This window comes from Brassica napus, chromosome A3 (assembly GCF_020379485.1).
Source record: "Brassica napus cultivar Da-Ae chromosome A3, Da-Ae, whole genome shotgun sequence".
NCBI lineage: Eukaryota > Viridiplantae > Streptophyta > Magnoliopsida > Brassicales > Brassicaceae > Brassica > Brassica napus.
Genome location: NC_063436.1, coordinates 12534007 through 12665769, shown reverse-complemented (window position 1 = coordinate 12665769; position 131763 = coordinate 12534007). Strand labels below are relative to the sequence as shown.

The 131763-nt window shown below is 34.3% G+C and overlaps 26 protein-coding genes, 2 long non-coding RNA genes and 1 pseudogene across 36 annotated transcripts; 13 read left to right on the top strand and 16 right to left on the bottom strand.

The window, feature by feature from the left end:
• The first annotated feature begins 3288 nt into the window (after positions 1-3288).
• LOC125607833 lies at positions 3289-3403 on the top strand (annotated as a pseudogene).
• Positions 3404-4289: 886 nt separating this feature from the next.
• On the top strand, positions 4290-8619 carry LOC106385537 (homeobox protein knotted-1-like 1). Of its 2 annotated transcripts, XM_013825447.3 has the most exons (6): positions 4291-4653; positions 4849-5043; positions 5167-5292; positions 5388-5526; positions 6085-6344; positions 8064-8619. In XM_013825447.3, the coding sequence occupies exons 1-6, from the start codon at positions 4612-4614 to the stop codon at positions 8268-8270; spliced, it is 969 nt and encodes a 322-aa protein (XP_013680901.2). In that variant the 5' UTR covers positions 4291-4611; the 3' UTR covers positions 8271-8619. The 2 variants fall into 2 exon arrangements, with proteins under 2 accessions (XP_013680900.2, XP_013680901.2); XM_013825446.3 differs by having other exon boundaries at positions 4290-5043.
• Positions 8620-11567: 2948 nt separating this feature from the next.
• LOC106385536 (1-aminocyclopropane-1-carboxylate synthase 11) lies at positions 11568-14760 on the bottom strand. The gene is made up of 4 exons (XM_013825445.3): positions 13290-14760; positions 13044-13175; positions 12788-12948; positions 11568-12701 (listed from the first exon to the last, which is right to left on the bottom strand). Exons 1-4 carry the CDS (start codon positions 13428-13430, stop codon positions 11741-11743), a joined length of 1395 nt encoding a protein of 464 aa, XP_013680899.2. The 5' UTR covers positions 13431-14760; the 3' UTR covers positions 11568-11740.
• Positions 14761-20152: 5392 nt separating this feature from the next.
• On the bottom strand, positions 20153-22893 carry LOC125607154. The gene is made up of 2 exons (XM_048776983.1): positions 22870-22893; positions 20153-22387 (listed from the first exon to the last, which is right to left on the bottom strand). The coding sequence occupies exons 1-2, from the start codon at positions 22891-22893 to the stop codon at positions 20153-20155; spliced, it is 2259 nt and encodes a 752-aa protein (XP_048632940.1).
• Positions 22894-24722: 1829 nt separating this feature from the next.
• LOC125606900 lies at positions 24723-29475 on the bottom strand. The gene is made up of 2 exons (XR_007338161.1): positions 29006-29475; positions 24723-25526 (listed from the first exon to the last, which is right to left on the bottom strand). It is a non-coding gene; the product is annotated as an uncharacterized LOC125606900 (long non-coding RNA).
• A 211-nt stretch (positions 29476-29686) lies between these two features.
• On the top strand, positions 29687-31647 carry BNAA03G23590D. The gene is made up of 7 exons (XM_013828509.3): positions 29687-29997; positions 30137-30178; positions 30266-30397; positions 30474-30718; positions 31082-31118; positions 31198-31255; positions 31338-31647. The coding sequence occupies exons 1-7, from the start codon at positions 29872-29874 to the stop codon at positions 31409-31411; spliced, it is 714 nt and encodes a 237-aa protein (XP_013683963.1). The 5' UTR covers positions 29687-29871; the 3' UTR covers positions 31412-31647.
• A 5515-nt stretch (positions 31648-37162) lies between these two features.
• LOC106388433 (probable xyloglucan glycosyltransferase 12) lies at positions 37163-40394 on the top strand. Of its 2 annotated transcripts, XM_013828508.3 has the most exons (5): positions 37168-37400; positions 37723-38545; positions 38614-39213; positions 39276-39389; positions 39487-40394. In XM_013828508.3, exons 2-5 carry the CDS (start codon positions 37817-37819, stop codon positions 40120-40122), a joined length of 2079 nt encoding a protein of 692 aa, XP_013683962.2. In that variant the 5' UTR covers positions 37168-37400; positions 37723-37816; the 3' UTR covers positions 40123-40394. The 2 variants fall into 2 exon arrangements, with proteins under 2 accessions (XP_048631922.1, XP_013683962.2); XM_048775965.1 differs by having other exon boundaries at positions 37163-38545.
• A 1264-nt stretch (positions 40395-41658) lies between these two features.
• LOC106388432 (WD repeat-containing protein PCN) lies at positions 41659-45343 on the top strand. The gene is made up of 10 exons (XM_013828507.3): positions 41659-41917; positions 42000-42143; positions 42237-42550; positions 42629-42742; positions 42835-42997; positions 43268-43415; positions 43501-44087; positions 44167-44348; positions 44463-44723; positions 44805-45343. The coding sequence occupies exons 1-10, from the start codon at positions 41759-41761 to the stop codon at positions 45136-45138; spliced, it is 2406 nt and encodes an 801-aa protein (XP_013683961.2). The 5' UTR covers positions 41659-41758; the 3' UTR covers positions 45139-45343.
• Positions 45344-46635: 1292 nt separating this feature from the next.
• Positions 46636-48334, top strand: LOC106388431 (F-box protein At3g12350). The gene is made up of 2 exons (XM_013828505.3): positions 46636-47644; positions 47725-48334. The coding sequence occupies exons 1-2, from the start codon at positions 46838-46840 to the stop codon at positions 48118-48120; spliced, it is 1203 nt and encodes a 400-aa protein (XP_013683959.1). The 5' UTR covers positions 46636-46837; the 3' UTR covers positions 48121-48334.
• A 735-nt stretch (positions 48335-49069) lies between these two features.
• Positions 49070-50726, bottom strand: LOC106388430 (mannose-P-dolichol utilization defect 1 protein homolog 2). Its single transcript, XM_013828504.3, has 8 exons — positions 50519-50726; positions 50283-50436; positions 50138-50210; positions 49988-50054; positions 49849-49908; positions 49560-49620; positions 49437-49478; positions 49070-49354 (listed from the first exon to the last, which is right to left on the bottom strand). Exons 1-8 carry the CDS (start codon positions 50663-50665, stop codon positions 49251-49253), a joined length of 708 nt encoding a protein of 235 aa, XP_013683958.1. The 5' UTR covers positions 50666-50726; the 3' UTR covers positions 49070-49250.
• Positions 50727-52140: 1414 nt separating this feature from the next.
• On the top strand, positions 52141-53287 carry LOC106386142 (putative methylesterase 19). The gene is made up of 3 exons (XM_013826034.3): positions 52141-52535; positions 52609-52746; positions 52822-53287. The coding sequence occupies exons 1-3, from the start codon at positions 52170-52172 to the stop codon at positions 53101-53103; spliced, it is 786 nt and encodes a 261-aa protein (XP_013681488.1). The 5' UTR covers positions 52141-52169; the 3' UTR covers positions 53104-53287.
• Positions 53288-54324: 1037 nt separating this feature from the next.
• On the top strand, positions 54325-55575 carry LOC106385535 (putative methylesterase 19). The gene is made up of 3 exons (XM_013825444.3): positions 54325-54820; positions 54906-55040; positions 55111-55575. The coding sequence occupies exons 1-3, from the start codon at positions 54428-54430 to the stop codon at positions 55390-55392; spliced, it is 810 nt and encodes a 269-aa protein (XP_013680898.1). The 5' UTR covers positions 54325-54427; the 3' UTR covers positions 55393-55575.
• A 604-nt stretch (positions 55576-56179) lies between these two features.
• Positions 56180-60894, bottom strand: LOC106386855 (auxin-responsive protein SAUR71). The gene has a single exon (XM_048775967.1). It carries the CDS (start codon positions 56759-56761, stop codon positions 56273-56275), a length of 489 nt encoding a protein of 162 aa, XP_048631924.1. The 5' UTR covers positions 56762-60894; the 3' UTR covers positions 56180-56272.
• Positions 60895-61429: 535 nt separating this feature from the next.
• On the bottom strand, positions 61430-62994 carry LOC106385533 (probable UDP-arabinopyranose mutase 4). 2 transcript variants are annotated; one of them, XM_013825442.3, is made up of 3 exons: positions 62517-62994; positions 62181-62431; positions 61430-62046 (listed from the first exon to the last, which is right to left on the bottom strand). In XM_013825442.3, the coding sequence occupies exons 1-3, from the start codon at positions 62844-62846 to the stop codon at positions 61539-61541; spliced, it is 1089 nt and encodes a 362-aa protein (XP_013680896.1). In that variant the 5' UTR covers positions 62847-62994; the 3' UTR covers positions 61430-61538. The 2 variants fall into 2 exon arrangements, with proteins under 2 accessions (XP_013680896.1, XP_013680897.1); XM_013825443.3 differs by having other exon boundaries at positions 61430-62037.
• A 5077-nt stretch (positions 62995-68071) lies between these two features.
• LOC106385532 (protein transport protein Sec61 subunit gamma-1) lies at positions 68072-68944 on the bottom strand. Its single transcript, XM_013825441.3, has 3 exons — positions 68759-68944; positions 68556-68671; positions 68072-68300 (listed from the first exon to the last, which is right to left on the bottom strand). The coding sequence occupies exons 1-2, from the start codon at positions 68850-68852 to the stop codon at positions 68556-68558; spliced, it is 210 nt and encodes a 69-aa protein (XP_013680895.1). The 5' UTR covers positions 68853-68944; the 3' UTR covers positions 68072-68300.
• A 1291-nt stretch (positions 68945-70235) lies between these two features.
• On the bottom strand, positions 70236-72068 carry LOC106388429 (11-beta-hydroxysteroid dehydrogenase 1B-like; the record flags this gene model as incomplete). Its single annotated transcript, NM_001316189.1, is given in 6 exon segments — positions 70236-70694; positions 70788-70952; positions 71037-71168; positions 71245-71330; positions 71531-71723; positions 71862-72068. Coding segments are annotated over 6 exon segments (1026 nt in total). The 3' UTR covers positions 70236-70427.
• A 1871-nt stretch (positions 72069-73939) lies between these two features.
• Positions 73940-75999, bottom strand: LOC106388428 (cycloeucalenol cycloisomerase). The gene is made up of 8 exons (XM_013828501.3): positions 75811-75999; positions 75606-75736; positions 75435-75518; positions 75323-75364; positions 75129-75239; positions 74875-75066; positions 74613-74710; positions 73940-74368 (listed from the first exon to the last, which is right to left on the bottom strand). Exons 1-8 carry the CDS (start codon positions 75815-75817, stop codon positions 74191-74193), a joined length of 843 nt encoding a protein of 280 aa, XP_013683955.2. The 5' UTR covers positions 75818-75999; the 3' UTR covers positions 73940-74190.
• A 1793-nt stretch (positions 76000-77792) lies between these two features.
• Positions 77793-79355, top strand: LOC106388427 (adenylate kinase 3). The gene is made up of 6 exons (XM_013828500.3): positions 77793-78046; positions 78202-78347; positions 78428-78547; positions 78620-78787; positions 78877-78966; positions 79038-79355. Exons 1-6 carry the CDS (start codon positions 77935-77937, stop codon positions 79137-79139), a joined length of 738 nt encoding a protein of 245 aa, XP_013683954.1. The 5' UTR covers positions 77793-77934; the 3' UTR covers positions 79140-79355.
• LOC106388426 (probable aspartyl aminopeptidase) lies at positions 79325-82100 on the bottom strand. The gene is made up of 10 exons (XM_013828499.3): positions 81905-82100; positions 81624-81759; positions 81256-81537; positions 81081-81153; positions 80738-80839; positions 80493-80648; positions 80158-80331; positions 80012-80086; positions 79789-79929; positions 79325-79709 (listed from the first exon to the last, which is right to left on the bottom strand). The coding sequence occupies exons 1-10, from the start codon at positions 81978-81980 to the stop codon at positions 79488-79490; spliced, it is 1437 nt and encodes a 478-aa protein (XP_013683953.1). The 5' UTR covers positions 81981-82100; the 3' UTR covers positions 79325-79487.
• Positions 82101-85876: 3776 nt separating this feature from the next.
• On the top strand, positions 85877-88927 carry LOC106388423. The gene is made up of 7 exons (XM_013828497.3): positions 85877-86728; positions 87079-87249; positions 87343-87441; positions 87684-87809; positions 87898-88035; positions 88112-88444; positions 88548-88927. Exons 1-7 carry the CDS (start codon positions 86051-86053, stop codon positions 88773-88775), a joined length of 1773 nt encoding a protein of 590 aa, XP_013683951.1. The 5' UTR covers positions 85877-86050; the 3' UTR covers positions 88776-88927.
• Positions 88928-90661: 1734 nt separating this feature from the next.
• Positions 90662-94856, top strand: LOC106388422 (DNA repair protein RadA). The gene is made up of 15 exons (XM_013828496.3): positions 90662-91396; positions 91563-91618; positions 91710-91768; positions 91881-91952; positions 92216-92299; positions 92527-92634; positions 92858-92920; positions 92999-93079; positions 93242-93307; positions 93506-93661; positions 93874-93951; positions 94076-94114; positions 94206-94288; positions 94369-94441; positions 94532-94856. The coding sequence occupies exons 1-15, from the start codon at positions 90828-90830 to the stop codon at positions 94697-94699; spliced, it is 1755 nt and encodes a 584-aa protein (XP_013683950.1). The 5' UTR covers positions 90662-90827; the 3' UTR covers positions 94700-94856.
• A 1414-nt stretch (positions 94857-96270) lies between these two features.
• Positions 96271-99377, top strand: LOC106388421 (elongator complex protein 3). Its single transcript, XM_013828495.3, has 9 exons — positions 96271-96818; positions 97073-97142; positions 97217-97389; positions 97532-97706; positions 97848-98014; positions 98084-98303; positions 98386-98490; positions 98846-98998; positions 99078-99377. Exons 1-9 carry the CDS (start codon positions 96343-96345, stop codon positions 99234-99236), a joined length of 1698 nt encoding a protein of 565 aa, XP_013683949.1. The 5' UTR covers positions 96271-96342; the 3' UTR covers positions 99237-99377.
• Positions 99378-99593: 216 nt separating this feature from the next.
• LOC106385840 (receptor-like protein 34) lies at positions 99594-107043 on the bottom strand. The gene is made up of 2 exons (XM_048775963.1): positions 100509-107043; positions 99594-100393 (listed from the first exon to the last, which is right to left on the bottom strand). Exon 1 carries the CDS (start codon positions 103510-103512, stop codon positions 100513-100515), a length of 3000 nt encoding a protein of 999 aa, XP_048631920.1. The 5' UTR covers positions 103513-107043; the 3' UTR covers positions 99594-100393; positions 100509-100512.
• A 131-nt stretch (positions 107044-107174) lies between these two features.
• LOC106388420 (kelch domain-containing protein 4) lies at positions 107175-111495 on the bottom strand. The gene is made up of 19 exons (XM_013828494.3): positions 111251-111495; positions 110970-111056; positions 110819-110887; positions 110591-110723; positions 110476-110522; positions 110299-110385; positions 109910-109971; positions 109640-109682; positions 109463-109543; positions 109203-109316; positions 109002-109107; positions 108812-108918; positions 108521-108742; positions 108288-108449; positions 108076-108204; positions 107848-107997; positions 107677-107763; positions 107495-107563; positions 107175-107418 (listed from the first exon to the last, which is right to left on the bottom strand). The coding sequence occupies exons 1-19, from the start codon at positions 111380-111382 to the stop codon at positions 107320-107322; spliced, it is 1986 nt and encodes a 661-aa protein (XP_013683948.2). The 5' UTR covers positions 111383-111495; the 3' UTR covers positions 107175-107319.
• Positions 111496-112256: 761 nt separating this feature from the next.
• Positions 112257-114536, bottom strand: BNAA03G23400D. Its single transcript, XM_013828493.3, has 4 exons — positions 114094-114536; positions 113272-113682; positions 112517-112567; positions 112257-112440 (listed from the first exon to the last, which is right to left on the bottom strand). Exons 1-4 carry the CDS (start codon positions 114485-114487, stop codon positions 112388-112390), a joined length of 909 nt encoding a protein of 302 aa, XP_013683947.1. The 5' UTR covers positions 114488-114536; the 3' UTR covers positions 112257-112387.
• Positions 114537-114580: 44 nt separating this feature from the next.
• LOC106388418 (pentatricopeptide repeat-containing protein At5g50280, chloroplastic-like) lies at positions 114581-117039 on the bottom strand. The gene is made up of 2 exons (XM_013828492.3): positions 116112-117039; positions 114581-116033 (listed from the first exon to the last, which is right to left on the bottom strand). The coding sequence occupies exons 1-2, from the start codon at positions 116957-116959 to the stop codon at positions 114725-114727; spliced, it is 2157 nt and encodes a 718-aa protein (XP_013683946.2). The 5' UTR covers positions 116960-117039; the 3' UTR covers positions 114581-114724.
• A 4138-nt stretch (positions 117040-121177) lies between these two features.
• Positions 121178-122999, bottom strand: LOC106388417 (KDEL-tailed cysteine endopeptidase CEP1-like). The gene is made up of 4 exons (XM_013828490.3): positions 122484-122999; positions 122050-122285; positions 121830-121970; positions 121178-121543 (listed from the first exon to the last, which is right to left on the bottom strand). Exons 1-4 carry the CDS (start codon positions 122923-122925, stop codon positions 121277-121279), a joined length of 1086 nt encoding a protein of 361 aa, XP_013683944.2. The 5' UTR covers positions 122926-122999; the 3' UTR covers positions 121178-121276.
• Positions 123000-123022: 23 nt separating this feature from the next.
• On the top strand, positions 123023-125285 carry LOC106416419. Of its 4 annotated transcripts, none has more exons than XR_007338159.1 (4): positions 123023-123837; positions 123941-123985; positions 124073-124156; positions 124241-125285. It is a non-coding gene; the product is annotated as an uncharacterized LOC106416419 (long non-coding RNA). The 4 variants fall into 4 exon arrangements; XR_007338160.1 differs by having other exon boundaries at positions 123180-123985; positions 124241-124859; positions 125110-125285; XR_007338158.1 differs by having other exon boundaries at positions 123180-123985; positions 124241-125005; positions 125110-125285.
• A 3696-nt stretch (positions 125286-128981) lies between these two features.
• LOC106388415 (protein-L-isoaspartate O-methyltransferase 2-like) lies at positions 128982-130432 on the bottom strand. 3 transcript variants are annotated; one of them, XM_013828485.3, is made up of 4 exons: positions 130196-130432; positions 129727-129997; positions 129451-129615; positions 128982-129371 (listed from the first exon to the last, which is right to left on the bottom strand). In XM_013828485.3, the coding sequence occupies exons 1-4, from the start codon at positions 130355-130357 to the stop codon at positions 129121-129123; spliced, it is 849 nt and encodes a 282-aa protein (XP_013683939.2). In that variant the 5' UTR covers positions 130358-130432; the 3' UTR covers positions 128982-129120. The 3 variants fall into 3 exon arrangements, with proteins under 3 accessions (XP_013683939.2, XP_013683940.2, XP_048631921.1); XM_013828486.3 differs by having other exon boundaries at positions 129727-129994; positions 130196-130425; XM_048775964.1 differs by having other exon boundaries at positions 129727-129994; positions 130061-130355.
• Between the last annotated feature and the right edge of the window lie 1331 nt (positions 130433-131763).

The following is a 131763-nucleotide window of genomic DNA, read 5'->3' as shown; positions in this document are numbered from 1 at the left end:
TTACTTAATGGGTTTGGTTAAAAATATTTCTTTATGATTAGTGATCTTTTGATGATAAAACACCTTATCGTTTGTATTGTCCTTTTATATCATGTATAAAACAGTTGCAAAAATAATAATAACAAATCAGGTATAAAATATATCAAAGGAAAATAGACAACTGAAAAGCGAAATGGTAAAAGAACTATCAAATAAAATAGGAAAATGAAACTCATAAATCAATAGCATCTTCCTACAAATCTAGAAAAGTTCTAAGCACAATTATGTTTGGTTTAATTTTAGAGTATTGTTTTAAAAAATAGCTCCAATTAATTTAAAGCAGTACAAGTTTTTAATAAGAGAAAATGCTAAATTTTAAAACTAATACATTAAATAAATTTTCTTAATTAAAATTTTAGATGTATTTTTGCAATATATAATAACACTATTTATTTTTGATTTATTATAATATTTTGATTGTATTTATAAATAAAACATAAAAACCCTATAACTCTTATCAGTCCGTTACTTTCATTACTATAAATTTATTTATTATTGTTTTGATTTATTTTTACCTATTTTTATTAATTTGGATTTACCTTTTGGAAAATATATTTACAAAATATATGATATAATTTTTTAAAAAATATAACAGAAATATTTTTTTTTCAATTTTCTTGGAATTTTTTTTCAAAAAATATATGGAAACGTTTTCTTGCGCAATTAACAAAACCATAATGCATTTAAATAAGCCAAAATTATATTTTTGGTATTGTAATATTTGTATTAAAAAAATACTCCCTCTGTTTCATAATAGATGAAGTTTTAGTACTTTGCACACATATTAAGAAATTATTATTTTTAAACAAAAAAAAATTGAAATATAATTTAAAACTAATTTATTTAATTATAAACACACTTAGTTAAAATTTGATTGGCTACACAGTTTTTGAGAAAGTTAAAATTACATAGATATGTGAAAACATCATCTATTGTGAAACAAAAACAATCACCTAAAACATCATCTATATTGAAACGGAGGGAGTAGAACTTTTCATTGATTCACGTTGCTCTCAATTTGGTAAAAAAACAATAAAATTTATACTTCGTTCAACATACCACTCAACGAATTTGAAAGCCTTTGCTTTGATCAAAATGCATATATAAAAAGATTGATGTTTGAATAAAATGAGTAAATCTATTTTTTTTTCCAAGCAACACTTCTCAAGATTGTCATCACATTCTTTCATGCATATAAATACATTTTAGAAAAAACTGATAGTTTTCTAAGCAAATGAAATATTACCACATGACTATATACCTAAAAGTAATGTATTGAAAATTACAAAAATGCTATGTTATGCAATTGAAAACATATTAAAACATCATCAAATATACGGGTTCCGTATCCGACGCATTTTCTCGGTTGTCAAAATTTTATCGAAATTTTTACATTTTTCAGTACACTTATTCTTTTCTTTTTGACATCCAATACACTTATTCTTCTTATAAATGTTTGGTTATAAGGTGATATATTATTTGTGTAATTACCAGTCATTTTTATATTTCTTATAAATATATTTAGATCATATTAACAATGTATCTTCTTCTTTTTTGTCATCTGATTATATTAAACATAAGGTGGAATTAAAAAAACATAAGGTGGAATGGAATCATTACAACACCAACAGAACAAGTATCCGTGATATAAACAATAATGTATCTTCCTAAGCCTTCACTAAAAAAAACAATGTATCTTCCTAATCGAACAAAAGAACAAGTCGGGAGAAAAAGTAGTTTTTTTATGGTGACAATTTACATAAGAATCTGGACCATAAAACCTACAAGCAGACAGATGATGATTATATACAGAACATATGAACGCACGTGGGCTGCACCAGAGGAAACAGTAATAGGTAGAATCAGTCTTTTTTTTTTTAATTTCAATTCACTGCCAAATTGTTGTCACTGTTAATCGTTGAAAAAACCTTTCAACACACTCACACTGCCTCCTTTTCCTTTACTTTGTTTCCAGTCATTAACAATTACTTACTTTACTTGCCACCTTTTAGATTCTTTTTGGCCATTTATTACTGGCAGTTCTTACTTCTTGCAATATGAGTCATATGACCGATTGATAATGTGTCCTTCATTTCTAGGTTCAACTTGCTTTCCATTTTCTTTTACTTCCATAACATTTGACCAAATAATAGAAAAGACATATTTAAAATTCTTAAATATATTCTTCTTCTTCTTCTTTTGTGTTTGAACTGACTAGTGACTACTGTGAACAACTTTTGCTTCATGTCCCCATTACGATTGACAGGTAGACATACTTATTTTCGGGAATGAGCGGCTTGCATCGATTAATCCTACAAGCCTTTCAACATTAAGAATGAGTTATACCCATAAGATTATCTATATCATAGAACGAAGGCAAATACTAGATTGTTAGAAACTTGTTTCTCTACCATAATTCTTTAAACCAGAATACCAGATTCAGTTCCTTAGTTTCAGTAGTCTTGGCAAAGACCAAAGGGGCTTTTGCGGACGGCCTACATATACTAAAAATATACGTTTTGTAATTCTGGACTGCTAGAGATACGCTTGTTCATGTTAATGAGATTAAATTGGTTGGCACAACTGAATAGAAGTTAATTTTCTGTTAAGGAGAGAATCTGGTCGCCCATCTTGTTTTTCAAAAGATCTAAGTTTCATGAAAGGCCTTTTATTATTTAATGTTTCAGCACATCATAGCGAATTTAATTAAAAGCATCTAATAGTGAAAACTTAAATTAAATTAAGGTTATAAAAGGAAAAAAACAATTTGAACGCTAAACCTGCCGAATGGAGCTACTGTCTATGCTAAAACGGGCGTTTGAATATCTGATATTTAGGTTTGGATTAGTTTTAAAGATTTTTAGGTTTTTAATAACACGTTCATTTGGATTTTTTAAAATCATCAGATATATTTCTGGTTTTTTTGGGTTGAGTTGGGATTGAGTTTTACTCAGTATCCGAATTCAAAAAAAAAAACTGATAAAAACTAACTTAACTATCCAAATATATTCAAAATGTTTAAATAACTAAATTAACCAAAAACCACTGTAACATAACTATTTTTACTTTCTAAATACTTGTAAATACCCAAATTACCTAATGTTAAATAAAAAGGATTAATGAGTTTAGTTAACATTGATTTTCAGATACTAATTCATCAAAATTGGTATCCAATATGACTGATAGCCAAAGACCAGTCCATAAAACCTATGTCTATGTATAGTAATACTTCTTAAACTCTTTTAAGTCGTGTTTGTAGAAATAAGAGATGGTTGGCATCTCCTCTGATAGAGATGGCCTTAGGGTATTTGAACAAATCCGGTGAAGGAATAATTATAAAAATTTCGATGAGCGGATGTTTTTAATTTAGATCCCTAGGATTTTCGCTTCTTTCTTTTTGTATAAAATATTTCGCACTCTATAGATTTCATGAATCATGAAATAGAGTAATATATATCTTGAGATGAATAAATATAAAATTGATTGTTGACCGTGGAACAGAACAAGTGTTGAAAGAAGTGTTTGTAGCATGGTCTTATCATAGAGCCAATAGTTGAAACTGATAGAACTTCGTGTAACACCCAGTGAAGCATATTTATAATTTCTTTAAATCTTTATCTTCTCTGTTTCTTGTGCAATCTTCTATCCGAAAACGAGTACAATATAATCTCTCTCCACCGATGTAATACGAATATCAAATCAGAAATTAATCATTTGATCATATTCTCAAAACATCTAAATTTATTTTACAAATTGCTTACAAATATCTGCACATCAACCAATCTGTTACATAAATAGATCTTCTTGTAGGGGTAAGGTTAACAAATATTTTTTTCTTTTTCTTTTCTCCAAAATGTATCGGTACTGATATAGCCGCGGAGACCTGGTTCATCAAAACATTGACGGTACATCTTAATTCGAGAGTTTAACCAAATTATATCATAGAGTAACAAACTTAGTTTTTGACCCAAAATAAGAGAAAAAACTTCCAATTTTCTAATACGGAATAAGCTATGAGAGGGAAACAGAAGAGAAAGTAGGAAAGAAGGGAAGCCTTTGCCTTATCTCTTGTCCATTCTCTCTTACCTTTATTTTAATTTTCAAATATTTATTATTGCCACCAAAGCAAACGACGTCTTGTCAATCTACTCAACCCACCCAACTTCTTAATTATTGTTAACATCTCTCTCCTCTTTCTCTCTCACCTTTTTATAATTTCTTCTCTTCCATGTCACTTTTTGACGAATTCTATTTACCTAGTTCGTTTTTTCTTCCTCAAAATATCTCGTTTTCAATTTATTTGTTTTGTTGGGTGCAACTTCACCTCACAATTTTTTTTATGAAGCACCTTTCTGATTCGTAGATATGAGTCGTCTAGTCATGTGGATTTGATTTGGTTAAAGTCTAACATCGACCTTTGATTGAAATAAGAACAAAAGAAAGAATACATACATCCCCTTCATCTTGCACCCATCCCTTTATTTTCTAGGGTTTTTTTTTTATTACATTAGTTTTTTATATTTTCTTTCTCTCTCTGTCTCTCTCTCTCTCTCAAATTTTATTCATCTGGGTATGGAAGAATATCAACATGAAAGCAGATCCACTCCTCATAGAGTAAGTTTCTTGTACTCTCCAATCTCTTCTTCCAACAAAAATGATAACACCACCACCAACAACAATAATACCAATTATGGTTCTGGTTACAATAATACTAATAACAATAATCATCAACAACACATGTTGTTCCCACATATGAGCTCTCTTCTTCCTCAAACGACTGAGAATTGCTTCCGATCCGATCATGATCAGCCAACCAACGCATCTGTTAAATCAGAAGCAAGCTCCTCAAGAATCAATCACTACTCTATGTTGATGAAAGCCATCCACAATACTCAAGAAGCTAACAACAACAACAACAACAATGATATGGAATCCATGAAAGCTAAGATCATCGCTCATCCGCACTACTCCACCCTCCTACACGCCTACTTGGACTGCCAGAAGGTTATATAGATTTAGCACTGGATTTCGTTTTATTTTTGTTGTAGTAATATATAAAATACCACTCTTGTTTGTTTAAATTAACGAGATGATATGCGTAAATATGTTCACGGGTTGCATATACAGATTGGAGCACCACCTGAAGTGGTTGATAAAATTACGGCGGCAACACAAGAGTTCGAGGCGAGGCAGCAGCGGCCAACAGCATCCGTAACTGCGCTGTCTAGAGACCCCGAATTGGATCAATTCATGGTAAATTAATTATCAAACTGAATTATAGTGGGTCGTTTCTTCAAGTGTATATGTTAAGTCTTTATTTTTGTTTGTATCGTAAATTTTATCAACAGGAAGCATACTGTGATATGCTGGTTAAATATCGAGAGGAGCTAACACGGCCCATTGAAGAAGCAATGGAGTATATACGTCGTATTGAATCTCAGATTAGCATGTTGTGTCAGGGTCCCATTCACATCCTCAACAATCCTGGTAAATGTCATAAAACTCACAAATACATATACATGCATATACCCACATGTAACCATTGAATGTAGAAAAGAAAATATAATGCCAAGGTAGGGCTCATGATGAATTTCAAGAGCAACATTGGCGCGTATTTCTTTGGTTCCCGGGAAAGTTTTGTACCAATTAGATTATGATAAGGCGACCAAAAAATAATTATGATTATATTTGGTTAAAATTTTTCATCTAAACATTCAAGTGTTAATTAAGATCATAAAATATAATAGTTAATATGATAGAAATTCGTAGGCTGCAGACAGATGTGCACATTTGTTCTTGTTTTCCCTATTGTAGAATCCATCCAAAGAGGGTGGGGCTTTTTTTGGTTTCTTACTTTTAACCCGGCCCAAAGTACTACTGTCACAAACACTTTTTGTTGTTCACTATGAAAAAAAATACAAATAGGTATTCTCAATTCCAGTATGCAAAATGTTTCAAATTTTCATAAAAAAGTCAGTACGACTAAATTGCTCGTGAATTATGAATCAAAATATAAGACTGATGAAAAGCTAAAATTTGAAACAGATGGGAAAAGTGAAGGAATGGAATCATCAGACGAAGAGCAAGATAATAACAACAGTGGAGGGGAAGCAGAATTACCGGAAATAGACCCGAGGGCGGAAGATCGGGAACTCAAGAATCACTTGCTGAAGAAGTACAGTGGATACTTGAGCAGTCTAAAGCAAGAACTGTCCAAGAAAAAAAAGAAAGGTAAACTTCCCAAAGAAGCAAGGCAGAAGCTTCTCACGTGGTGGGAATTGCATTACAAGTGGCCGTATCCTTCTGTACGTATAATTTTACTCTCATCTCTCTATGCTTTCAGTCTTTTAAAATATACACTCTATATAAATACTAGAACCAGTCTTTTGGAAAACAATGTAGATGCTGGGAATCTCCAATTTGCCCTGATTTTCTCTAAAGGGCCTTCCTTAGGCCGATTAGGCTCTTTGCAGGGATCATTTGTAGATGCTAGGCTCTTTGCAGAGATAATTTGTGTTCAAACCTTTATGCGTTTCCATATTTCATAACATATGTATATATACATATATCAAACACGTTTTTATCTATAGTTATCTAAATTTTGAAATAATTTTGAAGTTTAAGTCCGTGGATCTATTGTTATAGTTTATCAGCTTCAGGAAATAAAACAAATAAAACCGAATGTGGTGATGGCGAAGGTCTTTAATATTGGTATACATATTTACCACAAAAAAAATGATATATTATATAGAATGGCTGTTTGTTGTTAAAAAATCCTGGTATTTTTTTTGGTAAATATGATACCATTTCCAATGAACACCAAAAATGATACCATCCCACCAAATTTGTTGTAATGTAAAAAGTATTACACCAAATTAACAATATTCATTACACCAAATATTAAAATAATATATTTTATTATTTTTTATTTAATAATAGATAGATTAGTTTTTTACTTAGTTATAACTTATAGTTAAAATGAGTATATCATAATATCTTGTATTTTTAATCCATATTTTTACATTACTAAAACATTAAACTATTATTTTATTTTATAATTTAATTAATAGTATATAATTAAATGAGTATTATAAATTATATTAAATGGTAACAAAATAAAAATGATCTTCATTTTAAATGCAAAAAGTTTTAATTTTTACAAATATTTTAAATAAAATAAATAATAAAGTATACACATTAACTAAAAGAAAAATAGCTTATATAAAAATAAAATTACCAAATATTAATATATATATATATATATATATATAAACTAAATGTGATACATATATATAATTAGTCAATTATAAACAATTAATGTATTAAATTACTAAAACTAAAAAGTTGATAATATAAAATATTATTTTGGTGTAGAATTTGGTGTGATGGTTGGACATGAAAAATAAAGTTTAACACTTAAACACCAATTTGGTGTAATTTCAACACTAATTTTAGTGTTATGGTTGGAGATACCCTAACAGAACCATGCTTCGTGCTTTGAAAAAAAAATCAGTCGTCTAAAGCTACAATAAAAAAATTGGAGGGAAATATTTTGTTTCAAATTAGGTTATGTATTTACACAGATATTTGTTTGGATTCTTGTCTGAGAAGTGCATGGCATTACATTTTGTGTTACAAAAGAAGTTGAATGATCTGAGTATCATATTTATTGAAAGCGTGTTGGTATATGTGTGTTGCTAAAAAGTTCTATAAGAAAATTGGATAAATTTGCTTTAAAATTTCCATAGTATATCACTATTTTGTATGTTCGGAAACCTTGATATGTATACTTTTCCCTTATAACGAGGGCCTTAATATTCTTTAGTCATCTAGATTGTTCGAAGCAGCAGACTGTAATTTATAACTTCGTCTGACTATCATCTACCTTTTTTATAGAACATACCTTTTCTTTTATTGAAACTAATATCGTCTAGCTTTTGTGATTAAATCTACCGTTTTTAAACAATGAACAATACTAAAAAAGTGATGATATGGATATGGTTCTGATTTGTGTTGTGTGGCAGGAGTCAGAGAAGGTGGCGTTGGCGGAATCAACGGGGTTAGATCAGAAACAGATCAACAATTGGTTCATAAACCAAAGAAAACGTCACTGGAAACCGTCCGAAGACATGCAGTTCATGGTGATGGATGGTCTACAGCACCCGCACCACGCAGCTCTATACATGGATGGTCATTACATGGGCGATGGTCCTTATCGTCTTGGACCATAAGAGACCGCATGCAGATATCCAGAAGGGTTAGCCATATAATAACAACCTTTTGTTGCCTCTCTCGTTTACAGTTCATGATTTCAACTTTCCTTCACAAGTTTGCTACCTATAGCTTTATTTTCTTACCCGTATTTAATGTCTTATATCGTTCAAGGGGTTTGAGACTTCCTAGTCATTTTCACTTTTTATTTTTATTTGTCATAGTGTTTTATTTATAATATGTGTTTTAATAATGTGTGAAAAGGTATGTTTTTTTATGAATTTTCTTGATCCGTTTACATCTCTTTATGAAATGTGTGTAAGAGAAAACGTTACATCCTTCAATAATAGGGAGTTTGTTTTCTTGTCATCTGTCCCTACCTTGGTGTTATCAGCTTTTCCTCAATAATAGGGAGTTTGTTTTCTTGTCATCTGTCCCTCGTGACAGCATGAAAGAAACCAGATTTACGATCGTCACAATGGAGCCACTGAATTCGACTCCGCTGTTTCCAATATTCTTCCTCATCGAGATAGGCCTGTTCAAGTAATCGGGAGATGGATGAGATACACTCCGGGTCTGGAACAGGGGCAGAGAGAGAGAGAGAGCTTCCTCTAAGACGTCTTGGGTAGATTTGATCACTTCAATACTAGATTCTTCTCCTTCGTCCACTCGATGATTTTGCCTCTGACCCTGTTTGTTTTGGAGATGACTGATTCGGGCTCTGAGCAAGGCCAGTGAGATTGAACCAATTCTCGGATTTTTGTTTTTTTTTTTTGCGCAATCTTCTATCAAACCAAAATGTGCCTCTCTTTTGCTTAATTGCTTGACCGAACATGTGAGAAGGGATCTATGATCAGATCCCTCAAACCGGAGATAGACACTACAGTCGAAGGGAACAACTCTGACCATGCACAATTTGTCATGGCTCTGTCAAGAGATTTGGAATTCTAGGATCTAAACATAAATAGTCCATGCAATGAAAGTTGATTTATTTGAATATTGTTTGAGTTCAAGGACTATTCTTCATAAACCTTGAAAAATTGTTTATCTACCATTTTTATTTACTGCGAATTTCTCCATAGTTTACAACCTCTTTATTTTCTGCCTTTTTATTGTGTTCTATTTATTTGTTTGGATTAATTCAATAACTGAATTTTATTGTGTAAACCAGAGTTTTTGTGGATTTGATCCTTAAATACTGCAATGCACTTCTGAGATTGCAGAGTAGCTTAATAGGGTAATTTTGAACATACCAAACGTATTCACACCGCTTCACACTGCGATATCACACCTCAGTTATGCTGTTGCTTTAAGATCTATACCATGAAAAGTGTACACCACTTTTAATGTCTAATGAAATAAACATATTCACAGATCTCCCATCTACGAAGAACGCGATTCAGTTTGCAGGGTTCACCCATCCATGAATTTTCTATTCACGACTTTCTCATCATCCACGATCTCACCACCTGAAATAAGTCTCTCAGAAAACGTTGTCTACTTTCAACTAGCTAATATGTTATTTTGATGTAAATCCTTAAAAGAGGTGGATTTCTTTTTAAAAAATACGTCCTCCAATCGTATCTAACTTTCTATACTCACTCAGGGGCGGACGTACGTGGTGGTCTACGGGTTCACGTTCCCCGGTCTACATTTTCAAAAAAAGAAGTATATACAGTAGGATCTCTATAAATTAATACTCGAAAAATTAATAATCTCTATAAATTATTAAATTTCGCTGGTCCCAACTTGGACCAGTTTAAAATTTGACATAAATCAATAAAATAATAAGATATTTTTTAGAAAATTCTATGTAAATATATGGTCCCACTAAAATTATAAATTAATAATTTATACGTATACATATTTTATATAAGTAAGAACCATTATTATATGGTTTGTTTTATATTCACAATGGAATTATCTTTATATTTTCTTAACACTTAATATATTTTGATGAGATTTAGTAATATTCTATCCAAAACCACATAAAATAATAAAATTAATATGAATATCAAAGAGTTGTTAATTTGAAGGATCTTGGAGATCCGTGAAGATGAAAGAGTTGTTAATTTGAAGGATCTTGGAGATCTTGTATGTATGATGGTAGAGGCAAAGAAACATCTTTCACATCCTTAGGTTTCTCGGCTTTTAAAACTTGTTTTGACTTTACTTGTTGTCACTACTACAGTTGAAAGATGTTTTTCTGCGATGAAAATTGTGAAGACTATCATGCAGAAGCAGATAAGTGATCAGTTTCTAAATGATTGTATTGTTTGTTTTGTTGAAAAAGAATTATTTGAGAAAATAACAAATGATGCTGTGGTAAAAAAATTCCAGAAAATGGTATAGCATAGGATAAATTTTTAAGGTATTTGTTTTTAAAAAATATTTTATAAATGAGTTTAGTTATAAGTAATATTATACTCCTAGTAAAAAATGTTCTAGATCTGCCTCTGTACTCACTTCTCCGTCAAAATTTCTTTTTTTTTTTGATAAAAAATAAGTGGTTTCACCTCTTTGTCGGGAACCCAAGTATTATAAATAGTACCTCCCACCGTGAATTGAATCCGGGTGGCGGTAGTTATAACCATAACCCTTTTACCACTAGGCCAACTCAACGTTAGTCTCCGTCAAAATTTCATAATCCATAACTCAGTTGTCCACAACCTATATGCCCACCAAAAGCATACCCACAACCTATTCAACAATACACTCAATCATATACACGGTCCGCAATACGTGTTCCACGATCCACAATATGTTATCTATAATAAGTTATTTGTAAAATTTAAATTTGAGATTTAAAAATAAAATAAAAATATTAAAATCTCAATAAACATATGAATATCAAAATATAAAACAAAAAATATTGACCAAAAAGAACAAAAAATGTAATTTTCAATTTCATCAAAAATTCGTTTATATAGCTTATAAATTAAAATAATTAAAAACAAATGAAAAGCTATAATAAATAATAATATAAAATTATGCAAAATGATTTTATTTTTTATGTGCTAAGAAAATCTTTTGATCATAACTAAAGGCAATTTGGGTCAATAATTATCTTTAAAAATATATTGTCTTTTTGGTAAAAATTTTTTATTACAGCTAAAGACGAAATAAAAGTGTGCCAATTGGCCAAAATGTGCCTTTATGTAAAAGGATCGTACAAAAATCTGGTACTATCTTGTACGTTCGATTTACCTTAATCTCAGGAAATGAATCAACAGAGGTTTCTTTTGAAATAAAAGAAGTGATATTATTCCATGTTACAGTATTACATGAATATTAAAGAATAAAAGAATACACAAAAGAACAAAACACAAATAGGATTTTCATTCAATCCTCGCATAAAAAGAACAGTACTTTTTTCTTATTTTGTAGCGCTAAACTCCACAATGGCATGTGCCGGATCTGGAGTGAAAAACCATATTAAAAAGAAACAGAAAATTTGGAAAGCAATCGAGAAATCTTGGAGAAAAAACCATCAACGTTCTGATTCACATTGAACAGAGGATAGCTTGGAGACCCATTTGTTGATAAGAGATCTTCTCCTTGAATCCCACATTGTTCTCTTTTGTTTACCATGATTAGTATTCATCACCATGGCCTCTACAAAACCGTGTACACGGTCCATAGCAACCTCGAGTGTTTGGTCTGACATATTGGCAAAACAAACTCTGAACCAACCAGGCTCATCGGAGTGACAAGATGAGCCTGGGGAGATGTTTAGACCAACTTCACATACAATCTTTGTCCATAAAGAGTGTTCGGCCTCGAACGTGTTGGATTTCAAGAGGTGTCTTAAATCAACCCAACAGAACAAACCCCCGTTGCTCTTCAAACAACCGATCCCGGCTTTCTTCAAACCCGAAACCAACCTGTCTCTTCTCTCTCTCAGCCTCTTCCTGTTCACCTCCAAGTACTTGGTCGTGAATCTTTCGTCAGACAGCAAGTTGGCTAGCAGATGCTGAGTTTGGGAAGAAATGAGTCCAAAACTGGACATTTTGGTCGCCGCTGACACCACTTTCTCATTGTTTGAGTAAATCAAGCCTACGCGAAATCCAGGGAGGCCTAGATCCTTAGACAAACTGTAAACAACATGAATTTTTTCATCCAAATCCATGTTCTTATCCTTGGCCACTTCTAGAACGCTGGTGAACTCAGGAGAGTCAAACACCGTCCCCGAGTAGATCTCATCGCTCACCATATGGATTTTCTTGGCGGATGTGAAGGTGAGAAGAAGATCAAGCTCGCCACGGGTGGTGGAAGTTCCAAGAGGGTTTGAAGGATTCGTTATGAGAACTCCTTTAACATTTAGGTTTAGTTTGTGAGCTCGTTCGTACGCGTCTTCCAACGCTTCCTTTGTTATCTTGTACCCATTTGAGCTTACACAATTGATCGGAACAATCTCTACTCCTGTCCGCCACTTGAGATCTCTATCAAACCTTCAAACGATAAAGCCAACAAACAAATTTAGTTGCCTTTCTTGTAACCAACGGTAATGAATTTGAAAACGTTAGTATAAACGTACCCTGGATAATAAGGTGCAGGGATAAGAAAGGCATCTCCTGGATTAGCGAGGCAGAACATTAGAGTCTCGTTAGCCGAGGTTGAGCCAGCTGTGAGCACCATCTTGTTTGTATTGAATTTCACTTTGCTCCCTCTGATTTTTTCCATGAATTTAGCCATGGCCTGTCGTGTTAAAGCATATATACTTAGTGTCATCGTCGTACAGTAAAACTTGGATTATACACTCTGAATATATCAGAGAAGTTAGTGTTACTTACATCTTTGAAAGCCGGCAAGCCATGGTAATCTTGGAACAGAGCTAAATGTTTAAAAACTGACTCTTCGTTTTTCTTCAAACCCAAGACTTCGGGGTGATCGTCAAGCCACGACTCAATTAGGTCGAATGAAAGCTGCATAAACAAAGGTTATACACCAACCAATGAGCGGGAATTAAGCAAAGAAGTCCAGAGTTTTTTTTTCATAGTAGTTTAGTTTTGTACTATTAGTTAAGGATTCAGACAAACCTGGTTTTCAGCAAGACCCATTTGAACGATCCCACTAGGGTTAAGTGTTTCGTGGAAAGGATTCTTCTCGTATTCTTGCCATCCAAGAAAGTAGGATGAGTCTTGTCCGTGAGATTCGTTGATAACTTTGCTTGACAACATTCTTAGATGTTATAAATCGGTGATCAATATATATGTAAGAAGGACAAGTACTTATACTTGTAAGTTGTAGCAGAGAGAGAGGGAGAGAGAATTATTAGAGTGAAAGTTTTGATATATATAAAATGTGAGCCCTGATGAGGAACAAGCACTAAGAATGGGTGTATATATAATGCAGAGGATAGTCTACAAGGAGACATTGCTCCGACATTATTAGCTATAGTGAGTGACGGTGTTGATTCTTTTGACTAAAACACACACGTACGTAATATTTATTAATTTTGACCCACACGCACGCACACATTTATTTTTAATTTAATGCTCATAATCTTTATTGTTCGGAAGTATCATTTCCTTTGTTGTGTTCCCTCACTTCCTATGAGTTTCCGTTGTACTTTTCGTTCTCTGTATTTTCGTTTTAAAAGTTTTTATTTTGGACAGTGGACAGCAAGGAAATAAACAATAACCAGAGGTGTATCATGTTCAAGAGAAAGGATATTTTATCATACAATATACCAATTTGTAAATTTGTTTAACAAGATTCTTGTAACGACTCATTAATCTCGGTATAGTAATTAAAATTCATCTCCATTGGAAGAAATCCTATTTTTTTATTTAAACAGATTAAAACCGAGAATAAAGTCCACTAGAGACGTTTTAGGAGAAGAGAAAAATGGCTGATTCAAACAGAAAATTTTGAAACTTAACTTTCAAGGCAATTCGTAGATCTAGCTATACCCGAAAGGGGAGAATCATTTGAAATTATGGTTTAAGAATTATGGTTGTATCTTCCAAACTCATTTCTGAGATTGGATTCACAAACAGTAAACTTTAACTGAGATTTTTTATAGGTGCGGAAGAATCCAGAATGTGATCAATAAAAATATCTCGCTCTTATATTTTGAAATCATCTTCATGATCGATAAACCGAGGTATTTAGAAATCATGACGGTTTTAGTTTTTGTCTCTAATATGTTTTGAATTTGGAAACCCTATATCTATTTTTCTAATTAAGAAACCTTTATTCTATTATGGAAAACTTCTTAACGGTAAAAAAAAAAAAAAAAAAACTTCTTAACGGTACCATTGTAATATATCTATTTTCTAAAAAAGTCATTTCAAGACTTGTTCCATTTATGGAAATTTTTTCATTTTAGAAAAAATACCTATTTTGGGGAGTTTATATTTAAAAAGAGTTTCAATTTTTGAAAAAATTATTTTAGATAACTAGAAATCTAACATCTTTTTTTTTTTGAAAAAAAGAAATCTAACATCTTCCATCCATCGTTCCAACCATGGGCAAATATGAGAGATATTCTCGTAATTTCTTGTACATAGTAATTGGAGTTAGAATTGCTATGGTTTAGTTGAAATATATCCAATATTTGTGGATTGAGTCTTTTTGGAGTCTTCGTACTTATAATATGTTTTCTGCTTAAACTGAAAATAGGATTTTAGAGAATTCAACATTGCTTGCTTTAAATTATAGTTGGGTTATGAGACGAGTATAAATGTTAGCTAGATACAGAGATGTACTTATGTATGTCAGACTGAGACGAGTGTGATGAATGATGTGGCCCAGCTAAGTCGACATGTTGAGCTGTAGCGTAGAGGTCGATAAAACGTCTTCAGTTGGTGAATGTGGGCATAAAATTCAATATATGAGTCTTCCATAACGGAAGCTTCTATTGGGGGGGGGGGGGGGGGGGGGGGGGGGGGGGCCTTATCTCCTAAATAGGAACTTTGTTTGGTTTTTGGTCGCATTAGGTTTTCTATTTGCTACATTAGTTTAAAGTTAAAATTATATCTATTTAAAGTGTTATGTCCAAGTCTATGGACTTCTGAACTAACATCTTATATCTCACAGGGTGATTCTATTGTTACTCATCCTCTTTCTTACCATTTGAAATAATACTGATGAGTATATAATATTTGGATCGATTGGTCCTACTGAACATTTTTATTTTGTTCTTATTGGGGATTTGGATGATATGATGTGATGTGAGATAAACTTTAGAATAAGTGGTGCATACCGTTTCTGAGAGATCATGAAACGAGTGTTAATATTCTCGTAACTTATCGCAGAAACAAATTGTTTGGAAACACAAACTTTATATTATTGTTTGTTCTTTTTAGAATTCTTTTAACTTGTATTAATAAATAAGTTATATAAACTTTATTCTTTTTAGTTATATAAATAAGTTGTATTTATATAACTTAATCGTTTTAGAAATTAATAAAATGTATAAAAATACAACTAATAAAAAGTTATTTTTAACAAAATACACTCAAAGTTGACAAAACAACATGATTACAATATATAATATTAACTCAATAAAACATATTATGATTTGATTTGTATTAACTCCATCAAATACATCCTTGTGTATAATAGCCTTGTAAATATACAGCAAGAATTGAATTTACGAGTGTGATTATAAGTTATAAATTTCGGTCAAAATTATAATCCAATAAAGCGTAAATAAAGAGCCTATAAATAAGAAACAAAGCAAGAACATTGTTAATGTGTGAAGTATGGATCAAAGTCAAGAATGAAACTCATATCTACATAGAATAAACGGCATGATGGAAACCTATTTGGTACACTAGATGTCAACTCTGAATGAACAAAAAACTTATTCAAGACTTTTAGGTTTTTTCAAGCCCATGTCCAATTCTTCTCATGTCGATTAGTATGATATTGTTTAATTTGGGACGAACAATCAAAGCTCGTATAGATTTGGTTTTAGACTCCTTTCAAAAAGACATAGTACTAATTAGAGTTATGCATCCTTTTAAATACTAAATGTCAACTCTGAATGAACTAAAAAACTTATTTAAGATTTTTAGGTTTTTTCAAGCGCATGTCCAAATTTTCTTAGGTCGATTAGTATGATATTGTTTAATTTTGAACGAACAATCAAAGCTTGTATAAATTTTGTTTTAGGCTCCTTTCCAAAATGCATAGTATTAATCAGAGTTATGCATTGCACAAATTTAGTTTTAAAATCCTTTTAAAAAAGTTTTGTTCTAATCAAAGTTGGACATCCCTTTATATAATAGGTATTATTTATCTAAATTTCTAATGTGAGACTTTGTTTGAGACTTTGTTTGCATTCACATCAAATATGAGTCATCAAGCTATTTGACCAAAAAAATTTAAACATACTAAATACAGTGCCATTAAATGTAAAAATCAAGAAGAGAAACATATATACGAGGGACCAATTCGACACGGTTTACAATTCTACACAGTTTACAATTCTACACACATTCTACTCACTTTTCATATATTCTACCCATATTGTAGGGCTTTGTAAAACCATATGAAGTCTTCAATATAAAAACTAATTCCCATCATCAGTTTATTTCCATTCATTTTCATCTCACTCTCAAGCTAAAACTCTTCCAGCTTATTAAGGGAAAACTAACCCCATGTCTCACTTAACCGCATTTAGGAACACAATTAGGGGAGTTCATTTTAGTGAGTATGAGAAGGAATTTGGGTTGTGCAATTTAATTGCCGAGCATCTCTCAAGATCCGTTCTTGATAGATAAAACGATATATCTATAGCTGCTCATTGAAAGTGTTTATGAAGTCAGTAAAAAACATACAATAAATAAAATACAATTTTTTCGAATTCATTAAAATAAGAAAGCAAAAACAACTAATTTCCTAACACGTAAATTAAGAATGATCTTCTTGAAATACCACCCTTCTATATTATAAGAATTCTCTAAGGTAGCTTAATCTTAAGATAAAACTCACTCTAGAACTTAGATTTCAATCTTTCAAATCTTTGGAAGTATGTCACCAAATACATCAACACCTAACTCACATCAATCACACAACCACAAACCTCTTTCAGTTTTTTATTCTCCAAGATTCGCTTTTCATCATAAAGAAAATCATCTTTATATACCAAACCTATAGTACTTGCACTTCAAGTTCACCCAAGGAATTTTTCTTTAAAGTAATATTTTCCCTTTTACTTTTTTTTTTCCCTACAAGCAAACTTCTATTTCACTTAAAGTAAATTTTCATTTGTCTTCAAACAAATATAGCCTAATTTTTCCAAGCTCAATCCGGATATCGGTTCGGTTTCGGTTCGGTTTTTTTCGGTTTTCGGTATTTCGGTTAGTAAAATATAACTACCATTCTAAATCCATATTTACTTCGGTTCGGTTCGGTTTATATACCGTCGGTTTTCGGTTTATTCGGTTTTATACCAAAAAACATTATTATTTAGTTTGAGATCATATAAAATGAATTTTAGAGTCATATTGTCAACACAGTCATTTATTAAAAATATATTACATGTTCAAATAAATGAACAAAAACGTAAAAATGCTTCTACCATCAAATAAAATCATCAAATCTATAATTAAAATCAGAGCCTGAAATTTTGAAAAAATAAAAATATGAAACAAAACAGAAATATGAAAGAAAATTTTTCCACTCTTCCATATTTAGTGTTCATTAAAGTCATGCTTTTTCGATTGAACACGAAACTCTGTTTGTTTATAAATAAGAAAAAAGTTGTGAAAATTTTCCATTAATTATTTTCCATCAAATTTATCATCTTCATATTAATTTAGTGAATACTAAAATAAAACAAAAAGATAAAAAAAAGACTTAGAAAATAAGATGTATGAATTGCGATGTATTGTTATTTAATTATAGTTCAAGTGTTTTACAAATTATATAAGGTTTTTTATTACTATAACATTATGGTAATAGTTATTAACACAAATTTAACTTATATAACAAATAGATTTTCATGTATTGTTATAAAATAGATACATATTTACATGTTTCTACTTTTAATCGGTTTTGTTCGGTTTATTCGGTTTAATCGGTTATATACCAAACCATATCCAAATCCTACGGTTTTTATAAAATTATATCCATTCGGTTTATATGGTATATACCAAAACCAAACCATATTGTCTATTTCGGTTCGGTTCGGTTCGGTACGGTTCGGTTTTACCGTATTGAACAGCCCTAATCACAATACATAAATTTCAACACAACCCACCTTCATGACACGCGTCTGTACTACCTCTTGTACCACTTTGTGAATTGATACAAATACTCCAGAAATATATATTTCTTCAATTTCCCTTTTTTAACTATGTATGTGCGCTTATCATTGCTTCCTTGAAAACCATATCTTCAATCTCACCATATAAGACACATCATGGTTCAAACCCATGGATGAAATCTCATTGTACCATCACCATAACAATCAAATCTTCTAGACCACATATTCCTGAGTCTCATCCCTTCATTTTTGCTCCTTGAACAAACTAGAAACAATCACGAACATGTCCTTGAACTTCACAAGAGGACCATGAAACCCATATCGTAAACTTACTCCATCCGATTGTCCTCCCTCAATAGCTTGATACAGTTTAGTCTAATATGCTCAATAACACCACAATTATGACAAATAGGACGAAAATTTCGTTGAGATGCACTCAAGTCAGAAAATTCTCTGTAGCATTCATTGTGGCAGTACTCGTATTAGTCCAGTCTTTACATCATTTGCAGTCTTCACATCAGTTGTACTCCCTGCAGAAACCTTAACCATTGGCTTTGTAGAAGATGCATCTATAGTCTTTGTTTTTCTTGCTAACACAAAGACACCTTCAGCTTTTGAAGATTCTCCTTTGAATCCAAGACCTTACTAAATCCTCCTCCTCTTCTTTTTTCAAATTTTCAACAACTTGAGCTTTTAACTTGACATTTTTTCTTAGCCACCACTAAATTTTCCTCAACAAACTTGAGGCAGCCTTGTGCGCATTTGTTTGTCAATGAGGCAGATCAAGTTACACCAGAGAGTGGATGAGTCGCCATGAAGGCGACAATTTCGCTCTCTCCATAGAATGTATATGGCGGTCTGAAACACATAGTACTTGAGGAAGCCTTGTGTATTGGACGGCGGCTGTTGAGAATTGAATTGACTATATTTACTTGTATAAATCTAAAATTTATACGAAAAATAAATATAAAATTTATATTTTTCCATTATCAATGTTTCCAGTTCGATATAATTTTTAAAAATATCTAATTTATGCTTTATTAATCTTTAATTCATGTCAGATGTTTTTTTTTTCTAAAACCATTATACCCTTAAAATTTGAGGCAAAATTTGCACCCTAAAGACAATCACGTGCATTTAGAGAGTTGATAATATACAGCAGAGAACTAAAACGACCAAGTACCTACGGAATAAGGAAAATCTACAAAGCATTTATACGTGTCCACTTAATTTAATAGCCATATCAATATCCATCATACAGACAGACGGTTGTCTTATCTTCTTTTACGTTGACTATTTTAAATAGAACTTTTTCCGTTTTGTATATAATTATTTCTTATTTAATAAAATTAAATATTTCAACTAAAAAGAATCTCAATGCCTTCAAAGATTCCATCAACACATTTTTATATAAAATTTGGCATATTATTTAATAATATGTTTGTGATATCGCTGTACAATCAAATTCTAAAATACATTGTTGAAAATGAAAACATACAAAATAACAAGAACAACAAATAACAATATCAAAATAATTAAAAAAACAAAGAAAAACGAAACAAAATTCATTGGTATAGTTTTGCAGAATATTTTATTAAAGGTTAGTGAAGTTTTTTTGTTCCGGCTGAAGTCAGTGTGTTATTTTTTTTTTTTTGGAACTCATATTTTATAACATTCAAATTAAAGTCTGGTAGTTGGGAGTTGAATAACCCCATCAACCACATCGGTTTCAGCTGCCAACAAAGCAGCCTTAGCTAAACTATCCGCTTGACCATTTCTCTCTCGAGAGATCCAAGAAAAAGAAACAAAATCAAACACAGAAGCAAAGGAGAGAATGTCTGCGACAATCCCGTAGATCACTGGCGAACAGGCGTTCGAGTTAACAGCACTAATCAGTTCCGTCGAATCCGACTCAAAAGCTACACACTTCAGCTCTTCGTGGGCTCCTTCTTTAATAGCTGCTAAAAGCGCAAGGGCTTCAGCCATAAGAGGGGAGCTTACATAGTCCTCGGTTGCCTTGAACAGCTTTATGTTTGTTGGCAAATGGATGACCCATCCCAAACCCGCTGAGGATCCTCCGTGCTTCCAGGCAGCGTCCGATCTGATGACCATCGTTCCGGGAGGGCTCTGTTTCTTCTGGTTCCTCTGGCTTCGAGCAATCGAGGGAGCTGGAGCCTCCTTTTGGCTCGATCCCCATTCACGCGCCAAAGCGATTGCTATCGAGACCGTATCCTCCGGCGAACCCGAATGACCTTCAAACACGAATTTGTTTCGCGCTTTCCACAGGTTCCAAAGAATCCAGAGGCCAAGGGTCTCACTTGTTACTCCCGACGGGGGAAGGCAAGTTCTGGTACTAACTGCTGTCCAGATCTCAGCTAAATCTACCATTCCGCTACTCTCCAGTGTCGTCACAAAAGGCGCTATATTCCAAGCCTGTTGCGCAAACGGACAGTGCAAAAATAGATGAGTGATAGATTCAATTCCTCCACACCTTTTACAGAGAGGGTCCACTGGAACATGTCTCTCAAATAAACGCTCTCCCACCGGCAAAGCTTTCTTCAGTAGCTTCCAAGCAAACATCTTGACTTTTGGGGCCACATCTAGGTTCCAAACGTTCTTTTTCCAGTCAAAATTTGTACCAGGAACTAGCTCGTCTCTGTTTTGATTCCTGTCTACAGCTGCATAATACCCGGACTTAACTGAGTACTCTCCCGTACGTGTTCCTAACCAAGCCATTTTATCTGGCGCCCCCGCTTGACTTGGTTTTAGTCGCTGAATCACCTCTTCATAATCCGGGAGAAGCACCCGTAATTTCTGCAGGTCCCATTCGCAGGATTCCTCTTTCATCAGTGAAGAGACCCTAAGATCAACACAATCTTGTCGCACAGGTCCCATCGGCCTTTCCTTTCGGCAGGGGTTTAACCAGGGATCTTGCCAAATCTGGATAGATTTTCCATTTCCAACCAGCCATCCCATGTTTTCCAATAGCAGATCTCGTCCCAACAGTATGCTCCTCCAACCATGAGACATAGCTGATGCTTCCTTAGCGATGAGGATATCATTCTCCTGGCAGTATTTGCCAAATAGGACACGTCCAAGTAAGCAATTAGGATTGTGCAGTAAGCGCCAACCTATCTTGGCAAGGAGAGCTAAATTGTAGCTCTGGAAATCACGGAAGCCCAAACCTCCCATAGCTTTTGGTTGAGCCATTTTATCCCAGGAAATCCACGCCATCTTTCGAGTGTCTTCACTACTATCCCACCAATATCTTGTGACTGCTGATTGAAGGCGCTTGCAAAGCGATACCGGAAGTTCAAAACAAGTCATGGGATACGTAGGCACAGCTGATAGCACACTCTGGATCATAACCAATTTCCCCGCAGACGAAAGGAATTTGTTTGACCAGCTACGAGCTTTTTGCTTCACCCGATCAACGGTCGAGGCAAATAGGTCCTTTTTCTTTCTGCCAAAGTGCTCCGGCATTCCGAGATATTTTCCGGTCCCGCCTTCTTTCTGAATTTCAAGCTCCTCTTTAATCTGTAGCTTAAACTCCGCCGGGGTTTTCTTAGCAAATGTGATAGAGGATTTCTCCTTATTGATCAATTGACCCGAGACCGTTTCATAGTCCGCCAAAATGGTCTTGAGCGCTGTGCAACTGGCAATGTTTGCGTCGAGGAAGAACATCGTATCATCCGCAAACAGTAGATGGTTTATCCGAGGGCTAGCCCTTGCTACTTGCAATCCCTTGAGAGATCCATCTTCTTGCGCTCTGTTACATAATCCCGAGAGGACCTCGCTACATAGGATAAAAATGTAGGGAGAAAGGGGGTCTCCTTGACGGATACCTCTACTCGGTACTACCTTCCCTCTAGGCAAACCGTTAATGAGGAAGGAGTATGTAACTGAGGAGATGCACTGTAAAATACAGTCAGTGTGTTATTTAAAGGCACAATTTCTAATATTCAAAATGAAGCTTATGTCTGAAAATATAGAGATCCTAATGGTATTGTTCCTTCTAGGGATAAGTATCATTATTCGTGACTTGATCCGTACTCGCATTAAAAAATTGAATACTTGCCATTGACAAGGTAAATAACAAGTCAAAAAATTTTACTATTTGCAAGAACAAAACAAATATTTTCATTTTTTGGTATTTGCTTCATTACTTATTACTTGTTACTCATTCTATAAAGTATGTGTTACTTATAATACTTGTTAGTTGCAATATAAGATTCATCATATTGTCATATATGTTTGGTTTGCATTTAAGAACTTTCTTTTGCAGGAACAAAACTTTTTTTGTTTGTTTTGCAGGAGCTAGCAAAACAGGACCAAGAAATCAATAAATATCTTTTTTGGAGCATCAAAATAAAATTGAGGAACAATGAGTTTCATACCTTGGTCAGTACCCATACCCCCATTACTTTACCTTAATATTTATTAACTTGTACCACTCAAATAATAACTTTTAATTAATATTATTTTAGATTCTTCTCTATCAAAACTCAAAATTATTTATTTTATAACCAAAATTACAATTATCTTCTAATCAGATTATTATCTAACCAAATTTTACAATAAATTAAAAAATATATTTAAAATGTGATTACAAACTTCAAATGTTATATATTCATGTATATTATTATTTCATTCACATAAAAAATATAAACTATAAATATTTTTGCTAAAACATATAAATTTATTTTCAATAATATGTTAAATAATTTGATGAGTAATATAATTCACATATATATATTTATATATATATATATATATATGTGTGTGTGAATTATAAGAATGCAATAAATAAATTTCAATTTAACTTTTTCCTCAAAACTGAACATAGAAGTAGAATGTATTTGGCATAGAAAAATTTAGAGACATATCTATCTATCTTATTAAAACATAATACATTTTATTTTGAAAATATATATTTATTAATATACATAAATATAATAATTGGTGTTTAGTTTATAACTAAATACATCAAAAATGGTTATTATAGTTAAACATATATATCTGAGGAATATGTTATATAAATATCATTTTGATTGGTTTTATATCCAACTGCAATATGAGCAACCACAAATGATAGAAAATTAAAAAACTGTTAATTTATCATAAATGTTATATATATATATATATATATATGTGTGTATAATACATCAAACAAACAGCCATACATATGCATGTATTTAACCCGCATGTTCGTGCATGTATTTTTTCATTTTATAAACCTTGATATTATCATAATTTTTTTAATATATAATTTATATTTTAGTGTTATGTATTGCATAACTATTAAATCTTATTGTTTAGATTTTCGTATTACTTTATTAATAAATAGTTATTTATTTATGTCTTTTTTTACCTTTTTATTAATATTTATTACATTTTCAAGTTTGGTACAACTAATATATAATTTGAAAAATATATAGCTGTAGAAATGAAATTTCAACATATGTTAATAACTTTATTTTGGTATAAAAATATTACGTAGTTAACTTATTTTAATCCGTTTAATGGTGAATGATAATTTATTTATATGAAAGCCAATTCTATAAAATTAAATAAGTTAATTTACCAGTTTAATATAATTTTTCATATTTTTTTATATAATACTTATATTTTAATATAATACATACTATAATTATAAATTTATAAAAATATCATATAAGCTTTTTATAATAAAATTTAATTAATATTAATTTAAATTATATCATCAATTACGAAATTAACTAAGCATTATTTAATAAAAAATATTTAAAAAGCTTAGTATGATTTTCTTAGATTTTTCTCAACAGATTTTGTTATAACTAAAAATAAAATTCAAATTTATAGTTAAAATTGATTTATTATTGATTATTATGTCATATTATGTTATTAATGAAATGAACCTATTATGAATTATTTATAGTAGATAAAAAATAGTATTTTCTTTTAATAGAGAAGATATAAGCGGGTGCACGGATCAAGTTCTACTACATAGTTAAAGGAATTGAATTTTCTTATTTTGTTCAAAGAAAATATTAGGACAATTCATCAGTTTCATCTAATTTTCGTAAAACCATATTTCATATTTAAAAACGACAACCATTTCCAAAATAACAAGTGTATACTAGATTATCTAATAAATTTGACACTAACCATTCATAATATGATAAATGTAATTAGAATCTTATCTAAATTTTCCAAAGTCTTTCAAACTAAAAATTAATTTTATTTTCTATTATTTTATTTTTATTCATTAGAGATTCATTAAAAATAATGATGTTGATGGTTTTGGAGTGCATTTAACATAATTTAAAAACTTTATGTTAGGAAACTGGTTTTTGTTTTTAGATGCACTAATCAGGAAATGATTGGCTATTTTTATCACTTGAACAATAAACTATCTTACGTTTGGGTTTTCTTGTTTGATAACCATATTCGGATATTTATTGTTATTATCTTTAACTTCATTTTGCAAATTTCGTGAATAATTTTACAGAAAAAGTTTTTTTTTGAATTTCTAAATTTTACAAAAATTTCTATATTATGTTGCTAAAGAAAAAAGAAGAATTTATATATTATTATTTCTATATTATTTTTAAATCCTGTTTCAGTTTTTTTTTATATTAGAAGATTTTTATTTTGTTTTACTTGTAAAGCTTCAATGAACCAGATCACAGCAACATCTAGAATGCAAGAAAGAGGTGACTGTATTCACCAATAAGACAAATATGTTTTTTTGTTTGCTTAACGCATAAACGCGTATGGTATGGTTCGTTTTCATGCATTTAAAGTAATAAATCAATCTTATGTTTGGTGTTTTTTGCTATATAAAAAGCCTGGCAAAGGAATCTGATCTCAAAAATAAATTATAAATAGAGTACCCATATATTTTTGTAACAAAATAAAAACTTTTAAAAAAATATAATAAACTAAGGAGATTTAAGGAAAAGTCGTACGTGGGTCGAATCTTATCGATCCTCAACAACCAGATAGGCTTTTAGCTTTAACCTGTCTCACTCACATCTGCTCAGACGCGGTACTTGCTTCTCAATAACGACAACTATTTATAGCCAATAAAGAAAAAACAATTGTTTAGCAAAAAACAAAAATTATATAAAGGATAAAGGATAGTGCCGACATATATATAGATATATACTAGTATTATTGTAGGTGGCGGCTATCCACTTTCTGTGCCAAAAAATCATTATAGAATATCTAGATGATACCCAGAGAAATTATCTGGACCTGATGGTATTACTGTGTTGTTTTATCAAAGTTTTGGGAAATAGTCAAATGCGACCTGACTCGTATGGTCAGTGATTTTATTTTCACCGATTAATCACGTTTCAATTTAGGATCCGAATGGTAACCACGAATTTGATAAAATAAGTGGTGCGAAATTAAAATGCGGCAGTTTTGATATAAACGAAATACGGTTTTGAGAAAATAGTAGTGTGGTTTTGTTAAAAAGTAATGAGAAAATATAATTTTAAAAGCAAAATGTAGTATCTAACAAAATCAAAGTATATATATAATGTATATACAAATCAAGAATAAAAATTAAAACTTTACTTAAACACTATTTCAAAATCAAGAAAATATATGTGTAGATATTTTAAAATACAACTAGATTTTGACCAGCACTTTGAAAGCGAAGGATTGTTTCGTATAAAATATTATATTTTATAACATATTTATTTTACTACATATATGTGCATTTAATTTTTTTTTTATAATGTGTTGTTGTTGAAACTAAGAGAACATTGTTAAAGTGAATTATTTTTTTTTACAAATTTTGTAAAACTTATTTTATTATAAACTTAATACAACAATCTACAATTGATATTCTCCAAATTTGTTATTTGTTATAGTTAAAAACTCTTTTTATAATGTATTTCCAATATAAAACATGACAAAAGATGTATTACTCTGTTTTACCTTTAAATTATTAAAAATAAAAATAAAATCAATGCAAACCGAGTTAAATAAACATATCATTCTAATTCGATTATTATATAGTTATAAGTATATGACGTTTAACCTTATTAATGTACACATTACATATCGACTAAATCTTTTCTAAAGAAAAACATATCGACCAAATTTACAATCAATCCTAAAACAAGATATCTCAAATGACTTTCGGCTAAAATATTATGGGTTCCATATATCAAAAAAAAAAGTTTCTTTCGTAACAAAAATCACTAACCATAGTTAAAAAAAATACCAAAGGTTTACATCTATTATTTAAATTATATATTATATGTATTTTTAAACTTCATTAAAAAGACAAAAACTTTCTAGAAAACAAAATTAGTTAAAATAGTTATATTATTTTGATAATTATTAAAATGTCAAATAATGTTTTTTAGCAATTTTAAACATGATTTAAAAAAAAACATGAACACCACGTTATACAAACTATCAATTTTTAAAGGAGGTTTCACAAAAATGACTCAAAACAAAAAGTTAAATGCAAAACTAATCCATGATTTTTTTTCAAAATTTTCATTTGTCATATTCACCTCATAAGTTCAGATTATTCACGAAAATATCGTTACGTTTTTGAAAATGTTTGTTTACTCAATCATCCTCATTTTTCTCTTTTGTTTACAATATTGTCATTATCATCAATACACCAACAACCATGAACAACCAATTTCAAGTTGTAAATGCATCTAAAATTAACATATACATCTTCATATTCTTATTCTTATTTCTTACACACAAACCAATTCCTTTCACTTCCTCTCTCTTATTTCATCACAAAATCCCAACTTTTTTATTTCAAAATTTATTAGCTTATTAAAGTTATTCAAATTCATGATTTTTGATCAAGAATGAGTGGGTAACTTTCACTATAAAGTTATCTGACATGAACCTTACCGGATTTAAGAATGATCTTTGAATTATTTTTCAGATATGTTCTGGAATAAGACTTTCGTAGAAGTTTTTTCCGAAGGTCTTCTAATTTTTTTTTGTTAACAAAAAATCCCACAAATAGGAAAATAATCAAAAGAGGTTTCACTAAACACGTAAAATATCATTTTACCCTCGATATTTAAATACATATAATTATTTAAATCAAGAAAAATAATTATTTTTCTAGTAATATGTTTTTGAATCGATATTTCTTTTTCAAAATCGAATCAGAATATTATTATTGAAACTATTTTAAAAAGTTATATTGATATTTTAAAATTTATTTATTTAGTTAAAAAAATCTAAACTCCACCCTCAAATATAAACTTTAAATATATATTAGTTAATCTTACGGGTATAAGTGTCTATTTAATTTTTAATAAAATTTTTATTAAAATTAGTTGGTCATTTTCCTCCTTGAAAGCTTTTTTGGTCAAAAACTTAAAAATAGGCATCATATGTAATTTCTCTTTTAGAAAAGATATGCCGAGATATCTAAACTTCCAATCCCATGTATATTAATTGAGAAACATTACAACATTTTTTTGTAGCCACGTGTCACAATGAGAATGAAATTCAAAATTCTTAGAAAAATAGGTTGGTCCATCTTAACTTATATTATATATTTTTTAAACTAATTATTAAATTGGTAAATAATGTAAAAAAAAAATTTGCACTTTTCTTAGATAAAAGCTATTGATTACCTAATATGATTCACGTATATATGACAATTAAAAATTATGAATAATAAATATTTGATAACAATTTTTGTATCTTAGATCTTTTTTGTTTAATCTGATATTATTATAAGATTCTAAACAATCACATTAGCCATATAATAAAAATATATTTTTTTCTTATATGTTATATTTTGAATTTTAAAACGACTATAAATTAAACGTTAAATGTCTCACACTCAAATTTTGTGATCAATGATTTAATGTTTTTGTAATAACAAGATACAAATGATCATAAATCATACGAATATGAGTTTCATTTAGTAGACATTCATATTATATATTAAAATACATAAATATGTTAATTTCTAAATTTGTATTGAAAAAATATCGAAACCTTAATATTTTAATTTTAAAATTTGCATTGAAAAATTCGCACATTAGAAATTTTGTGTTTATCATATTAGTATTAATTTTTAATAATAAATATTTATATTAAAATATACTATATATATTTATGTCCTTGTAACTGAAATTTAATTATATATCAAATAAAATAAACAAAACTATTGTTTTGATTTATTTACCAAAACGAATTGTAGAAAACAAGAGGTATATTGTTTTTATTTATGTGATTACTCTAATTTAATTATATATATAATACGTAAATAAACACAAATAAATAATAATATATATAAATTATTTTTATATATAATGTTTATTCGGTGCAATTGCGCGTATATTAATAGTTATATATAGATGTCAAACCTCAAACGTCAAATTTCAAATTTTGTCCTTTTTACTTTGAACAAAAGTAGAATGTGTTTTTTACGCTGTGTATTGCAAAAGCGCCGAAGCCAATGGAATGTTTGCTGGAAGAAGGACCCTCCCAGTTCCTGGAAAAAACAAATAAACTTGAAAAACAGAGGACTTAAAATACCAGAGGCAGCCGAAGAAGGACCCTCCCAGTTCCACAGTACCACCAGGCACCAAACACAATGTAATCACATAGAGATTCCCGCCAGCTAGAGTCCTTAAGAAGAAGGAGATAAAACATATGCTGGAGCCACACGAACAATTCTTAGACGCGAGGAGCTTCATTCTGTAACATCTGAAGGAGCCAACTAGGACCCCATGAACAACGTAAGAAGACAGACGAACATCCCTCATGACATTCCTCGCTATTTCATCAGCCACTCGATTTTTGAGCACATGAACTCTCTTTAGACGAGTAGACACCAGTGGCCGTAAAACCCCCGAAAGCTTCTAGATGGTCTAATCTCCAAGATCCGAACTGCGTCATTCTCAGAGAGTGTTCTGTGAACCAGAGGCTCGTTCCATCGGTTCGTACGGTCAAGCAGAAACCTTCAGCGTCACTGTTTTGGCGATAGACTGGAGCTCTCGGGATGGTGTCTTTGTCCGTTTTTGAAAACCAGGGAGGGTTAAAAATCTAATGTTTATCAAAAACAACAAAAATTATATATTACTAAAAAAAGTTCTTTAAATTAAAATGTCAAAAATCTTGTAGGCCCAGAGCCATAGATTAAAAAATTGAGTTATAAAAAGGAAACAATGTTCACTTTTGGGGAAGTAAAAGCCTAATAAGAGCCCAATTAAGACTCGCCTATCAAAATCTGGAAATGGTTCATCGAGTTTGGTCTTGTTTGTACGACGGACAAAACATCCTTCGAGTTGGAAAGATTGCAAACAGCGAAGAATTGATTCCCAAACGGGAAGAGGAGGAGCAAACGAATTTTCCCTGAGGATGCTGCTAGGAGCCCCAAGAGAGATTCTATAAATTGAAAAATGGGGGGAGAAGATTCTGAACGCGATAAAGATGGTAAGTGGAAACCTCCGCCGCAGAAGGCCGACTTAAAGCTTTGGGGAATCCTCGCCTTTACTGTAATCGGCGCAACCGCCACCACTTTCGCCGTTAGTAATCTTCAATTCTCTTGTCTATTTGCTTATGGTTAGGTGATTAGTTTTAGTTACCTTCGAAATTGTGATCTCGAAGGTGTTACAGTTCTGTTATCTTCGAATTGTTATGTCTGATGGTTGTATTGTCTGGTAGGTTCATCAGCTGCGAAGAACTTTTGATTGGGTCTATACTCAGGTGATTAAGACATACCTTTTCCGTTAAAATTCATGTTCCTGACTGTTCAAGCTCCCAACTTTTTTGGTTAAATTTTGGGTATTAAAGGTAGGAAGAGCACAGTCAGCAGCGCGAAAAGGGACCAGAGGCGGTTCTTTTAGAACAGCTTATCAGGAGGAAGCATGGAGAAGGTACAATAAACGGATGCAGGAGGAGTATGAGGAAGAGCTGGAGAGAGTGGTTAGTCTAATTCGACCTTTTCCTTACTGAAACTCATCAATGTTTGGATTATTTATATCATCTCTCTCTCTTGCAGGAACGTATTAGGCGTATGCAAAGCGTTTTCAACAGGGAGAGGAACAAATTTAGAGGGGGCTTTGAGAATTGGAAGGAGAATGATCCTAATGCTCACCAATACCATCAGCAGTATCAGAGACATGATTGGTACTGGAAAGCTGAGTCTACCTTTCGAAACCAAAGGACCAATCACCAGGAGCCTCCAAAACAGAGTACTAGAGTCTATCCACTATCGCATCACTACTCTGTTTTAGGGCTCAGCAGGTAGTTTTTTCTTTCTTTTTTTTTTCTATTATAGAAACAAATTGCTCATACATGACGATATTTGTACATGGCTCTAGCTTCACACTTTATGGATGAAACTGATAGTCGCTGGCAGTAATGTAAATAAGTGTGAGGGAGAACAGATTAGGATCTTTGGATCATCAGTTTCTTTAGGAGCCTTAGGGCTTTGAGAAAGTTGAAAGTCCTCTTTGAGTCACTTTTGGTTTTGTTCTTGATTCGGTTCTGTTTCTGTTTCTTCTTAGTTTTGGTTATCAACTCTGTTTAAATCTTTAGTTCTTGGTGTGCTAACTACTCAATTCTGAACATGTCGGTTGAACTTAGTTTGTGTTTCTTATGTTATAGGTCCAGGGCAACTCCATACACAGAAGCTGAGATTAAGGTAAGCATTGAAACAACTCTGATGATGCAGTAATCTTCACTTAATCTTATGCGTTGATTCGAATTCGTTGTACATTCAGAAAGCGTTCAGGGAGAAGGCGATGGAATTTCATCCAGACCAAAATCAAGATAACAAAGGTAGCATTATAGTTTAATATCTTTAACCCTACTTTGATCTTTCTGTGTGGGATTGAGGGTGTGGTCTCATCGATTCTTGCAGATGTAGCTGAAGCAAAATTCAAAGAGGTGTTACTTTCATATGAAGCTATAAAAGAGGAAAGAAAAGACAAGTAGGTGTGAGATTTTTTTTTGTTAAAGAGATCAATCTTTTTCCCCATACAGGCTACGAATGTCGATATATGAAACAGGTTTACTCTTGTGTGTTCGCATTATAGGTTCATTTATATAATAATCTTGTCGTTTGTGTTCGAAGCAGTTGTGCTTCTTTGTTGTAATATAACCAAACCAAGTCCAGATTAATCAAGGTGGAAATAAGGAAAACATAAAGAAAACTGAATTTCTAGTTTCTACAGATACTCCGTAAAACTTTGACTTTATGTTTATTGCTCTAAGATTTAGATTTTAGGTGTGGTGTAAAAAAAAATTGCGGTAGTTTTCCAAAACTCTAAATAAAAATTATATAAAAACTGATTTCTAGAGCTAAATTACTTTTTATGATGTTTTGGCTGTTGATTCAAATTTAAAAATTAAAGAATGGTATTAATCTAATCTATTAATTTAGAATCCTATTTGTATCTACTATTAACAAATTACTAGAGTTTGATCCACACGGGCGTGACGGTTTGATTTTTACATTTTTATAAATTGTTTAATGACACTTTTTTAAGTATATAAGTTATTTAGATATTTTTAACTTCATACAAACTTACTCGGATCCGGAAGAATCCAAATCGAACCATGTCCGAAAATTTATAATAACCGGACATAGTTTAATTTAAAAAAAAAAAAAACTCAATTTCCGCAAAAATCGATATGTATCTGAACGCATACATGGATGCCCATGTCTAATTGATTATGTAAACAATTAAAACAATTTTATTAAAAGATTTGAATTCTTATCACTAATTGAGCAATTTCATTTAAACACGTGAAATTATTATGGTTAATACGTAAAATAAATGACATCAAATTATTATGGTAAATACAATTAATAAAGTACTTTGTAAGAGTGAAAAATGAATGTAAAAATGTAATAAAACACTCAAATGCAGTGTTTTGAAAACCAGACCGACCAACCGGTTCCGGATTGTACTAAAAATCGAATTTGAGGTAAAGCGGCAAACCTTGTCAAAAACCGGTGAAACTCGCTAAAACCGAATAAACCAAACTTTTAACCATTTGCAAAACCAGATTATTTTACATTTCGATTTTATAATAGGTACAAAGTGAATGTTGATTAACTTTTAAATAAAAATCTGTAGTATTATTATTATGGTAACATAATTAATGATATGATGTATTGTTAAAGTAATATAATTAATAAAGTAGTTAAGATGAATGAAAATAAGAAAATAAAAAATGTAATAAATTTGTTGAAAATAAGGTTAGTTCTACTTCTATAAATGAAATTATTAAAATGACACAATATTTTTTTTATATATTGTTATCTATGTTTCCAAACAATTCTCATTTATATTGTTATCCATGTTTCCAAACAATACTGAAATATACTTCAATTTTAATAATATAGATAGATTCACAGTTGAGAAGCTTGCCTTTTCAATATAACTAAATCATGTTCCATTTGGGGGTATATGCTCCAAATTCCCTTTACGTTTTTTTTGAGAAGAAGGTTTGGTTGAACAAAAGAAAATTAATGTCCCAGAAGAAAATAGTTGATAAATCTAAAGTCAATGATAAATAAATAAACTAAGATATTGCTAACATGGGAAGCACAATAGAACTTGTAATGTTTGCACGTTTTTAGACATAATTTGTTTTCTGAGTGCACGGTGTGTTACACACCGACATTCTCGAATCAGTTTGATAAAAACTTTTTCTTTCTATTTGTTTTAACAGTTACATTATATCAAAAACAGTTCTCCCAATTTTTGTATGAATATGTATAATATATTTAACTACCTCATGTCAAAGAATCCCATAATTTTCAACAATAAAAGAGCATTCATCAATTTTAAAACAGCAAAACAACTTTGGTAGAACGGAAACTTCTTCATCAGACATTCACTTCTATATAATGTTGTTTCTGTGTATCCGCTTTGCATTCACCAATCATAAACCGTTTACCTTTTTTGAATAACCGGAAAGTGATCCGGGCATTAGGCTCGACTAATCTCCCAGGACAAACATATCTGTTAGTAATATCGAGACATGGTGTAAACACATCCTCTCAACTGAAATTGAACAAAAGTCACAATGAAACTGACTACAACCGCTAAACCATTAGTCCAACGCACCGTTGCTAATAAACTTTAAACTTTTAAAAATAAATTTAAAAATTATACAACTCCTCAAATTAATAAAATTCAATCATTTTGTTCATTTAATATGAGCCTTAAATATATATATATATATAAATAAATTTCCTTATAACAACAGTAGAAAAGAAATCCTGAAGTTTTAGAAAAAATTGAGAAATTCCATTCATATATTTTTAAGTATGTGTTTAGAACCGACCCTGATTTAGTGGCAAGTCACATGCACACTTCGTGGGCAGTAGAAATCAACCAAGTTGTGATACGCACGTTAAATTTGTCTCCAACGTTGGAATTGTCCGAAAAAAAAGAAAAAGAAAACAATCGCCGTAATCTATAATTTACTAATAACTTATTAGAATAGAACCACATACATATTTTTTTTGTCAACTCTCTATGTACATTTTTGACGCTTAACAAAGTTCAGAAATTTTTTTATCTAACTTTTTAAAATATATGTAAAACTAAGTATTTATCCCGCACATGCGGACATAATCATTTAACTATCATCGGTAAGTTATTGTTTATGCTCTCAAAAAGTTTAAACCAAACAAAATATATGTCTTTTTTTATTAAGAATTTTTGGAAATTTGCACATGTTATAAATATTTTTTAAAATATTTATATAATATATTTGTTATTAATAAATAAATTTTATAAATAAAATTTTCAAATCAGTGAATATTTCCTTTTCTATTATGCAGCATTCAATTTTTATTTAATTAATATTTAATTTTGTATTTTCCTGTTTCTTATTTTTAAAAAAAAATTATGATTGAAACATATTTTGGATAATAACACAGATTATGATTTATTTTTTATTTAAAATGTATTTTTGTGTTTTTAGCCTATATATATATTAATTTATAATAAATTATCTTAATCTAATAAATAAATTAAATATATATTGTAAAAATATATATTAAACAGGGGAGTGTTCAACTTGGCAAACTTCCAAATTCTGATCTATACTATTAAGAAACTCACTTTCAGAAAATACTGAATCTAACATCCAATTAACTGAATCGTACATTAGTGAAATTCCAAAACCAAATTACTACTAACAAAAAATTCTGTGAAAAAGATAGATAAACTAATTTGCTGCATGACTTCCTAAACCCATAAGAAAACTGCGGATGCACAATTTTTATGTATTTGTGTAACGATATACAATAAAAAACGTTGGATTCTTTAACTTCAACAAAAGTTTGAGAGACTCACAGATTTAATATTACCGGGATTGTTTTTTAACGCTCAATCATCAAAGTTGTTATGATTTTAAGGCGTATAATAAGAAACTTAGCCAGCCTTCACAATATAATGATAATTATCAAAACCATTTATAGTATTCATAACATACATAATATTAATCACTAAAATCATAAACTAAATATAAGATAAATGTAATTATGATATTATCAATAGATATTTTAAATATCAATAGTTAATATTTATTTATTAATTAAATGTCCTAAATATCATGATAAATATATATATTAAAATAATTTTTTAATAATAATATAAATTAAACTGATGACTTATCCTAAAAACAGAGAGAAAATAAATAATAATATTAATTAAACTATAAAATATAGATAGCCACTGAGAAGATGATAAGTAAGCAAATTCACTTCTCAAATATTAATATAAACAAGTTAAATACAAAATATACGTTTAAGAAAAAAAAATTATAAAAATATAAAGAAAAAAAATTATAAAATAAAAATCTTTATAATATTATTTGATAAATCAGTTTCACACGTATTGTGTTCACATTAGTTTTACTTAAAATTGATTACTAGTTAGAAACCTTAAATGAATAATAACTATTAAAATCAATTGCTATTTTCCTTTTATTTTTATTTTTTAATTCACATTATATATATATATTATTTTTTACAAATTCAGTCATATAATTATTACTAATAAATTAGTTTAACAGTTAACATATTTGCTAAATATTAAATTTTGAAATAATGTTTTTAATGTTTCTTACCCTCAAATAATTATATTTTTCTTATTAAATATATTTTTCTTAGCAGACTAGTAGTTACAATATTAGATATATAATTTCTTATTTTCAAATAATTTTATTTTAAAAATAGAATCTATTAAATATATATATATATAATTAATGACTCTAACTTTCGTGGATAATTTATAAAAAGTAGTTCAAAATTTTAGTTTGAATGAAAATCAATATCTTAAACTTAATCAAATGTAAATTTATCCTAAATTGTAGTAAATTCAACTATATTTTATGACCAAATAAAATTCTGTAAATCCAATAAGTTTTTGACCTCTTTTTCCCTTATTTGTTGATGTTGAGGGTCCATTTACAGCTTATGCATGATTAAATTCTGGTCTATGTCAGGTATATAAACATGGGACCAGGAGAGACGATCCAAGTTTTGATAGAAGGAAATCTACCAATCTTTGCTTCAGACCTGTCGGTGGCTTAGATCCAACTTGAGATTTCTTCTTGAATCTCCTTCTATCGAAGGCACCTCGTCGAGTTCTTTAACCTTTGGCTTCTATGTGTTAAGGGGTCTGAAGCTTGTGTTGTAATTTCTACAAGACCACAATCTTTCCTTTTCGGGTTGTCTGGTAGCAGGAGCAGGAGGTTTTCTGGTCTCCGTTTATTTCCTTGATACCCCATGGGGTAAGAAACTTTACGATTTGATGAAGAGTGGAGGAAACGGCCCCATGTCGTAGATTCAGGGGGGTTCCATAGTCATTTTGAAGGAGGAGGCACAATCAGTTACTAGGAATTTTGTAGACAAGTTTACTTTTTATGCGTAGACAGCGAATATGACTTCTCATATTATTTATTTTTCCTCGCCGATAAGCCCTACAATGCTATAAGTAGAAGGAATGACTTCATGGATTAATTATTTTCAACCGTAATTATATATAATATTTTTAGTTCATTAAATGAATTTATGTTATTAACTGTCGTAAAATACATAAGAATGTAGTTTCTCAAATACATAAGCTTTTTTGTGGTGTCCAGTTTGATTAATTTAAGTGACATATTTGGACTGACTTTGAAATCGTAAATTTCAGAAAGTTAACAGATTACACGAGTTCAGTTATAATGAATGGAGGATGAGAAATGTAGATTTAGGTTAAGATATATATATATATATATTTGGGTAACTTTGGGTAAAACTTTGAATTTTGGATAAAACCGATTGGATTCAAATATCCAAACTTGTTCAATACAAAACTTGATCGGTTATTTAGCAATAACTGTATCTAAACTGAGCTGTTAACTTCCGGTGGAGTTGGGTTCGGTTATCGGTTATTATATCCATGCCTAATAAGGACTAGATTGAGAAGGTAGTAACAAGGAATTAAGAAGAAGGAGAAGAAACCCTTGCGAATCTATTACGTTAATTATAAATTTGACCAAAAGAATGAATGGGTGAAAAGGTTTAAAGAAAAACAAAAAAGCACTATATTCGGAGGCAAACAACTAAATGAACGGTGTAACAAGAGACTTGGTCTTTTCTTTCTCTCTCCGCCACTCATTAAAGATTTAATCACAGTAAAAAAAACAGAAAATCCAAATCTCAAATCCATTTTACTTTCTATTATTACTTTCTTCATCCCCACGGTGTCTTTGCGGATATTGTTCGATACTATTACGATATTTTTCATTTTTAGTTTTTACCAATCCTTCTTCCTTTCGCGTGTGATCATTAACTCGAGGTGAATCCTCCTATATCTGGTTAGTATCACACGCGGAATAATCAAAGATCGCATTCGATAATGTGTAGAGATTTAAGAGTGGTGTTTTTGGAAGAAGAAGGCCAAGAAATTTGGTAAAAGACAGCTACTGCTTTCCGTATCTTTGTTGTTTGTGTCCAAACAGGCTTTTTAATCACAACCTATCGTATTATCCGTTTCCTTTTTTTTTCCAAGAGCTAATTGATCTGGGGGAATATTAAACAATTTGACCATTGTGTGTGGTTTCTCTCAATATATTCTTTTAAAAATATTGCAAAAGAACGTGTTGAGCTGTTACCACTTTCTTGTCTTGTCTCTCTCTCTCTCCTCGTCTTTTAAACTTCCTCATTTTTCTTTGAAACCTGTGAATCGAGTCTTTCAGGAAAGAAATAAGTTATTTTTTTCTTCTCTTCACAGTAATACACGTGTCACTGCTTTGATCTTATTGCTGTCAATGAGATCCGATTTGTAGCTCTTTTGACATCCCTTTTTTCCCATATCTCTCTCTAAAATGGCACCAAAGTTCGAATGGTGGGCGAAAGGAAACAACCGCAAAGGTACTCCGGTGGTGGTCAAAATGGAGAACCCTAACAACTGGTCAATGGTGGAGCTCGAATCACCGTCCGAGCAAGATTTTCTCGTGGAAGGCCGCCGTGAGAAATCTCGCAACAAGAACGCGAGACAGCTCACTTGGGTTCTCCTCCTCAAAGCCCACCGCGCCGCAGGCTGTCTCACCTCCCTCGGCTCAGCATTAATCGCTCTCGGAACCGCCGTGCGCCGTCGTATCGCTGCTGGCCGTACAGACACTGATATCTCGTCTTCGTCCTCTCCGGCCATTGCCAAATCGAAACCGAGGTTCTTGTATTCGTGCTTGAAAGTGTTTCTTCTGCTTTCGCTAATGCTTCTAGCTTTCGAAACGGCTGCGTATTTCAAAGGATCGCATTTCGAAACACCCAAGCTTCAGTTGCCTTATGGTTTCTTCGATTGGGTTTACACTCACTGGGTCCTGCTCCGTGTTGGCTACCTTGCTCCTCCGCTTCAGTTTCTCGCTAACGCTTGCATCGTCCTCTTCCTTATCCAAAGCCTGGACCGGCTCATCCTCTGCCTAGGCTGTTTCTGGATCCGGTTCAATAAAATCAAACCGGTTCCCAAAACCGTAATCTCCGATTTAGAAACCGGAGAGAATGGATGCTTCCTTCCCATGGTTCTTGTTCAGATTCCCATGTGTAACGAAAAAGAGGTAACCACGAAAACAATTTTGTAATAAATCTTAAATTGATTTTTTATTTATTTATTTGATTTGGACAGGTTTATCAGCAGTCTATTGCGGCTGTGTGCAACTTAGACTGGCCAAAAACGAAGATTCTGATTCAAGTTCTCGATGATTCCGATGATCCCATCACGCAGAGTTTGATCAAAGAAGAGGTTCACAAATGGCAGAAGGGAGGTGCGCGAATAGTGTATCGTCACCGTGTGAACAGAGAAGGCTACAAAGCTGGAAACCTCAAGTCTGCAATGAACTGTAGCTACGTCAAAGACTACGAGTTCGTGGCCATCTTCGATGCTGATTTTCAGCCTTTACCTGATTTCCTCAAGAAGACGATTCCTCACTTTAAGGACAACGAGGAGCTGGGACTGGTGCAGGCGAGATGGTCGTTCGTGAACAAGGAAGAGAACTTGTTGACGAGGTTGCAGAACATTAACTTGGCGTTTCACTTTGAGGTTGAGCAGCAAGTCAACAGCGTCTTCTTGAATTTCTTTGGGTTCAATGGGACAGCTGGCGTCTGGAGGATCAAGGCTTTGGAAGATTCTGGTGGTTGGCTCGAGAGAACTACCGTCGAGGATATGGACATTGCTGTTCGTGCTCACCTCCATGGCTGGAAGTTCATTTTCCTTAACGATGTTGAGGTAATTCTATCAAACATTATTATTTGGTTACGCCAGCGCTAATGTCATATTCTCTCTCCCAGTGCATTTGCGAGTTACCTGAATCGTATGAAGCTTACAGAAAGCAACAACACCGATGGCATTCAGGACCTATGCAACTATTTCGCCTTTGTTTACCCGCTGTCATTAAATCAAAGGTGCCGTAAACAAATAAACCTTTAAAACGGTGTCGTTTATGACAAGGACATGTAGCTCTAGTGTCTGATATATATTTGTTTTTTTTTGTTTTTGCAGATAAGCATTGGGAAGAAATTTAATTTGATATTCCTCTTCTTCCTCCTAAGGAAGCTCATCTTGCCCTTCTACTCCTTCACACTCTTCTGTATCATCTTGCCAATGACTATGTTTGTCCCTGAGGCTGAGCTTCCTGCTTGGGTTGTCTGCTACATACCTGCCACAATGTCTTTCCTCAACATCCTTCCCGCCCCGAAATCGTTTCCCTTTATTGTCCCCTACCTTCTCTTTGAGAACACAATGTCTGTCACCAAGTTCAACGCCATGGTCTCGGGTCTGTTTCAGCTGGGAAGTGCATACGAATGGGTTGTTACAAAGAAATCAGGGAGGTCGTCAGAAGGAGATCTGGCTGCTTTAGTCGAAAACGAAGGAGGAAAGAAAATGAAACATCAGAGAGGCGCCTCTGCACCAGCACCAGAAACAGAGGCTGAGAAGAAAGCTCAAAAGAAGAACAATAAGAAGAAGAAGAAGCACAATAGGATCTATATGAAGGAGCTGTCACTAGCGTTTCTGTTATTAACTGCAGCAACTCGAAGTCTCTTGTCGGCTCAAGGAATCCATTTTTACTTCCTCTTGTTTCAGGGAATATCCTTCTTACTGGTTGGTCTAGATCTAATTGGAGAGCAAGTTGAATGACAGAGAAGAGATTGACTGGGTCTTAATAGTGCTTGTAGAGAAAACTTTGTAGAAGACAAGAACACAATTTCATCTGTATCACATCATTGAACATAGATCAGCTCCACAGAGGAAGGGACATGGTTATATTAACTGTTGGCAATATGTAAGCTTTATCTCCTTTAATTTTAATGTCTCTTTTGGTTTGGCTACAGTTCTTTTATTCTTTCTCGTTTGTGGACAATTCTTTTGTAAGAAATTTTGTTCAAGAAAGCAAATCATTTTAGATAAAACTATGATCTGATACAACATATCTTGACCAACCAAATCTCCTGTCGATCAACGGGATATTAACGTGCCCGTACCATATTCTGGTGTATTCTTGGCTGTTACCGCATCTCCCTTGACCATGGAACAAGTCTAACTTAGTTTCTTGAATAGCCCCTCTTCTTGTCTATCGTCATATTCCTAATCGGGGATAGTACACATCCATTTTCGAATAATGTTCTTTGAGTTATGTTGATATGTAGCTCTTCCACCAAATTTGATCTCACCTTCTCAAGTTTGTGCCCTTGTGTAGGTTTCACCCCTTTTCGAAGATAGTTAGAGACTCTAATACCAAATCATAAACCCTGGTTTTGTATATGTCGCATGCTGACAAATTAATCTTTTAATCCCATGAGTTATAGATATCACACTCAAATCTTAAACGCACCCGCATTCACTGAAAATGAAAAAAGGCACAATTATGAATTGTTCAGTAAAGGCGATTCTACACATGATCACCAACACAAAAGTACATACTACTAGACCATACCATTATACCAAGCATATATCATGTAAAATGTGCAATATATCAAATAAGATCAGCAGATGTATAGCTCCATTGAACCAATAATTCACGAACTACAACTAAACATCTGCTCTCATTGTATATTAGTCAATCAAACAAGAAATTTAACCGTTTTTGTTGTGCCATATATCATATATCACAGCATAATAACATCATATATTATCAGAAGTATTTACGTTCATTATTATCATGCAATATCTTATATCCTCAAAACATGTTATCATGCACCATCTTATACCATCTTATATCATTCCTCATATCATTCAACATACTAAAACTTAATTTTTACACTTGTTGAGAATTTTATTATAAATTATCAACATTTTGAAATATGTGTTTTTTAAACTGGTAAAAAAACTGTTTAAATTTACAACAAATTCTTACAAACAAAATTCACTGAAAATTTTCAATTTGTTTTCAAAGAAACATAAAAAGCTCATGGAAAATATTTCAAAAAATCATTGAAATAGTTCACGGAGAATACGTTGGTCGGAAAATTTGCCTAAAATAGGCATGTTCTCTTGTTTCGTTTCATGCACATAGCAATATCAGTGGGCCGGTAAATGGGTTACTAAGCTAATTCACCCATAAATGAGTTAAATGGGTTCAAACTATTTGCGTAAATTGAAACTCGGGTCGGGTCGTGTCGGGTGAAATGGAGGAAACCCGAACCCGTTTTAAAAATCGGCCCCCCCCATAAGGCCCTAGGTGAAACCCTCAAACCTAAATGCTTCTTCTTCTTCTTCTTCTTCTTCTTCTTCTTCGCCTCCTCTCAAGTGTACTAGCCCTACTTAGTCGGTCGCCATGCTCGAGTACCGTTGCAGCTCCGTTGATTGGAAGCCATCTCCGGTGGTAGCCCTAGCAAACAGCGCCGACGACACTCAAGTCGCGGCGGCTCGCGAGGACGGTTCTCTAGAAATCTGGCTCGTCTCCCCAGGCGCCGTCGGATGGCACTGTCAACTCGTACGTCCTCTTCTTCCGATTAGCTCTTTAGCTAAAATCGAATTGGATTCGTGAGTTGATTTGTGTGTTTTCTTATTTTTAGACCATCCACGGCGATCCAAATTCGAGAATCTCGTCCCTTGCTTGGTGCCGTGCTGGCTCCCAAGGGCTACCTTCCGGTCGTCTCTTTTCTTCTAGCATCGATGGTTCCATCTCCGAGTGGGACCTCTTCGACTTGAAGCAGAAAGTGAACCTCTCTTAACTTAACTTCCATCATCTTTTTTAAGGTTTATCAGTTCTCCTACATTTGTGTTATATGTTTCTTTTCTTTACTGTTCAGGTTGTGCTAGATTCCATTGGAATCTCAATCTGGCAAATGGCTGTTTCCCCAACTTACTTACTCTCCATTGATCATCGGATTGAGAAGGAGGAAAGTGAGAGTGAAGATGATTCTGACTCAGAAGAAGAGTTTCATCATGACCACTCAGATAGGCTTCTTGCAGCTGCTTGTGATGATGGCAGTGTCAGGCTGTACCGTATCTCTGACTCAAACAAGTTAACATATTATAGATCATTGCCTAGAGTCAGTGGACGTGCTTTAAGTGTTACATGGAGTCCTGATGCACAGAGGATCTTTTCCGGTAGTAGCGATGGGTGAGTATATTATATTTCATTTAATCTCCATGTTTACTTATAAAGTTGTAATTAGTAACAGTTTCTTCTGTTCCGTAGATTGATAAGATGCTGGGACGTTAACACCTGTCAAGAAGTATACAGAATTACAGTTGGTCTCGGAGGACAGGGAAGTAGCTCTGAGATATGTGTTTGGTCACTTCTTTCTTTGAGGTACACATTATATTATTTGGCTTTTTAACATTGTGTCTGTTTTCTTTCTTCTTATAGCTGATCTTTGGTTCTCTCATGCTTACTTTTATTAGGTGTGCAGTTCTTGTTAGTGGAGATAGTACAGGATCTGTCCAGTTTTGGGATAGTCAACATGGAACTCTTTTGGAGTCGCACTCTAATCACAAAGGTGATGTTAATTCTCTTGCAGCAGCCCCCAGCCACAATCGAGTCTTTTCTGCTGGTTCGGATGGACAGGTAAATTATATCTCTGTATAATGCAGTCAGTACCTGTTAGAATTTTAGAATATGATGGATGACTTTGGTATAAGATTACCAAGGTGATTATGAAGGTCTGTCTCGTGTGTAGATTGTTTTTGTTGATTCACCTTTTGACAATTACTTTGACAAATTGTTAATAGTCCAGTACATGAAGAGAAAGTGTTTTTTTTTTCCTTCTGAAATAGATATATCTTTTTTTTTTGTAATGGTGTCAACGTTCTAATTGTCTGATCATCGTATCTGTAGGTTATACTCTACAAGCTCTCTGGTAGTACAAATAGTTCTCAAGATTTGGAGCCTTCTTCCTCTCAGAAATGGGATTATATTGGTTATGTTAAGGCTCATACACATGACATCAGAGCTCTTACAGTTGCTGTGCCAATTAGTCGAGAAGGTCAGAGTCTCTTCCGGATGCGTACCATAAGCTTGTTGGTCTTTTTTTGTTATTATATTATTTACTTACTCCCATTTTTCTGCAGATCCCATTCCGGATGATATGTTGCCAGATAAGAGTGGTGCACGTAAGCATCGCAAGAAAGTGAAGCCGGTTGACTTCACTTACCATAAATGGGCTCATTTGGGTGTTCCGATGCTTATTTCCGCTGGGGATGACGCAAAGCTTTTTGCTTATTCAATTCAGGAGTTCACTAAGTTCTCACCACATGATATATGTCCTGCGCCTCAGAGAGTACCCATTCAAATGGTACACAAGTCGGTGTTCAATCAGACTTCTCTCCTCCTGGTTCAGGGTATTAGTGATTTAGATATTCTTAGGCTCAACCTAAGCACTGATTCTAGTGGACGTGCCTCAACAAAGCCATTGGTTCGTGTTAAAAGTAGAGATTCCAGGAAGATCATCTGCAGTGCAATCTCCAACACCGGATCACTCTTTGCTTATTCTGACCAAATTGGCCTCAGTCTGTTTGAGTTAAAGAAGAATGAAATTGCAAAGAGCCCGTGGAGTGTCAGTAGAAGACGACTTCCCACACTTCCATTTGCGCATTCCATGATTTTCAGTTCAGACTGCTCTCGACTGATATTAGCAGGACATGATAGAAGGATATATGTACGTGCCGGAGTTGTGTAATGAATTAGTTGTATTGTTTGAATATACTCTTAACTTCTGAATCACATTTTGTTGGCAGGCTATTGACGTTAGTAATATGGAACTAGTATATACTTTTACACCATGTCGGGAGGAGCATGAAGGTGAATCTCCACCTATGGAGCCTCCTATAACAAAACTTTATACCAGCTCAGATGATCAATGGCTAGCCGCTATCAATTGCTTTGGAGACATATATGTATTCAACCTCGAAACACAAAGGTGTGGACTTTGTGAAGCTTTGCTACTTAATTCTATTTATGCTACAAAGATTAATCATGCTGCTTTGACGTTGGTATTGAAGTTGTAAGTTTTATGTTGGCTTTATCTTGACAGGCAACACTGGTTCATATCAAGGCTTGATGGTGCATCTGTTACAGCTGCTGGTTTTCATCCTTGGAATAACAATGCGCTTGTGATCTCAACCTCCTCGAACCAGGTCTTTGCTTTTGATGTAGAGGCTAGACAGTTGGGCAAGTGGTCGCTTCTACACACAAACGTTCTGCCAAAGAGGTACCAGGAGTTTCCTGGGGAGGTCATTGGACTCTCATTCTCACCTTCTCCAAATTCATCGTCTGTAATAGTTTACAGTTCCAGGTACTTGTTTCATTCTTTATTTAGCTTAGTCAATCGGCATGTATGTGACTGTAACACCTTGATATATTGTTTGCATAACAGGGCGAAGTGTTTAATCGACTTTGGGAAGCCCGTAGAAGAAGATGAAGAAAATGATTTACCAAACGGCAATCTATCTAAAAGTCTAGAAGGTAAACTTGTCAACATGGGCTTGAAATTGGGGAAAGGTACAAACCGAAAACGTCGGTTAGAGGAGTATCAGTTAGAGGGTAAGAGTAAAGAGAGAAAGAACTTTGAAATCTTACCCTCGAAACACCCAGTTTTGTTTGTGGGTCACCTCTCTAAAAACTCAATCATGGTGATAGAAAAACCGTGGATTGAAGTTGTTAAGAGTTTGGAAACTCAACCAGTGGACAGACATATTTTTGGGACTTGAAACAGAAAGGTTTGTTTTGTCTGAAGAAGATGGTCACTTTTTTTTGTCTGGTGAAGTAGAAAGGGCTAATAGAGATGTTGAGAGTGGAGTTATCTGTTTACATCTTTTTTTTCGTTGTCTTTAAGTATTGATGAATCCATATGTTTTGTAATGCTGCCACAGAACATGAATTTTTGTTCAACTTAAGTTTGACTTTCTTTTGAGACTTATTGGTTCAAAAAATGAAATAGATTGCACAATCAGTTTGACCAAAAAAAAAAAAAAAAAAAAAAAAAAAAAAAAAAAAAAGATTGCACAATCAGTTAGCATAAAGGTTGAAGTTGGCCATATTCCACCTATCAATTGTTTTTTTTTTTGCTTCACAAAAATAAGCAATGCTGATATAATCCTCTTACCAATCTTTACATTTCCCAGGTGTTGTCAAGAATGTTTGACACAAGATCATCGACTCTATAACATAAGACTCAAAATCCCGTAATTTGCTTTATTGAACTTGAATGCACAATATCAATACTAGATTTATGGCTTGGTTATGCCTTGCAAAGAGTACAAACTTTCTTTTTGGCATTAACCTCAACTAAAAACTATTTAATCTGAATTCAACATGTTCGAAATGAAAACACGAATCCAAAGTGAATAGTTATCAGAAAATCGTTTATTAAACGATCAAATATTCTATTATAGGAAAAAAGACAGTGTGGCATTTCGTATATAACATATTGCAATATGTTCAATTTATACCCGATTTATATGGCCGTGCTAAAACATATCTCAACTTTCAAAAAAATCAAATTACATATCTAATGTTATTTTTTTGGCTAAATCATACCTCGGTCATCACATCTGTTACCACATCATCTAATTTTGTTGACTTGGATGCTCAGCTAATTTTGCTGACGAAAATGTATAATTTTATTTTAATATATGATCACATATAAATACATCTTTATTTTAATATATCATCCTTCTAAATAATTTGTCATACATTTGATGACATACAAATTCATTTAAGTGAAGATTTTGCAGATGTATTTATCAAGGTGTTTCAAACTACTACTTTAAAGAGTTCATCATATTAGATTACATCATTTCAAAATTTTCAATTGATGTTTACATGAGTGAATGCTAATCCTCTACATTTTTTTTTTCTCATAAACATAATGTTTTTCATTGAATTTCTCTAGTAAGATTTTTAATGAGTTATCAATAGCATCTTTATGGTTTATAAAGTATTTTGTATAATGGACATATGAAAAGGAATGCTAACAATTTTTAGATATGGATATCTATCATGAATTATATAACAAGATTGTATATATACTTTTATTTCAATTTCAAATATTATATTTCTATATATATATATATATATATATTTAATTTCCTATCAAGAACACACTATGGACTTACCTCTTTCTCTTTTCAACAAAAAAAAAATGTTTTCATTTTATTTTTATTTTTTCCTTTCTGGCTCTAAATTTATGGATCAGAAAATTTACATCCTTACCTATACGTGAATTTACAATTCGGAAACATCAAACTCGGGCCAGACCAAACCAAACCAGTTTCACACCTTCTGTCTCCCTTTTGGCTGCCGCATATTCGGTTTTGAAACTTTCTGAAAGAAACTTTCACAATTCCGATTACCTTATTATCCCGAAACTCTCAGCTAATCATCTTCACATTCTATCTGAAAAAAAAAATGGCACTTGCCTTGTGCGATATCCCCGAGGATCTCCAGCTCCGCATCTTATCCTTCCTCTCACCCACAGAGATCTGCAGCTTCGCCTGCACATCGAAACGCTTCGCCTCGCTATGTCGCGAGGACCGCAAAATCTGGCACGTCGTGTGCGATCGAAGATGGGGGAAGAAGACTCAGATCCGGAAATGGGGAAACGGTCGAATCGCGTATAAGCTCCTCTACAGGACTCTGAAGCGGTTGGAGAATCTGATCGGATTCTGGCGGCTCTGCGGTCGGGCAAACCCCGCCGATTCATCGCCGCCGCTGGTTTTCTTCGAGTGGGGCTCCTCCTTCGTGTTGGGATCTAGGGTTTTGGCCACCAACGACGACACGTATCGGGTAAGGAAAACGCCGTTTCTCGTGATGGGTATCTCACCGGAGGGGAGGACAGAGAGCTTTCTTGATCTCGATGGGAATCATAGATCTGGTGTCTCTGTGGATCTAAGCGATTTGGAGAGAAGCAGTCTCGTCCCTGTGGATGTGAATTTCATGGGGAATGGTCATATAATGGTTGAGGAGAATCCATGTTTTTTTCGAGAGGAGCAGAAGAAAGGATCTAGCTCAGGGGACGACGACGAGGGGGGCGAGGATGTTGTTTCGGAGATGTATACTCAGTTGGCGAATAGGACGAGTCCAGGAGGTGATAGAAGGAGAAAGAGGAAGAAGGAGAAGGAGAGACAAGCGAGGATCAAGTGGGAGCCTGAACATTTCATCAAGGTTTCTGACTTCTCGCCTACGCTTGCTAAACCACTACAAGGCTTATGGAAGGTCTGCCTCCTTGGTTTCACTCATTATGTTTCTGTTAATTTCATTACAGTGATGGTAAGTTGATTAATTGAAATCGGCAGGGTTTCTGTGAGGGAAGGAACCTGGAGTTGTATTTGGTCAAATACGATGAAGTTGGAGGTGTTATTTGCAAAAAAGTAGAGGACTTGTCTCTCTCACGGCAAACTTCTCCTGTGTTCTGGACACCGAACCACGCCTTCATCAGATCTCCGTTTTCCGTGGAAGAAGAGATGATATTGGATAGTCGGATCCGTATCACCCCTCTCCATGGAGAAGTTCATGAGCAAGTTATATCTGGAATGCTCTACATGAACTCTAGTTACGATCCGGGAGAAGGACGGGTCTGGTTGTATGAAAATGGGACTTTTGGTTTCGGGTTTCTTCGAGATCAGTTTATCACTGATCTCAAACGTGTTGCCTTAGAAGATGGTTGTCTGGCTGATGTGTTAGATGCTTAAGAATGATTTGCTTTGTTGGTTCTGGCCTGTGAATTATGTTGGTGATGGATGGATATGATCAACTTCTCTGTACATACAAGACTTAGGTGACTGTTGCTTTCAAATTTAGTTTCAGACCAATTGGTTTAAACTTGGGTGGGGGAATCGCCTTGTATTTATTTGTACTCTGTAGATTGCAAGTTTGCCAGAATAAAATAATTTATTTGTGGTTTTACTTCGGAGACCAGAAGTTTTTATTCATGAATTCTTGCTATTGTGTTTACACTTGCCTATATATAAATTGTGATTATCCGCTTTGTGATAACAAAATCACAATCCCGTCGATTTATAATAATACCAAGAATCTATAATCCTGCACTGACTAAACCTGATCAACTCAAGTTCGAGTTCAAGTAATTCTTGTTGAGATGGGTACACCTTGTGATTTATTATGTTTCCTCCTTTTGCAAGTTGAAGATATGAGTCATATGACTGTGCTATGGAGCCGAGTTGTCTAATTCTTTCAAAGAGTATCAAAATGTATACCATACCTTGTTCTGGTTTAGTAAATTGTATTCTTGGTTAGAGTAATTGTATACAACATCAAGGTAACCGAGTTTTGTAGGAGAAATCAATTTCACAAATTCTCTTTGTTCATAAAATGGTTGTCTTTTGACCAAAAAAAAAAGAATGGTTATGTCTGTCAGTTGTAGAGCAAAGGTAATAACAAGAGATTTAAGTTCTTTGTCAAAGGAAGTGTATTCACATTATGTCATCAAAGTTTAGAGTTAAGCACATGCATATATATTCCGATCTAAAGACCACACCCTAACTTCCATCGGATTGTGTAGTTTTCCTCAACATGAACCATTGTGGGTGGGTTTTTGATATTGATTATTGTACCAAAGAATCATACCATTTCGTGTAGTTCCAGGTTTAGCTATCATAACAACACATAGGAAAGAATCAATCAGACTTCAAACAGCTACCTTACTATCAGAATCAAGTCGAAACCCATACAGTGAACAAAGTCTGATCATCCTTGAAAATGGATATTCAAAAGAAAAACAATAACTGCAACATTGATTAATCTCTTCTTTTTTTTTGGAGCCTACAACACCAGTATTTGATTTAGGATATCTTTCTACCTTTCAATTGGCTTTCTTCTCCTTTGCTGCAGCAGCCTTTTGATACATGAGAATCTGACTCAGGATGGTTCCGTTGGTGAAGACTCCAAGAGCAAATCCCGTAAGAACTATGGACAAGTTAAGGAAAAGAACAGATTTCTATAGAGCATATAATAAAACCATATATGATTTAAAATGTGCAAAGGATACTGCTAGCTGGGGCATTTTCCTGGATACTGGTGAAAACTCTCACTGCGAGGTAAGCAAACAAATATTAATTATTACAATACAGTTGGAAAATAGAGAAGACACACATCAAAGGAGCCCTCTTACCAATGGAACCAGCGAAGTTCATGAAGAAAGTTAAGAAACTGAGTTCTCCAGTGCTTTTGTTCTGTAAAGAGAGACAGAAAGTAATGCGAGGCATAAGCTGCAGGGTTGAAACGATTTCTTTTGTGCATAATCTATAGAAATATTTGTTGTTTATATACTATACTATGACAGTTAGCTATAAACTGACATGACTAAAAGATTATGAGCAGCTCTGGATACGTGACTGAAGCTAAAAACAGTATTCACAAGTATCTAGAAAGACTATTCCAGTATATATATATATACTCACTCTGAAGTTCTTCCATATCTGAGGGAGTCTGGCAAACAGAAATATCGCATGTTGTGAAGCCTACAATAAAGATAAACCATCAAAACGTATTCCTACACAGAGTTATTAAGTAAATAAAACAAAAGCCATTGTTCCTCACATAAAGAGCGTCAAAAAGCGTTGGATTAATCTGCCCAGCAAGCACAGTTGGTGCTACAGCACAATATCTATAAAGCGCTTGACATTAAGAAAATACAAAACAGAAGAGTCTGAAACTCAAAGCTAGGAACATTCTTTAAAAAAAGGATACAGGAGTGCTCTGACCCAAGTTGTCATAGGGACAGGTTGAGAGTAATAATAGATGCAAGCAACCAAGATTAAAGCTGCAATGATAAGGCAGCTATTAGTTACAAAACCATAAAGATGATCATTCGAGAGAGAGAAAGAGAAGGCACCTTGAATCAAAAGAAAAGCCATTTCACCAAAGGCCGAAAAGGGAAGACCTTTGTGAAGGCAATACGCGAGAGAAATTGTATAGCCAACCACTTCGAGCTCAAATGCCACAACACTAAGGCCTCGTACGCTTTTGTGGTGCACGATTTTCATTATCTACAGTATTTATTATACAACAAAAAATTGGTTATTAATCAAAAGTTTGGAGAGATTAGTAGATCTAACTGATTTGATATACCTGAGGGAGCTTGACGGTGATGGAAGCAGCGACGAGGATGTAGCCGAGGAGCTTGGAAATTAGAGGAAGAAGACAATCTTTCTCCGGGAATTCTCCGTTCCGGAGAGATCCCATCGCACAGCTCAAATCGATCCCTAGATACTCCATTTCTTTTTTGTTCTTCCCTTCCTTGCTGATTTTGACTTTAATCTTATGTCCCAAAAAAGTTCTCTTATATACCCATCTTATAATAAATAATAAATAATAAATCATTTTCTTTTTAAATATAAATAGATCAAATTAGCTCAATATACTTAAAAGGTTGTGATACCATACAAATGGGAGAAAATGGTAACGATTGAGAGAAGAAAATTAGAAGAATATAAGGTATGAAGTGCAAATAGGAGATATTTGGTGTGTAAGAAGTACAAATTCTCTATAAAATATGACCTAAAAGCAAAAAATAATAATCTTTATAGCTTAATTCAACGGTGAATCATGGGTTCAAACACTTTCGAGTTTATGACTGTAATAATATGGTAACTAGCAACTGAATGTTATATATAAACTTATTTTTATATTATTATTTATTTGTATTTGTTTACGTATTATGTATATAATTAAATTAGGGTAAAGACATAAATCAAAACAATAAATCTTGTTTATTTATGATATTTTTTTGTAAATAAATTAAAACAATCATTTTATTTAAACTAATTGTGGATTTATATTCACTGTACAATCGATTCAACATTTAATTAAACTAAATCATAATCTCGAACTGGATCCTAAAGAACCAACGATCTCAAGCATAACATTAAGCTCGGAACCTGCACCAGAACTAGATGGCAACTCGAGACACGTCAGTCTCTGGAGAGCTATTGTTGGAGGCAACTTTCACCTCGCTCCAGACCGATTCGAGAACCTGACCCGGAGTCGGCTGGACAAGAAAATAGACAGCAGACCCAAACCCATCCCAAGCAAGAAAGACGATCCATGCCGAGCTTACACAGTCAAATCCGAAGTGAAAGAGAGTCAAATCATTAAAGGAGGTCAATAAAAGTCATGATACCCGCCCGAGATCACACAACCATTATGATCTAATCTTGAAGACTTATATATAAAAGAGAGATCAAGGTCAAAATAATGGGATTCAAATTCTTCTAGAGTAATACTATATTTTCAATATGTACATGTCTTTTTTTTAGATACTTTTTGTTTTAATACTAGTTTTCTACTTGTATTATCAATCAAATACACTTATTTATTTGAAATAATCAATATACAGTACAATCTTTTATATATTTCTTCTTATACATGTAGCGAAACTCTAAACCTAATTTCTGAAATGAATTTGGAGATCCATCAATCATTTCCTGGAAATCGCGCACAGATTTGCTTGACTTTATGTGATGAAAATGTATTTGGATACAAATAAGTGTTTTCTTGCAATTGGATCTTCCTAAAGTTTCAGACTTTTATAGCTTTCTATATTGCTTCTATGTTTCAAATAAAATGAAATAAACTAACATTCAATGTAGTGTTGGTTTGGCCTTCTCTGGATCTTAGAAAACGACCAAAACCTAACAGTCAATGTACACAAAGTATTATGTGAAACAACCGTCTATTATATAAACTGTTGAACCAAGATGTCGAAAATACAAAAAAGGCAATGGACAGGCAGAAGCGAATTGTGCTCATTCATGGGCTCTGCCACGGCGCATGGTCTTGGTACAAAGTGAAACCGCATCTGGAGGCGGCAGGGCTCTGTGTAACTGCAGTTGATCTAGCTTCTTCGGGTATAAACATGACCAGATTGGAAGAGATTCAGACTTTAGAAGATTACTGCAAACCATTGCTTGAGTTTCTGAGCTCGCTTTGCTCAGATGACGAAAAAGTGATTCTTGTTGCTCATAGCATGGGAGGAATATGCGCTGCACTTGCTGCTGACATCTTCCCTTGTAAGATTGCTGCTATTGCCTTCTTGACAGGTTTCATGCCTGACACAAGAAACCCACCTGCTTATGTGTACGAAAAGGTAACATAAACATATGACGATGATTTAGTATGATCTCTGGCGAATGATTCTTATATTTGACTGAAACTTGCAGTTCTTAAAAAGCATTCCACGTGAGGAATGGTTGGACACCGTGTTGGGGAAGTACGGGAAACCTGATTGTCCTCTAGATTTTGCTCTTTTGGGACCAAAGTTCATGGCCAAGAAAGTGTATCAACTCTCTCCACGTAAAGTAAGACTCCAAGCTTAATAAATAAAACTCTTCTTTTTATTCAACCTTTTTGTTGATTGTTGTCGTGCGGACTAGGATCTTGAATTGGCGAAAATGTTGTTGAGGGCAAACCCCTTCGTTACAAACAATCTGGCTGGGACGAGAAGCTTCAGTGAAGAAAGATACGGATCCATTACACGTATATATATAATATCTGGAGAGAGTAATATAGTACGTGAGGATTACCAGCGTTGGATGATCAGGAACTTTCAGCCAAAAGAAGTAATGGAGATCAAAGATGCAGATCATATGGCAATGTTCTCCAAACCTCATGAAGTCTGTGCTCTTCTCTTGGAAATCGCTTGTAAATATGCATAAATAAACCTCCTGAAGTCTCTACTGCATCGACTACAGTAATAATAATTATAATAAGTAATAAGCCATATGAAAATGCATCTATATGTATGATAACTTAGCAGAAGATAATTTTAGTGCAAGTGGTTATATGAATAAGATCTTGAGATCATTCTAATACTAAATTATTAACAAACTTTGGCTTCAACTCAAGTAATATATGTGCATCAAACTTGAAATGTTATCTCTAAGATTCATTATATATACAAAACACAAGCGTAAGAGCGTCATTCAATGGTATATTAATACTGTAGAAAGGAGGGTCATGTTTTCTGCAAACGTTTAACCAATGCATAAAGACGTAGGGAGTGTTATTTTCCACAACGAACATCAGCTTCGATGACAACCAAAAGCCATATGAGAAAACAACTATATACGAGAGAACTATTAAAGTGATAATACTAATAGAAATGGTTATGAATAAAAATTTCTGAGATAATTGAATAAGAAAGAGCGAACTGCAATTTATATTTTGTGCTCTGCTTTCTAAACTACAAACTTGAGTCGCAGTCAGTTTATGAGACACATGCAACTCAAATGTCCGTCACGATCCAAACAAGGTAATGATAAGTTATATCTAGCGAAGAAAAAGCTGATAATGTTCTCTTTTTCCACTCTCAAGCATTTCTTCATCTTCAATCACGTTTTTGTCAACTGATATATCTCTTTGAAGTAGCTAACATCGTTTTGAAGCTGTATAACAAACAACCTTTATATTGCTGCATCATCTCCAAATTTCTATCCAAAACCAATTATAAAAAAGATACAAAATTCCTATCCAAAAAGGTCTTAGTATCTAAACCAAAAATATTTATCATCCCTCAATCTTGTTCCAGTAAACTATTTTTTTTTTTTTGCTAAAATTGTTCCAGTAAAATTAAGATACAGAAAAACAAAGTTTTTTTTTCCTTCTGAAAACAAAGTTGGATATAGATAGGTACGTAGAGCATTTGGACGCACACCAACGACACTTTAACGAATCTAGTGAAATACCAGAAAGATTCATTAGACATTTCACACCAATGACACTTTAACGAATCTAGTGAAGTAACTACAACTATTCAGACCTAATATATCTCTTTCTCAGAAAGTTACTGTATTTGAGCCGTGTGGATCTCTGCTTTATCTTTTTCTCTCATACTATTGGCAGAAAGATATACAGTACCTAAAGCTTTGTCAGTTTATACAGAACAAGCACTAAATTTAAAAGTTGAATACAGAAGATAGGTTTTTAGTATACAAAGAATATGCGGAAACAAACTGTCTATGTAAGTGTTCCTGAACAAAGATGTTGAAAGTAAAGAAGGAAATGGAGAAGGAGAACCAGAAGCGGTTTGTGCTCGTCCATGGTCTTTGCCACGGCGCGTGGACTTGGTACAAACTGAAAACGCAGTTGGAGGCTGCAGGTCACTGTGTGACAGCAGTGGATCTGGCTGCTTCGGGTATAAACATGACCAGATTGGATGAGATTCAGACACTGGTGGATTACTCCAAACCCTTGCTTGATATTCTGAGCTCGCTTGGCTCGGATGAAGACAAAGTGATTCTTGTTGCTCATAGCATGGGAGGCATACCCGTTGCCCTTGCTGCGGACATCTTCCCAAGTAAGATTTCTGCTATTGTCTTCGTGACATCTTTCATGCCAGACACAAGAAACCCACCTGCTTATGTTCTAGAAAATGTAAGTAAAATAGATTACTTGGGTAGCACGGTTTAGATCCTTTCCAAGTGATTCTGAATTTCTGATATCTGACTGAAATGTGCAGCTGTCCAGTACTTCACAAATGGACTGGTTGGACACTGTGACTGGATTCTACGGGACACCTGATCGTCCTCTACGGTTTTCTCTTGCGGGACCAAAGTCCATGGCCAAATATGCCTATCAGTTATCTCCGCTTGAGGTATGACTCGATGCTTTCAAGCCTGATCGGGACCAATTGCTAGTTGTTGATTGTTTTTGTGGCGTGATAGGACCTTGTACTGGCGACAATGTTGGTGAGGGTAAACCCGGTAGTTACAAACAATCTGGCAGGGACAAAAAGCTTTAGTGAGGAAAGGTACGGATCTGTTACGCGTATCTACATCATATGCGGAGAGGATAATATGATACCGGAGGATTACCAGCGTTGGATGATCAGCAATTTTCCTGTAAAAGAAGTAATGGAGATCAAAGATGCAGATCATATGGCAATGTTCTCCAAGCCTCAAGAACTATGTGCTCGTCTCGTGGAGATTGCTAATAAATATGCGTGAGATAAACCTGTGATTGTGGCTGCAAGTTAGTATAAACATTCAGCTTCCATTACAATTATAAGCCAAATGTTAGTCCGTTTTCGTTTTTACTATGATAAGGCAAATGTTAGTCCGTTTTCCACATTCACTTGTGATGTGATGTAACTATTAAAACAATACTAGATTTTAATCCTTGCTTTGAAAGTGTGTGATTATTCCCGAAGCAAATCAAATTTATTTGATTTACATTTGTATTTTGATTGTGTATGTACATTTAAATGTTACGGATGAAGCGATATATTCAGTGTTTTGAAATTCGACCCGGATCCACTATTAAACCTGCAAACCTTGTGACTTGATATGTAATCCGGTTTGATTTTTTTTTTTAAACTCTTATTTAAATATCCTATAAAACTCGCAAAAAAATACCTGGCTATTGAACCAATGGGTGACTCGATATGTAATCTGAGTTGACTTAAATTGTTATATTTTGAGAACAATTCAATTTTATTATGTTTTAATTTATATCACTTACAACTATTTATAATTACATGATTTCAATTTTTTTCTATCAAAAAATATTTTTTTCTATCAAAAAATATTTTTTTAGGCCTTTCCTTAATTCAAAGTCTACTTCATCTAAAAAACACTCACATGTATATTAAGATTTCGAAATCAGTAAATCACAATAGTAACATTTTGTCAAATCTGATATTAGTCTGACATCAGAATCAACAGAAATATTATGGAAAGTTGTTTATGCAAATTGTTGCATTCGAAAATGTGTGGGTTCTTTTTCTTCCTCGCGTTTCTTTACTCAAACTTGAAACGTATATGCTATGGACCTATGGTAATGTTATGAACAATAACTTAGATGGAAAAGGGAAAAAAAAAAGGAAATTCAAAATCTATTCAACTTGAACAAGGATGGAGATCGAAGAAGCTTGTACGAACCGTTCCTTCTCATGCTGGGACTACCCCACCCGCAAATCGGAGGACTAATCAAACCATCATCATCGTCATCATTATCATCACCATGAACATCAGATTTTATATCAGCCAAAACCTTGAAGAAGAAGTCAACCTCGCACGGAAGAACAATGGGCCCATCACGTCTATATCCATATTCATTTTCTGCGGCTTCTAACAAGTTCTTGAACAAAGGATGGTTCAAAAGTTTCATTTTCACCACGATTCTCTGTTTCGTGGGACCAACGTAAACAGTGAAACAATTTTTCTTGATCTTTCCTATGGATTCGCTGTTCTTAGCATCCTCATGATGAGCAGAGCCATTCCAAGTCTTGCTCCTTGTGAACGAAGCCCTGGTTGAAGAGCTCGTTTGGCCAAAAGTCTTTATTTTTCTCCATGTCTTCATTATCGGACTCTCCATTATAGCATAGCACTCTTCTTATGAGGAGGTTAGAATCCAGAATCGCGAAAATGTTTATGGGACAGGCCCCAAGTTCCATCTGACATTTGTTTTTTGTTTTTGGCTTGATAGTTATATGTTTCTTGAATATCTCATATATATAGAAGAGGTATGTTTTTTTTATCAAAGAAGAGATATGTTTACTTTGAAGAATTTGACAATTAGAAGAGGCGGCTTAACTTTTCCATTTAACCTTACTTCACCATATACGAAGTCATGGTCTAATAATTGAGCTTTTATAATATAGTTCTTGATAAATAAACATATCTTTACAAGCTTATTATTTGTGATCTGGTATGTTTGTTTTATTCAGTTTGTCAACGGAAAGGGTTTAGTCGCCTTTCCAAGGTGTATACGGGGTTTTAAAAATATATTTAAGCATTTCAAGGGAATATAAATGGTTTTGAATGATTCTCAAAGATTAGTATATACCTTGTTTTCTGTAAAATCTGTAAAATGGGGTCAAACTATTACTATATTCTCTTTTCGGCAGATAAGATTTGTTTTTTTAATTACCCTTTTTCGTTTGCCGTTGATGTTCGAGTTTGCTTCTAGTCCAAATGTCCAATTAAACAATGGCATACTCATAGTTAAAGAAGAGAGGAAATAATAAAGAGACATGTTTCCCACATTTTCCATGAAATTTATCTATAAATAACAGAAAAGTCAGCATCCGACAAATAATTAATTTTAAATAGTTTTTTTTAATTTGTTACTTTATCAGTTGACATATAAAATTACAGCAGCTACCCTAGTAAACCGCTACCAAAGATGGCAATATAAAAAAATAACTAAAATTATTTTTAACTGGTTATTCATTTGGGGAAATTTGGAAAAATACTTCGAGAAGAGAATTTATGCTGAAAACTACACCTTCATTTAACTTATTTGAAAATTACATTTTCTACTAAGTAAAATATCTAAAGTATCCATATTAGATGTTTATAATTATCTATTACTTGATTGAAAAGTATAATGATTATTTATACGTTTGAAAACCAGGAATACACACTAATCCTATTTAAATATATATTTTTTAAATATGGTATACTTTTATTTTCAAAAGAAAAATACGAATAGACACTACCAGAACTCAACCCTAGAATGTGATATGCAAGTTCTGAGATTTTTCTTGCTAATGAAACTGGTATCTTAGCTGAATATTGATTAGCAACTAGTATTTGCCAATTACAAGACATGTGGTTTAAGGTGAATCTAGAAAGTTGAATCACTTTTATATAAAATAGTATTCCAACATAACATAGTTCTACAAAGAGTAAATTACATATTTTAGATGACGACGATGGTGTGAATCTTAGCAATCGAGCTTTAAGCAGAAAAATTGTTCTCTTTCATTATCATTAGAGACTTATTAGACCAAATTTCATTTGATCATAAATACAGGGGCCAAAAGGGTCGTTCTTGTAAATGGCAAAAATTCAAAAAAAAACACAAGAAATCACATTCCTATAATATTTTTATATAAATAATTTATATAAATAATTAAATTACTACAAAAATTTATAAATATAAAGTAATTTAATCAATTTATTAACTATTTTATAAATTATAAAATTAAAGAATAACACATATTCATGAATTTTATAAAATATTTTAAAACAAAATATTAAAGAAAGATATATAAACTAATAAATAATTTCATTCATATTTTAATTTACATATTTAAATTAGAATATTAAAAATAATTCAATATATTTATCAAGTATATATGAGATGGACGGAATGACATATATTTAGTTTATATAATAATCAAAATAAATTTTGACAAACATAAAAATCAAAAATAATTTTGTACCATAATTTAAGCTTTAAAGTATAAATAAAATTAATAGGGAATGGGTTATGTAAATGAATTATCTTATCTTTATAAAATTATGTTCATGCAAAATTTAATATAACTATCTTTACTTTTTGAAAAATAGGCTTGATAATTGTCTTCTCAGTGACCACCTCTTTGGTGCATTTTTTCGGGTTTGGCTAATAACATTTCGGGTTCGAATATGTTTTTTCCTTCCTACGAGACTCATTCTGACATTTCAGACTAAGTACAAATCAGAATTTTTTTTGTTTGGATTTGATTCAGACTTCGGGTTACAAATGTTATGAAAAAAATTCAATTATATAAAAAATTTACCAAATTATTATTCCGCACGGATAAAAATTTAGTATATATTATTCCAAGACAAATATATATGTATCGTATAGCTTATGTACAACATACAGTTATTTAAAACAAAGATCCAAATCAATCTATGAGTGATCTTACAAACGTAAAGTACATGATGTTATATCTAATGCTGGTAATATTAGATATTTTGCAGTAATTATATATAACACAAATGAGTATAAGCTTTCCCATATTTAAATAATTATTTTTCCTAAAATTAAAAATAAAATAAAGTAAGATATGACTTATATAGATTGTTGTAGATCTTGACAAAAAAAAGATTGTTGTAGATCTCTGCTTTAGACAATCTATGTTGTGCATTAGCAATATAATATATATATATATACTTGTCTTATAATAATATATACATCCTCGCAAAAACCCTGTATATATCTCTAATTGGTTTCATTTAACTTGATAAATTTTATTAAATCGAATTTTAAGAAATTAATTGATATTTTGACTTACTTCTACAGATCATAATAATAATGTGTCCAACTATTTTCAATTGGTACATTAATATCCAAGTATTACTTGCAAAATTATTTCTGAACGAATCGTTGTCTGCGCAAAATTGAAAAATAGCCAAACGTTAACAAATGGATTAAAATCGTTAGTTTTCCTATTTCAAATCTAATTTTGTGCATGCAACAATTAATTCAAGAATAATTTTGCGCAAACAACACTTGGGTATTAATTTTGCACAAACAACACTTAGCTTACTTATCATTCATGTATCATTAACTTTGATAGTAAAAGTTTATATTTAAACCATTCGTACCTACATGTTATCTATAATTATACATGTAGTTGTTTGATAAGTGAACTATCATATATACATACACATATATATTCTATTGTAATGTGTGGACACCTACACCTACTCATGAGTTGCTAAAAAACAATTTGGTTGTAAGATGACTGAGACTTGTATGCAGGTGTTTGCATTGTGTGGAGAATAAACATGTGTATATGATATAGGAAAGGGCTTTAAGCCTACTACGTGTGCAACATGATGGAGTGCATCTCGAGTGTTCCATCGTTTTTTGTTGGATCATGTGGAGACCGCGTGAGGTGGGATGATTCATCGCCGGAGGAGGCATGCGCCGTGCATTCCTGTGTGTGAAGTAAAGAATGTGGTAGCACATATTACGTGGAAACCGGGTGAGGTGGCGTTATCGTGTGAAAGTGGTGGTATGGATCACACGGGACCAAGTGAAGTTGCGTGTCGCCTTCAGGCGTGGAATTCACGGAGACCACGTGAAGTGGTGATTTCTCAAGCGAGAACATGAGAGACATGGGAGACCGCATGAGGGGGCATGATCTCATGTTGACACCGTCGAGATTCATTCTTGTTTCGTGTTGATTATTTTTGCATTACTAGATGTTTTAGGTAAAAAATTTGTTATGTTGTGTGGTGAATATTGAGTGATGATTTCGGAACTTTTAAAACTTTCCTCATTGAGGTTTTATGGAAATGCTCAACCCTCATTCTTCCCTTCCTTCTTGTAGGTTTGGTTTATATTGGTGGGTTTTTGTCAAATAGGTTGTGGAATCCTACTTCGTTGAAATACATTTTGTTTAGGCCCTTTCAGCTATGTTGGGTCCGGGTTTCACAAAAACAATCTTCCGTTTGATATAATATATATTTGTGGGAGTACGACTAAAAACTAACGAATTCGTCCACGTAATTAAAAGTAGCACACATTATTTCATATTCCAGTAAGGCTTAATACATGTCGAGCAAAGTAAACACAACAATCACACAGAGTATTCTTTGACAAATCACAAAAAGAACAATTAAGGGTCTGACTGGTTCAACCGCAGCGGTTGCGGTTGCGGTTGCGGGAGTTTGCGGATGCGGGTGGTTGCGATTTCTAGCGGTTTTAAGAGATTTGTACGACTGGTTCTGCGGTTAGAAATTGGTGCGTTTGCGGGATACTTATGACTGGTTAACTACCAAATGCAGCAGTGGTTAAATAATAAATTAACAATATTTACATTTTATACAATTATAAAAATATCAAAAATAATAATATTATAATAAATATAAAATTTATATTTAGAAAGTTATACTTTAAATTTTTTAAAAATTATAGAAAATATTTTTATTTTAAATTTTTATAATATTAATTAAAATATAATAGATATATTTTAGTATTTTTATAATTCTAATTTAATTTTTTTATTGAATATTTTTATTTTTGTATTTATATTGTTTTGGAGAAAAAATAATTTTTTTTTGTCTTCCCGCAACCGCCCGCAACCGCAAACGCTAGCTGGAACCAGCTTTTGAATTTATGAGGTTCAGAGCGATTTGGAGCGGTTTGGAGCGGTTTGAGCGATTGTTGCAAAACGCCAACAACCGCTACCAACCGCAAAAGCTGCGTTTGCGGGTGGTAGCGGGAAAACCAGTCATACCCTTAATGTACGAAGCACACTTCCAAAACGAAAATAAATAAATAAAAGACAATACAGTAACAAACTTAAACGTACTTTTATTCATGCAGTAATTAACAGCAGGCATCACTCATCATCTTCAATTCTTTATCACTTGGCCTTGACATCTTTTCCATCAACTGGCGGGTTAAGCTCCTCCCACGCCTCAATCCAAGCGACCATTGCATCAGCCAATTTCTCAAAGTAAGGATCAACTTCAGTAAGCTTCTCCTTTGTCATGTTGGACAACTCCATATAGCATTTAGCGGCAGTGTCAGATTCTCTGGAGAGACGAAGATTTTGGAAGAAAGGAACCATATCTTCTTGCCAATGAAGTCCCTTGTGCTCTTTCTTTAGGTTCACGAACGGGTTACTCGCTTTGCTATGCCACACATACGGCAGACCGGTTTTGACCCCAAAGCCCAAGTGGTCACACACCACTTTAGCTGCCCAACCAGCCCACATGTCATCGTACCGGGAAATGGGCTGGCCTTCACCCATAAGGCCGAAGTACATAGCAGGTCCAATAAGTTCTCTATTGAAAGCAAGATTCATGCCACACATTGGGTACAATACACCTTTTGGGATTGTCATTACTGCATCAACATACCTGCAAGGACTATTGTAGAGTTTATATCCAAGTTATAAATACGTCATAGACTCGTATACCATTATAATCAAACTGAATCGAAATATTTTTGGACATTAACCAAAACTACTAAAAATCAAGGATCTAGATTTGTATATTATGACCTGATGTTACGTTCACGAGGCTTCACGAGCTGGGTCGGGGCATCGTAATCAGGGATGTTGAGCCAAAGGCCATGAGAGATGGCGGTTGTGACGCCTTCCCTCAAACTGAAAGGGTATCCTCTCACAAAGTCAGTTCCATCTCTAAAAGGGTCATAGAGAGTGTTGAAGTAGTGTGGTGTTGAAGGTGTCTCAAGGTTCTTTATGTGTTGAGCTATCACATTGATTTCTTTCCCACTTGGATCCTTAGCCATCTTTTTTTGTTTCAATGATTTCATTGAGTTGAGAAATGTGAATATAAACTTTATTCATAACGAGCGGATGGCAAAAGAGACTTACAAAGCAATCATCATCAATGGTGTAGATATACTTCTTCTTGGAAACCATGAAGCCGAAGCAACGACATCCACCATCCTTGTAGGAAATACAATTAGCTCTAGGACCAAGGATCCTGTTAATATCGTTACGGTTGTATAGCTCATAGTCATAACCCTCTGGAACGCGGATATTGATCGAAGGGTCTCCATCCTGGACAATGATCAAATGGTAATGCTTGAGAAATGGCCTCCATTGTTCAAGAAAGTCGAGGCTCCTGATCGTTGGGATCACAATATCCACATCTTCCTTTAACGGTGCGGCTTCGATAGCTTCGAGGTTGTAGCCCGCCATGTTTGGTACTTTGATAGCTCGACGACTGTTTATGAGATGATTGTTTTTGCGTGGAATGGGAGATGGTTTATATAACGGTTTTAGAAACTAAAATTACATTTACCCAAACTTTTTGACTTATAGGAAAACCGACAGTCAAAGGATTGGCACAAGTTAAACAGTGTCTACCAAATGTTCTACATATTTTATAAATTTGTAGTCGTTTGAATATTACGATCACTAGAAATCATATAGGTTAAATCTCGTTATCGAGAAAATTTAGTTGATCGAAGTTATGGTCTATTTCAATATTTTTTTGTCCTGTTTCTTAAAAAGCATAGTTGTTTCTATACAGAACATGTAACATTTTGGGTACATAAATGAACCATTAACCAAATGGAATAAATTATAGTCATCAACCTACGTTTTTTTTTTTTGCCAAATGATCAACCTACGTACAATACTTAAGTTGTTAATCAGTACCTTGTACAACATAATGTTTCCGTTAAACCATCAAATGAAACTTTGTCTTTATTGTACCTTTACTCATTAACGAAAGAAACGTTAAAGGTATTCACAAACTAATATTGGAATTGCTTAAGTGAAACAACAAAGCTAAAAATCAAATCAAATCTAGATCGATATATCTTAAGAATTTTCTTTGTTTCTTGATACCACTATTTCCGTAAAGCCAGTTCCTTGAGTTGTTTTTCCCAGCTGTTTTCCTGTTTTACAGTTTCTCAAACTATTTCAGTTGATTAAATTTTAAATTGCCAATAAGTCTAGTTAATTTTTTTTTGACATTGAACGGTTATTATATTATTCAAACTTGAGATGGTCTGGTTAATCAGATCAGAATATAACATCTAATGTAACAAAACTCTCTATGAAGAGATCATGTGGTCAAAGAGTTTGCAATTCCATTTTTCTTCTCGGGATATGAGATATCTTGAAGTTCAAAAAACATATATGTAGCGTCTTATCGCCTCCATTTTAGTTGTAAACTTGGCCAAACTTGAGGTTCCTTTATCATCGCAATCAGATCTTTGCAATCGTCCCAAATCTTTGACAGGGTGAATGTTGTATCATACTCTCCATTGCCCATCGCAGTGCTTCCACTTCCGACTGTAAAATAGTATTTCGCCTTCTTAAGTTTTGCATCTCCATAAGTTGGATTTTCCCATGTTGTCCTTCCAAACTCAACCACAACCACTAAACTGCGATGTGGAAGTCCATGAACCATCCACAATACATATATTCTCCAAGTTTATGACTTGAGGTTCTTCACAGCTATGCTTATATGGAATGGGAGGTTCCATTTCATTCGCATTAAACTAGGTCTGACACTCACTTTCTGCATATCAGACTAATTCCAAAGGATCCGTATCTATCATCCTAAATAGTTTGTCATTCCGAGCCTTCCAGATATACTAAATTATGCATAAGTAAAAGTTCTGGTTCAACAATATAATTCTTCCTCCATAAAAGGTAATTCATATTGACATAAATACTCGGTAGTGGAAAGATGTTAGGATTAGACGGTGTTGTTGAGAGGGACCATGCTTGCAAAACCGAAGATCATTCAAATATGGCATAAATAACAATTTCTTCAGGCTTCCATATCTTGGACAATAGTTATCATATCTCATCATATCAGATTTCTCGTTACAGACACTTGTTCTGTAATTATTTGTTACATAAGATGTCATATCTTTTGAGGTGCTAATTAACTGGCCTAAATCCAACATTTTGACAATTGAAATGAAAGTAATGACAAAAGGGCGTTGTTGCGTTACAAATCTTAAAAAACTCACAATAAGGTAGTGAACTATATAGAGTTCCGAAAATGAAGGATCAACCGTAACACGAGAAGTGGGAATTCGATGTCTTTGCTTTATTATTATTTATATACTAATGATCAGAATCCACACGAAATTACTTATATGGATCTTTCTTTTAACATACTGCATACTTTATCTGATAATCGACACGAAATCACTTAAATGGCTCTTTCTTTTAACATACTGCATCCATTGATAACGTATGCATTTGTAGTGTTATAGTATTTTCGTTTAAAGAAAAAAAAAACAGAAGCAAAAACATAAATTTTCGTACTGATGTCGCTTTCTTTTAAGTAATTATTTTGTATGCATAAGACCACAATATTGATGTATAAATTGGTAATAATGAATCAGATTACATTTAATAGTGTTTTTATGCAAGCTGGTTACATACGTTTTGGTCGACCATGACAATATATTCGTGCGCCTCATGTATATATTGGTGAACCCAACCAATACTTTTTTACGATATATTAACACAAAGATTACACTCATGACCCAATCTGAGCATAGTTTAGTGAATATTAGCCTTGGCCTCAGTTATATATCTACACATAAGTCTTCAAACTATGTAAAAAGAATATTTTATTAAAACTCTTATTAATTAATATTTATGGTCCCCAAAATTTCAGATTTAGTCACACTACCATTATTGTAGCAAATTGAAGTCCACATGACAGCAAAAATAAAATTTTCAAGTTGATATCCCACATATAAATGTATCACAAAAGAGGTTCTCTCTCTAACCTTCGCATTTAGAAAAGAGTGATTTGCATGAAAATTACACAATAAGTTCAAAATTTGCAAGCATGGAAAATTAACAAAATCATGGGGTAAGCCCAATCCATTTGGTGAGGAAATGACATTGATGTCCCTATCACTCGCTTAGTCAAGTTGGGAAGCGAGAGAATTGTCTGAGCTGACGTCATTATCGTGATGATGACTTTTTTTCTTTTGTCGTCCGTAACAATGACTTTTAAACAGATATATACAAAAGTGTAAATAAGATCGTAGCCAGCAAAGTTTTAACATAGCCAACAATACTTACAATATGAAACCCAATTAAATTGGGCTCGTTAACCAAGCTTAAGACTGAGAGTTCAACCATATAACTTGCTTCTGGTCTCATGTGCTTTATCTGCAGGTATATTATCATGGTTATACTCTCATTTATCTAGGCTATTTATAAGTTTGTAAGAATATATTTTGATTTATCTAAGGTACTTTACATATTAACTGATATTTAATTTTATATTTATCCGCTATTTAATCAATTGATGGTTGTAATTTTATTACAAACAATATTCAAAATATAGTTGTGCATAGTTATATTACGATATATATGGTTTTGGATTGGTGGATATAAAAACCGTGTTCGGCTAAATATAGAATTAACTGTTTAAGAAATCATAAAATATACAACTAATTTTGTGTTTGGCTAAACATGAAATTGACTTTCAAACAAATTCTAACGCATATGATTAAATTTACATATATGGCTAAACATAAAATTAACTCTATAACAAATTGGAACATATATGGTTAAAAAGATTATTAACCAGATATAACTTAGTAAGCACATGTTTGGCTAAACATACAGTTCTTTGTTTAGATATTTTATATTTTTGTATGGTTATCTTTATTGTTAGACAGTTTGGAAGAACTCATAGCAAATTAGTTATGTTTTAGGAATATTGTAACTTGAGTTATATTGCTATGTTGTTTGGTAACCGGTAAACTATAACAAAAAATAAATAAATACTATCTATTAACCGGTTATTTCAGAAAATTATATCAGCAAAAAAAAAGTGAAAACAATTTATAAGAACTACGGTAACAACTAAGAAGAAGAAGACGACTCATGTACTTTACTCTTAACCGATTCTTGACTTCAGAACTGTTCCACAGGAAACGGTACTTGACGACGGTAATGAAGGGAGACAGTGGTGGAGGGTGATGGTCAGAAAGGAGTCATTTTTGTGAAGCGTGAAGCAAGGAGCTTTTGGTTAAACCCATCGGGACGGTTAATTGGAGAACGATTGGTTCCCGTCGATTGTTTTTCCGTCCATCTCACAGCAAGCTAATGCGGCATTTCTGACGTTGTAAAATTCAATGAACTTCTGTTCTCTTTTGAACTGCGTCTCATTCCATATGGACCTGAAACAAAATGTACATGACTGGATTGGTATTAATATTGCTTAGCCGTATAATGTTTATCTTAACCGGTCACAATTACACATATCCGGCCACAAAGTCAAACTACAAAAAGCAATCAGAGGTTATACAATCAGCTACGGATTGTACAAGTCAACCTATAAATAGCATCTTTTAGCATAAACTGTTCTTGACTTTAAAGTTTTCCAGAATCTTATTCCAAAAATGGAAATTGTTTTTCTAAAAAAAATTAGAAAACTGAACTTGCCTGGAAACTCTGTGCAGCTTGAGGATCATTAGGGTTCTTATCTGGATGAACTTGGCGTGCCTGTGTAAGAAATTAAACAAAAGAGACAACAATCACTATACTTGTTCACATCGAGTTTCAAACTTTAATCTCAACTCTTGACTAATCGAATTGCCATTTCTCCCAAATTCAGCAAAAAAAAAAGTCTCTTGCCAGATTTACGAGAACAAAGAAAACAGAAAACCCAGAAACCCGAAGATAAAATTCAAACCTTGATGTAGTAAGCTTTCTTGATCTCAGACTCTGTAACGCCGAGCACAACTCTGTTTCCTTCACAATCTAATCCAAACCGAATCTGCACTAACTCAGATCAAAGCTTCGACGGAAGAACACAAGAGACCAACTTCTCTTCTCCCCTTGAGCAAATTCAAAATCAAAGCTTTGCTCTTTCCTCTTCTTCAAAATTACTTTTTTTTTTGTTTGTTCGTTTTCCATAGACGAATCAAAGAATGAAAGATTTTACTTTTCTTAAAGGCTTCGATTTCTAGGTTCAAGAGCGAGAGAAAGAGGAAATAACCGAGTGATGTGAGCTAGGAGCATGGCTCTATTGCGAGGTCTTTGGCAACGGAAGGGTTGGAACCGATGCCTCCGACGGAAGAGATGCTGAGAGCAGTTGCCGTCGGAAGAGATTGACGGAGGCTTTGAACTGTTTGTAGATTAATTGGAGCTCTGTTTCGTAACCATCTGGGGAACTTTGATTATGCATTGGAGGATGGGGAGACTGAGTTCTCGGAGCTCCGGCGTATGACCTAGAGATCTGGAGTTGGAGGTTTTTGTGAAAAGATAGAGAGAGAAAGAAACAAGTTTTTTTTTTAACTTTCTCCGTAGGGGCAGAATGGTCATAAAATCAAGCGCGTGTCAATAAAAAATGCACTTTTCCATATCTACAAATTAGGTGGTTATGCTTGTATAGGAGTCCCAATTTCTCTTTAGAAAAACAGTAATGGTAGGATTCAAATTATTATAACTAAAGTTCGGGTAGGATTCAAACAGTAATGGTAGGATTCTAGGTCACAACTTCTTGAAATCTCAGTCGCGAACAAATTAAGAAAGAAAAAAAACATAGAAACAAATGGAATCCGATGACATGAAAACATAGAAGTGACATGTGACTTCTTGTAACAGCAAAACTCTAATTTTCTCTCTCTCTCTCAAAACTCTGTTCTTTGCTTCCTGCAAACACACCACACAAAGACTTAGAAGAGTAGTTCCCAGACAACAGTTTTCATCTAATGATTACTGAAAAATCAAATTTCTTCCTTAACCATCCTTCCCTTGAATGACAAATGCTCAACACAAATTTTACATTTATCAGATTCTAGACTTGTATATGACAGTGATCAAAAGCTACTCGTTTCCATAAATTTCAACAATCACCATTCACATACAACAGATCTGAAATAAATTGAAGAAAAAGAAAGAACATACCTAAGTGGCGCCGACGATGATGTTGTTGATGGGAATGAAGATGAGCTTCACAAAGAAGCCAACGAATCCCATCACTACGAACCCTATCGCCGTACGAACTGCAACTTTCGTGAACTCTACAACGAAGAATCAAAACCATCGCTTAGGTCAATTCACAGATCCGAGATCCAGCAGAATCAATAGATTTCAAAACAAAACAATACCTTTGCGATCTGGTTTGTGGCAACGCTTAACGAGACGGATGCTATCCTTAGCGAAGTCTCTGAGAGGATCAACGACGGAATCAATGGCGTCCATAGCGATAATCGTTCGTTGCTTGCTTTTGAATTTGATGATCTGAATCTTCTCTGTGAGAGTGAGACACTATAACAGGGGGACTGAGTTGCCACGTAAGCATCGCACAATATATTGGGCTCTTAATCATTTTAGGGCCCAGCTCCGTTACTGGTAAGCTAGCTACCATTTCTCTTGGTCTAGAAAGTAAATCATATAAACCCGTTGATGTATTGCAAAACAATTGCAAACTCAGAAAAATTATTTTAAATCAAAATCTAAACTAGCAGCCAGTTATTTTTTAAAACACTAGATTAATCCGCACTTTACGTAAAATGAATATTATTTATAAAAATTATTTTATGTATTATATATTTTAACATATTATAAATAATTAAAAATCATAACTATTACATATATAATTAAATTAGTGCGAACATATAAATCAATTTTATTAATCTAAATAATTTTTTTGATACGATATATAATTAAACTTAAATAATATTCACATTTATAGTATATTTTTAATATTAATGTCTATTAAATGATGCTTTATATTCATATGACTTTTTGATCAGTTGTATTTTTTATACCAAAAGTTTTAAATTACGGATAACAAAATTTTTGTTGATTAATAATTTTAGTAATTTATAATATTTTAAAAATTAATTTGTCAATGTTTGTTCAAAATTTTTATAAAAAAATCATTCAAAGTAAATTTTGAAATTAAAATATTAATGTATTTTATATGGTATATAGTTTAATCTAAAATAATATATATCTTCTATTTTTAATAATTAATTAAATTAAATTTTTTACTTATATGATTTTGTAATCATTTCTATTCTGTTATAAAAAAAATTAAAATATGAATCACAAAATTTGAACGTGAGAGTTTTAAAAATTTTAATAATTTATAGTAATTTTTTAAAATTCAAAATATAATATATACAGAAAAATTTATTTTTTTATTATATGATTAATATAGTTGTTTAATTTATTTTAATAGTTTAAAATTAAACAAATATGATAGAAGACACACTATTTTTTATCAAATCTTTATTATTCAAAATCATTAATTGCCATGTATATTTTAACTCTTTTATTTAAGAAAATAATAAAAAAATATTAATAATAAATATATGATTAGTTAATTTAATAAAAAAATTATTATATAAATAGATAGATTAACATATTTTTCTAATGATTTTAAGAATCATTGTAATGATCATGATATGTGAGTGGATGTGTTAACCACCAAATTAGAAATGATGTTTTCTTCTTTCAATTTGGTTTATTTGGAGGATTTGTAGTTCGGTTTATGACTTCTCTACTAGTTTTACTTAGTATAAACATCATTATAAATTTTGTTAGTATGGTTAGATTCGTCTATATGCATGTCTGGTGTCACAAAGTAACGTTTTCTTATAAGATACAGGCAAACAGTAACATATTAACATAATACACATCTAAAGTTCATCCACAAAAGCTGTGAGATACTTTTTTTTTGTGCAACGTGAGATACCTATATGTTATACTCATTGCATCTGACTTTTTATGAATCATCACCCATATCACTCTAGCTACTCGGAATTGATTTCAAAGCGTTCGGATAGGTTCGGGGTACAGGACCCCACGTACACCCGTATTGTCCAAGATCTTCTTGTTGAGTGCATTTTCCTCGGACGTGGTCATGAACAGTAACCGGCAACCCCATTCAATTAGTTCCGGACAAAATACTTTCCAAAGATACGTCACCTTAAACCATGATGGTTCGGTCACATATCTTTGTTTCCGACACACACCGTTCACTATCTCCTTTGCACAAGCTGATACCGATGCTACCGGAAATGCTCCTACTTGAACCTTATTTAGTTTGAAAACGAGCATATTATAATGGATACAGCACATCGCTATTCAAGAATGTACATGTACATTAAGGAGTTAGCTTTGACTTACATCTCTGACGTCTTGGTCGACTACTAACTCGCCTTCAGCAGAGAAATACTTGCCTTGTGCGAGTTCGAATTGAGTATAACCAGGCGTAACGATTGTAATGTGTACGTCTCCGCCAAGCTCAATTCTCAGAGTCTCGAAGAAGTTTAGCAAAGCTGCTTTGCTCGCCTAAAATAATTATGTACAATTACTCAAAATAAACGTTAGACTAACGGGACACTTTACTAAGATATATTGTGTATAGTGACTTACATTGTAAAAGCTCATCCGTGGGGCCGTTAGCCATGCCGCAGAGGACGACATAACCACAATCTTCCCATTGCTTTGTCGAAGGTAAGGAAGCGCAGCACGAGTTGTATAAACTGATCCCCAGAAGTTAGTATCCTAATATATATTCAAATGATAGGTCAATGATCCAGCAGTTGGTTGATCTTGTAAATTACAATCATTATAACATTACCATAACTGATCTTGTCCTAGTTATTTCTTCAAAGTTCTCGAACATTGAAATCTTCGTTATTCCAGCATTATTTACAAGATGATCCACTGGAAGGTCAAAGCAAGTCAACGGTAGATTAACCAAAACAGACTACTGATTTAACATTGAGACTATATATTTAAGACGGACGTTTATGAAAAATATTTTATCTACTCTTATTGATCATATCAATATGTTGTTTTTTGTTCGAAATAGTATCTATAAAAAGGCCGGTTTTGATCGCGAAGGAAAGGTTTGACTGAATTACATCTGCCAAAATGGGAGATGGTCTCATCTACGATTCGTCTACAATCATCAGGTTTGGAGACATCAGCATGAACGGTGACAACATTGGGGGATCCAACTTCACGTGCAATCTCTGCCACTTCCTCTAGGCGGTTCTTCCTTAGGGCAGTCAGAGCCAGACATGCACCTTTACTTGCGTACTCATACGCCAATCGCTGATGATAAAAAAAATAATAAGTAACTCTCAAATGAATAATATTCCTTTCTTCGGTCTAAAATTTTACAACAAATTTTTTTTTTTTTGCCAAATTTTTTTTTTTTTTTTACAATAAATTAATGCATTATAACCAAACCTCGCCGATACCGGAGGAAGCACCAGTGATGAGAACCACTTTCCCATTAAGATTTTCACAGAAAATGGTAGAGAAGATAGACTGCAAAAACTTGAAGAAGATAAAAGGAGGCAAGAAGAAGCAAAGACCAAAAAAGGTGAAGAAAGGTGCAGTAAGGTTGAGGAAGTCGTTTATCAATTCCATCTTCGATCAAAACACATTAATGATATTGACACTCAACGACCATTTACTTATGTATTATATATAAATTCACCTATATTTTAATAGATTTTGGCCACAACGGTGATGAGACGAAGAGAGAAGACACGCAAGATCAGGTGGTATAGAATGACATTGCATGGGGACGACACGACACGACACGTTGTGTCAAGGTGTGGAAAATGCACGTCGATCACTCGAACTCATTGTTTTCTTTATCTCTTTGACATCTCTAGAGGATAAGATCATGTCTACATTCCACGAAGTTATATTGTCGTTTTTGCGGAAATACATAATAAGTTACAAGAACGCTGTGGGCGGATTTAATAACAAATAAAAGTGCTCGTACAACATATATAAATTTCTAGAAACACAAAAGATTATAAAAATATTTTTTCTTATTACTTTAAAAATTTCTCAAAACTAAAACTTTCAATGTTTCTTTTAAATCTTACGAAACAATTCGCCATGAAATCTATATTTATATAAAAAAAAACAATTTCCTTTTCTATGTGAAATATAAAACACAAACCTAATCTAGTTAGCAAATTTTCTATTTTAATTTAGATTTCCTTTTTTTTGTATCTATCTCTTAACTAATTAAACACTTATTAATTTTCATAAACTTTAAAATTATCCAACATTCACCCTTTTAATTCTAACTTAAATTAGGAAAATCGATTTCTTAAACTCCAATTAAGTTGTTCATTTGTTTGAAGTTAATCCTTACTAATGACTAGTAAAGATGTCTGCCTTCTATTTAACACCTGGTGCGTGCTCCACTTTGATTTGTCTATTCTCCACATATTTATGAATGAAATGATACTTTGAAAATATGTGTTTACTTCTTCTATGAAAACCGGATTAGTAGTTAGAGCACTAACCAATTTATTGTCGACCTTTTCGCTTTCTTCATTTAATATCCTATACAACAATTTCTTAAGTTATACAGTATATCTTATTTTGTTGTTTTTGTTGCCGCCATAAACTTTGGTTCGCATGATGATAAAGTGACTGTCGGCTGCTTCTGCAATGTCCAACTGATCGATGATAAACCAAAAACGAATACATTTTCTGACGTGATCCTCCCGTCATCAGCATCAATATTCTTTTAATGGTCTTTTAATAATCAATCTACAAAGTTTGGAGTGAACGAAATGGCAGGAGACACCAAAAACCTCCTCATCCTCCTGTACACATTGCACAGCAAATTAATGATGACATGAGGAATAGGATCGCCATCCTCCTAAGATGTCAGCATGGCCAATGGGACGAGCTCCGGGTCAGATGGACATCGTCATGTACTCTTCCTGATAGGTAGGAATGTGGCACGGGTTTTCGTCAATTTTCTTTATTTGTTTGCTCTCTAAATTTTTTCCCATTTTTCAAGCTTTATTACACAATTGATCATTTAGATTATTGTATATAAACAACTTTTTATTTCTTTGTTATTAATATATATTACATTTTAACAGAAAAGATATATATATATATAAAAGATTGTTTCCTTTTTTTCTGGGTGCGCTACGTCAGCATCCACTTGGAAAGCCGAAAGTCTCGGACGTGACAGTCCAGGTAATTGAAACTCACTGTATCACTTAACCTGTTGTGTGTTGGGGACTGTGCAAAAATTAAATCGAACCCAAATTTGATCTGGAATTTGCCATCGTCACGAAAACGTCCCTAACAGAGTGAATCTGAATCGTTGTCTTCAACGGACTCATTAACAATCGTAGGCTAGATCTTGTGTGTCATCTCAATGTCAACCAACTACATTTTCTACGAAAAAGTTGATGTGAAATTATGATTTGGTTATAGTAAGAAAAGCCCTTAGCGGCTTCATGCGATGATACTTCACCAGTTATGAACCAATAAATTGATTTCACAACAACAACAAAAACTTCCATTCTGTTTGGTTAAATGATAACTTCAAGGTTTCGTTACCAAAATATAACAAAGAAAGCTGAAGAAAAATATAACAAAGGCAAGCAGTCAAAAGGAATAAGAAAAACCTCAGAAACATTACCAAAAAAACCTCGCATTAATTTCTTTCCATAAAGTGTTTACGGAAACTCTTTCTCAGGTTTCTCTATCGGTCCATGACTTGGTCGAAGCAGCCATGAATTACCATTCACCGGGAGAACCATGGTAAACCAGACTGAAGGCAGTTTTGTCCCTCCGGTAGGGGAACTATAGGTCCCAAGAAGAGACGCCACAGATCAAGAATGATCGTTACCAACATAGCAGCACCTAAAGCATCAACAGCCACACGTGACAAGTCCCACTCATCGCTTGGTTTCTCTCCCATCCTACAAAACCCCACCATCAAATGAAAAGCATATGAAAAAGGAGTTTATGTATTCTCAAAATAAATAAAAGAACAGAAAATTTGTATAAGAATGGTAGATGAAGAAAAATCAAGAAATGATAACACTAAAGACCAATTTTGATACGCAATAACAGTCTTGGCACTATAAAGATCCCAGTGCTACTATGAGATAAAAAATCAACAAACTAAGAATATACAATACAAAACAATATGTTTGAGGCGACCTGAAGAACATTGGGAAGCTGACAATGAAGTAGATGGCATAGAACAAACATCCAACTTTGTACATGGCACTTCGGTCCACAAACTCATAGTAAGGAAACTGCACATGTTTCAAAAAAAAAAACAGAATGATTTAAGTATCAAAACATAGCCTTTAACTAGATAACAAGATATGACTAGATCAGGCACGAACTAAGTTCGCAAAACTAAAGATCTAATCTTCTCTGAGACAAAATCATCTGAAGTATCAAAGAGATGACATACATTGGCAATAGCAACAGTCTCCAGGTAAGCAATGAAATAAGAAAGCGCCAGAATCCAAGCAGCCTCAAAAGACCATCTAAGAGAATCTGGTAAACCAGAAATGGAATGTCGTAGCCTTCGGAGAGTGATGTTGGACGCAACGTGGTAAAAGAGGAAGCAAGCATGCGTCATGAAGAATGTTGTGTGAGGCACCTGTTGAACACATGCCATGATGAGCTCACGGAAACAAGAAAAAGCCGAGGTTTTGTGCTTACGTTATTCATTTTCCAGGATGGGAAGGTATAGGAGGCTCCAAGAACTTTGAAGAAATAGTGAGTCCAAAAGTAGTTTCCCACATAGCTGAAAATAATTATCCAGAGATTTGCCTGTGGTAATAAACAATAACTTTACTAATAAACAAAGCTATGGATGAGACTGAGACAGAGACAGGGAAGAAAAAAAGGCTTGCCTTAACCCAATAACGGTCTTTCCAGGGTAAGCTTCTGTCGGCCTGAAGCAAAATGCATAAACCAGACATTAGCTTATAGTTGAAGAAGCAGTGTTATCAACAAAGGATGTACCTTTCCAACAAGTAACATGGGTATGAGGAAAGCGGGAAGAGCTGAAACCAAGGCGAGAAGCAGATACTCCAGCTCCGTGAATGTCTGTTCATGAATATGAATAAAAGATTCCATTTTTTAATCAAATAAAAGTGAAAGATTCCAACTTTTAATAAAAGAAGGGAAGGGGACCTCGTAGAGCTTGTAAGGAACAACGATGCCCAAGGAGAGAGTGAGCCAGAAAGGAGTGTAGAAGAGGAAGAAGAGCTCTCCCCATCTCTTGCTCGGGTTCGCTGCCAACCACAAGCTCCCTGAACTCGTTCCTATCCAAACCCATTTTATGTTTATGAGAATCGGGTAAAGAAGATGAGACGCTGAACGAGCAGATTGCGATTACCTGACATAGTAATAATCCCTGTGACGATAATGCCTCCGCCAGATCTGGAGAAAACGATGGTTGACTTAGAGAGAGAGTGCGAGTGAGTGAGAGGTTCCGTCTTTGTACGAGCAACCAAATAAATCCCCAACGAGGCTGCTGACGTGGTAGATGTACTCTCGTGATTTTGACGAAAACTAGATCCGCTTTCTCATTTTAAGATTTATTTAATCATTTGTCACATCATCACTCTGTGGAGTATGGACCATTCTCTCAAAGTTTTTTTTTATCCTTTTTAATAGGCTTTCTATTTAAATTGAGAAGAAATTAATTATATTAGGTTACATGTAATGAGTCTTTGACAAAAAAAAAAAAAGGTTACATGTAATGAGTATGTTGAATTAAATATTCAACAGTTAATTCAAAAAAAAAATCAACAGTTGAATAGGTGCAATGTAGATTCTATCTATTTGAATTTTGTCAACTTATTGAATATGTATAAAGTGGGATGTACAATGTTGGATTGCTTCATTTTGAACCACAAAAAAAGATAGAAAATGGGTCATTTTCTTTTTGATGACTCAATTGGTCACAAGTTATTATATCATTGGTTGTCTAAATTTTATAAATTTTATTTCATCTCAATTTCGAGATTATTTATATTATACCAAATAATATTTTTTTAAACAAATTATATTAAAATTCATAATTTTTATTTTTAGTAAATAAAGATTTGGTTCATTTGATTATACAATAATTTCAAGTGATACATTTGATCCGTTACTCTAACATTATGGCAGACGACTTGTTCAGTTTAGATAAAGAAGGCTTGGCACCTAATGGAGCCGACATGACAGATGGAGGAACCAAGGAGGAAGGTCACATATTAGCGGCTTTAACACTTTCCTTCTTCTTAGTCTTCTCGGTCACCATGTTTGATTTTTCACGAGATTTCTTCGGTGCACTAGCGGCAGACAAGCCACAAACAATCTCCATTTTCTTAGGAGGAGAAGGCACATGGTTAGGAACCTCCACTATTTCAACAATAGGAACAGAAAGAGTTGCAGATTCTGAAAGATCTTTGATATCTTCACTTTTCTCGACAGTAAGATCCATTGAGGTATCAGTAACATTCATGTTGACAGGGATAAATGGGCAATCTGAATTCGGAACTGCTTTGGCAAGTGGGCTCAACGTCCAGACTGGCTCAACAATGGTTGACGACCCTCACGCATAACAACTTTTTAAGCTTTCGGCATCAAGTTATAGAGGTTCCTCGCCCCTATCTCATCTCTCTCTCCTAGGTCCTCACCCTTTTCTCCTCTCTCCAACTCCTCTCCCTATCTCCCTCAAGGGTCCTCGCCCGCTCTCTCTCTAATACTCCTCACCCTATTATCCTTTCTCTCTCTAGAGTCCTCGCCCTCTCACTCTCTCTAAAATCCTCGCCATTTATTTATCTCTCTTCAAGAGTCATGGTCCACATTATGTATTTAGTCATTTTAGTAAAATCATCTGTAATAAGAGAATAAAAACTGCAACTCAGACCAAAATATTGAGATCAAAGAAATAAACCACAAAATGATATAAGGCCTAAACTCAACCTAAATGTAATCAGACCCAAAAAAGTATGTGTTTGTTTACTTGGTGAGGAAGACATGATAATCATGAAATAGAAAACCGAAAGGAACGAGCAAGAAGAAAGGTGATTTTTTATAATTAAACAAAAACATTTTGTGCAGCATAAAAAAATAAAAATCAATATTATAAAAGCTGATTTTCTATAATTAAACCCAAAAAAAATTGTGCAACATAAAAAGAAATAAAAATCATGGGAAAGGCAGTGAGAAAGAAAAATTAAATAATATTTGTGAAAAAAAAACACAAGCAATGATGAAAATGTGGGATCGGAGATGTAAGGAGAAGACTCGTTTTCAAAGTAGGGTGTCTCACCAACCCCAAGGTTGTTCTAGAGGTGGCATGTGTCGTAATTTCATGTAAAGAGAAGGGTGATATCATAAGAAGGGTATTAAGAAAAGAAAAAAGGTGCCGTGGGAGATAAACGCAGCTTTGGGGCATTGGAAGCATCGAATCATCTACATGCACTCCACACAAAACTAAATCTAATTCCTCAAGAAGACGACCAACATGGCGAAAAGCAGTGTAGACATGGAAGACATTCAGACAGTCGATCTCATGTCTGAGCTCCTCCGTCGCATGAAGTGTGCCTCTAAACCTGACAAACGTCTCGTTTTCATCGGTAATTCAATTGCCACTGTAAATCATCTCCTTTTTTGTTTCTGAATTTCGCATGAAGTTTTGGTCTAGGCTCTTTTCTTTTCTTGGTCTAGAGATCTGTGTGATGTTTGTAGCTTTTTTTATGAGGAAACTAACCGGAGAGAGGGATATGGTTAGGTCCACCTGGTTCAGGAAAAGGTACGCAGTCTCCTGTCATAAAGGATGAGTTCTGCTTGTGCCATTTGTCTACCGGTGACATGCTTAGAGCTGCTGTTGCTGCTAAGTCCCCTCTTGGTGTCAAGGCGAAGGAAGCTATGGACAAGGTCAAGAAAACAAAACAAAAATCTTCATTATGTTTCTATCATCACTATAGGTGTTAGTTTTGATTGAATCTTTGTTCCAGGGAGAGCTTGTTTCTGACGACTTGGTTGTTGGAATCATGGATGAAGCAATGAACAGACCCAAATGTCAGAAAGGTTTCATTCTTGATGGGTTTCCTAGGACCGTCACACAAGCTGAGAAGGTATCTGATTTTCTTTTATTTACGTAATCTTTTCCTGTAAATATTCTGATTCTGATTTTTTTTTTCTAAAAGCTTGATGAGATGCTTAATAGAAGAGGAGCTCAGATTGACAAAGTGCTTAATTTTGCAATCGATGATTCGGTTCTTGAAGAAAGAATTACTGGAAGGTGGATTCACCCTTCAAGTGGAAGGAGCTATCATACCAAATTCGCACCTCCTAAAGTTCCTGGAGTTGATGATGTAAGACCAAACATATCTTTCTCATTTATCATATCCTTAAACGTTTTGCAACATAAGTGATATCTCTGTTGTCTTTCACTGTTGTTTAGGTGACTGGGGAGCCATTGATTCAACGTAAAGATGACAATGCGGATGTTCTTAGGTCAAGGCTGGATGCATTCCACAAGCAGACGCAACCGGTATGTCTCCTTAGAAAAGTATCTGAACTTGAGAGGAGTATTGGAGTTTTGATTTGCTGTTGTGGTTGCAGGTTATTGACTACTACGCGAAGAAGGGGAATCTGGTGAACATACCAGCAGAGAAGGCTCCGGAAGAGGTTACCAAAGTGGTGAAGAAGGTTGTGTCTGCATGAGAACTGTAATAAATTTGGCATGAGAATTGAGTTCTGAATCTCTCTTATGTTTGTTTTCTTTTTGAATAAATCTCCTGAGGTTTTTGTTCTCCTGGAATGTCTTCTACTTGAGAGCAAACATTTTGCTGCAGCTTTTGTGCAGTGTTTTCACTAAATTGTTTGTTACTGTCTAATGAGAAAGAAAGAAGCAAAATGAAATGAGAGTTTAATAAGGAATTTGTGAGATAAAACAAAGCGTCTTTGTATTTATTGTAAACACTAATTTATTGTAAACACCAGTTCTAAAACAAAGGATAGAAAGATTTTCTTTAGTTCAAACTTAACCAAACAATAAAGATTAAGAAGCTCTCAAACGTCGACAGTGAGTTTGGCGTCAAGGTGAGTGAACTCTTGGAAGAAAGCTTTGAAGTGCTCGTATGAATGCTTCACGTCGTCCGCAGCACACATCTCACGGATGCTATGCATCGAGAGCTGTGGAGCTCCAACATCAACCGTCCTTATCCCCACACTGCTTGCTAGGATTGGACCAATGGTTGATCCGCAACCCATATCATTACGTACCACAAAATCCTGCAATTTTTTTCATGCCCATGCTCATTTATAATACGCAAGTAAGAACTTCTGGATCTCTTTCTAAGGAAAATCATACCTGAACAGGGAGATTATGTTTCTCTGCTATCTCTCTGAATACAAAGGAAGTTACTGCATTAGTTGCATAACGTTGGTTTGCATTGTGTTTGATGACAAGCCCTCCATGCATCTTTGGTTGATGATTCTCTTCGTGTTTGTCCTACAAAAAAAACGAAACAGTAATGCACTGAAGGAGAGGCATCAACTTACTTCATGTGCATGACAAGGAAACAAATGATTACCATAAAGTTTGGATGTAAAGCATGAGCCATGTCAGCGGACACAAGCAAACTTTTTTGAATCGCTTTCTTGAGCACCTGCAACGATTAAACAACTATGAAGTGGCGAGCTACACTAAACAGAATCTTAATACTAGAAGGGTTGCTACCTTAGCGTCAGAGCTGAAGCAACTTGTGATGTGTGACATAGCATCAATCATGACAGGGGATCCAGCTCCTTGCGCTGAGTTGGAACCAACTTCTTCGTGATCAAATAATGCCACCATTCTTACTCCGCTTTCTTCCTCTAGGTCACTTCCAGAGGACGTTGCATCTATAAGTGCCTATGTACAAAGTTCAAATGTTTATTGCATTCTATGGTTACGCTTTAAATATATATATTTCAAACAGATAAATCATCGAGCACCGAGAAGATGTTTACTGACGAGAAACAACTATTCATCAACTCATTCAGCAGCCAAAATCTCGTTTAACGAAGACGTACCTTTAGAGAGCAAAATGACATGCAAAGATTGTCCAGCCTTCCTGAGAAAATAAATTCTTTTGCTGCACCACCTAGAATGCTTGGCTGAGTGTCACATACTTGCAGCTCAAATTCGCATATCTCATCAGGTTTACAACCCAGCGCGTTTGCAACGATCTAAGAGATTAATAAAGAGGATTAGCTGATTAAAAAAACACAACATGATCTAAAGTTCAAACTGAAAAAGGTTTATAGTTCAAATGGACCTCCATTAGAAGTGGGTGATGCTTTGATTTTGAACTAGCTTCAGTACATTTCTTTCCTCCGTCATCTTCACCACCTTCTGCTGGCACTTTATTGAGCTCCGCCTTAACAGCACAATGTAAAACAAAATTTAAAAAGACGCAAGAATTCACAACTGCTGCAAATATTACAAAAATGCTTTTGACTTGATAGTAAATGGTTGATATGCAGACAAAGATGCGTTACGATTTCAGGAAGTGGTTGATATGCAAACAAGGGCTTCTAAAATACTGAATGAAGGAAATTTAACAGAGGAATTAAGAAAGAATTAAATGAATTGTCTCAGTTAAGACATGAAAAGAGCACCTTGATAGCCGTTGCGAGTATTGGAACAAGGTGCGTCTGAGTGTTTGGCTTAAAACCTTCACTGTTCACATTCCTGTCCACAAGGCAAAACGAAACATACTTACATCAAGTTCCCCAAACAAAGTAAGTGAACTTACCGCAAACTAAAAAAAAAAAAAAGAAGTCTGCATGTAACCTGTCCAGGTGAATGGCCAAGGTAGGAATCCTCATGATAGGATCCTCAATCCTGACAAGACGATGAGAATAGGAGACAGAACCCGCCTTGTCTTCTTTGACAATAACACGTCCGGCAACAGTCAAGTCACGATCAAACCAAGTGTACCAAAGGCCACCTCCATAAGTTTGAACACCAACCTCCAAGCATCCACCTTTAGTTACCTTAGAAACAGGCTTGAGTTTAAGGCAAGGGCTATCAGTGTGTGCACCTATTATATGGAATCCGTTTCCAGCTTCATATCTGTTCACAAAGAATAAAAAAAAAACTTATAAATAAATCATTCATGAGAACTTTTGGTTACAATAAAAGAAAGAAAGGGATGGTACTTTTTGCCAACAGCAAAAGCAACGATGGTGGAGTAGTTCCTTGTGAAGAAATACTTTTTGCCGGCTTCGAGTTTCCAGTCATCTCTCTCGGAAAGCTGTTCATAGCCAGCGTGTCGTAGCCGCCTCTTTGACTCATCTACAACAGTTAGATCATTATTTTATAAGGAAGGAACAAATTAAAAGCTACGATTAATTAAGAGCCGTGCGAATCTTCCACACCACAAAAAAGGAAAGATCTAGAAAGGACTTTAAAACAATCGGTGATGGTTCGGGGAGATTACCGACGGCGTGAAAAGCGGTGGGAGAGGCGTTGAGAAAGGAGAGGAAATCGGAGACGAGGGAGGTCGTATTCGCCATGGTGTGGTGTGGATCTCACTCACTGCTAATCTAAATGAGACCGACTCTCTCTCTCTTCAACTTAAAAACACTGAGGAGGCTGCTTGCTTACTTGGATCCCTTGTTCGGAAACTCGCTAGGCGCTACGCGTGCGGCACATGTGGGCCTAGCGATTTATTGAAAAGCGGAAAAAAATCGGGGAGTACGCGGGGAGGAATTTTTTGTACTTTATACGTATAATACTACATTTTATACATACAAATTAGAAACCACCATCTCATAATTTATTTTAAATGTTTGTTCTACTGACTTAAGTCGATAAAATCTGTAAAAATGTTTTAAAAAACTCATTCTGAGTCTGATCCAGTCTAGGCCCAATAAAATTTACTACTTAATGAAATACTAAAAGTAAAAAACTTGAAATTCTAACATCCCACATCGTCTAATGATAACAAAAGTAACATCTAACATCACCTATAAATAAACGTAGCACTAGCTAAATAGTTAGTTTGCAAGATGGGCTTCGTATCAAGCCCAATATCTTGTCGAAAAGTTTAAAAAGACGGCTCGTTACTCGCTGAGAAATCGGTTTTGAACCGAGTAAATCAGTTAGGCGGCCGACTATATGTGGCCCGATTAATGTGACCGAATTGGTCTTAATCGAGTCGGTTCATTGACGTGGAGCGACTACTCGGCCGAGTATACGGCTAGGCGGCCGCCTTTTAGAACAAGGCTTGGATCCAACCAGCCCTATGGACGGATTAACTATGTTTTAAATTTTGATGAAACTTTTGATCTTTTTAATTTATGAAAAGTTGCTTAAAATACTCTTAGACTATCTACCACTTTCCCTAAGTATAATCAATTGAAAAGAATTTAACATTTGGATTTAGAGTCTAGATCATGTTCGATTTTTGTATTTGATGCAAAATGTAGCATCTAAATACAACAACTAGATATTACATCCAGATATTATTTGATTTTATAGTTAGTATTTGCATTCAGTTGCAACATCTCTAATGTTGAATTGTTCGTTTTTTCATAATAGCATTTGAATATTAATAGTTAAATAAACTAAAAAGGACATTGTTTTATATTCTTAACAATAAACTTATTATAATATTCAAATAAATATATCTAAAATTAATTTTGCATTTTACAAAGTTTTGCGGAAAAAACGATTTTGCTCATTTTAGCGGAAAAATATGATTTTACAGTTTTAGCAGAAATACGAACAATTTCTTTTAATGGGTTTTCACGGAAAAAAACGACTTTGTTGATTTTAGCGGAAAACACGATTTTACAGTTTTAGCGGAACACACGAACAATTTCTTATAATGATTGGAAACATGATTTTTTTATTTTGAGGGAAAACGTGATTTTACAGTTTTTTGGCGGGAAACACACAGTTTTTTTTTTTAATGGGAAGACAAAGTTTTCCGGTGGGGGAACACAATTTTTTTGGTTTTGACGGAAATTTTAAATTTTTGGCGGAAAATGCAATTTTAAGATTTAAACGAAAATTGAAAATTTCTAGTTTTAGCAAAGAAATAAAATTTTAAGTTTTTGGGGTGATTATTACTATTTTTCAGTTTTGACGGGAAAACACTATTTTACGATTTTGGTGGAAAATACACAATTACCTGGTTTGACAGAAAATTGCGATTTTTGGTTTTAACGGAAAATTGCAATGTTATGGTTCCATTGAGCAATTTTAATTGGTTAACCAGGTTTAAAATTGGTTGGTTAACACTAAACCAATAAAAACCATGGTCGATGGGTTATTAAGTCTCGAATTATTGGTCCGGAAGAAATAAGATTATAATTTTTGATCAAGGGAAAAATTAATTTACAACTTTAAATTCGAAGAAAAATAGTATGAGACCATAATTTGGTGGATATTTGATGTTATATGATAGTTATCGTGGGAGAATAGATCGTTCACCCAGCTTATGGAACTTGGAAAAAAAATCCTACCAAATCATCAAGTAAATAAACTCTTTTAAGAGCTGTCCAAAAAAAAAACTCGTTTAAGTTGATTGGTTTCATGGTGGTTCTTATCCACCTAAAAATACATACCCTCAAGTTACATTCAAAGAGCAAATTTATCTCAATCAATTAATGTAACCAAAAAATTGCTCTTTTTGATAAAAAAAGTTTCTGAGTTTTTATCAAACTTATTTAGAAATATTTCATATTTTTGTACTTTTAGAATTAAGGAAAACGAGAAGACCATTTTCAACTTGTTTTGCTATTTTTTCTATTTTTGCTCTTTTCTCCCTCAAGTTCTTTTCTATAATCTGAAAATCAACAACAACAAGCAAAAACTTTTCGATGTCAAAAAAAAAGCAAAGACTTTTCGATTTAAAGGTATATAAAACTCTTGGTATAACATTATAAAACATTAAGACATTTACATAAGAATTTTGACACATGGTCTAAAGTAAGTAAATCTCTTACAAAATTTGCAAAAATATTAAATCTACAAAAATAAATATTCAAAAAGACTGGTTAAATTTGAGATTTACGATTATATTTTAAAAAGGAGCTCATGTTTATTTATTTTTGTAGATTCTTTTATCATTTTCTGTCATTAATGATTTTATAATTTTGGATAATGTTTTAACCAATTTTCTTTTGAGGATCACACAGTAATATCATAAATTTTAATAGAATTTTGGTGCTGTAAGATTTTGATTCATTTAAAAAATGAATTTGAAAAATTTGAATTAATTTGAAATTATAAACTAAATTAATCTTTTGACCAAAAAAAAATTAAATTAACCTTAAATAACAAGAGTCAGATATACTTAGATAAAAATATGAAATATCTAACGAAGTGTGAGATTAAGCATGTGCACACACATACAAACATATTAAATCCCCAAAACAAGCTGGTGCTATAGATTTCCTTAGTTCTACAAGTACATAAATATTTAATATTTATAAGGGAAAACTGTTTTTTTAGAGCAAAAAAATGGTAACTATGTCCCTATAGACTAATCTATATTTTGTGTCATATTTTTCTACAACACCCTTTAATATTTTTGAAAATAAATTTAATAAATAGTTTTACAAACAAAAAAAAATTGGAAAAATAGAAACTTTTGATAAAATACCTATATGAACTTAGTGATATTTTTTCCAGTTATAAAAAAGTTAAAATTATAAATTTCATATTATGTTCTAAATAAAGTAGAAATGACATTCTACGAAGTAGAAAACGAAATCCACTTTTTTCATTGAATCTACAATGTTTAGAATACATGATCTACGTAAATAAGAGTATTATAAAATTATTTAGAATACACATTCCGCGCTTAACCTATCGTTCTAAAATCTTTAGAAATCAAAATCTACACATTAATATAAATCTAAAACACGTAGAAACCGACTTCTACAGATTTACTATAAATCTAAAACATGTAGAAATCAAAATCTAAACATTACTATAATTCTAAAAAACTGTAGAAACCAATTTCTACATATTAGTTGTATTCTACGGATAAGAAATCAATTCCTAAAAATATGGAAACAAAATATTTGGGAATATTCACTTTTATATTTTGAAAAAAAAAATCATTTAAAAAAAAAAAAATAAAAAAACGAAAAAGGAACAAAAAAACAAAAAAAAATAAAAAATGAATAAAAAATTATAATTTTAAGGGTATTACTGTCATTTTGAAAAAAAATAGTCTAATGGAACATAAAGTAGTATAGATTAGTATAAAGGGACATATTTACCATTTTTTTGCTCTAAAAAAACAATTTTATAATTAAATTTGATAAAAATTCAGAATTTTGCTTTTGCTTATAGATTTCATGGTTAACTTGTTTAGCCGAGGATTATCGGCTTTAAGATTTAAGGTTTAGGGATGTATGATCAATAATCTTGTAATAATTAATATCCCAAATTAAAAATTAGATATGCGATCGATAAAATAAAATAAAAAAATGGATATTATTAAAATTCGAATTGAATGAAAGTCCAAAATTGAATTAATTGAGCATATGCATATGATTCCTCGAACAGCTCAACAAAATTCAAAATGTCGAATCATCCGCTCCTCTTCCTACACTAGTCCTCCTCCATGGCGACTTCCGTTCTCAAGCGAACGACGACACTAGCTAAATCTTCGGAGAGCTGCGACGACTCCTCTTACTCAACACGGAGGTCCATCCCCAGGAGGCACCGGAGCTTGAGCCGTTTCTCCCACCGTACGCCGGATCCAGACCCCGACGCGACTCCGATGAGAAAGGGAAAATTCGTAAACACCGTGAGAGGTTCCGGATTCGGCGAAATCAGCCTCGACGACTTGGCCGTCGAGTTTTTCGAGTCCTTCTCCAGCGAGAGCGGGCTCAGCAGCAGCGAAAGAGGACGATCCGGCTCGAGGAAGTCCAGCGGCGGAGGAGGAGGAGTAGGAGACGTGACGCATTCGCAGAGACGCGGGCGGTCTGTATCTAGGGCTGGTTCTAGTGGTAACGGTGGCTTACGGAGGTTGGATGCGGACACCGAAAGCTCGAGACGGCGGAGGTCGTTGTCTAGAAATCCGTCGACGAGAGAAATTGCCGGGAAGAGTGGTGGATTAGATCCGGGAAGGAGCATTTCGAGCCGGCGACGGTCGGTGTCTAGACAACCGCCGCGGGAGAGGGTTAATTCCGGCGAGAATGCAATTAGGGGTAGAGCAATTGGGGCAGATCGGGGAAAGGAAAATTCGCGGCGGCAACGGTCGCTTTCTGTTGTCCGCCGCCGGATTGACAATTCCGAGGTAAAACACACACACACTCACAATTCTTATAGTTTCTCTCTGGGCCCTCTTGTGTGGTGTGGTGTGATATGATCTATTAGGAACTTTTTAACTTTTTAGTTATAAAGTGAACTTTTTTAGGATGAAGCTATAATTATCACTCCATAACGTTTTTTTCAGCTGTAATTATTTGACAACTTTGTAGCAACATTACCATACTTGTTATACATATTTATGTTTTGTAATAATAGTTATATTTGTTTGTCTTCTGGCTTTGCCATCTTAAAACAGTAGGAGTAGCGTATGAGCATTTTCATTGTTGTGTGTATTTGGCTTGTTGATATGAGCAATGATTTTTATTTGTGAAACAGAGTGATGGAGATCAAGTACAGCATTCAAGCAATTCAAGGGACTTGAAGAAGAGTGTCATGAGTGGAAAGAGTCTAAATGGTGGGTCTGGTAAACCTGCAGCTTCGGATCACAGACAAGGTCCTAGGAGGTCTCTTAGTCAAAATCCAATCAAATATCATGATGGCTACTCTGTAAGTCACTTGTTTTGCCCATGGACGTTTCTCTTAGAGGCTTGGTTAATTTCTCTGTATGATTCTGAAAATGCTTTGTTTGTGATGTTACAGAGCCATTCTTCTGCAGTCACAGATGATGAAGGAAAGGAGTCCAGCTCGATCAAACATGGAGCTGAGAGGATAATTAGGACCGTTTATGCCCAAAATAAGGTTTGTGGGATCCTTTCTCTTTCGTTAGCTTACTTATATATAAGGGACCACTCTCTGTTCGAAAAACCAATGCCTCTTAAAAGAGCAGATCTTTCTGGATATTGCTTTTAAAGTGAGAACATCTGAGTGAAATATGAGAATGGATGATAGAAATTGAGCAATATCGTAGACTGTTAATTGATGTATCGGCTACTTCCCTGTGAAACATGATTCTCCTCTTTTAATGAACGATGTTAATACAGGTAACACCTAAGAAAAGAGAATCTTTGGGAAACTCTGAGTATGGTTCCCAGCGAAAATCCCATGATGATGATCACCATGCTGCTATATCCACATTTACGAAAGGTTATGCAACAAAATTGCAAGAGGTACAAAATTGCTTATATTTGATAGCTTCTTTCATTGAGGAGTCAACGACCAAACACACAACACATCTTTTCTCCTTGAATTTGGCAGTCTGAGGAGCGCAAGCGAGATTTGTTGGCTGAGATAATGTTGGAGGAGCGGCGTGGTAGGGAGCTCTCTACGAACTTGAAAGAGTTGCTCATTGAAAATAGCTCTGAAGCTGATGAAAAGCCTTCAAGGACGCGGAAGGTAAGCATTACAATTCTCAAGTCCAACTTATGGTTAGATTTTTTTTTGCTTGTAACATGTTTTTGTTTCATTACAGAGGAGCAAGGACCGGAGCAGGAGGTCGTCCATGTGTTTGACAGATGAAGCAGAGCAATTCATCGACGAATTCATTTCGAACATAGAAGACACAGACTTTTCATCATTTGAAGATGAGAAGAGCGAAAGTAGTTCAAGTTTCGGGTTGGTCAAATCACAAAGCTCTCAAAGCACCACTGTTCCAAAGAGTGTTCCTGTTGAAATGGACGGTGTTATGCTTCCGTGGTTGCAATGGGAAACGCCAGATGACACTTATGCTGCACTGACATGCCTTAACAAGTCACCCCACACGCCAAATGCAAAACCTTTTGTCTGGGAATCTGATCCAACTCAGGTAATAATGTGTTTTTGCACAGACAATGCTGCTTCTAGTCTAAAACTATTGTTGGATTATGTTACGTAGAAAATTTCTCTGACATGAATGTTTGTCCTGATAGGATGGATCGAGTGGGCAAGGGACGAGCAATGGTACCATGAGTAGCAGAGGAAGTTGGAGCCCTTATGAGTCAGCCACAAAGACTGTGAGTCCCATAAGAAGACTAAAGATAGATGTGTCCGAGTATCTGAAGCGACCTAACAGTGCGGATATTCTAAATGAAACGTGGAAGCTAAGGCACAGAATCAGTTCGGGAAGTCTTGTGCTCTCTAGCCGCTCATTGATCTAAGGCTTCGTGACAGCAAGCAATTGTAGGTCTTTTTAATGTTTTACTTGTCGTACCACAAAGAGACGACATGTCCATGTATAGTATTTTATGGTCTTTGTTCAGGACATAGTTGTCTGACTAATTAAGCATTTCAAGGACGTACTAGATTTTAATCCGCGTTTTGAAACCCCAACAAGCAGTAGTAGTAAAGCAAAATATAAATCTTAGGGGGTGTTATTGGTTCATATATTTTAATGGATTTGAAAATACAAGTCAAATCTAGTGTTATTGGTTATATGATTTTAAAATCCATATTCAAATTCATTGTTATTGGTTATATGATTTTAAAATCTATATTCAAATCAACTGTTATTGGTTTTATGATATTAAAATAGATTTTAAAATCAGGTGTTATTCAATAATAATAATTTGTTTGAAGATTTGATTTAAAATTAGATTTGAATGGATTTATGAATGATTTTAAGTTAAAAATACAAAGGAGCAAATATTGAGTTGAATCTTGATATTTTGACAAATCTGTATTATTGGTTTTCCTAATATCTTTTTGGCACCAAGTTTCGTATATATGTATTGCATACGTTAATTGTAACAAGCACTCACAAAGATATGATTATTTTGTTAAACGGTAGTGTGCTTGTAACTTTTACATTTAAAAACATTGAGAACTCATCACACTTTTGAAAGTTTTCTATTTTTTCAATTGTCCAATTTCTACATTTTCCTAGGTTTTTTATTTCTATCGTAGTGGTCGGTCTATCATAGTTTTATATATAATCTCTACTATACATTAGAAAATTAACAAAAGAAACAAACACTTTAAAACCCTAAAAGAGACCTCTATCATTAGTTCAATGATTAGCCTTCCTCGGTACCTTCTTGCGGCTATTTTGTTGCAACTTCCTCTGGTGTTAATAAGAGACCTCTACATTATTGTACGTAGCTGCTCCTGTTTTAAATCTTGCTTCGTAAAGCAGTTAATCAGTGTCTATCTTTAATCATTGAACTTATGATTATCAGGACATAAACGAACTGATATAGAGAGCTTATTTGGACAATGTTAGCCGCAGCCAGTTACAAAGTGGAGGTTAATTCACTTTCATACGAAGATACAAGTTGTATATAATGATGATGTAAACAGTGATATACGAATCTGTAGGCACTATTATCATTATGGTATCTCTACTTAACTATTTGGCTGATTTATGATAATCCAGTTATTTTGATTCTGAAATCTATATCATTGATTCTGAAATCTAGTTATTTGATTTTAAAATCTATGTATTTATCAAAAAAATTTAAATCCAAGAAAGAATCCTAAATTCATTAAAATACTATAACCAATAACTCCCACTTAAGTTTAAATTAGTTAACCTTTGATCAAAAAAAAAAGATTAGTTAACCATATAATAAAAATAAATTTTTATTTTATAATAAAACTTATTTTGGTTATTTTTTTATTGAAAAATATTTTGTAAAAATAAATTAAAAAAGATTATCATAGAAAATTTATCTATAAATAAAGTAGAATACTAATTTAAAAGAGTAGTTTTGTCAATAATTTTTTTAAATAGGTTTATAGTGACTCTTCGATTACTTTTGGGTATGAATAGTGACTAATAAATGACGAGAAACAATGCATTTTTTAAAGTTTCTAAAAAAAATCACAATTTACAAATAATGATTTTTTCTCTCATTCTCTTTTATCTTTTTTATGTAGAAAAGTAAAGAACAAAATCATTTTTTCTAAAATTTGAGAAGGATTATCAGTTCTTTTTCATTCCTACTATTTTATTCTTCTACATTCATTTCTTATTTTATTTTTTTTTTCAGAATGATCACCACTCAGATCCTTTGTGTTACTTTAAACCACCAAAAGTGTGTTTTTATGTAACACAACTTTAAACATTTTATGCAGGGTGTGTAAGCAGAAAGATGGGGGAAATGTGAAAGGGAAGACATAGCGGCAAAAACATATTTGTGAAACTGGCGGGTTTCCCCAACCTCAAACCCTAACAAGCAGTTGTAGCAAAAGCAAAATTTCTCTGAGATTCTATGTCAATCCCAAATATGAATAGCTTGAGATGCTTCTACACTCGAGCCAACTCTCTCCTCCTCCTCCGATCCTCCTTCTCTCCGGTCACGATCCCCGTCCGCCGCCTCTCCTCCGTTTTCGACTCTCTCTCCAATCAAACCGTCAGTTCCATCTCAGACGTCGATACAAAGACACAGGCTTCACCAGGCGCGATTTCGAGCAGAGGAGAAGACAAACCGGAGGAGAAGCACAGAAAAGCCGCCGGTTCAAGCAGCGCTCGGGGATGGGATCCAGGTGAAGTGGTTATGAACAAGAAGAAAGGTAAAGTGAGAACTTCCTGGGTTTGTGAGAGCTGTGGGCATTCGGAAGGGCAATGGTGGGGAAGCTGCCGCGCTTGCAACAAAGTTGGGACCATGCGGCGTTTCTCTGAAGGCTCTTCTGAGCCACGTGCAAGTGGCGGTGGTGTAGCTAGTGGCGGCGGCTCGGAAGGTGCTGGTTTGGCATGGTTACCTGAGCAAGGAGTTGCGCAGCCACTCAAATTGAGTTCTGTTATTGATGGGATTACTCATCAGCAATGGAGAATTTCTTTGTATGTTTCTTTTGATTTTGTTTTTGTTACAATCTAGCTCACATAGGTTTGTGATGATTTGATTTTGTTACAATCTAGGATACTGTTTGTTGTAGGAGATATCATTTCTTGCGATGATAACCGGTTTGAATGTTTATGTTTACATGATAGCGTTTTGTGTTCTTAGGCCAGGACTTTTTGGGAATGAAGTTGGGAGAGTGCTTGGTGGTGGTCTTGCACCAGGTTGGTTGGTCTCTGTCTTCACCATGTGATCCCTTTCTCTTCTTTTATATCTGTTTATCCAAAGCTCTCTCCTTTTGACTTACTATGGTAGGTTCACTGATTTTGATTGGTGGTGACCCTGGTATTGGCAAGAGTACCTTGTTATTGCAGGTTAATATATCTGATTAATAATGTTTGAATTGATTATTTTTTTCACCTTGGTTTGATTAGTGGCTCACTGATTCTCTCTCTCTCTCTCTCTCTCTCTTTTCTTAAATGGAAGATTGCATCTATAATTGCTGACGGGAACGATTTGGCCAAACCAGCACCGGTCTTATATGTCTCTGGTGAAGAGGTTAGTTGTAGACTTGTAGTCTCCTTCCTAAATATCCGCGCATCAGGATTTAATATATGCTCCGTCGCTGTATTTTTGTTGACTATGCTGCTTGAGATGCTTCAAGTGAGGTTTACATGCGTCTAAATAATGTTAGCTAGGGCTGTTTTTCTTCTCTCATTTTGTCATTTACAGTAGAGATATGGTACTTTTAGTATGTTCTGGAGGATCTCATCCCATGCATCGGTTACATGTTCTTCATAGGATCTTATATTCTTCTGCAGAGTGTCGACCAAATAGGAAGTCGAGCTGACAGGATGAAAATTGAAACAGACGAGCTCTACCTGTTTTCCAGTTCTGATCTTCAGGTATACCTTTTTTCGTGGATTAGTATTCTCTTATCGTAAATAAACAAGTCACATTCTCTAAACGCCTAAGCAATGCAAGGGCATTCCTTCCTTTTCGTGCCTAGTTGTTAACCTTCCTCATGTCAGACACCAACTCTATACTTTGTGATATTCTTAAGCCTTTTAACTGTTCTTTTAGAACATGGTAATTTGATGAAGCGAATCATTTGTTTTTTAATTTATATCAGGATATTCTAACAAAAGCTCATCGGCTCTCTCCGCGAGCTCTCATCATTGATTCAATTCAAACGGTTTATCTAAAAGAGGTGACTGGAAGCGCTGGTGGTCTCACACAGGTTCAAAAGTTTTCCTCCTGTATTCGCTTAGTCCCTGACTAAAAAAATACTCTTCTAATTACTATGAGCAAGAAAGTTAAACCGTAGCTCTGCTTTTTGTTGCCTCCCATCTATAAGACCGACCTCCAGCATTCTCCTTTTCATTGCGTATAATCTTCCCTTAATTTCTGTCTGTTCGCTGAGAAGGTTAGTTTTTTTTTTTTGCAATCTCTGATGGTTACAGGTTAAAGAGTGCACATCAACCTTGTTGCGTTTTGCTAAGAAATCAAATGTCCCTGTTTTCTTGGTGAGTAAGCCAATTGTTTCCTATATCTAATTTGAATATCTGGATCAGATCTTTTATGCAGACTAATTTCTGGTTTAGGTTGGACATGTTACAAAAGCAGGAGATATTGCAGGACCTCGTGTTTTGGAGCACATAGTAGATGTTGTGTTGTACATGGAGGTGATCCGTTTTTTGTTTTCTGGTGTGTTGAGATATGCAATCATGATGATATCTTCTTCTTCAATAAATGGCGCTCTGTAATTCTAATTATATTGCTTTGATTAGTCTGGTAACCTCTTTTCTAGACTATGAATTTGACATTTCTTTTCTTTCAAATTTCAGGGTGAAGAACATTCAACTTACCGCTTGCTTCGATCTGTGAAGAATCGGTTTGGGTCGACTGATGAGGTATATATGCAAATCCTTGATATAACCATGTAAAGCTAGTATGCCAGTTAATTCATAATACTGTCTTCCCTTGGTGGCTTTTTTGCCTTGTCTCTACAATTGTCTAGTTCAAGCATCTCATCTCTAAACTGCACACTTATTTTTGATTCGAAGTAGTGATATTATGGAAAATAAATTCGTGGCTATCCTCTTTGTCAGCTTGGAGTTTTTGAGATGTCGCAAGCAGGGCTTGAAGTGGTCTCAAACCCTAGTGGCATATATCTTAGTCAACAGAACACAGATTCAGATGTTTTAGCTGGATTAGCCGTAGCAGTTGTGATGGATGGATCTCGGAGTTTCCTCATTGAAGTTCAGGTAAATAATTCTTTTCTTATGCTCCAGAACTCCAAACTGCGTTTTGAAAGTCCTAATAGATTTTGCTATTGTCAGTATGATGAGAGAATCATATGACTTTCATTGGCCGTAGTATGTAGGTTCTTAATAGACGACAGGTGCTGACCTCATCGTTAGCAGTCCCATATGTGTTTTAGTTCCTACTGAAACATTGATTTTTTTTCTCTATGTAGGCGTTGTGTGCGACTGGCTCAACAGTTTCAAGGCATGTCAATGGTGTTCAAGCAAGCAGAGCTGACATGATAATTGCGGTTAGTGCAACAAACGTCTTACACTGTCTTTGCTTGTCGTCCAAAAACAACATACGTTTGGCACAGTCCCTCTTTACTTTTTCCTATTATCTTATTGTTATTTTTTTGGTCTATCATATCACAGGTTCTTATGAAGCAAGCTGGACTTAGGATTCAGGAATCTGTAAGTATTGTGTCAGTATGCAGTATTGCCCTTCACTATCTTATGTGAATACTTAGTAGTGATAATAAAAACATAATTTTGGTATTTGTAGGGTATCTTTCTGAACGTTGCTAACGGGATGGCTCTCTCTGAGACTGCTGGTGACCTTGCAATAGCAGCAGCAATTTGTAGCAGGTGAGGCGTTGTTTACTACTCTTTGGTCTCTTAAAGAGTGATATATCTTGGTACTAGCTGCACAATTGTTTTGATTGCAGTTTCCTGGAATTTCCAATTCCTCACGGTGTGGCATTCATCGGCGAGATTGGTCTTGGAGGCGAAATTCGCACGGTAAGCTTAATGTCATTGGAAGAATCAGCTGACGTTTGTTATTTAGAATTTTGATGAAATGTGATTAAAAGGATAATAATGGTAATACAGGTACCAAGAATGGAGAAAAGGGTAAGTACAGTGGCAAAGCTAGGTTTCACCAAGTGTGTGGTTCCCAAATCAGTGGAGAAGTCACTAAAATCGCTAGGTTTGAAAGAGATTGAGATCATTGGGTGCAAGAATCTGAAAGAGTTGATCAATTCTGTGTTTAGGGGATAATCAGAGTAATCAAACTTTTTTTTTTTCTCTTTACCTTCTTTTTCAGCTCAGTACATTTAGGGGGCTTAAACCATATTCGGAGAGTAATCTATAATTAATGCCTTTGTGTCAGAAAAATATATTTTATATTCTTTCTTTTTTTTTCAAGTAAATTTCATTAATAGGTTTAAAGAAATACAAATGGATAAGATTATATAGTTTATCAATTAAAATAATTTATCAAACATTATTAGTTTTCCTATAATTTTGGCAATGCTTACCATAAGTTGTTATTTATAATACTTTTTAGATTATTTTGTAAGTAATATTATTGGTTCTAGATTTACTTTTAATTTTGAAAATTTGCTTAAACTACCATATTTTTAATACCAATTTTTATGTTTATCTTAATCATATTTACATTTGGTTTAAAAGAGGTAAACAAACACTTATAATTCTAAGCTTAACTAATCTATACTTAGAGTTTAGATTTGAAGAATAAGTTTAGGATTTTAAAATATTTAAATAAATATTTAAAGTTTAAATGATTTTTTTTAAATAGTTTCAAAAAGAATTCAATTTTTTAATAAATAAATATTTAAAGTTTAAAATAAATTAAAATAGTTTCAATTTTTTTTTTTGAATTTTGAAAAAAAAAGTTAGAGAAAAGTTTCAAAAAGGAAAAGTATAATTTTTTTTATTATTTATTATTTTTATTATTTATTTAAATAATTTTTTAACATGAATTAATACTAAACATGGGGTAAACTTGAAACTTTCCCTTTAATTTTTACATTTAATTTCAATAAATAAGAGTTAAAAGTCATCAACCAATCAATTTGTAACAATTTTCTAAAAATTCACCAATAATGTCACTAAGGGCTTGACTGGTTCAACCGCAGCGATTGCGGTTGCGGAAGTTTGCGGATGCGGGTGGTTATGGTTTCTAGCAGTTTTAAGAGATTTGTACGATTGGTTCTGCGGTTAAAAATTGGTGCGTTTGCGGGATACTTATGAGTGGTTAACTACCAAGTGCAGCAGCGGTTAAATAATAAATTAACAATATTTACATTTTATACAATTATAAAAATATCAAAAATAATAATATTATAATAAATGTAAAATTTATATTTAGAAAGTTATAGTTTAATTTTTTTAAAAATATAGAAAATATTTTTATTTTAAAGTTTTATAATATTAATTAAAATATAATAGATATATTTTAGCATTTTTATAATTCCAATTTAATTTTTTTATTGAATATTTTTATTTTTGTATTTATATTGTTTTGGAAAAAAAGAATTTTTTTTATCCTCCCGCAACCGCAAACGCTAGTTGGAACCAGCTTTTGACAAACGCTACACTGAAAGTTGAAAGTGTCTTATGTTGTTAGTAAAAAGACAAAGTGTTTTTTATCAAACAAAGACAAAAAGTGTATATAGGTAAATTTCTCAAGATAAAAAGGGATTAAGATGTAATATTCTCTTAAAAAAAACAGTAATATTCTCTTGTTTAATTAAGTGAGAATTTGTGAAATAACACAAAAAATAACCAAAAAAAGAAGTCGGAGCAAATAAAATGAAGAGCACAAAAACGGTGGCGTTTAGAGAAGTCACTAACACAAAGTCTGAACCCGTACGCGATTTTGCTTAGGTTTTGCGGAGATGGCGACGGCGATAGTGATGAACGGCGAATCGAAAAAGCAACCACGGCCAGGTCGCGGCGGCTTCCAAGGCCGTGGACTAACGGAGGAAGAAGCTAGAGTTCGCGCCATATCGGAGATCGTCAGCACCATGATCGAGCGCTCCCACCGCAACGAGAACGTGGACCTAAACGCGATTAAAACCCAGGCTTGCCGGAAATACGGCCTAGCGCGAGCGCCGAAGCTAGTGGAGATGATAGCGGCGCTGCCTGACTCAGAGAGAGAGACTCTCCTCCCGAAGCTCCGCGCTAAACCGGTCCGAACCGCTTCAGGAATCGCGGTGGTGGCGGTTATGTCGAAACCGCACAGGTGCCCCCACATAGCGACGACGGGGAATATATGCGTGTATTGTCCAGGTGGACCTGATTCTGACTTCGAGTATAGTACTCAGTCTTACACTGGTTATGAGCCTACCAGCATGCGAGCTATTCGAGCCAGGTGAAAGAAGAGTTCAACTATTTGTTGCTAAGACGTATTATAAATTGAAATTGTTTTGAACTGTAATTGCCATTGTAGATTTTTGATGATTTGGGAGATAAAACTTTTAGATTATGAACAAGAATGTAGATTGTTACTCTCTCTGATGGAATCTAATGGATATGGGATTCTTATATTGAGATTTTGAACATTGAATTTCTTTGTTCTGTTTTTGTAATTGAGGATGCAAGTTTTATGTTTATTATTTGTGTTAGGTATAATCCATATGTTCAGGCAAGGAGCAGGATAGATCAGCTGAAGCGGTTGGGTCACAGTGTAGATAAGGTTAGAGTTTGATATTTTCTAATATTAATTTCAGTTTTGAGGGCAGATGGGTTAACTCGTGATTTGAATGACAGGTTGAGTTCATTTTGATGGGAGGTACTTTTATGTCGCTTCCTGCTGAGTACAGGGATTTCTTCATACGGAACCTTCATGATGCTTTGTCCGGATACACTTCTGCCAATGTTGAAGAAGCTGTTACTTACTCTGAACATAGTGCAACCAAATGCATTGGCATGACGATTGAAACGTGAGTGTTGTTTAGATTAATGATCCTACTTTTAGTTTCGTGTTCGATTGCTGTTTTCTTTTTTTCATTGATCAATTTAAATGGAAGAGTGAAATTCAAATCTATGAATACAATTTTCTAATATGTTGTATAACTTATCCAGGAGGCCAGATTACTGTCTTGGACCTCATCTAAGGCAAATGCTGACTTATGGTTGCACCCGACTAGAGATTGGTGTCCAGAGCACATATGAAGATGTTGCCCGTGACACAAATAGAGGTCATACTGTTGCTGCGGTAGCCGACTGCTTCTGCTTGGCTAAAGATGCTGGTTTCAAGGTGATTACTCTTTGATGAATATTTTCTAATAGTTCGTCTTGACAGCTCTTTCACTTTCTATGTTTCTGTTCATTATTTAGCAGTGAGCCTTTTTCTTCGGTGACAGCTGCTATAAACTACTTTGTTTTGTTTTGCTTATAGGTGGTTGCACATATGATGCCTGATCTTCCTAATGTTGGGGTTGAGAGAGACATGGAAAGTTTCAAGGAGTTTTTCGAGAGTCCGTCATTCAGAGCGGATGGGTTAAAAATATATCCTACCCTTGTGATACGTGGAACTGGCCTTTACGAATTATGGAAAACTGGGAGGTATAATGTTCTAACTTACAAGAATATGCTACAAGAGAAAAAGCGCTAATCATGGTCACTTTTCTGCAGATACCGAAACTATCCACCTGAGCAACTTGTGGATATAGTTGCAAGGATTCTCTCCATGGTGCCTCCATGGACACGTGTTTATAGAGTTCAGCGTGATATCCCTATGCCTCTGGTTACGTCGGGGGTTGAAAAAGGAAATCTCCGTGAGCTGGCTCTGGCAAGAATGGATGATTTGGGCCTTAAATGCCGTGATGTTCGCACTCGCGAAGCTGGAATTCAGGTGCCAAATGTTTTTTTTTGGTTTTTTTTTCTTGAATACTGAATTTTCGTAACAAATATGTACTCATATGCTCTGAGTACAGGACATTCATCACAAAATCAAGCCAGAACAAGTAGAGCTTGTTCGTCGTGATTACACTGCAAACCAAGGTTGGGAGACATTCCTTTCATATGAAGATACACGCCAGGTACGAGCTTCATAATCTCACATCCTCAAGTTTCATAGGATAGTACTGAGAAGGCTAGTCAAGAAACTACTACCCTATCTGTCTGACTTCAGTTAGGGGCTGTTTTATAAAGATCTCAGGCTCCTTCTCTCTCATTAGATACAATAAGTTATGTTTTATCTAAAGAATATAGATGTTTTTGATTTAAAGAAAAGGAAAATTATCAAAAGATTAGGTAGGACACGGGGCTTGTTTTTTAAACGTATCAGCATCTATTTTACTGTTGTATACAGTGAGTTTGTGTTTTTTGATTAATATATCTATCATACATAGGTGAACTTGTATCCTCAGTTTCATTTTATCTGTGTGGACGCAGGACATTCTTGTTGGGTTATTACGTTTGCGTAAATGTGGTAAGAACGTAACTTGTCCAGAACTCATGGGAAAGTGTTCTGTTGTCCGTGAGCTTCATGTATATGGAACGGCTGTACCAGTTCATGGTCGGGAGGCTGATAAGTTGCAACATCAGGTACGCTTAGATGAAATTGGCACACTCAATTATATGGAGGTGTTGTATTGTGATTAATCTTCTGTCTAATTATTTGCAGGGGTACGGAACACTTCTGATGGAAGAGGCAGAGAGGATTGCTAGAAGAGAACATCGCTCTAACAAAATCGGTGTGATTTCAGGTGTGGGAACCCGACATTACTACAGAAAGTTGGGTTATGAATTGGAAGGTCCTTACATGGTGAAGCATCTTCTTTGAGATTCCTGTTCAACTACTAAAACCCCAAAATTCGTAAACGTTTTTGTTGAACTATCCATGTTCCCTTTTGACTGTACTACTTTTGTTTTATCATAAAAGTTATATGTTGCCCAAAAAAACTATAAAAGTTCATTACAGAGAGTTTGCGGCGCAATTTCAAAATTTTGTTATAGAATTAAGAATGTTTTCGCTGGAAATAGCACAAACTTTAATATAGAAAACATCTGACATTGCAATACAAAGTTCAAGATTTAGGAAGTGTTATTGGTTTGTGTATTTTAGTGGATTTAGATTTCTAAACAATATCTAATGTTATTAGTTCTATGGTTTTAAAATCCATATATTAATCTGAATTTAAGATGTAATTCAAATCAAATTCAATGTATATTTCCACATTTATATGATTTTAAAATGTATTATAAGTCTAAACCAAATTCAATGTTATTGGTTTTATGATTTTAAAATAGATTTTAAAATAATTTTTTCTTATGCAATATCAATGATTTGATTAAGGGTCTGATTAGAAATTGAATTTCAATGGATTCATAGGTGTTATTAAGACCAAAATACAAAACAAAAAATATTGAGTTAAGCCTGTCATTTGGTTTGATTTGTTCCATTCTATGATCACCACTCATATTCACCAAAGCCAACTTCGATATTCTTGATTTCTATGATTACCATTTTAATATCATATGTTTCTACTTCAAAAATTCTATTTAACCCAAAGTTAGCAAAGAGAGCATGTAATCAATTAAGAACAACCGTAGCAACAAATATGTGGAAGAATTATATATGTTATGAGAATAACATATGATATCTATGGAAAAAAAACACCTGATTTTTTATATTTTTTGACTTCTATTATAAACTAAAATTATTATAAGATTTAAAACAATCCATTCATTTGATTTAGAAGTCCATCTGATTTATTTTAAAATGGACTTGTCTGATTTGAAAGTTTTGGATATAAACAGTAAAACAGAAAAACACACCAAGCTAAAAACAGAGTAAAAGATCAAAGCCAAGCTAAAAACAGAGCAAAAGAGCATACTAAAAACACAGTAATGTGTTCTCCCGTAGCTTCTTTCTCAACAGTCAATTTGTTTAGTTGCGTCATTCTCTTGTCTCAATGATTCAACTTGGGTTTAAGAAGGCTACACAAACAAAAACAGCTGCATACGTTAAGTTAAACTTATTCATTCATGATTCATCTTTGGTTTCTTCATTAAAAACATATAGTCATTATTCACTGAAATTCAGAAACATTACCTCTCTAACGAGTTGGGGTGCTTCTGCTGTTCCGTCCAAAAGGAGTCGTGAACCACTCTGTTTTGTAACAAACCAATATGCATCCAATCACTAATCCGAGTACAAATCCTATTGCAGCTGCAATCCAGCAAAACACATCTTCTTCTTCTTCTTTTTCTTCCTCTACCTCTAGCCTTTCATATGGTGGCGATAAGGGCGTGTGGATATCACTGCAATCTTCGTCAAGAGCAGGACCAAAAAGTCCTGAATTGTCTTTGAAAGAAGAGCAAGCCTGCCTTCGAAACTGGGTGCCTCCTGGTACTAGACCTACAAGCTGGTTATGGGAAAAGTTCATGTACGCAAGGTACGACAGATTCCCTAACTCCTGTGGGATTTCTCCTGAAATATTGTTTTGAGAAACGTCAAGCGACTCAAGAGCTGTCAGGTTTTCCATAGACGATGGGATGTGTCCAGTGAAAGCATTGTTTGACAAGTTGAGCACGTGAAGCTCTTTCAGTAACCCGATGGACTTTGGAATCTCTCCTTCGAGTCTGTTTCCGGAGAAGTCGAGTGCTGTGTAGATCTCTAGAATGCGGACCAGCTCCATCTTTATCCCTTTATTCATCAAAATCATCGAATCATGGTAATAACCTTCCCCAATATAATTTAGATTGGACCCATCTTCGTTCGTCTCACGTGATGACATTTTCCTCCAGTTCACAAAGTAATCTGATGGTAACATCCCACTGAAATGATTATGCGATATGTCGATGATTTGCAGCTTAAGGAACGCGGCTCGATGGACTGGTCCATGGAAAGCATTGGAGCGTAGGACAAGAACTTTCAACGCTTGTAGAGAATTCAACCAGAACGGAAACGTGTCATTGATCATGTTGCTTTCCACATTAAGAACTTCGAGAGCGGAGAAATGTACCAACGATCTCGGAAGCTTTCCAACTAATTGGTTATGACCGACGTCGAACGACCTTAGACTTTCAAATGCATTCCCTAGAAGACATCCACTAAGACGATTCTGACGCACGTTCAGAACTGAAAGAGTACTCTTGAGGTTTCCCATACAGAGAGGGATTGGACCGCTGAGGTTGTTGTTTGATAAATCGAGGGTTCTTAGAGAGTGCAACTCACATATGAGAGAAGGAACTTCTCCGGAGAAATTGTTATTGGAGCCAAACAGGTGCCCCAGGACAGATGATAGTTTGCGGTTCGTTGATCTTTCAAAACCTATGAAAGTGTTGTTGGAGAGATCCAAGTAACCAAGATTTGGTAGCATCCATAACCAACCAGGAACTTGACCTTTAATCTCGTTGTTGGAAATGTCCAGAGTCTGGAGTAGTGTCTGTGTTCTTAGAAGCTCTGGAAATTCGGTAATACCGCAGCCTGACAGGTTCAAATTACTTATCATTACCAAAGGAAGAAGATCTGAAACCGTAGTTTCGTTTGTGGCTAAAACATGGTTTCCTGAGAGATCTAACAAATCGAGAGACTTGAAACACGACAAAATTGTACTCAAGTCAATCCTAGGAGTTGCCCTCAAATGAGATAAGTAAAGACGTTGGAGCGACCTGAGAAGCGAGAAGATACTAAAGTCAACATGGGCGTTCCAATGGGAGATGTCGAGAACCTCAAGATTGGCTAGCTTGGAAATGGAACTCGTGATTGGACCCTTAAATTTATTACTGCCCAGGCTTAACACTCGTAGCTTAGATGGGGAAGATATATTCCCAAACTTGAGAGATCCTTCGAGTTGATTATTTGTTAAATAAATAGAGGTTAGAGCGGGAAGGTTGAAGAGAGAAGAAGGGAGGGGTCCACCGAAAGCGTTGTCATACGCTGAAATAAACTCCAAGTTGGATAGGGAAGTGATGTTTGGAGGAAGAGTTCCAGTGAATCTGTTGTTGGAGAGTGACACGTAGGATAGCTTCGTTAAATTTAGTAGTGCAATAGGAAAATTACCACTAAGCTTGTTGGAATTAACAACCAAGTTGGTCAACTGGTTCAAAAGTGAGAAAGAAGATGGGATTTGACCAACCAGACTGTTCTCGCAACAGTCGAGGGAAGTTAAACGAGAGAGCTTTCCAATTGAGGATGGAATCTGGCCTGAAAACTGGTTATGGGAAAAATGGAGAGAGGTGAGGTGAGAAAGGTTTCCAACTGAAGAAGGGATTTGATCTGAAAACTGATTGTCAAAAAGTTGGAGATAGGTGAGGTGTGAAAGTTTTCCAAGTGAAGAGGGAATCTGACCCGAAAACTGATTACTAGAGAAATCAAGAGAGGTGAGGTGTGAAAGGTTTCCAAGTGAAGATGGAATGTGACCTGAAAATTGATTATCAGAAAGACTGAGAGACGTGAGTTGTGAAAGGACTCCAACTGAAAATGGAATTTGACCAGCGAAATGATTAGAGGAAAGGTCAAGAAACGTGAGATGAGAAAAGTTTCCAATCCACAACGGAATCTGACCCGAAAACAGATTGTTCGAAAGACTGAGAAAGGCGAGACGAGTAATATTTTCAAGCCAAGGTAGAATCTCACCGGAGAAACGGTTATTGGAAAGAGAAAGAGAGGTGAGACAAGAGAGTTTCCCAATTGAGGATGGGACTTGACCATATAAATAATTATTAGAAAGGTCCAGAGTTTTAAGAGAAGGAAGGTTTTGAAGCCTAACAAGACTGGTATTGGAATGAAACCGGCCGTGCAGGCAGCTGCAACTGAGGTCTAGCTTGATCACATCTTTAGACTTGGCATCACACGTGACACCACCCCAATAACAGCAGTCGCTGTTATTTCCCCATGACTCTGTCTTCGGATATGAGCCTACTATGCGACCGTTAATATTACAAAGCTTCGAAGAAGACCTCCGAATCTCAAACACTTTCTTGAATTCGAGAAGCACATTCCTTTGTTCCGGACGACACAAGTGTCTTGCTGTTGTAGCGAACGCAGTCACGTCTTGAAATTTGAAAATGAACAAGAAGAGAAAAGAAAGTGTCATATGACTAATACTCATTGTGGACCAAGAGCCTATCGTTCTTATTTTATGCTAGTTTAGTCTATTGAATATCAAATAGTGGAAAAGAAGGGTACACTGAAACATGTCATGGCCATCTCTTTATATACACATAGAAAGTTTCCACATAGGTAAATCCACCCAGCTTCACTAACAATCGTGTCTTCTCCCGAAGTGTTATTCACGTTGATCGAAGAGGATGCGCGTATTGGAGTTGTATATCAATTTCCACAAAATTTGCTTTTACTTTTTGTTTGTCGGGTCATTTTGGTTTAATTTTTAGTAACTGATTATTTGAAGGGTCTTTGTATTAAAATATTTGTTTTTCTTACATTGCAGCTGGAAAATAAAAAGATATAATAATAATAAAACACACAGCAGGAGTGATGACGGAAGAAAAGCACACAGCAGGAGTGGCTTCGTCGGTTTGGAGAAGGTGTGTGGATACACCAAAGCCGCACCCCACCACCAACTAGCCTCCACCATCACCAGAAAATCCTAATATCGGCGCTCCGCCCGCCATCCTCAAAACATGCATAAGCAAGGAGGGGAAAACCGGTGGACCCAAGCTGTAGCGGAAAAACTCGCCTTCTCACTAAAAAAACCACCTCTGACCGCCGTCAAATTAAAGCAGCACAACCACTATGAATCCTAATGGAGGCAACAAAGGAAGGCTTGGGTTGTCAGACCTTGGATTTGACCCCATAGAGCTACGCCGTGAAGCATGGACCTCTGCACAGACCGAGAAGCAACGACCGTTGACAAAAATGTGTTTTTGCGATTTTTGTGGAAAACTACAATTTTTTGAACTTTTTGAGAAACTATGTCATAATTATTTATTTGTCTAAACTTGAATATAAATATTTATTAGAATAAGGGAAAATTCTTTATTTATTATTTTGGACATGTTTATCTCCATCTAGATATACTAATTAAACTCATTTGGATGAGCCATCTAGATGAGTTTCATTTTAAGCTAAAATTTTTAAACTTATTTAGATAGATCATTTGAATTATTTCCATTTTAACACTAAACGAACATCAATTTTCATCTCTATCCAGATGGTCCATCTGAATGGACAAACGATCAAGCCTTTAATATACCATTACTTTTAGATCAAAATATATAATCAAACACTATAATTTATGCTTTACTTTAAGCTTTTTTTTACATCAACATAAACAGATTCTACTAAGATTCTGCCAACCAAACTAGGGACTCTATATCTATATGGATAAATAAGGTAGATCGATTTTGTGCATTACGTGCAAGAGTATCCACCCTTGAATTTTGAGTCCTAGGTACATTCTAGAGCTAAAAGTAGCAAAAATATCTTTTAAGCTTTGGACTTCCTCTAGGTGTAAAGCAAAAGCATGTTATTCTTCTGGTTATAAAACCATCTTCACCAACTGAAAAAATATGAAGCAAACATAACGTTAAATTGTCGAATATTTTTTATACATTCTATCGTCCAAATTAATACTTCCAATTCTGCCTGCAAGAAAGACTGAGAATCTCTAATGTTCCTTGCCCCATCAGATCCTCGGAACCTAGCAAAATATTGTACCATCCTAGTCTTGAAAATAAATCTCTGTCCTTCCATGACGCATTTGTATAGACCACCTTTCAAACTGAGTCGGGATTCTCTGTGTCTCCCCCATTTCTTTGAGATGGTTGGTTATCGCATGTATTCACTTTTCCCATTTGTGCTTCCTTCCAAAGTATAGCCTCTGTCTCTGCCACCTGATCCTTATCAAACCCACTAAACATTTCGCTCCTTTAAGCTTTCTGTTTTAAGTATATTAGTTAGAATTAGATGTAAATAATTTTGAAATAAACAAATCTCTTTGATATTAAATTTCCTAGACGACGGCCATCTTTTCTAGATTACTAGGTCGAAACCCACACTCAGGTATTATAAATTATAGACCAAGGTAGTGGAAGTTCCCACATTCCACTGATATAGTTATATGCCAAGTTAGCGAAAGTTTCAACATTCAAGTAATCTAAATTATATACTATGTAGTCTATGTTAGTGGAAGTTTCTTAGTCAATTCCTCACCAGGTTTGGGTCAATTCCTAGATAATGTTATTATACGTAGATTATTAGATACAAAAAATTTCAGAGATTTTATCAGAAAAAAAAAGTTTATCAGAGATTATACATCGGACTATTATGATATCTATGGAAATAACCCTTTATCCCATGTAATATTTACAAATATAGCACTACAAAAAATGAAAATTAAATTTTTATTAAGGGTAGTTTTGTAAACAGTGTTAGACTCTGCTATATTGATTAAATCTGTTTTCAAACATTGGAAAACAACCACATATTCTATCACGAATGAAAAAAATTGATTTTTGAAGTTATAGACTTGTTCTGTCACCCAATCTAGCATTTTTGAGGTTCGCCAAAAGATAAGCATGAACGATCATAAAGATTATCTCTATCATTTTAGCACAGCTGATCGTAGTCCGACAGCTTGAAAATAGTCAATACGCCTCTGAATCCATGGATATAAGGGAAAAGTTTAACCATTCAAACCAAATAAAAAATAAAATTCAGTTCGGATTTGGATCTCATCAATTATTCGAGCGAATCTTATATCTCTAAAACCGAAAAATCAAAACTGAATCGAGAACTGAATGGGTATCCGAATTTTTATATTAGGCTATATATTTATAAATATTAACTATATTTAGTTTTAAATAAAGAAATAATTTAAAAATATTTTATATAAGCGAAATATCCAAAATATTTTAAATTATCTTAATTATCCAAATTTTTATCCAAAAATCCAAAACAAAATCTAATATTTAATCCGAAAAGACTTTAACATTTTTGAACCTTAATTAACTAAATAACAAGAACCATGAAGCATGGACCTCCGCACCGTGAAACATGAAAGACACTTCTTAGTCATGATCGTAAAAGGTCTAAAGCTGATCATTCAATTTTTACAATTCAATTATTGTTACTGCTATAATTAAATCACCATTCACCAAGGCGGGGATAACAAGTAATTAAACAAACAACTTATATATTAAAAGGATTTGTAAAAAAACCTAAAGTTAAAAAACTTTTCCACGAAATTTTGATTTCAGCAGTTTAAAATTTTGTTAATATCATTGAAAAGGATTTTGATTTTGTGAGAGCATTCATATTGCATAGGTTTTTTAACTTTAGGTTTTTTACAAATTTTTAAATAGTATTTAGAAGAATGAGTATCTCAAATGTTAATACACTCATCCAAAAATATTTTCGAAATAGCTGAGATACTCAATTTTTTATTAAGTGATATTCATTTTCTTAATTTTTTTGAAAAACTCAAAGTTGAGATGAGAACCCATGCAATATGGTTTCCTTGAGATTGTTTCTTTAAGATCACCCCCATTATTGAAACTTAGATTCAACCGTCAAAAAAAAATTGTGGTCCAACGTTGACATACGAGATATATATGCACATAATTGGACTGTTATGATCAATTTGATCCAAATGATTCGAATCACCACAACCATTTTCGATTGAGGTGCTATCAAACTTTGCAAATCATGTGCCATCATGCGTCGTAAAAAAGATTCCACATCCTATATTAAACTTTTTAAATGCGTATAATATGAGAAAGTGCCATTTGTCAAAATCTCGTTAGACGAATATAACAAATACTCAAAAATAATAAATTCTTCAAAAACTGTTGCAACAGTCTCAAATAGTCGCATTAAGTAGACACGAAATAATCCAACTTTAAAACTGATATCCAACTGTATATATATGATACTTTTTGAAGAAGCTGCAAAACATCTATCTCTTCTTCTTTGCAATGCCTCCCTTTCTAGAGGTACCACTAGCCTCAGGTCTTTCTGCTTCTTCAGCCTTTTGCTCTGCCTCAAGTATTGCCAACTGCAGATTTACATTCAACCATCAGAACTTTGGTTACTTCAACTATAGAGAGAAAAACTGGAGAGACTAATCTGACCTCATCTAGTATAGGTTTGAGTTCCAGATACCGAGTTTCTGCAAGGTCAAAACCATCCTTCCGCAGCTCCTACAATGCCAATTTTACATGTGGATCATAATGTCAAAGACTCATCCTTAAAGACAGAACAAAATTGCTTTCATCAGATGCTCCATCAACACAGACAGAGATTAGCAGCATACCTTGCCAGTATGTTGGGTATGCTCGTAGGCAGCCATTTGCCAGTACATATTTGTGCGCTTATAGAAATCCTTCAAAGTTTCTCCAGGCTTCAAACACACAACATGATCAAATTAGCAGAGAGCTTCAAACAGAATCTCTCTTTCTCACTAAAACTCTTAAGCAATTATTACCACTGGGGTTCTCTGTGAATCTGAGAGTCCTAGATTAGCTCTGATCTGTTCTATCCGAGCTCGTTTCTCTTTTCTTCGGAGGGCTTTTCCTTCACCTTTAATCATTGCAACAACTTCTCCTACTTTCACCAATCCATCAACATCCATACCCTAGATTTTACATTGGCCAAATTGAGTCAAAGCCAACAAGACAAAGGGCTAAAAGAAGCTAAAAGAAGAGGCAAGTACCTCTACTTCTTCATCGTCATCTTCATCATCAGACTCTTCACTGTCTCCTTCATCTTCACTATCATCTTCATCCTCGTCTTCGTCCCCTTCTTCATCCTCTGACACTTCCACCCACTCTGTTTCAGTCGCCTGTTTTAAAGACATACCAATATTTTTCAATTGTTTAATCAACAGAAAAAAAACAAAATGTAGATTATTGATCTGGAACAAACCGGAATGATACACTTCCACTCGTCAAGTTTGCTAAGATTAAGCGAATACAAATCATCAAGAGTTATTTCTTTATCTTTAATCTCCATCATGCCACCATATATGTATAAGGTGTCCTTCCCAACGACCATGCAAGAATTAATACGTCCACATGGTTTTACAACCTGCACAAAGCAAAAAAACAAGTTGGCACAAAAGCTCATAACACAAGTTAACACAATGTTAACGAACAAACCTCTTCAGAGACAGACACTTGTGGATCTAGTCTTCCCTTTAGAGCTTTACTAGTACTTCCTTCAACCGTTAGACATGCTGCCATACGTTCAGAGATCCCATCGGAAGAGCCTGCCACATCACCCATGGCCGACGGCGATTCACCCTCTGCTGAATCCATCTCATCATCATCATCATCATCATCATTAGATGCCATAGATTTGGCCTCTAAATTCTTCTTTGCCTGTAAAAAAAATGATGATAAAACGTAAATACAGCAGGCAACAGAAACTCTAGTAGACAAAATCATTACCTTATCTTTTGATGATTTCTCTTTTCGTAGCTCTATGGGGTACCAGCGACGATTATCTAACTGGAAGCCATAGAGTTCATTTAAGAATAAACTCATCATTACATCACCTGCGCCAATAAATCACACAGGTCGATGATAATTCAACTTGACAAAAAAGAAAAAGGAAACAAGGATATAATCATTTCCTGACCTTCCATTTCCATGTCCACAACACCACCAAACAGCAAAGCACGCTTTTTGTGGACACATACCGAAAACCCTGCACGGGAGCTAGGAGGCATCCCAATTTTCTTCACCTAATTACAGCAACAAGTTTTATTACAATACAAAGAAAGAAAGGAGTTCAATCAAATTGCAAAATCATAAACGAACTAATTGTAAAAGTACATACTTTGTTCCATTCCCAGGTTCTGGGATCAAGAGACCATAAATCTGCATGAACAACTCCTTTCTCAGAGCTCTTCTCAGATGAGACTTCTTTTGAATAACCACCATATAAGAATATCTGTAGCATAAGAGGCTTATCAATAAATGGTCATGCTTGGAACTTTGGAAATGAATCTGTCTTTTTATATTTGTTTTTTTACTCAGGAAAAGAAACAGCGTTTTTGACTCAGGGATATGAGATAGACATGAACATCGTAAACTAACCTCATCTTGATAAACAAAGAACTGGAAACCGCTTCTAGCTGTAGGCCACATGGCACCAGGCTTAGGCTTTATTTCTTGCCACTATCAAAGAGACACCATAACTATATTCAGTAAACAGGTTTGGAGAGGTAAGGTGGGTGGAAAGTTGAAACTTCTTCAATGGAACGTAGGTTTTACCTTGTATTGGTCCAGATCAAACACATAGAGATCATTGTAGTACCTGCAGGGGATTGCAGAAGTAAACTTAGAGATAACAGTGACATTAAGATCCTAATTCAGTAGTAGCTAAGATTTACATTTTTTCACTTTCATTAATTGAAATTGCTTACAAAAGAAAATGTCCCAACCAAAATAATTAAGCATCCAGGGGGGTAACAAAAAGATGAAAAATTACCAACCAAGATAACACATTATCATGATATATTTCTTACGCAATGAGTAAATTACCTTACTTCACGTAGTGTGTCATAGAAGCCACCAAAAATTATAATCTTGTGCTTGTATAATACCTGGAGAAAGAAAAAAAAGAAGTTAACGGGTTGGTTACTAGAGGGGAAGCAAGAGTTGAATAGTTATAATTAGATTTTCACTTTGCAAACAACTCAATACAGCAGAATGCTACTATATATATACATATTCATTACAAAAGATAGTTTGAAAATTAAGCAGAAAACTGGAGATATTAGTCTCAATGTCTGATGTATGGATAATGTACAGCCAAAGCCTAGAATATTCCTCATGTTTCATTGAGAGGGGTAATATAGCATATGCAAAGTTATTCCAGCAGTATGTTAGAGACTACATAGTTTAGTTTTAAACATACATCAAAAACATACCATACGATGACCAGAACGGGGACTAGGACATCCCTTTAAATTTAACTGTTCCCATTGGTTAGTTTTCACGTCCAGCATCCAAAAGTCCTACATTTTAAAACAAAAGTTAAAAGTATGAGAAACAAAAAAATAATAATAGTAATAGACTGATAAAACACATTAATATGCAACTCTCACCTTGTAGTGATGGAACCGCTCTTGGTTTGGCGATGTAAATTCACCACCTAATCGATAAAAAGAAAGAGGCTTACAAATATGAACGGTAAGGAATGAAGGTGAAAGAAAAAAATACCAAAAATGTAGAGATAATTCTTCCAAGCAACAGCCTGGTGAGAGCTGCGAGGAGGAGGACTGTTGGGGCTTGAAACTAACTTCCACTCCTGCTTATCAACATCATATCGGTACAGATCACCATACACATACGTCTGCATTCACACCAAAGAACAATTTTGAATTGAATCAAACACTTATGAACAAGTGGAATAAGGACAACAAAGACCAAAAAAAATTGAAAGCTAACCTTTTGGCCATTGTAGAACTCGCCGCCATAGAGTATCAACTCAGTCTCTTTCAAAGGATTTATAGTAAGCTGCATAAAACACGGACTTAGCAAAAAATGAAATGTTTTAGATAAAAAGAAAGTTTCAATCTTTAAAAGCAAAAAGCCTAACCGAGCAGTTGGACCTAGGAGATGGTGCTGGAACATTTTCCTCAATAAGGACCTCTTTCTTCTTAGCTTCTTCCTTCTGTATGCTCAACTGGTAAAAACAACATACAACATTAGACCACCTTCTTGTTGTTGCAGTTACTCTACTAAAAAGTAGTCTCTTTTAATCAATAAACAAATCTATAAAACTATGAGCGGAACCCGATGAGAATTTCAGACAATGAATAAGAAACTTTAAGACAGAACATAATGAAAACAAAAGAAGCAGAGGAAGAGAGTAAATACGAGGATAGCGTCTATGTCGTCTTCAGGAGAGAGCTTCTTGCCTTCTCGTCGAGCTTTCTTCTCCTCGGCCTTGGCCGTTTTCCTCTCAGTTTTCTCCTTGCCTTTGCCGGCCTTCTTCGTCTTCTTCCCCATCTTGTTTGCAGGAATGGAGGCTGAGAGCGATTACAAGGGAAGTAGCCCTTCTCCTTCCTTCTTCTTCTTCTACCGTTTGTGCTCAACAAGGGGAACGTGGCTTTTACCTACTTGGGCCATTTGCTTTTTTTTATCAAGGAGGAAATTTGGAGGCCCATTTACTTACATGTCATCACTAATCATATAATTCTTGGCATTTGAGAAACATCATATTTTTCAAATATACCATTAAAATTTCATTTAAAATATTATTTCTTAATTTTTTTACTAAATATATTAAATAAATCCATACCCTTATCAGTGTTTTGTTTATTTAGTTTGTGCAGGAGTTCAAATATTTTACGGTATTGTGTAACATAAATTATAAAAATATAATATTTTCTGAATTTTTAAAACTATTTTATAAAAAGAGATTATCAAATTTATAACATTGAACTCTTATAAATCTCCGGTGCCAGATGGCCTAACTGTTTTCTTTTACCAAAAGATTTGAGATATAGTAAAAGAAGATTTAACTGGTATGATTAATAAATTCATGTTTGATGGTGTCATAGTACAATGCTTAAATGATATAAATATATGTCTCATCCCAAAAAAAAAAACAAACCAAACGAAATGTCTCAATTTTGGCCTATTAGCTTCTGTAATGTGAGTTATAAGAGCAGAATATCCTTTATTTATTGCAGAATTATTGTTTTGACTTTAAATTTTAGTTACTCAATTAAATTATTATTAGAAATTAATTCTAGAGATATCTAAGAGCAAACTCAGTTTACTGCCAAAGGGAATCGGAATTCGTAAACAAGGAGATATGTTTATTGAGATTTTCACCTCTCTCTCTTTACTTAGCTCTGACTCTTAACATATTATGAAGTCTATAAATTTTGGTGTATAAATCGAAATTCGTGGGAATGCATACAAAACTTCAAACAATTTTAATGAAACTAAAAATGTCTGAGTAAAATAAATATAGACGCTTAATTCCAGACATTATTAATGGGTCATTCATTGTCTTCTTTTAAAACGTATGTTCATAGTTATGAAGTAGAGGATCAGTGCTGCAAAAGAAACGGTAATAATTTAGCTTAAATTAATAAAACAAATTAGTACACGTAAATGCATTTTTATACTTACATCCAATGGTTTTTGGTCGAACACTTGAAGATGCACCGGTTGGTGCTACAACTACATAAAAAATAGATATCATCAGCATTTTAATAAAGTACAACAAGTTTGTGAACCAGCTGGTTCGTAAAACTGGCCTATTAAAGGCGAAAAAACAGTCCACTGGACCGTTTCATCACGTCTCACGTCTGACTGATACGTTTAAGCATTTGAATCAATTTACACAAACTAATAAATTTTACAAGAAAACTAGATGTTCAATATATGCATATTGCATATGCACATTTCTATGTTAGCTCCTAAATTTATAATGGTTATAACTTTTCTTTTATCACAAATATAATGGCTATAACTAAAGCGTAAGAATTTTAAATCCAATACATATATGGTTATACTTTTTGGTATTTTGATTTATGAATAATGAAAAAAATATAATGCATTAGTTATGGTTACTATATGGATTCATCAGTTTTCGTTTCTGTTGCAGATTAGAAGCGGAAAAAGAATACTTCATTTTTTTTCTTTTAGTTTGTATCTTCTCTTTTTTAGTTTGTATCTAATTAAACATCATTTTTCAAAGAACTTTAGTCCCGAGTAGATATGTTTGTTTTTCCACTTTGATCCAAGTTTTTTAAATAGTATACAATAATTAATTCTGTTATCAGGTCACTTTGCCCCATATTAAATACTGTGCCTATTAGTTCGAGTATAGAGAGCTTTAGTTTTTTCTTAGATAAATCATGAAATGATAATGCAAAACCGACCTGAATCACAGTTTGTGGTAGAATTGTGGTGGTCACAAATGCAAACGTGCCTAAGCCCTCCACCATCAGCAGATTCGTAGCCACAAGTACCGGAAGTTGCAACACACGCACGACAAAACGCATCACTCCCTTGTAGCTCGTACTTGACTCGTATTCCATAAGCCCAATCAGAAGGTCCTCTAAGCTTCAAGGGTGCGAGATTGTATGCACTACTGTATCCTTCACACTCCAACTTACTTAGATTTATCGCTTTTACTGATTCAAATCCAATCGCACAGCACATGGGTGGACCCGATCCGGATGATAAACCCGGCTGTCTATATCCAACCATATCCCATGCCGGGCACGACATGTATTCTTCACAGCTCATTCCAGAGATGTTGTGACATGGTAATTTCTTTTCCGGAAAGCCTAACATTAATAGTGGAAATTTAGTATATCAAACTCTATTCAACCGCATTTAACCGGATTTGAAAGGAAAATTTCGAATCTAAAAACCTTTATGATCATAACCAAAAATTTTTAATGTTCTTTAGAAACTTTAATGACATCTATATGTTAATATGTGTATATATAATCATATAACATAACAATAATTATTTAAATAAGATCTCAAAGTTTGACCAAAACCCAAACCGAATACAAAATGAACCAAATCAATATTGCATCAAACCATAATGAACCAAACCGATTGCGTTTTCTTCTGAACGAGAGTTATAAACCGAGAAAGCAAGCTCAAACTAAATTGTAAACCGGATTGTTTAGTCTAAAGAATGCAAATAAAAATTATTTGAAGTATGTGTTGTAGTCCAACTTACTAACCTTGAAAGATAGGAGATTTGGGAGAACAACCGATCAACATAAATACATTATCAGAGGTAGGATTGAAATAAGGAGCTCTCCAATCCTCAGCTTCAAAGCCATTGCCTTTGCCACCAAGCACAATGGTTCCGCAATTCGACATGTGGGGATCATGCAGCGTTATCGACTGGTACGCATAGTCAATATCTAACACTCTATAAGAACCTGAACGTATGTGAAACATCAACACATCATTCATACAAAATAAGAGATCTCTGTACCCTGGATGCCCACATCCATTCCGGATTCCAAACGGATAATCCACCGTTATATTTCCACAGTATGATCGACACGCCTCCACCAAGCAAACCTCTGAAATTACTATGACTGTTAACATAAGAATCAAGATTTTCATTTTGTTCTCTCTCTGTTTGGTTTTGTAAAGATAGAGTTATGTGTGTGATCTATAATGTAGAGAGTAAATATTTAGTTATATCTGAAAGATTGCTTAAAGCTTAAGAGATTCTTTGCTTGTCTGAACAATAAAGCTACACTCCTGCACTTTTTAGTCCACATGTTCAAAGGTATCTTCTATAGACAAGACTCACATCGTCACCATGTAATACTATAGCATTTAAATAGCTTAACAGGATCAGTGTGGTTGGGGTTTATAAGATGTTCGGTTCCTCTTGTATTTCCAGAACTCGTCTTTTTTCCCTCTGGGCTTAGCTTCAACACGACCGAACTTGCTATTGATAATACCAAGTATAGCATTTTTATCCTTTTTGTTCTTTGTCTTTGCCTTGTCTTCAAGAATGGCCCTAAGTTTCTCATATGACCTCGGGTCTGGTACTTGCCCGCTTTTGACCATCATCTTGTGGTAAAAGAACGCTCTTTTGAAGTCTCGGACACGGACAAAAGCGTAGATCATGGTCGAATAAGTGATGGAATCAGGTTTTAAGTTGAGAGCAGCCATTTCTTTCAACAGCTGTGGCAGTTTCGAATCTTGTCCTCCCCTTGCGTAAGCATTCATCAGCATATTGTAAGTCATAACAGTCGGCTCTAAACCCATTTTACCAAACTCTGAAACAACATCCCTCGCTTCAATGTAGTGACCTTGCTTAGCAAACCCATCAAGTAGAGTGTTATATGTCACCCTTGTCCCTTGTATTCTCTCTCTCAGCATTAGTTTCCAAATCTCCGTCAGCTTCTCTACATCACCACACCTTCTGAACGCATCGAGAAGCGACGTGTACGTTTCAACCGACGGTTTAATCCCTTCTTTACACATCTCTTCAAAGGAAGCATAAGCTTTCTCATGCCACCCGCTAACAGAGTAAGCATGAATAAGAGCTGTGTAAGAATGTGAAGTAGGTTTCAAACCCACTTTCTTCATCCGCAAGAAAGCATCAGCAGCCATGTCACTCATCTTCTTCGTCCTACCATACGCACTAATCAAACAAGTGTAGGATTTCACATTTGGCTCTAAACCTAAACCCTCCATCTCCTGCAGAAGCGTCTCCACAATGTCAGGCTGCATCCTCCTAGCATAAGCATCCATAAGAATGTTGTAAGTTGCAGATGTGGGCTTCAAGCCTTTACCTCTCATTTCAGCAAAAAGACCTTCAACTTCTTCAATGTGGTTGGACTTGTTGTAAGCATCCATCAACGTGTTGTACACGATGGTGTTTGAAGGTATTCCTCTCTTCTCCATCTCTGTTTGTACCACAAGAGCTTCTTCTTTAAGCCCTTCGTCGCAAAAGGATTTCACAAGGGCGCCGAAAACATCCTGACTCCAACAACGCACACCTTTCTCGCTCATCTTCTCGAATATCTCCCAGATTTCTTTCGCAGTTCGTCCTGCTTTCCTCATTGTCGTGATCATTACAGCACATGTAACATTGTCTGGATGGACATTGATCTTATCCATGGACTCATAAACTTCCAAAGCATCATCATACCTAATTAAAAGAAGAGAAAATTTGATCAAAAGGATACAACTTTAAATTATCAAGAGATGAAGAAAGGAAAGGAAGTACCTTTGAGAAGCTGAGAGTGCAGAAATGGCGGCATTGTAGAGACGAACATCTCTGAACTCATCCTTGTCAGGTAGATTACGAAGAAGAAGCAGAATCATATCAGCCATTCCTTCTCTACCGAGCAATGTAAACAACACAGAGGAAGCGCGAGGCGAAAGGAGTGAAGGGTTTTGCAGAGTCATCCACTCGTAGAAGTACAAACAGCTCTTGATGAAACCAGATTCACCCATCATCACTAATGCCTCTACGCACTCTTTCTCGCTGACCCTTTTTTCGAAACCTGATAACATCTCTCCTAGAGTTTGATTCTCTGTCAGATTCTTAGCTGTTTTCAGGATTTCCACAGCGACGGAGGGAGTGTTGTTGTGCACACCAGGTGTTTGTTGGTTTGCCACAGAGACGGGTTTTGTTGGGTGGGGCTGGGTTTCGGGATCCAGGTCGGAGAAGTCGGAAGCTAGGTGCCAGGAGGTTCGACGGTTCTTCTGGAGGGAGAATTTGGATTCTTGAGGAGGGTCCTCTGCGGTTAAAGTTCGTGACTTGAAGAATTTGAGAATTGGGTCTTCTTCTTCTTCTTCTTCGTCTTCTTCTTCTTCTTCTTCTTCATCTTCTTCGCTAATAGTTGTCGGATTATCTAGTTCCGGAACACTTGGTGGTGGTGGGTCGTCGAAACATGAGAGGAAAATGGGAGGAGGAGAAGAAGGGGAAGTAGCGGACAGAGAGATGGATTTTCGACAGAGTGAAGAGCGAACAAGTGGATAAGGTTGAGGGAGGTGAAGTGGGTGAGATAGAGAAAACCAAGTATAAAAGGATTGGGTGGCAAGAGAAGAAGAAGAAGACGCCATCGACATGGATGCCTATACCTCCCAAACGCTGAGGCAGGGTAAATACTAGTGTTTACCCTGTGCTACGCACAGGAAATAAGTTTTGCATAAGTACAATTAAAATACCAACCTTGTTTGTGTAGATAATTGAAGTTGGTATCTTTTGAAATTTTTACCCTCTTTTCCTATGAATGCTTTTGTTTTCTTTCATTGCATCCTTTACAATTTATCATTTTCAATGCTATATTTGTTTCAACATTTTTGTTTCTAAGAAAATCTACAAATTTGATTACTGTATTATAAGAAAAATAATAGAAAAGAGGTATATATTGATCAAAGTAAACAAAATAAATACATAAGTAAAAATAAAAAAGACCAACCTGATCAGATTAGGTTTTCATCTTGACAATACATGAGTCTTCTTGGTTTCCCCTATGACCTCACCTGAGTTACTTAAACTACATTTGTTGCCTTTTAATTATCATCACATTTTTTTTCTCTACTTGTGGCACGTCTGAAAATTTCAAAGCCTTGTATGTGTATTTACGATGAGTCTTTCTTAGTCTTGTTCCCTGAATTATCACCACCACACAAAATAAGCATTTCCATCAATTGAGAACTGATATAATCAAGCTTAAGAAAAAGGGAATTGATATAATCCAATTTGAAAATATTCAAATTAGTGACTTGTTTTTTTTTATCACCTGGTATGCAGCTTTGGTCAATATCTTAAAAGCAACAGAGGAAAAAGCAATAATTAGATTAGAAGAGAAAAAAGGTTATGAAAAAATAATTTAACATGATGCAAATTAGGATTTGAGCATGAAGAGGTTGATGTTTTTAGAGACTAACATGGGCTTTAACGTACATCAGCCAACTTGGAGTACGCTCACCTTACCCATCCATTTCAACAAAAAAAAAATATATTGAGAGGATTTTTGAAAACTATTGTTGTGCCACCATTACGCCAGAGATTCCGTTGATCTGGAACAAAAGTTGTAGATTCGATATTGTGGATACGCGAGTAAAAGTCTTTGATCATCTACCTGTATAAAAGTTTATATTTCCACATCACATTTTGGAGAGAGTTAGAAGCTGGCACACAGAATTTAAGAATTAAAATTTTCTGAAAGCAATAGAGATGAAGTTAAGTGTAGGAGAGAAAAGATTAACGATTCCAAAATGGTGAGATCGTGGGTTTAGTGTGAGAATTTTTAGGAATTTTTTTTTAATTTTATAAAAAGATCAGTTAAACGATAAATAGACAAACTGTTTTGCAATTTTTTTTTGCATTTCTTTTTTATAATTTTTTAAAACATTTCCTATGTATCAGAATTTAATTGCTTGTGTGACTTGTGCTTTAGTATATAAAGGATATTTGTTTTTTTGAAAAAGACTCAAATTTGCTATTTATTTTCTCCTAAGTGACGTTTTGGTTAAAATGTTTTTGTTAAATATTTGGTTGCAAAAATTAACGAATACAGTCATAACAACACTATAGAATCTTCTACACGGTAAGGTCTGATGATGCAGTCAAACGTGAATATTCATAAAGTAGATAGAATTATCATCTATAGAATCTTTTATAATACTTTTCATATAGTTTGTAATATCTTAATTATCTAGCATTAAAAAAAGTTATTTTTTATTAATAACTGGATATGGTAATAAAATTAGAAAATTCATATTAGTGATACATAACTAACATAGTACACAATATGATAAAGAATTCGAGCACTTCGTAAGAGTTTGTCCATCATTGTGTTCTTTGCTTTTTGATATACCATAGTTTTACCACTTTTAACCCCATGATATAAATATTTTATTGATTCTATTATATGTGTTTGGAGTATATTTTAGAGTATTTCAGGTTCAAGTACGTTCTAGAAAACATTGGTGATTATGTAGATTTTTGAGGTGCAGAACTGTGCAGATGCGTTAGAAGTTTAGCTATGGATGGAAGCCTTACCACGGTGCGATTCAGCTCATATTTGGACACATGATATATGTTTGAGTTTAGCTTTCCAATGCCACTGTTTTGAAGTCCAACTGACGGTTAGATCTAAAGTTATGCTCGATTTACTGAAGAGTGGTATTTCTGCCTCGCGAGATGATGTTGTCGAAGATGTGAAGGAGTGTCGATCGACAGTAATATCTTGGTGTCGAACGACACTGATGCTAGAATATGGGCGAGTATATTTCAAGACCGACTAAGGCTCAAAAGCCACCATAAATTACCAGAATTCCCCTGGACGACTTGATACCTAATTTATATTGTTTTCTAAGTCATTGTTGACGGCTACACTACCTAAGCTTTATTCTATTTTTATACTTCTCTACGGTTTGGAGAGAAGATTATTTCTCATTCAGAGATTGATTGGAACTCCATTGGTTTTCTATTGATTTATATGAATTATATTATTTTTATGATTATGTATTTATCTATCATGTCTGAGTAGATCACCTGTTAAGTTTAGGAAATTTTTAGGGCTTTGAATGAACTTGTGATTTATAGAATTGCAAGGGTGAATTATTGTATCCTTCAATAGGATAGTTCTTACTGCTTGTTTCTATAGTAATTAACTAGGAACCTGATCATTGATAGTTAGGCTTAGTGAGAGCTTGTCAATTACCTGAACTAATGAAACCCTAAGTTTAACAACCTAATCCCATCCGTTTACAAACTATCTTTATTTACTGTTTTGTTTATTATTGATTTTTATTATTTTACCTAGCTTAATCTTAATATCTCTAGTCTATTGTGTGTCCACGCTCCATGTGGACTCAATCCTTAAGTATTACAATGAACCTCTTATTTGAGAGAGTACCTTAAAAGTTAATTTGAGCAAATCATTTTTGGAATATGTTGGATTTTAAAGTGAGAGAATAACTATTTACATCGTTGTTCTTTCATATCAAACGTGAAAGCTGATCATTCCATCGATGTAGACACTATCTTCATCGGTTGAGAACATTTTGTTGTGAACACTACCTCCAAGAACTGAAGAGTCTTCGTGCACTCCATTGTTTAAATCAAAATTTCACATTCTGCATGTAAAAGAGATAGATTTCGTCAGATATTCATTGTCCTATTATCTTGTTATATAGAACCCATGTTTTGGAAAACCATCCTTGTCTTGAAAACTTATCTTATTTGATTCATGATCCATCTATATAACACCATCACACATTTCTCTCATGTTGAACCGTTTGCAAAAGATATTGTAACATTGGATTTTTCAAATCGTTGATATGTACCTTATCCTACAGTGTATCCTCTATTTCTGTTACATGAAAAATCTCTTGTGGCTTTCCATTTTTTCTTATGATTCTTGCAGTTTCGATTTGTTTTCAAATATACCACAAAAACATGGAATATAGTTGAAATCATAATCATTTGGAGATCTTGATAATCGATAATAGACATTGGAAACACCCTAGATTGAAAGGAGTCTTTGACATAGCCTATGTTTGGGCATACAAATAAGACTTTGTCTATTGATTCCTCTTCCACTCCACATATACCACATCATATATCACACTAAAAGTGGTTTAGTATTTGATCCATAAAACTCAGGGCCTGGTTGAGAGATCCATATATAAGTTTCATATTCTGTAACGTGATTTCACCACAAGCATTGTATATATATATATATATATTATATCTATATCTAATTTTGATGTGTGGCTAACTTTCATACTTTAGATAATTTTCACATCATTTAGGTAAATATATGCCTAAGAAAATCTATATTCCAAGTATGATCCGCCAGATTAATAAGATTTTTCACAATGAGTAAATGGTTTTTAAACTGATTATAATGTTTTGGTAGTGATGACCTCGGGTGAAGAGCTGGGATCCAATGATCATTCCGTACTAATATAGAGTTTCATGTACCCACTCTTCTAAACGTCTACTTTTTGGTGGGATGCATCTATCTTTGATCAGTTTTTTTTTTCTTTTGAATTTAGCATAACCCAATTTGTGGAAAAATGAGAAATAGTTGCGAAATTTTGTTTATTTTTGTTAACGTTAGATAATTATGATTCTGTATTATAATTAATCTTATTTTTTCGGGATTCAAAATTCATATTTTTACTCAAACTACTAAACTAATGGGTCTGTTTTACTTTATCGAAACTAAATTCAATTATCAACGAGTTACACAATTTACCAAAACACTTTCTTTGTTCTTTTGGTTTTGGAAACGGATTCAGCAATAAATTCAGAAGACTCCGTTTATATACTGAGAAACGTCACACTATTATAAAGAAATATAAGGCATCATAAACAAATGATAATCAAACTTATTATTTTCTTGTAAATAATATATATAAAGAGCTTTAGAGTTCATCCTTAAGCGTAGTGGAGGTAGGTCCAGAAGGATTTGTGTTGGAGTTCTTGACAGGATAAGAAGCTTCCATAGCAATACCACATAGACCTTCCTTATGACGGATTCCTCTTTGCATCCTTATGTATCCTTTCTCTCCCCATTCCTCTCCCCAAGAGTTTTTAACGATCCAATACTTTGTTCTATCTATCGTTGTTCCATAACCTACTGCTGCAACTCCATGGTTTAGCTCTGTTCCACATCGCCCCGTAAACACTCCCTACGACCACCATGCATGCCTCAGAAATCTCTAATACAATGTTTATTAAAAATATCCTTCTAGGGCTTATTTTGTTTCATCAATATGTGCATATTTTGAAACAGAGTTCCACTTTACCATTATTTCAGTTCACTGAATAATAGTAAGAAAAACTGTAACTGTCTTAATTAATGGATATTTAATGATTTTTTTTAACAAGTGCAACTTTTTTTAATCTAAAACGACAAATTGTAATCAGACGGAGGTAGTATGTTTTTGAACTTAGATAGGGTGATATTATTCTTACCTCGGAGTAGAACTGGAAGTCTGAACTTCCAGCATCAATTGCAACAGAGACAGGCTGATGAGCAACAGCTTTCATTAGATCATCCTCACTGTTCTCAGGAACATCTTCGTGTCCATCGATTGAAACCACCGGCGCATTTTCCTGCGATAATGTAACAGTTATGTTATTTGTTGTATTTCATCACCATTTTAGCTTTCTTGACGTGTAGTATGTAACAAACCTTGTTTTTGTCACATGTTTCATCAGAAGCTTGGTAAGGGTACACTATCTCGCTCGTTAGCCCTCCTTTCTCCTTGATGAACTCAAAAGCAAGGTCCATCAGACCTCCACTACACCCTTGGTTCTCATTCGTATCACAGTCCACTAGCTCTTGCTCTGATAGTGATGTCAGCTCATTGGTTCTTATTTGGTTGATCCCTTCCACTGCCACAACTGTTGAAAACGCCCAACAGCTTCCTGTAGTAATTAACCAAAAACTTAAGTCTTATTTTGGTTCTCATTTTACATATTTCTTTTGTCATTTATTCCGTAAATGGGCTTTTGGCCGATGTAATATACATATTCAAGCAGCTTTGTAATCAGTGAGTTCCCTACAAAAACATTTCATTTGACTTATTGTGTGAAGATGTAATTTTCAATAAAAAGATAACTCACCGCATTGGCCTTGGTTTTTGACAGGAGTGACAGCTCCATTCTTTCTCCAATCAACCGAGGTTGGGAGAGCATTAACATTTGCATACATGAATTTTCCTGTTGCTCGTCTTTCACCTTTAAGCATCCTATGATGTTTGATGTTCGAACCAGCGTATGATCTTCTAAATTCCTCCGTTGTCATGTCACCAAACTTATTGAGCTTGAGCTTGTAAGGTTTTTCCTTCTTGTTGGTCTCGTGAATGTGCCTCACGTTGTGCTTGAACACATTAAACCTCTTTGCCTTCTCTTCAAAGCTCCTAGCTATCGTGTGGTGGCTCCTCCACCGCTCGTACAGCTCCCACAAGCTATCCTCCGATTCCACATCTTTATCATGGATATCTAAACCCTTTGTTGTTTCAAGAACCATAAGCAAGCAAAGGAAAAGGACAATGAAGCGCTTCATATTTCTTCTTATATGATGTTTTTACTTTGTTTTTTTTGTGATTGAGAATGAGTTTGTAGATGGTAAGGTATCAAGATAACTGTATATATAGGGAATATATGTTGGAGTGAGAATATTGTGACAACGAGATGTAATGAAAAAATAATAATAATACCAAAAGAGGTTGAGAATTACGTGTAGGATGCAACAAATACGTTTGTGACTTGTGACTGACGATACATTAATTAATGGAAATCTTATACAATAAAGTTGCCTTGTCTCTCTCCTCCTGCGTCCACGTCATCAGGGAGATAGGGGCTTTCCTCGCCACGTGTCGTTGCGCTGATTGGTTTGTGTAAGTCACGCGTTTTGGTTTCGTTGGGTTTTCTATAATCTTCATCGTCGAACCAGAGTAATGGAAGCAGTACGATTTTTGCTCTAGCCATAAACTGAGCATTTAATCTCAGTTAATTCTTCCCCCACGACTTCTCATTTCACTAGATCCTTCGATCTCTTCAGATTTTTCATGGATTGGATCCTATAATTAGGCGTTCCTTGCTTCGCGAAAGAAAGCTCAGTGGGCGATGAAGTGGATCGACGGATCTCAGACCTTCGCGGAGAGGAGCATCGCCTTCGCCTGCGCATAAGGGATCTTCTTCTCCGGTAGCTTCTGCTCGATCTTCTGGCTCAAGAAACGAGGGCTTATGCCTGGTTTGACCTTCTCCAACGAGTTGATCTCTCGAGACGATGGCTTTGCACTGCGTGAAGTCGATCGTCTGGTTTCGCCTGCCTGATCTACACCCTCTTGAGGACGAATCTCATGGACGAATCTCTCTTCAGGGTAAAACAAACTTCTTCGAGAAGAGAGTTCGTGATTACCAGAAGGCTTGTGTTATGTCGAGCGTTAATGGAGGCGGCGCGTTTGATAATCATGTGCTCTCTCTCAACAAAGACTTTTAGATTTGATATTTTTTTTAGACTAATGGATGCACAAGATCAAAACCCATGAAATTTAGTTAATTATGTATTGCCACAGCTCTCCAACTCTACTCACTTTGCAATTTATCATCAATATTAACAGGTATGTGTCATAAGAAGACGCTTCTCAGTATGTTTTGGTTGTTGTTTTGCATAAGAACATAATCTTATGATGATGAAAATTTTATAGCCTCTGGCGACATGTATGCACAACTTTTAGCAAAGGAAGATGGCTATTAATCTGTAAATAACAGAATCGTGGCTACAATATCAGGTATCTTTCTTTGTCCTAATAGATAGATCATTGGCCGAGAGGTGTTGTTGAGACTATTAAAATTGGAACATGCCTAAAATGCAGTTGCTTCCATTAACAACTCGCCCTCACTTGATTCTTAGCGGCATCAGAGTCTCTACCACTTGTCTCCAGACCTCATTCTTCTCTTATTATTTTCAATAACAGAGGTTTGTTGTTTGATCTCTATTTCAAAAGGTCTTCTTGAAACCATATCAATCCATCTGTGGGCCAACGTTGAGAAATTTGACAGTCTGCATAAGCCTAATACAAATACAGTCGGCATTGCATTGTAAGTTAACAACTCCATATCTGGGCCAACATTGAGAGTTTTTACTGTCTGCGTAGGTCAACAGTCAACACTAATAGATTCTCTCTATCATATGGTTGAGAGATATAAATGAGAATTAGGTCAACAAGCCTAAGAAGCAAATTTGTTTCTGAGTTTATCTTAGTCGTTTCGTATAACCTTCACATAGTTGTGCCTTTCCTCCACTTTCCGGCGATGAATGATTGGGTGTCAATGGTGGAATTCACTTAAAGCTACTCATCACTTCCTCAACCTTTCAGCTTTCCTGCGTTTTTTGACCCGTTTATTTTATTATATATACGAACAGATGTGAGGACCCCGAAGATTTGGTCGTCTCGCAATCAATCTTTTCTTACAAACTATCTGTAAAAGCAGGTACCATAATGACCAATTCTCAACTTCCTCTCTCTCAGTTGAAGGCTGGTCGTTCTAGGACGACGGCTGTCAGACGGCTTCTCTATTTTTGGGAAGCTCGGGATGTGAAGAAAGTAATAGAACTTATGGAGATTGATACAGTTCTGGTAGATGAGGAGGAGTTGCTTTTCCATTGTATTTGTCTTTTCTGTAACTGTTTTCAAAATTATTTTTGTTTGCTAACGCTTCATTGTTTCTAAATGGTTTGCAGTCTGATCCAGGGATCTAGCATACACCCCTTAAACGCATTCCACCACTTACTCAGAGAGGGGTCTGTATGAGCTCTGCATTTGATGTTACCAGGAATTAAATATTTGTATTGTACACTCCCATGGTTGACTTATACAATTTGTTCACCTTTTGCTAAATTAATTTTAAGTTTCTCTTTGTCCCGTGTTTTTAAAAGAATTTGTTAAGTTTTTAAATTCTTTCCACCAGCTTCACAGTTCAGCCCATTCTAAGTTTTGTACGTTACAATTAATTAACTAAGCACAACCAGAAGTCCTACAATGTTCACATTTGACTGAAAGACAACATTACTAGCCTCTTCATGTGCAACATCCAAACAGAAACAAACAAAATTTGTGAAGAGATAGAAGGTAAAGCGGACACAAGGGGGTGTGACTAATATTGTCTACAACGAGTATTCAACAACCTACAGCCTCAGTACGTAAGAACAAACTCTCATAAGTTCCTCCCACCTGCCAAATGCTTGGATGTACTAATGACTCAAAGTTTCTTTTAGGACATTGATTATTCCCCTCATGCTATCTATAAGTTTCAAACAATTTGTGGAGCCCAAAATGCAATAAAAATACAACCACCTGCAACATAGAATATTTGATAAATATTCACAAGTACAGGGAGAAACTCAGATCAAGTATAATCAAGCACCATATTTTCTCTCTTACTTGCGGCTGTAATTTACATTTTAATTGCATTGATTAGTGGCTTCGTACCAAAATAAGTTGTCCGGTTTGCAGAGAAAGTAATCTATGGTGCTTGCACGTCTTACAATAGTTTGTGGGTTCTAATTTCCAATAGCATTTTTGTTATCTTCTTTACTTTGGAATTTCTCTCTTTTTATTTAAAATCTGCTAAATTATTTGTCTTCATCTAATTATTTTCCTACTTAGCACTCTATCATCCAAAAAACAGCAACCAACACTTCATACGTAGAAATGTAAATTATATAAAAATTAAAACATCAACCATAGACAACTATTATTACAAAACACAATGACCTTCCAATAAATCTTCGCTACTTTACCTAGCTGTACTTTTTTACTAACACTCTTATACAAAATTGAATAGGCCAAAATATGAATACATCAACTTAACGTGGTTTACAAATTCAATCAGAAAATGCAATTCCAGCTTATTAGACAACACAATATACGAACCCGGCGCGTAGCGCCGGAAGACCACTAGTATAAAGATAAAAGCTATATAATAGAAATTGATGTTGATCAGTTGATGCCGCGTGATATTGTGCAAGCAACCTCATTCATTTTTTCTCTTAATCTTTGGTAACAATAATTGATGATTTTGGTGATGAGATGACTTAACTACCAGTGTAAACTGAATAGGAACCACGAATTTTGATAAAACAAAACTTGTACGCAACTAATTATCTTCAAGAGGAACTCTATTATTGATTAATTCACCTAATTATGATTAGTTATGTGACTGTTTATTTGGTTACACAAACTATGTATCTAAAATGGCAATGAGGAAAAACTGTGTGTACCTAATTATACATATATGTTATTTATGTCGAAATATTTTTTATGTTAAAAGAGAACAAAATATTTAATTATATGGACTGGTTTAATATTACGCTTAGTTTTAAGTTTTAACAACGCTCGGAAGTCGGAACCCAAGTACGATTTCTTTTTCTGCTAACGTACCGTGTTGACTGATTAGCATAATAATAATTGATGTCGAAAGACAAAAGAGAAATGTTAAATTGATGAAGAATTGTAGAAAAAATAGATGGAAAATGTGCTTTAACTGATGATGGGAACAAACAACGCAAAATCTGAAACTGAGAGAAAAGTAAACAAAAAAGGTAAACGGGGACGATGGACACACCACACCACACACACAGCAAACACGCAATCAACAACAAAAACGAACGCAAGAAAAAGGTTTCCTTAAAATGTAACCGTTAATTCCTTTCTTTCTGATTTATTTTTGAGAATAATTAAAAAGAATGATAAAATCATAAAAAAATCCAGATCATATGAGAATACAGTTAAATAACATTCATGAGCAACGATTTGAATTTGTAACCATAAACAATGTCTCAAAGCGCCATGAACTACTAACATTTAAGTATCAGAGCTTACAAAATATCCACTGTTCACTTTTAATGTTATCAGATTAAAAGTTTGTTACATTGTAGAATATGTAAGATCAATGTTTTTAAACCTGACCGGATTAGTTTTGGATCATTGAGTTATTGGGTTCTTGGGTCAATTGTGGTTGAACCGCAAGTTAATAAATGATAAGTTTCAATATATAACTATATATATTAATATAATATTACTAAAGGAAAATTACTTAGAAAAAACTAATTAGTAATTTCAAAACATACAAAAAAAAAATCATGTTTTATTTACGAAATATTTTAATTTTCTTTTAACTTCAATTGTCCTTTAACATAAAAACAAAATATTAAACTATTTTTATGCCAAATTAGGACTTTGGCTAAATATAAAAGCTAATTAAATAATTATTATTAACTTAATTTTAAATTAAAAATAAAATAATTTATAATATATTATCAATAACAAAAATAAACTAATGCTGACTCATGTCAATAAATTTTGGTATTCTTTGTCACCATTTTCTTTCATTTTCGGCATTGTAAAAATTCATCAAAATCACAAATCAAATAATCTATTCAATTTCATATACTTTTAAAAGGTATATAAAAATGAATCACTTTTGAAACTATTATTGGGTATATGTGAAATGTCAATGCTAAATTTGATTTAACGGTTGACACGGCTCAAATGAATGCAGATGAGGAATAACCAAAGCGTCGATTTTGAAACTTCGATGCTTCTCTCTTATTTTACTGACTGTTTCTTGCCAGGCCCGGCTCTTATTTTACTGACTCTCTTACCCATCAAAATATTTTAACTCCCTTTCCTGTAGTTTGTCCAAAGCACATCTAAGTTCACACCCATACGCACGGAAAGAAGGCCAAGCACCTGGTCTGTCCACAACACCCACCAACTCAGGAGCTTCAACTTCCACACACACACATTCTCGAGCCTATGTGAGCACATACTTTCCAGGGCCCAAAGCAGACCGATATGTTTAGCTTCGGACAAAGAATTGATTCCACTAAAAGCTCGACGATTATGGAGCATGACATCACCTCTATAATCTATTACAATCCACCCCGCACCCACCATATTTTTCCCTTTGTACCAAACGATACCAAATTTGCATTTAAAACCACTTAGAGAGGGAGCTCTCCAGTTACCATCCCTATGGGCTCTACCGCCAACACCGTTCTGCTCCCCCGTCTCCTTAGAGTTCACTTCAAACCATTGCCTAGCTTCCTCATGCATTTTATTCACCGTATCACTAACATCAAATACCTTCTCTTCAAAAGCGAAAGTATTTTTGTTTTTCCATATTATCTTAAGAACCCAGGGGAACAATCGACTCAACACTGCAGGTATGTCTTTACGCACTGTAAGTCCTAACAGATAATCAAAATTCTCGAGCAATGTCCAAACACGCCGCGCCACCGTTTTGTTTTGGGTGACAATTTGATGCAGATACTTCATCACAATTTCTACTATTAATGAATTTTCAGAGAAAAAAAATTAGTCATAATTTCACAAAATCAAATGTATAGTGTACTGACCAAAAAAAAATTCGGCCACATCAATAATATGCTTACATTCGTTCCTTATTTTCATCTCAGTTTATTTTTTGAAATCAAAGGAAACTTCTGATTTGCTGTAATATCATCGTACCTTATCCATTTGAGTTGGTTAAATTCAGATGTTTGGACTTCACCTATATCTGAATATAAGTGGTACTCACTACTATGTTATATTTCTTGAACACTATTCTCATTTATTTTGTTGGTTCATAAACATATTGTTATTTGTTACCCATCAAAATATATTACAGAACATACACAACCTCTATATGCACACTAAGACGTTGGAAGCAGTGTTCTTGCTTGGTTTCTTCAAAACCCTCCTGTCTGTTCAACGCGGCTGGTAAGAGGCACATACCTAACTGAAGTTTCAGTACGTGCCTTGATGGAACCATCCTCGCTTTTATCAATCACCTTAAGCTCTTGAAAGTATGTTCCTACTGGAATCACCATTCTTCCACCAGGTTTCAGTTGGTCCAAAAGCGCATGAGGGATCTCTGATGCCGCTGCTCCTACGTGAATTGCATCGTACGGCGCAAACTCTCCCCAACCTTTCCTTCCATCTGTCATAAGAGAGAAATCTCTAGTTTTTCAGCACACGTTTCCACGAGGCTGAAACAATACATGCAACGTTTTACATACCACCAACATGTAAGGAGAGAGATCCCTTCTGAAGCAAAGAACCAGCAACACTCTTTTCGACGTTCTTGATAGACATATCGACCAGCTGAGGGATATGATCCACGCCAACAACGCGTCCTTCAGCTCCAACCATCAGAGCAAAGCAGCCAGTCAAGTAACCAGTTCCTACAAAAAGACACGATCAAAACCATGAAGGAAGCTGAAATCTCAAGAAAACTTTAAAAAAAAAAAAAAAAAAAAAAAAAAAAAAAAAATCTCAAGAAAACTTAAAAGAACCTGAGCCAACATCCAAAGCGCGCATCCCAGGCTGAAGCTTATCCTCCAAGAGCTGCAAACACGTGGCGTGCATATGTGGAGCGGATATGGTGGCGTTGTAACCTATAGGCAAGGGCGTATCAGCATAAGCTGAAGATCCAACTGGTACAAAGAGACCTCTATCTAAAGCCTCCATCACTTCAGCTACTTTTTTAGATGATATCACGCCGAACCGCTTCAGATTTTCCACCATTGCTTTATTACCGGTCGAACCAGTTCCGGTCTGGAACTGCTAACATCCATAAGAAAAGCAATAAACACTTTGCAAACTATCAAATTAAGACCTAAGTAATACCTCTAGACAAACTGAATCAAGTTTCAGAGTCTCCTCCAAAATACCAGAGGAGTATATCTCAGCGAAAGAGAAAATTAGTAAGAGAAAACTGAAGCAGAGATTCATGGCGAGAGAGAAATGAGGAATTTAGCGAACCTCCATGCGGGAGAAGGGAGAACGAAAGGCGGTGAAGAGACTGAAATTGAGAAACGGAGCAGAATTGTGGCGGTGGATAGAGGTGAAGGTTAAGGAGACGAGTCTACGTGGCGGCGCACAATAGTGGCGACCATATGCAGTTAATGTTGGGCAAGATCGCATTGTTCTCTCTTTTTTTTTATTATAAATAAATGGTTTCGGGTTCTAGTTTCATCTTTCATGATGTTGTTGCTTATGTGTGCGACTACGTGTCCCTTTTCCACACTCGGATTCTTTGATTGACATGTGTCTCGTTTAATGCACCTTTTTATCGCAATGTAAGCAGGCCTTATTAGGCCCAATATGTGAAATTATTTGTCTAAAAAAACACATTTCATTTTAATATTTAAAAAACTATACCACATTGGTTTATTAATCACTATATATTAAGTATTACGTCTCCTACTTCAACCATAAATAGATGAACGATAGATATACAAAATGAATATATATATAAACGAATACATTAAACATGAACACACTTTTATCATCTATATGCAATGATCTATATATGTCAAAAATGTTAATATTCCAACACAATTCTATATAAAGACAACACACATTTATCAAATTGGTTTAATGTTACAGTATATAACATAATTTCAAAAAAATAATTTTACTTCATATTTGATACTTATTTTCAAATTTACCTATAAATTACTATCATTTTTCATAAATATCCTAGATTTATTATTAAAATAAAAAATTAATCTTTCTAAAACATTTATAAATATATAAAAATTAGTTACAAAAGTTTATTAATTCAGCTTCACCACCTAAATAATAAATCATAAACAATAATCCTTAAATCCCAAACTCAAATGTTAAGATATCTTTAACAAATCATAAACAATAATCCTCCACATTTCACAGATCCTCTCTTTCTTCATAATTCTCTTCATTGCTGATCTTTACTGTTCCAATTTCCAACTTCTCAGTAGTTGTAGCTTCTGTTGTCATTATTCTTCTCATGAACCCAAGTTCCTGTTTGGAAACTGTTTTCATTATTCTTCTCATTATACGAATCGTGTCAACCTTCCAGAAAATCCATTAACGATTGAACTAAAGAGCTCAAACAATACGAAGAACCCTAGTAAGAAGGGTCGTCATTGTTGAAGAAGGCGAAAGACAGAACGGGATAAGCTTTTATGTATTTAGTCACCCCAAATCTCATTCCAAGCCCACAAATTTGGAACACTTAAAGCCTATCAACAACGCAAACGGAAAATATAAACCTCATAGAAAGAAAGACACGTACCAGTCTTTTTGGTGACATGGAGCCCTCACAAGAGAGAAACATTACTGTACTAGGTTAAGACCCGCGCCTTGCGCGGGATGAACATTATATATATAAATTATTTTATATATAATTATGTTTATAACATATTATAAAATAATAAATATATATTGAATAATTAAAAAGTCATTATCTACTACTTATATAATTAAATTGATGCGAACATATAAATAAATTTTATACATCGAACAAATATTTTTTCTATTTAATAAGATATATAATTAAATTTAAA

Bases quoted from the DNA above. Each gene is read 5' to 3' on its own strand.
- LOC106385536 (XM_013825445.3), bottom strand. From the start codon at position 13,430: ATGTTGTCAAGCAAAGTTATCAACGAATCTCACGGACAAGACTCATCC. The intron at 12,949-13,043 runs GTAAGTAACACT...TTAACACGACAG, and splicing joins GCTTGCCGGCTTTCAAAGAT to GCCATGGCTAAATTCATGGA. The intron at 12,702-12,787 runs GTACGTTTATAC...TATCGTTTGAAG, and splicing joins CCTGCACCTTATTATCCAGG to GTTTGATAGAGATCTCAAGT.
- LOC106388433 (XM_048775965.1), top strand. From the start codon at position 37,817: ATGGCACCAAAGTTCGAATGGTGGGCGAAAGGAAACAACCGCAAAGGT. The intron at 38,546-38,613 runs GTAACCACGAAA...TGATTTGGACAG, and splicing joins CCATGTGTAACGAAAAAGAG to GTTTATCAGCAGTCTATTGC. The intron at 39,390-39,486 runs GTGCCGTAAACA...TTGTTTTTGCAG, and splicing joins CCGCTGTCATTAAATCAAAG to ATAAGCATTGGGAAGAAATT.
- LOC106388430 (XM_013828504.3), bottom strand. From the start codon at position 50,665: ATGGAGTATCTAGGGATCGATTTGAGCTGTGCGATGGGATCTCTCCGG. The intron at 50,211-50,282 runs GTGCCTTCTCTT...TTATCATTGCAG, and splicing joins GGCTTTTCTTTTGATTCAAG to CTTTAATCTTGGTTGCTTGC. The intron at 49,909-49,987 runs GTGAGGAACAAT...TCTTTATTGTAG, and splicing joins CGCTTTTTGACGCTCTTTAT to GCTTCACAACATGCGATATT.
- LOC106388422 (XM_013828496.3), top strand. From the start codon at position 90,828: ATGTCAATCCCAAATATGAATAGCTTGAGATGCTTCTACACTCGAGCC. The intron at 92,300-92,526 runs GTATACCTTTTT...AATTTATATCAG, and splicing joins TTTCCAGTTCTGATCTTCAG to GATATTCTAACAAAAGCTCA. The intron at 94,115-94,205 runs GTAAGTATTGTG...TGGTATTTGTAG, and splicing joins GACTTAGGATTCAGGAATCT to GGTATCTTTCTGAACGTTGC.
- LOC106388421 (XM_013828495.3), top strand. From the start codon at position 96,343: ATGGCGACGGCGATAGTGATGAACGGCGAATCGAAAAAGCAACCACGG. The intron at 97,143-97,216 runs GTTAGAGTTTGA...TTTGAATGACAG, and splicing joins TGGGTCACAGTGTAGATAAG to GTTGAGTTCATTTTGATGGG. The intron at 97,707-97,847 runs GTGATTACTCTT...TTTTGCTTATAG, and splicing joins CTAAAGATGCTGGTTTCAAG to GTGGTTGCACATATGATGCC.
- LOC106388428 (XM_013828501.3), bottom strand. The intron at 74,711-74,874 runs GTATGTCATCTC...AAACATGTGCAG, and splicing joins AGACTGTTGCTATTGCCAAT to TTTCCTTACTATGAGTTTGT. The intron at 74,369-74,612 runs GTCGCCTCAAAC...GGGGTTTTGTAG, and splicing joins AGCTTCCCAATGTTCTTCAG to GATGGGAGAGAAACCAAGCG.
- LOC106388427 (XM_013828500.3), top strand. From the start codon at position 77,935: ATGGCGAAAAGCAGTGTAGACATGGAAGACATTCAGACAGTCGATCTC. The intron at 78,788-78,876 runs GTAAGACCAAAC...ACTGTTGTTTAG, and splicing joins AAGTTCCTGGAGTTGATGAT to GTGACTGGGGAGCCATTGAT. The intron at 78,967-79,037 runs GTATGTCTCCTT...TTGTGGTTGCAG, and splicing joins TCCACAAGCAGACGCAACCG to GTTATTGACTACTACGCGAA.
- BNAA03G23400D (XM_013828493.3), bottom strand. From the start codon at position 114,487: ATGAAAATCTTGATTCTTATGTTAACAGTCATAGTAATTTCAGAGGTT. The intron at 112,568-113,271 runs GTCGGTTTTGCA...TTTTTTATGTAG, and splicing joins TACCACAAACTGTGATTCAG to TTGTAGCACCAACCGGTGCA. The intron at 112,441-112,516 runs GTAAGTATAAAA...TTTCTTTTGCAG, and splicing joins TCGACCAAAAACCATTGGAT to CACTGATCCTCTACTTCATA.
- LOC106388418 (XM_013828492.3), bottom strand. From the start codon at position 116,959: ATGTCGATGGCGTCTTCTTCTTCTTCTCTTGCCACCCAATCCTTTTAT. The intron at 116,034-116,111 runs GTACTTCCTTTC...TCTTTTAATTAG, and splicing joins GCACTCTCAGCTTCTCAAAG to GTATGATGATGCTTTGGAAG.
- LOC106386142 (XM_013826034.3), top strand. From the start codon at position 52,170: ATGGACAGGCAGAAGCGAATTGTGCTCATTCATGGGCTCTGCCACGGC. The intron at 52,536-52,608 runs GTAACATAAACA...TGAAACTTGCAG, and splicing joins CTGCTTATGTGTACGAAAAG to TTCTTAAAAAGCATTCCACG. The intron at 52,747-52,821 runs GTAAGACTCCAA...CGTGCGGACTAG, and splicing joins ATCAACTCTCTCCACGTAAA to GATCTTGAATTGGCGAAAAT.
- LOC106388431 (XM_013828505.3), top strand. From the start codon at position 46,838: ATGGCACTTGCCTTGTGCGATATCCCCGAGGATCTCCAGCTCCGCATC. The intron at 47,645-47,724 runs GTCTGCCTCCTT...TGAAATCGGCAG, and splicing joins CACTACAAGGCTTATGGAAG to GGTTTCTGTGAGGGAAGGAA.
- LOC106388415 (XM_013828485.3), bottom strand. From the start codon at position 130,357: ATGCGATCTTGCCCAACATTAACTGCATATGGTCGCCACTATTGTGCG. The intron at 129,998-130,195 runs GTTCGCTAAATT...TATGGATGTTAG, and splicing joins CTCCCTTCTCCCGCATGGAG to CAGTTCCAGACCGGAACTGG. The intron at 129,616-129,726 runs GTTCTTTTAAGT...GTCTTTTTGTAG, and splicing joins CGCTTTGGATGTTGGCTCAG to GAACTGGTTACTTGACTGGC.
- LOC106386855 (XM_048775967.1), bottom strand. From the start codon at position 56,761: ATGGAGAGTCCGATAATGAAGACATGGAGAAAAATAAAGACTTTTGGC.
- LOC106388420 (XM_013828494.3), bottom strand. From the start codon at position 111,382: ATGGGGAAGAAGACGAAGAAGGCCGGCAAAGGCAAGGAGAAAACTGAG. The intron at 109,972-110,298 runs GTATGTTTTTGA...TTCTTTCTCCAG, and splicing joins CCCGTTCTGGTCATCGTATG to GTATTATACAAGCACAAGAT. The intron at 107,564-107,676 runs GTATGCTGCTAA...TTGGCATTGTAG, and splicing joins ATACCCAACATACTGGCAAG to GAGCTGCGGAAGGATGGTTT.
- LOC106385533 (XM_013825442.3), bottom strand. From the start codon at position 62,846: ATGGCGGGCTACAACCTCGAAGCTATCGAAGCCGCACCGTTAAAGGAA. The intron at 62,432-62,516 runs GTAAGTCTCTTT...AAACAAAAAAAG, and splicing joins CCATTGATGATGATTGCTTT to ATGGCTAAGGATCCAAGTGG. The intron at 62,047-62,180 runs GTCATAATATAC...ACTCTACAATAG, and splicing joins CCTCGTGAACGTAACATCAG to TCCTTGCAGGTATGTTGATG.
- LOC106388432 (XM_013828507.3), top strand. From the start codon at position 41,759: ATGCTCGAGTACCGTTGCAGCTCCGTTGATTGGAAGCCATCTCCGGTG. The intron at 43,416-43,500 runs GTCAGAGTCTCT...ATTTTTCTGCAG, and splicing joins TGTGCCAATTAGTCGAGAAG to ATCCCATTCCGGATGATATG. The intron at 44,349-44,462 runs GTGTGGACTTTG...TTATCTTGACAG, and splicing joins TTCAACCTCGAAACACAAAG to GCAACACTGGTTCATATCAA.
- LOC106385535 (XM_013825444.3), top strand. From the start codon at position 54,428: ATGTTGAAAGTAAAGAAGGAAATGGAGAAGGAGAACCAGAAGCGGTTT. The intron at 54,821-54,905 runs GTAAGTAAAATA...TGAAATGTGCAG, and splicing joins CTGCTTATGTTCTAGAAAAT to CTGTCCAGTACTTCACAAAT. The intron at 55,041-55,110 runs GTATGACTCGAT...GTGGCGTGATAG, and splicing joins ATCAGTTATCTCCGCTTGAG to GACCTTGTACTGGCGACAAT.
- LOC106385840 (XM_048775963.1), bottom strand. From the start codon at position 103,512: ATGAGTATTAGTCATATGACACTTTCTTTTCTCTTCTTGTTCATTTTC.
- LOC106388423 (XM_013828497.3), top strand. From the start codon at position 86,051: ATGGCGACTTCCGTTCTCAAGCGAACGACGACACTAGCTAAATCTTCG. The intron at 87,810-87,897 runs GTACAAAATTGC...TGAATTTGGCAG, and splicing joins ATGCAACAAAATTGCAAGAG to TCTGAGGAGCGCAAGCGAGA. The intron at 88,445-88,547 runs GTAATAATGTGT...TTGTCCTGATAG, and splicing joins GGGAATCTGATCCAACTCAG to GATGGATCGAGTGGGCAAGG.
- LOC106388426 (XM_013828499.3), bottom strand. From the start codon at position 81,980: ATGGCGAATACGACCTCCCTCGTCTCCGATTTCCTCTCCTTTCTCAAC. The intron at 80,840-81,080 runs GTGCTCTTTTCA...TGTGCTGTTAAG, and splicing joins TACTCGCAACGGCTATCAAG to GCGGAGCTCAATAAAGTGCC. The intron at 80,332-80,492 runs GTACGTCTTCGT...CTTTGTACATAG, and splicing joins TGTCATTTTGCTCTCTAAAG to GCACTTATAGATGCAACGTC.
- BNAA03G23590D (XM_013828509.3), top strand. From the start codon at position 29,872: ATGGGGGGAGAAGATTCTGAACGCGATAAAGATGGTAAGTGGAAACCT. The intron at 30,719-31,081 runs GTAGTTTTTTCT...CTTATGTTATAG, and splicing joins TCTGTTTTAGGGCTCAGCAG to GTCCAGGGCAACTCCATACA. The intron at 31,119-31,197 runs GTAAGCATTGAA...TTGTACATTCAG, and splicing joins ACACAGAAGCTGAGATTAAG to AAAGCGTTCAGGGAGAAGGC.
- LOC106385537 (XM_013825446.3), top strand. From the start codon at position 4,612: ATGGAAGAATATCAACATGAAAGCAGATCCACTCCTCATAGAGTAAGT. The intron at 5,044-5,166 runs GTTATATAGATT...TTGCATATACAG, and splicing joins CCTACTTGGACTGCCAGAAG to ATTGGAGCACCACCTGAAGT. The intron at 5,293-5,387 runs GTAAATTAATTA...TTTTATCAACAG, and splicing joins CCGAATTGGATCAATTCATG to GAAGCATACTGTGATATGCT.
- LOC125607154 (XM_048776983.1), bottom strand. From the start codon at position 22,893: ATGGGGGTATGGGTACTGACCAAG. The intron at 22,388-22,869 runs GTATGAAACTCA...TGTATTTTACAG, and splicing joins GGGTATGGGTACTGACCAAG to TGCATCTCCTCAGTTACATA.
- LOC106388417 (XM_013828490.3), bottom strand. From the start codon at position 122,925: ATGAAGCGCTTCATTGTCCTTTTCCTTTGCTTGCTTATGGTTCTTGAA. The intron at 121,971-122,049 runs GTTTGTTACATA...ACATTATCGCAG, and splicing joins AAACATGTGACAAAAACAAG to GAAAATGCGCCGGTGGTTTC. The intron at 121,544-121,829 runs GTAAGAATAATA...TGGTGGTCGTAG, and splicing joins ACTTCCAGTTCTACTCCGAG to GGAGTGTTTACGGGGCGATG.
- LOC106385532 (XM_013825441.3), bottom strand. From the start codon at position 68,852: ATGGACGCCATTGATTCCGTCGTTGATCCTCTCAGAGACTTCGCTAAG. The intron at 68,672-68,758 runs GTATTGTTTTGT...TCTTCGTTGTAG, and splicing joins CCACAAACCAGATCGCAAAG to AGTTCACGAAAGTTGCAGTT.